Source organism: Callospermophilus lateralis, chromosome 6 (assembly GCF_048772815.1).
Source record: "Callospermophilus lateralis isolate mCalLat2 chromosome 6, mCalLat2.hap1, whole genome shotgun sequence".
NCBI classification, from domain to species: Eukaryota; Metazoa; Chordata; class Mammalia; order Rodentia; family Sciuridae; genus Callospermophilus; species Callospermophilus lateralis.
In genome coordinates this window covers 100,864,261-101,008,439 of record NC_135310.1, presented here as the reverse complement: position 1 = coordinate 101,008,439, position 144,179 = coordinate 100,864,261, and the positions used below count along the sequence as shown (strand labels likewise).

Below are 144,179 nucleotides of genomic sequence, written 5' to 3'. Positions count from 1 at the left end.
TGGGCAATAAAATCAGAGAGGTAGCCAAAGGTGAATTTGTGTAGGACCATGTAGGCTATTTTAAGGAAATTGAATATATAATTCTGAGTGGGATGATATATTAAAAGGTTTTATGATGAAGAATGATATGACCAGATATATTTTTAAATATTTGTTGTGGATTCTCTATGAAAATAGATGAGGGCAGGGAGACCAACTAAGAGGATCTTCCAATAATTAAGTTGAGGGCCTCTTTTCAGTCATGTGGGAACTAAGCTTCTGGATGGTTGTTCCTGCTGAAACAACAGAACATTATGAAGAACACACTATAGGAAAGTGTGATAGAAACTGCTAAATACCTCTCAATGTCTCCCCTTTTTATTCTCTGGTATCAGTATAAAATTCTTCACTTGACACATGGGTGGGAAGATTTCCATACTTCTCCACTTCTCTTATATAAACTAGTTACACAAATTCTGTTTAATAAGATATGGTAGAAATTTTATTCAAAGTTTTTCAGGAATAGGCCCTAGAAAGTGAGATCAATTTCTTCTTTATGCCCTCCTCCCTCCTTGTCCCTTGGAATGAAGATGGGTGCCCAGCTAGAGTCAACATAGGTTGTGAAGTAATTTTGGGGGGGGGGTGTAATGGGGGTTGATGACAGGGACAGTTGACCACTGAGCAACATCCTCAGTCCTACTTTGTATTTTATTCAGAGACAGGGTCTCACTGAGTTGCTTAGTGCCTCACCATTGCTGAGGCTGTCTATGAACTCATGATCCTCCTGCCTCAGTCTCCTGAGCCACTGGGATTACAGGTGTGCCCCACAAGAAATTCTCTTAATATGATAAAACAGTGAGATAGAAGACGCCTATGTCACTAATGACTATGGAATCTCCAAGAAATTTCTATATTCTTTGTTCCATTACTATGCATTCTAATTAAACACAGCAAAACCTAGGTTTAATGAACATAGAAGCAAAGCTGAAAGCAGGTTGACGAGTTAGAAGACTTCTGTAATAGTCCAAGTAAGAAGTGACTAGGAATAAGAAGTAATGGAATAATGATAAATGGTGAGATTCAAGATATATTTTAGAAAATAATCCAAGATTTGTTTGTGAATTAAATGTAGATTAATTATAAAGTAAGAATTCAGCATGCATCCCTGTTTTTTATCTGAATTTCTTAAAAACGGAGTTACTTTTTATTGAGTTGAGGAAGATTGTAGGTGGGATAGCGTTTTGTTTTGTTTGGATTTTGAAGGGCAGGTGGGCCTAAACAAAATTTTATTTTTGTTTAGTTAGTTTTGGATGGTATCATGTTTTCAAATTGAGATAAAGTGGAAACATTCAATAAGGGCTTCCACAGTTTAAGGGAGAAAACTGGACTTGAATTACAATTATGGACTTATCTGAGATCACCAAGGGACAAAGCGTAGATAGAAAAGAGATCACAAGACTGAGGTGAGAGTTCTCTGAGTTTTCAAGTACAGAAGAATGAAGTGATCGCTGGTGAAGGATGCTGCCAATGGGTAAAGTTAAATAACACCCAAGAATCGAGCATTGGATTTAGCAATGTGAATGACATGGTTAGCCTTGTCAAGAGCTTGTTGTAAAGAGTGGTGAGAAAAATAGCTTCAGTGGAATGGACTTAATGAAGGAAAAGATAGGAGTTAGAGACTCTTAGAATAGACAATTCTTTTGGGTGCCTTTGTTGTAAAGAACAACAGAACAATGAGAAAGAAAATAATAATTATTATAACCATACAGCTGTTTTATTCTGAAATATTTCGTTGTGTGTCAGTAGAACCTAGCTAGTAATAGTATGAGCACACAATGAATCTTTGTTGAATTACAGAGACAGAGAGTGACATAAGGGCCTCAGAAGACAATGGGATTTTTTCATTTTCCTTTGGATGGGAAATGTGATACCATGTTTATACGTTCATGAGTAAGATTCAGTTTTGAGGATCAGTAGAAAGTCTGAATCATTGGGGAGAGGAAACCACGTCCTCTCTTTGAGTGGGTGATGGGAGATGGAATCCAGTACATACGTGGATTTATGCCCATAAACCTGGCACATTCTCAGATATTAAGGAAATCAGTCTTATAGAGAAGCTCAAAAACAAATGGCAATGCAGTGAAAATTCATTTCAACAATCTGTGACACATTAACAAGAAATTATGGAAGTGAAGAGTCGTTGAAAGGAAAGCCTTCTGAATCATATACAAGTCATCCCTGGACACAGTTCAAACTTGGATCCACCTTACATCGGTTTACTTGAAAATCCCTGGTGAGTTCAGCAGTACATAAGAGTACACAGAGTGCCCTGGGAGATCCCATGATTCAGCACTTTCTAACCCTGCCCTGTCTGTTGAATTGCATTATGGTAGGTCATGTCATAGGCAAGATTCCCTGTGGTTAATATTTTTCCGCATGTTTTATTTAGGCAGCCACCTGGGTTCTGTTCAGCTAAGAGCAAAGTTGTTCTTTCATGTTACATCAAATTGTCTGAGTCATGTAAGCATTTGTTTAAAGTTTAAAGTAAGAACTTCGGCTAAGAAAAATATCAGGGGAAACAAATCTGAGTACTGAAGACAGAGTACACTAACTGTTATCCCTTTGAACATGTTCACAAGATTTTCTCGGAGAACTTAAAACAGGCAGTATCCGTGGGCTACTGGGTATTTCATTGTTGTTTTGCACTTTTTTTTTTTTAATCTTAAGAAAAAATTTTTGATGAAATAATATCTGCAGACTGGTTCAAAATGCCATCTGATGGCTGATATTTACCTCTTTATCACAATCATATCACAATGGTGACTAACCAGTACAAAGAAGAGAACTTGCTACCTTCCTGGTATTATTCCTAACATTTCTGATTACAAGTTTATTATAATATTACAGTTAATTTAAAGTAACTCAATGTTTATCAATTCTTTATTTCACTGTAATAACTTACTTGAGTAATTTTTATCTAAATAAGTTGCCATATATAATATTAACTTTCACTTAACATCAGGAGGTTATAGTGAGTGAACATTAAATGTTTCATATACAAAAACACTCAGTATATTTTAGCTAACATTATTTTCATTAATACCATCATAATTACTACTGTAACTACACAGCTGTTTTATTTAGAAACATCTAGTTATGAGTAAACAGAAACCCCCTAGTAATAGTATAAGCACACAACGGAGTGTCATTGAATTTATAGACACATAAGGCTGGAATGGCACTGGGCTCCAGAAGACAATGAGATTAGAACCAGGAGGGCCATCAAAATTCTTTTTAAGTTTCTTCTGTGTATTATGCACACCTGCATCACTTTTTCATCTCTGCATAATGGTTTTCCTGCTTTTTGTCCCTAAGGTGGAATAACATTGTCACAGCCCCTTAATTTAATTGTGTTGCAAGCCATGAGTAACTCACTCATTCTTAATCCCATTTCTACATAGGAGAGAATATGTAATCATATAACCTTTGTTCAGAAATCTTCTCCTCATCTTGCTAGCAATGAGGAGGGAGGAGTTGTTATAATTTTAAAATGATGGCCATCCCTTCCTCATGATGCTTGAGAGTTTCCAGAGAAAGGAGGATTACTGTTAGGACTCCAAAAAAGATTGATTACATGCTATTCTTGATCTCTCAGCAGGATTTCTTTTCATTTATCCACAGCTCATAGCTATCCTATACTATCCATGATCCAACTAAGTTAAGCATAACAACAAACATATAAATACTTATTCCATAATTGAAGAAGCCTGATCTTATTTGGGTTATAGGCCCACCAAAACCAATTGTTCTATTTAAGAAAAAGATAACCCTATCTGAAGCCAAGCCCATGTCACATGTTTACATCTAAGGCTGGGGTATATAGGTAGCTAAGGCATAGATATGAGCTAAGGCATGTTGGTGGGCTAAGTATGTGCTCTGTGATCAACACCTCTACTGCAACCACATGAATGGGGAAAGACTTCCACAAAAGTGGAAGATGTAATAGAGTATTTTTCAATCCACTGTTATATTTCAACCCCACCTGCCCAGCATTCACATGATAAGCACTTGTTTTATGTCTCTACCTAGCATAATAATTCCAAACATATACTCAGTTCCTCTCCAAAAGGCAGTAAATCCCTATTATCTTCAGATGACACATCTGCTGATATGCATTCTCCTTGATCACATCTGGATGTGGGTCACCATGATTTATTTAACTTTCCTGGCACTTACATTCTACCAAGATGGTGGATGGGAGAAAAAGATAACTATAATAAAAAGATAAATACAATAAACACAATAAAACATTCTTATGAAAAGGTAGAGAATAAAAACTAACAAATAACTCTGTGAACCTTAGCATAAGTCAAACTCTACAGGAAGGGGCATTAAGAATATCCACTTCACTTGTAGAGTAAATTTCATGTCATGTATCTACCTCACTGCTTTGAGTGCTGGGAGAATTGCCAGGGACCATTTTCCTCTATGGCTATGTCTATAAGGAGCACTCCACAGGATAATAATCAGCAGTATATATCCTAGATCAAAAGCAGTGAAACCTAACTCCATTGGTTTTCACTTAATAATTGCCCTGAGTCCTCTGCTGGTCTCTTGAGGCCAATAAGTGGCTTCCACTGAACCCTCTACTGATGACAGTAAGGTGAGTTCATCCCTGCTCTGTCCTGCTACACCTCCTAGTAGGTAGTGTTTTATTCTATGACCTGAAATAGAATTGCCTTTGTCAGTCTGGGAACAGACATTAAGAATTATTTAGGGGCTGGGATATGGCTCAGTGTTAGAGCACTCACCTAGGACTGGCGGGGCCCGGGTTCGATCCTCAGCCCCACATAAAAATAAAAGTATTGGGTTGTGTCCTTCTACACCTAAAAAAAATAAATACTTTTTAAAAAGAAGTATTTAGAATATGAAGTCCAGTTCTTAAACTACTCCTGAGTACAATTCTTAGTTTTTTCTTTCAACTGACACACAATAATTATATATATTTATAGTGTAAAATGCTATGTTTTAATGCATGTATACAATGTGTACTAACCCTGTCTGGGCAGTTAGCATTTTTATCTCCTTATCATTTCTTCACCTGTGGTGTTTTTAAGCTTGTCTTCTTTATACTTATTCATAAACTATGTAAGTTATTGTGGACTATAAGCACCCCAATTACAGAATATTAGAACTCATACTTGCATCTGTGTTTTGCTACTCCTTTTCCAGTCTCCCACTATCCCTCCTGCATCCCACACTTCTCAGCTTCTAGTAATCACTACTGTACTTTCAGATCAAATGTTTTAGCTTCCATGTATGGGAGAAACACATGTGGTATTTATTTATTTAGGTCTGGTCTCTAGTTCCATCCATTTTGCTGCAAATGACAGGATTTAATTCTTTTTTTGTGACTGATTCATGTACTCTTTATCTATTCATCTACTGATGAACATGTAGGTTGATTCCTTATCATGTCTGTTATGGACTGTGTTGCAATAAACATGGGAGTGCAGATGTCTCTTTGACATACTAATTTCATTTCCTTTGGATATACACCCAGTGGTGGGATTGCTATATCATATATGGTAGACCTACTTTTAATTTTTTTTTAATTTTCACTGTAGAGTTTTTTACTTACTTGATTTAATTTATTTCAACTCCCTATTTTCACTTACTCCAAATTTTCCTTTGGAAGAAATAATTTGTTTCATTTTAGGATTTGCAAAGCACTGTTTTCTGGCTCTCAGGTATCTCAGAATCCTGTATTGTGCTTCATTAGCAAATCTAAGTATTGCTTTCCTTCTGCTTTCAACTTGTTTTCTTGAAAATTTAAGCATGTTCTTTTCTTGTAGGTTCTTTCTGGAGGCCAATATTTGCCCACATTCTCATCTATTTGTGAGATCTCCAAAGTTCCACCTGTGGAACACACACTTACACCTCCAACTTCCATTCCAGAGATACAGAGATCATAACTTTTTACAATTACATCAGGACTCAGACAATTTCTTATTTTAGGGTTTTATTATCTGCAGTATTCCCTTCCAAAATACCATTTTATGTATTAGTACTGTGGGTGTATTGGTTTGGATCTGAATTGTCTCCCAAAGGCTGATGTGTTGAGGGCTTGGTCTCCAACACAGTCATGTTCAGAGGTGGGGCTTTGAGAAGTGGTTGGATTATGAAGACTTTGATCTTATCAGAGAAGTGATTGCTAGCTGCATGGAGTACTGGGAGCTGGTGAAGGGTGTGGAAAATGAGACCTAATTGAAGGGGGTGGTTCCTTGAATTGTGTCCTTGAGGACTATTATTTTGTCCCTGGCAGCTTTCACTCTCCCTTTCTGCTTCCTGGCTGACATGAGGTGAACAGCTTTCCTCTGATATGTCGTTCTGCCATGATGTTTCTGCCTCACTATCAACTTAAAAACAATGGAGCTGGTCAACTGACCATAGAATGAAACCTCTAAAACCATGAGCCAAAATACATCTTTCCTCCTTTAAGTTATTTATGTTAGGTGTTTTGATCAGAGCAATGAAAAGCTAAAACATGGGCCACAAAGACTAAGCCCAATTTATGTCACATTAAATTTAAAATGGAAACTGGATTGATAGTTTTAGACCTGGCTGTACCCAGAACTCAAGTAATTTATCTTTCTCTCCCCACCCCTTTATCTCTCTCCTTCTTGCCTTCCTTCTTCCCTTCCATACCCCACACTCACACTTTATTTTTCTTCATAACTTCATTTCACTTTACTTTCCTTTAAATACCATTCTTCCATACAGTTAGGAATTGAGCCCTACTCCAAATTAGAGATCTTTATGCAAAGATGTTTCTGATTTCTGTAATTGTAATGTGTGGTATATTAATGTAGTTTCAAAGACTACAAACTAATCCTATCATTTAGAGATATATATGTATGCAAAAAAAAAAAAAAAAAAAAAAATATATATATATATATATATATATATATATATATATATATATAGACAGATAAGGATGAAAAACACCAAATTGGGGGGTGACTAAATGACCTCTGTAGGACCATAGGAGACTGAGCTGCAGTGGGCTACATAGGAACTTTGTCTCTACTGGTAGTTCTCTATTAAACTAGTTGGTATTTGTATGGATACTTATTGTACTATCCATTATATATTTAGCATGGCCATGATAAGTTTAAAAAGAAAAAAATAGTATTACTAGTGTTGGGATTTGTAATTCAGACACAATCTCTGCTTGGCCCTATTGGATGGTTTGAGAAACCTGTTTGCTCTTTTATTTATTTATTTATTTTTCCAAGTAAAATGTGGAAGGCTATAGCACATGCTTGAATCTTTGTTTCTGTGAGTAGAGTATTGTAGTCCCCATCCCCATTGCATCCAGAAGACCTAAGGAAAATATGGCATTCAAGGAAAAAGATACTGGCAAGCCAAAACAATGGAGGTACATTTTAATCTGGGCTTATTTTCCCTCAATGATGCTTGTTCTTTATATAGTTCATCCTCATTTTGTCCAGGCATGGATTCATACCACATCATATACTGTGATTATAGATTTAACCATTTTGCTATCACATGGACAAACAATGTGGAGGAAGAAAAGGATGATTCACTTATCAAATAAATTTCAACCTTTTCCTTGTGCAGTGCCATTAAAAGCTAACCCCAAGAAGAGTATGAGGAAGGTTCTGTGAGTGTGTGCTTGCACACAAGCATGAGTATGCAAACATCACTCTACTTCCTGTCATGTTTCAATTTGTATAGGAAGATGACCCAAGTAGCTAATACTCTGCCCACTAGTTGTTATCATGAGTCATTGTTCTTTAGAGTTTCATGCTATTTTAAAACTCATGAGCTGCTCTTGATTTCGTTTTGGATGATTCAGTTTGCTATTAAAATAAAAAGACACTATAACACACTGCCTGTGAAGACACTCCCCAAGTCCTATTTTACATGAAGCTTCCCTGCCTGTAGTGATGATCTATTGCTAGTGTTCAATCTTTCCCATTTTTCTCTATTGATTGAAGTCAGCCACACACTGCTGATGGGTAACAATGGATGGGGGAGGAGCCTTTATTACAATAACCCTATCCTGCCCTTCCTCCTTACAATGCAGTGAAGGAATGTGCTTTATAATGTAATGACCAGACTACTTCCCAGAACGAAAGTTAGACAACTGTTTTAAAGATATTGGGGTTGGGATAGAGAGAATGATCAGGTTTGTTATTAGAATCCTGGAGCTTTCGGTCCTCATCTATCTTACCTATAACAACTGTAGAACCCATGTACTTCAGTTCATTTGGTTCATGGTGAAATCTTTTTTCCCAGCCTGAAGTGTTTCCAATCAGTGCCTCTGTTTTTTCTTTATATGCTTACAATTGAGCTCAGAACAGGAGCATGACCTGGTGTGAAACTAAAAATCTAGTGGTGTAGACAGCATACTTCCACTGTACAGACATTTGTTGCTGTTTTCATTGAAGTTTCATCCCGGTAATCACCCTGCCTAAGTCTCAAGAGCCAACAGATAATAGCTTTATGTGCTTCTTTGTGGTGTGGCAGGGACTACCAATTTCCCCCTCTGGGATGGGAAAACCTTCATATCTGACAGCCACTTCCTCGTTCTCTGAGGGGTTATTATTAGCTACTAACCTAAATAGGTTAGTAGACAAAATTCTTTAGACCAAAAGTAACAGAAAACAGCTGGTGTTTACAAGGGTAGGAAAGGAGAAACATGCTGAAAGAGTATAATATGCATTTCCCAGAGCCTAAGGACAAGCTGACATTCAAGCCCCCAACAGAAACTGGACCTAGGAAGCAGAAGGCAATGAAGGCTCAGTTTCCTCTTTTATCTCTACTTTTCCCTTGGTTTTTGTGTTCTCTTCCTCTTTAGTAGACCAGTTTACTCCTGTATGTAACTAAGTATGGCTACTCCCCAGGTCGATTTTATATGGCTAAACATATGCAGAACTTGTCGGTAAATTCCAAGAGGGAATCTGATTGGCTTATTTTAAGACAAACTCCTTCCCCTAGTTCATAGGTGGTGCTAGTAAAAACTTAATTTGGGGGTGTTATTTGAAATCTCTTTGGAGCATTATCATCCAAGGTAAGCCACCAGAATGGAATTTTGCCTCTTAAATGACCAAAGTCATCCTAAAACTTGTCTTAGCTTTGATGCCTGAAATAGGTGTGGAATGTCTGCAGTAGTGATAACCATAGTAATATTGGACTGTTGTATGATAATTGCAGGTTTTCTAAGCTACACAACCTCTCTTTGAGGAAGGTCGGTATTATTATAATTATGTCAGATTTAGGGATATAGCAATGGAGACACAGGAATTTAAGTAGCTATGCTAAAGGGTCATGACCAATCCAAAATAAAACTAGGGTTTGAATTAAAATCAACTGGCTTTAAACATGGGACAAAACTTAGTTATTGTATTATATTCCAAGCTCTATTCTATTTAGATTTTTATTTTCTTCTTGTGTTTCATTCCAGATAATCTAATATACTCAATACTTTTCATAATAGATTGTTTAAATTAGAAAAATATATTCATTATTACTAACAAGTAGCAATGAAACCTATTTTAGCAATAGCATCCTATAAGATTTTGTATTTTCCCCCATTGGCTGAACACTCTCCCTTAATTTCTTTTTTCCCCCCAACTTGAAAGGGTAAAGTTTCTTTAAATTCCTCTGCTACACCCTAAGGCAGTTTAGACAACGCCCTACTGGCTATTTTGCTGATTCATAGCCTAGGGCATACAGGGCCCGAACCAATCAGTTTGAATGTGTACCCTGCTTAGGAGTAACCAATCACCCCTGCCCCATCTGTTCCCGCCAATGAATGTACCAATCATGTCTCAGAATTGTTGTTCAATTTTCCCGCACCTCATGATGATTTGTTCTGATGTATGCATAGCCCCCGCCCTCCTCAAAAAGTGTACTTAAGCACTGCTTGACCTCTGCTCTGGGCTCTTGGCTGCTCTGCCTTCTGGAGTGAGCCGGGAGCCCCAGCGCGTTGGAATGGATCCTCAATAAACCCCCTTCTGCAAATTGCATAAAGTCAGTCTCTTGGTGGTCTCTTCCTCCGACGTTTCGCCAGACCCTTACAAACTAATAATCCTACTGAGTATGTATCTTATTTTTGCCTACATTTTCAAGCAGAATTAGAGTTTCAGAGAATATCTGCTTAAATGAACTTTAGTGTTTAGTGGGGATTCCCATAGAATCTCCATTAGAGAAATATAATTTTGATTAGAATATGGGGCAGAAAAAAAGGTGTTTTTGTTTTTAGTTTAAATATGAGGAATTTCACTATAATGATTAGAGTAGTAATTAAGAGATGCATCTTTGTGTTGGAAATTTGATATTTAGAAATGCAGATGTTGAATCCATTGAAGCTCACAGTCTGTTACATTTGCACTTTTGAATACTACAGCCACTGTAGGATGAGAGACAGAGAGAGGGAGAGAAGAAAGTAGAAAGAGAATGCAAATGTTATTTTGTAAAGTAAAAGAATACTCTTAGTTATATAACACTTTATGAATTAATTTATTTCATTTATTCCCTTATTCTTCAAATATATAGCAAGCCCAACTATGTACCTACTGTGCTGCAAAGGTTCAGAGGTGAACAGAAACAGATGCTTTTTTCTTGGGGTGTTCTTTGGGAAGCAGAACAGTTGGTCTTTTGCACAAATAAACCTAAAATTAGAATTATAATAATTTTAAGGAAGAAAAAATACATGAAAGCTTATAAATCTAGAGCTGACTTGGTCTGAAAAGTCAGGAAGCTTTCCTGTGAAAAGGATAGTTATCTCTGAAGGAAGAGTTAGTTCATAGTAGATGTGTATTCTTTTTAATGTTTAGTTGTAGATGGACACAATACTTTTATTTTGTTTATTTATGTGGTGCTGAGGATTGAACCCAGTGCCACACACACGTGAGGCAAGCGCTCTAACACTGAGCCACAACCCCAGCCCTAAATATGTATTTTTTAATCAGACATATTTATTGCAATATTGTGAATAGTTCAAAAGTAGTCTGCATAGAAAATTTTAGTCAATAAGGGAATGACACGTATACAGTATAGTAAGTCCTCACAAAAGACTATTATGCACACATTAAAATAATCAATTAGATCTCTCCATTTTCATATGGAGGGGTTTCCATGAAGTGTTGTTGAGTGAAAGTAATATGGAGCAAAAGAGAGGAACATACATTTAGAAAATCACAGGAAACAGTTCCAGAGAGAGGTTTTCTTCAGGGAGAGAGAGGAGAAAAGAAGGTAAAGACAACTTTTCTAGGCAGAAGGAACCACATGTACAATTGCCCTGAGGAAGAAAAGATGCTGGCCAAACAGATCAACTTACAGGACGTTGATTGTGCAGGAGTTTAGAAAGCGAGAGAAGGGGATGCTGGGGAGGGGAGGTGAGAGAAAGATCAGGGGAAGTAGGAAATTAGGTAGGTTAGCCAGCCCACCTAAGAGAGGACATATTGAGGACTCAGGGTATAAATGTTTTACACTCTTGAACTATTTCTTCTTTCATTATTTAGTGATTGTGTTAATCATTGGGCTAGTCCTGCATAGTATTCAATATATGTTAGAATCTCAAACACTATTTCTAGCAAAACAGAAATACTCAATAAATCTTAATTTTTCACTTCATTTTTCCTTTCTTTTCAGTCTTTCTTTCCCAAGAATGCATGTAATCTCATTCAATAGTTTTCAACTCTCAGACTATAATGCCCCTTATTGGTTTTAAAGAAATATTTTCTCATGACCTCTTATTAAATAGTGGTATAATAGAGCTTATTGATAATATAATTTAATCTGCATATATATTTGAAAACAAATGTCATGCTCTAAGTGTAACCAAAATAAAAATAACAAACAGTTTTAACTGTAGTTTCTAAATATTCACCTACAACTACCGAAAGACATGAAAAAATTGTCAGATGTTTGATCTATGGATGCAAATAGAAACTGATGAGCCTACTTGGTAGCTCTGAAGCCATTCTGTTAATGCTATACTATACAAATGGATGAATGATTCTTAATGAATGTTTAAAGTAAGCAAAATATATTGTAATTGGGTTCCTATAATTCAGTTTGTTTAAACTGCTTAAAATGTCTTTATACATCTGTAAAACAGAATGAAGATCTAGACTTAGATAATTATAAATGGATGTTTTATAAACTTTATTATATCTGGAAGGGCTGCTATTTACCCCAGACATCAAATACTTCTCCATTGTGAAGGGCACATTATAGGTCATTGTCATTCTCTGTCTTGTAAATACTACTAAAGGCCTCCATCATTGTAATAATTTCCAAGTGTCCCCTGTGGGTTGGTACACTGAGAGAACCACTGATCTGGTTGGAAGATAAGACCCTGGAGAGATTAAGATATAGCAGAAAACTTCCATCATAGATCAGAAAAACAATAAAAGGTTGTAATAAGGTCACATATTGTTGGCAGAGAGTTAGTAAGGGGATTAAGACAAGCATTTTAAAGAGCCCACACCAGTCAAAGCTGGAATTAGACTGTGAAGGAGTAGAAAAGGGTCTTGAATGGTGGTTAACCCAAAGACAGGAGACAGAGAAGGAACACAGGAACATCACAAGCTGAAGATGCACTGAGCAGAGGTGCGTAAAGGTGTGATGTGAAATAAGCACACTACCTCTGGAAGACCCTGATGCAGAGTTGCAACATCTCTAATTAGGCCTCCCAGAAAAAGCATTTGGTGCTGGCTGTTCGCGGCTGCTCTGTTTTGTTTGTGTGCCCTGTTCCTGTTTCTGCCTCTGTTTCTCTTAATTATAAAAGTACAATTTATATCCCAGACCTTGGCTGAACTCTTTGAAATGTAGTACAGATTGTGAGTGACTCTAAGGACAAGGAGAGTGATCACTGCTGATGTATTTCTACATAATTAATACAACACAGGGTAGCAAAGGGGCCTATGATTATGTCAATGATGTTGGCAATCGTGACTTCTGTGTATCACTGTGACAAAATATCTTTGAAGATAGCTATTCATCCAAATCCATAATCATGGTAAATAGTTAATGTCTTTTCAGATGCTACATTTAATATTTAAAATATAAATGATATTTATTTATTTATTTTTAAAGAGAAAGAGAGAGAAAAATTTTTAATATTTATTTTTTAGTTTTCAGTGGACACAACATCTTTATTTTATTTTTATGTGGTTCTGAGTATCGAACCCAGTGCCCCGCGCATGCCAGGCATTCGAATTACCGCTTGAGCCACATCCCCAGCCCATAAAAGATATTTAAAGGTGACAATTTTCATGTCTTATCAAATACTGGTAACAAAAGACTAATAGGTATGTTTTACATTAAATAATTAAAATAATCAGTATATCCTATCAAATGTCTTCTATTAACTCACTCCATGTCCTGTCCCTCTACCTAGTTGCATTACTATGCATTAAACTGATAAACACTTTTGTATTTTATAAAAACTATAAGCAACCTAATATTTTCATGTTTGATCTGCCCATAAGAAAGAGAAGAGAAAATGCATTCATGAGATCTAACTAGTTTAAGCTATTAAAAATAAAGGACCATGATTTTCTGCTCTTTTAATTAAGTCATTTTATTCCTCTTTACCTAAAATAATTTGTTGTAATTACCTAACCTTTAACAGAGGCTTGCAGATTAAGAAAATTTTGCCCACCACTACACCATAATTTTGAAGATTGGAGGAAGGACTAAATGTAATCATGTATTTCTTGTCCTTTTAAAGAAACAATGATAGAGGGAAAAGCTAGGAAAAAGATCTCGATCTACATGTGTACTGAAGTCTAGGTATATATATTTGTTTCTACACCTCTTTGCACAAATGCTCATATCATCTTTCTGGACTTTTAAAGAGTATTTGTTGTCCTACCTTTACACACACATGAACACCTACATACAAGAAATCAGATACACACAAGATTTTTAGCCACGTTAGCTGCTTTGCTATATTAATCTTTTTGTCTTCTGTCCGAAGCAGTCAGTGTCTGACATGATGCCTTCCCTACAGAAAAAGTCTCAATATATATGTTGGACTAATGAAACTTATATAATACTTTATGTAACAATTTAAATATATATAGAAATGATTATGATGTTCATTCAATAATTTTCATGGAAGTTTTATACGAATTGTCATAATAAGACTATTCACCAATGTGATGATTCATCCAATACAGGTTTAGCCAACACTACCAAGTATTTTGCTTAAATTCTTCAGAGTACTTGGGAAAAAATCGACTTTCTTGATGTTAAATGTGACATTTTTCCTGTATCCATGGATTCATTTGCATGCCTGGAAGCTATTCCCTGTATTGCATTAAAAACATACATGTTTTAGTACTCTTAAAGGAACCAGTTCTTTTGTGGAGTCTGAAATCCAATTTTATTTCTAAGAAATTTTGAAGGAAGATATTTTTGTTAAAAACAAAATAAGCAACTAAAACAAACAAACAAACAAAAAGGTTATAGAGAATACAACTTGCTTCTTTCCTAACAAGTTTTAGACTCTATCTTCTGAGTTCTCTTTTATTTTTATCTATTTTTTGTGCATATGCATATTATTCTCTGGATTTTGTTTTTGTTTTTGTTAAAATGCTTAGATACAGGTTGACATTTGCAAACGACTGTTTTACTTTTCCTCAAGTACAACATATATGCACTTCGATAAAACGGAACGAAAAGTCTTAACTCATGGGAGTTTCTATAAAGACTCTGCTCCTCTCTGTTGACAGCTGAGCTCCTCCCAATTGCTTTTTTCAGAGGTCATATGGTAAAATGTGGGGCGAGAAACAGCTGGTCATTTTCTCTGTACTATACTATTCCATAAAGGTTTTGTTTCTCAATTAAAGGTGATGTGATTTAAGCACATAAATTACCCTTTTGAACCACCTTCAAGGTAAATAAAGTTCTGCTGAATATAATTTTAATATTTTTACTAATTTGTTCTTTGACTTCATACTAAGTTGTGTAGAATAGGGTAAAGGTGCAATGAAAATTGCCTTGTTTTCTTTATAGACAGTCTTGGGAGAACGGTAACCATAAATACAATCTTTTCACTCATTCTGTTAATTGCTTTTTGAGAATCCACTGCAAAATCCTAATTCCTGAATCAGTATAATCTATCTGTTTTAAAAATGAAACTCATAGGGTAAGAATGTACTAGGCATAGTTTTCATATGAATACTAAAGTTTTGCATCTACTTTCTTATCCCATCTAGACCCTGTCGGTTTCACACTGTTCTTTCTATTCTCTAACATTTCCTTTCTGTTTTATATATGGTATTTCTAATCCATAATTTTCTACCGTCTTTTTATGAGTATGTATAGTTACTGAGAGCTTCCTAACATTTAAACAATCTTTTACATGTCCCCCATCCAGCCGCCGCCGCCGCCTCCTCCTCCTCCCTCTCCTCCCCCTCTTCCTCCTCTTCTTCTTCTTCTTCTTTTTTTCAGAAATATGGCCACTTTATTTCTACTGCTGACTTTTGGCAGATTAAAAACCCACTTTTAAAAAAGTTTCTTTTCATTTATCTTCCACATCAAATCTGACTCAAGTAATATTAATTTTCACTCTAATTGGCCCTCAAATTTGTTCTCCTCCTTTCCAATTTTAGGATTCCCACTCTTGTTATACTATTCATATTATATCTGGGCATAAACACTATTAGTGACTCCTTAAAGTATAGTGCCAAAGGGCACCAAATATTAGATAAGTCGTTGTGTCAGTGTCAGTAGACACAGTCCATATTCTTTAGCTTGAAATAAATGTTCTTCTTCACAACCTGATTTTCAGTATAATAGTAGTGTCCATATACTATGATACTAACACATATCTGGAGTTGGTATGTTTTATATATGGTATTTCTAATCCATAATTTTCATAACAATCTTAGATTATAAATAATACTATAGATGAGAAAATCATTCCAAATATTATTTTTTAATTTAAACTTCCACCACAAACATGCTACGACCAGCTCCAAATCTAGTAATAGATTTGCGAATACAACAGTTACTATTATGGTATTATGTAAAAATGTGGATGTGTAACCGATGTGATTCTGAATTCTTTGTATTGTTTTGAATAACCAATAAAGAAATAAAAAAAAAAAAAAAAAAAGATTTGCAAGTTTCTGGAATTTGATTTTATTTTCCTGCCTCTAGCTTTACTCTTTCAGTATCTAATCACGGCCATTTCATTCTTCAGGTAAGTATTTTCATCAATCAGGGACAAACTCAAATTCCAAGAGTTTTATGAATTTTCTCAGCATTTCTCACCTACTTTGTGAGTTCTCTAAGACTTGAGGTCAATTTTATATATTTCTCCATCTCACCAAAAATGGACAACACATGGTACAGGGCCTTCTCCCTTTCCACTTATTTTTTCCTCTCATTTACTTGCTTTTAATAATGACTATTCTAGTAGATATCCTTCTTTGTGATTTCACTTGACTTAACCACAAATGTAAATCTTAATAAAATTAGACTTCCTGTGGTCCATTAATTTTTTTTTGTTTGTTCTAAATATCTTTGCTGTTGTTTTTAAAGTAGGATAAGCATATATTTACAAAGGCAGTCTCAAATGTTTATAAATATTGCATCTTTAAGAAACATTGAAAATTATTTTTGAAGGCTAAAGAAGCAGAACAGTAAATGAGGTGCCACACAGAACAAATACTGAGTCAAATGATGGCATATCAACAATGAAGACCAGAATTGCCAAAATATCAAGATGCAAGAAATGGAAATTATCAGAAACAAACAAAAAATTAGGTATGTAGAAAAAGACAATTCTCTCTACATTTTTATTTATTTATTTATTTTTGGAGAAAGGAAACTAGAGCTCACAATACTGCAACCTGAAAGCTTAGATGTGCACTATTTTCAAACTTGCTTTTACTTTTCCTTCTTATATTCTTGGCTCAGATGTTTCAGTATCTAGACTGTAAATTTCATTCTACTGTCTTAATCAGCTCATCTGTCAGGACCTAACTTAAATCCTTACAGTCTAGCATTTTCTCCAAGTGTTTATTCTGAGAAAAATATTCCTAAAAGTCATTTTTAAGGGTCAATTTTATTTTATGACAATTTAAAAATCCTACCAGAAGCTTAAGATATGCTTATTATGACCCTACATTTCATACATTCTGGTACCAGGCTGCATTTTTTAATATTTGCTGCAAATGGCTGTATCTTAAAGACTGATAATACAAATTATTAAAACATGACATTTATTGAGAGGTGGGCAAGGAAATAATTATTTATTCTGTATTTTAAAAAAATTATAATGTCTCTACTTCCATAACATTGCTCCACAGTAGTCCATCTGAAGTGAGCTGATTTCCACTCAAGTTTCCCTATTTTAATTGGTGCCACTTTCCTCCCAAGTACTCCCAGCAAAGTTGAAAGTTGGTACCAAATCTTTAATATTTGAAGTTCATCTCATATATTAAAAAAGTGAAGGTAGAAGCACTTTTCCCTGCACTTTTCTCCCTCCTTTTCAAGTCGAGGAACCCTCAAGTCCTTCTGTAGATTGGGATTGCTTTGGGAACTGGTGATTGGGATTCTCTATAGAGGGCTGAATCGCCCCAGTCTCTTGAGGATAGTCTGACCCTTGCTCTAACCCTAGGACCTGCTGGTCTCCTCCAGGGCTGGTCTACCAAACTCAGGCTGGACCGCAGGCAGCACCACAGCCCTGCTCCAAGGTTCACCTTATTCCCAGGTGAACGTTCTCTGTTCTCTGCCTGCCTTAGTCCAAGTGTCGGGACTTGCAAGGGCCTCTTAGTCCCGCGGGCGAGCAGGAAAGAAAGACTGTTTTTCACTTGTGGGTAGAGGATTGGGTTTTTGAGTTCAGACAGGTTCCGAAGCGCTTTCTGGCTGTGCGGGCTGTGGTGTGACGTGACTTTGGACTTGTTGCAACTGGTCCGCACACCCGCCCGGTCTCAGCTCCGCACCTATCCCCCAGAAGGCGTGGTCAGAATAAGCTTCCCTCCGCCGACCTGACGCTCTCAGGTAACTCCCCCTGCCGGCCCCGCCCGGGCCCTCGCCGCTTCCTGGGAGGTTAACCTTCGGCGGCGGCGGCGGCGGGCGCGGTGCGGCAGGCGCGGCTGCGCGCGCTCGGGGCGCTCCTGGCGGTAAGTGGGGCTCGGGCTCCCCCGCGGGCCTCGGGGGCGGGAGGCTGGGGGTGACCCTGGGACCCGGGTCTGCCCACCGATCCAAAGGGAAGAGAAAGAGGTCTCTCCCTGGGGAGCGCGCGCGGGATTGGAAATTCTTTAGGGTGCAACGTGTCTTTTCTACTTTGCTTTCATTACCGTGCGGATGGGAGTGAGTTGGAAAGTTTGGAAAGTTGTCTGGGGCGCCTTAGGTTTGGGTCTCCGAGGACAGGCGCCGCCCACCGTGGACGCAGGCTTGGTTTCCTCTTTTTTTCTTCTGCAAGAAGGACCGGGGAGAGGAAGTGGGAAGAGAGGGTGCGGGAAGAGCCTTGTGCAAGAAAATAGAGGGTGGAAGTGGGAAGGTTGAGGGGTATAGGAAAAAGTGGGACGCTTGAGCTGCAGAGCTTGTAGGTGTTCTTCAGATCTGCAGTGCAGAGCAGAACTTGAGAAGGAAAACAAAGTTTTTCTACACAAAATCTCTTATTTGCATAAGATCCCATTCCTATCCACAACTTGGTAGAGATCTATGCTTTTCCAACTGGAGTTGGTTAAGTCAGGGTCTGGAGTCTCGACTAGCTCTCCTGGTGATTCTGGAGAGCTATGAGTTCATCACTGAAAAATTGCTGAAAGGAATTGAGCAGATTGTGCACATGGAGACAAACCACACCATATCTAAGAACCACTGCTGTAGGTTGTGGTGACCTTAAGGGGAGAGTGTGACTACAGAAGATTACTCCTGGAGAGGTTCATGGAGCCTTTAGCCTCTTCTGTGTGTTGTTGCCTGTATATGGTGTGTGGTGTACAAGCAGGCAGAGAATGTGCCTGTGTTTATTGCTTGGAATCATGGGTATGTGAAGAGACAATAGTGCTTTATAGGAGTGATACTGGGAGTTGTGGAGCACTGGACAGCAAGCATGTTGACTATTCTTGGTATGATTAGGTTGTAGATTTTCAGGTCTGTGACCCAGAAATGGGGATGAAAACTCAAGTGACCAGAACATGAAGTAAAAGACATGCTCCTGGAAACCAGTCAGAGTTAGATTACAATGCCCAACAACTCATTTCCAAATTCTCCTTGCTAAATATCTTGCCTCCTTACTGGCAGGTACCTCCCTTCTTTCCCTTTCTCATCCCAACAAGTACAAGGGCCCCAAGGAAATCTATGACTGATGCTGAACCAGTGCTGACAAGCAGTGGGAAAGGGGACAGGTGATGAAAGAAACTTAGAAGAGAGGGCCTGATATTTTGGTTTTCAAAATGACTAAGGAGAATGATGTGAAATAGGATGAAACAGAAGGGTAGGGAGGTCTTTACTTGGCTTCCTGTAGTACCCAGAATGGTAGAAGTCCCCACGCTATGAGATTGCCAACCATTTCCACTCCCTAGCTTTTGGGGTTAGGGCACACGTGGTGTATACATCCATTAAGGGTGTTGGCTGCACCCTGCAGAGCCTGCCTGAGGGAATGGGTGGAACCTCTTTTAAAGCTGGCAGGCCCTAGACCGCAGATGCTCAGAATTTATTGTGGGAAGCATCTCCAATTGAACAATTGCTGAAAGGGATTGCGTAGATGGAGACAAACCACACCTCTGGTGCTGACTCAGTAATGTCTTTTGTGACTATGCTCTGGAGTTTATTACTTTATAACTAACTTTGGGGTGGATTAATTAATTTTATTATTTCTATTATATGCCTTCCTGCTACCACATCCCCTCACAATTTATAGTGGAGGTTGTTTCATTGAGTGTTTTCTTGACCAATCTTAACCTGTAGCAACTGAACTAGTAGCCTCCCATTCAATTACATTAAACCATACTGAGTTTCCAAGGTGTAACATCCTTGTACATTTGCCTCTGCAGAATTTTGTAGTGAAACTGTGATCCCAGTGAGGCAGATCTCATCTAAAACTTACATCTGTTTGGAGGATGTCTTTTAAAAAGGCCCCACTTAATTTAACTAATTATTTGTAAAATTACAAGTTTTCCTTGTCTAGCTAGTTAGGTAAGTTTACATGTTTGTCCCTTTGCAAAATGTGAGTGTCCCAGGCATGTTTCACAATTCAGGTCTGCTAAACACAGTGCTATTGTTAATTCTGAATGTTTCAAATAGCACCTAAACTCCATCAAAATCAAAACCACTCACATTTCTCTGAGAAAATGTGTTGGAGCCCTCAGAGGGAACTTACTTCCTTTTGAGGTGGGCTGGCAGGCATGAGCACTGTATTGAAAGATCCCAGGACACAGGGTAGAGAAAGATTCCCAGGAAGGTGGGCCCTGCTGGTCTTTGGCAGGCTGAGTGCCGTAATCTGCTGAGACAGGAGCTAGGGGAAAGGGGAGACTCCAACAGAAAGAATATGTGTGGAGATGGAATAGAGTGGGGTCTGTTTGCCCGAGATCAGGGAGAAGGGTGCCTTAAGGAGTCAGAGGACTGACATACACTGGAAGTGGAGCTGTGAGATTGAGGAAGACAAAGATGGTTTTTATTGGTTTGATGCTGTGGACGATGGTTTGGGTTAGAGAGATGATATAAGGGATATTTGTGGGGCAGTCTGTGTAGGGAAGTTCTTGAATTACATGATTGTGGATGATAGGAGGAAACTTTTCCTCTGGGAACATCTAATTACTACCCAATTTGTATTTTGTTTTATTTTTGCACTGTCCTCATATGTGGGATCAGACATGCCCTACGGGCTTGTCCAATTTATATTTTGAACTGTGTGTCCAGTTTTCTATGGACTCCCCATCTCTGGGGAAAATAAACTAGCAATGGTCTGCCTCTCGTGCATACTGGTGTAGGGTAAAGTGTATTCTCTGTCTTATTGGCAGGAGCCTATTTTAAATAGTTTGTATAGAAGTGTTGTAATAATGATGTCTAATAGCTATACCTTGTGTTCTTTTATGCATTAAACAGTTGAATTCATTAAACAAAGTTATTCATTAAACAGAGTAATTCACCATGAGATGCCAAGCAGTGTGTTTCCCACTATGGTTAGGAAGCTAACAAGATTCTGTTCCTGGACCTCAGAAGATCCCAATTTATAGACCTAAAAATAATTATAAATATACACAGAAATAAATACAGCAGGTTCTCAGATTTATTATTTCCTTCATATTTTCTGAAGGTCCTATCCTATATTTTGTATGCTTATTAATTATTTATGAAATTGGATTTTAGCAGATCTGGGTTAGTCATGATTTTGGACAAAATACTTCTGTCAGCCTCTCAGGTTTTCCACTCTTATTGTGAAAAGTTTGGAGTATGCAATAGCTACATTGTACCACTCTGCTCTGAAATTCTCTGTGATCACTTCTTATTGAGGGTACCACAACATAATGTTAACTAAGGTCTCCCCATAGTATCACTGGGAAGCTCATTATTTTCACTTCTGTTGTCATATTTTCATTTCAAAGGATTTTAGTTCTCTATTTAACATCAGGCTGTTTATCTGAATGTATAAACATTATCCACTGGGGGCAGAAAAGGCAGTTTTCAAAACACTAAAGAATGACATCTTCCATCCCAGTGGCTGTGATAGAATCATTCAACACGGGGTGTTTGTCTGGGCTGTCATATATATACATGTGCAAACGATGATGACTTTAATTCTTAACAGCACATTGCCCCAAATACTTGGTCTCATCTGACTCATTCAGCAGCTGTTTCCTGATGTTTTAAAATAATTGTATTTTCCTCAAATAACATAGCTTCTGAATTATTTGTACAAAAGGGTGCAGAATAGCCAAGTTGTTTTTATAGTAACAATTGACAGTGTCCCCCTGTGAATTTTTTTTCCTCATTCTCAGCCCTTCCTTTCTTTTCATATTTCTTGTCCTTGCTTATTCTTTGTATTCAGCCCCTACTTGATCCTTCTTGTTCCTTCTCCTCCTTTCTATATCCCCTTGATGCTTCTCTTTTATTGCTTTCTTTTGACTTCATTTTCCTCCCTTTTCATTCATTTTTATTTTTCTACTCATTCATTTCTTTTTCCCTCTTTACCATGTTTGTTTTTCTGCTCACCTATTTATAGTTCTTTATTTCTGTCATTTCAGTCAGCAGAGTTCTACCTTAAAGGGCCTGGGAATATAGCTCAGTTGGTAGAATTCGTGTCTCAAATGCACAAAACCCTAGCTTCAATCCCTAGCACCCGCCCCCACCCACATGCTCAAAAGTTCTACCTTAAAATATTGTACGCTTCTAAAAAAATCTATAAAACTAAAACAATGGAAAGTTAAATAATAAACATATATATATGGGGGATTTTATTCCTTAATAAATAAAATTATTATCAATGAATTATAATATTCAGTAATACACTTTTCTAGCATTTTATATATTTAAGAATTATTCCTTTATTTCAAATAGAATATGAGTACAGTGATCATCTGGTGGAAACTAAAGATTTGCTTCTTTGGACATGTTCAGTGGGTTCCATCTTTCCTTCAATTATATTCACCTTTTGAGATAAATATCTATAAATTCAGGACTTTAATTTTTCCATTTTCCTGAAACTTATAAGTTCAAGTTATATTATTATATTTAAGTAAATGTATAAGTAAGATAGTGAAAAGAAAAAACAAAGATATTATAGAAAGGCTATGATAAGCTGACAGCTCCAGTATGCAGTAAGTAGAAGTCTTTGATAATTGATGGATTAAACAGAAATTATCAAAAGAAAAGCATTCTGAGTTTCAGTGTCTATGTAAAAAAAGTCCAGGCTATTCAAAGGTCAAAAGAAATGAGTACAAGGACACTTGTACATGTAATTTAACCTTTCTTTTTAAAAAGTGTCAGTAGGAAAAGAGTACTGAAGAAAATTAAAATTATAGTGTGTATCTATACTTTCTGTCTGTTCATGTCAAGCAAAAAAACAAAAACAAAAAAACAAAAAATACCAAAGTCTATATACATTGAAAGTAACATAGAAAGTGCTTTATTTGCAAAAGCATTGGATTATGCAATAGTAGGCCAATTCATGTGTACTCAGATCCAAATATATTATCTGAGAAGTCAGTCACCTTAGGTTTGCTCTCAGAACCATGACTCAGAACCCTGTTATTAATACAGGTCTTTACACTGAAATTCTATATTTTGTTTATAGAGTAAAATTACTCCCATTTATCATGTTAAACCTTTTATGTAGAAGACTTCGAACAATAAATTTTAGAAAAAGAATAAAACCTCTCCAGCATCATTGGATCCAAATTGTGATTCAAGAAAGTTGAGACATGGGCCCTTGAACATGCTAAATAGGTGTATGGGATGTACCGCATATACACAACATGATATATCATTGATCATCTGAGTTAGACTAATCAGTATTTTTATTTTAATGTAATAGCACATTCATGCCATTCTCCCCCAAATTATTCAGTTGATTTTGTGTAAATTTTGAATGAATAAGTTTCTTATTTGTATAGTGGATTGTTAAAACTGAAGCAAAGGCTGATTATTTTAGATGACATAATCAATCATGACACCATGGGAAGAGTACCAAGGGGGGGTTTTCATATAAGCATATGTAATGTGGTAGGAACTGAGAAGTATTAGCCACATGTCTTTGGGGTAAGCTAAATTGAAATACAAAGAGAAGAGGCTTGCGTTTGAAATCATTTAAAGCTTCGAGCTGCAAAGGAGCGAAAAAAAGAGCAAGATTTACACTCACATAGGTAAAATGTGCAGAGCAGAAAACAACCAGTGTTAGGCAGGATACTGTGTGGCCAGACCATTCCCTTTTCCCTCACTGTAACACTGACATAGGCCTTGAGCATAAATGAAAGTGAAACAAGTGAGCTGCCAGGTGCACTCTCTGGTGTAGGTGTGGTTTAGGCATCTGTGACTAGCATCAGCTTTGTTTCAACATTACCTTCCAGTCTCCCAGGGTAGCCCTACTCTCAGGATCCCAGGTTGCTGTTCATCATAATCCAAAAACTGCAGAAATACATTTATATAAATCCAGCAACATTTTATACATTTAAAAGATGGATTTGTCCTATGTCTATTAATTACCATGTGTGCAAGGACCCTATAAACACAGGAGAGGAGCCAATGAAGAAGATTATTTGGAGAAGAATGAAAGATTGAACAAGAATGGGCTAGTTCCCAGTCAGATTTTTTTTTTTTTTTGAGAGCTTCTGAGGAGAAAATAAAAACTTTATTTTAGTTATGACAGCTGTGTCTGCAAACTTGATTAAGAGGGAGCCCTCAGGGAAATGCTTAATAAAGAACTGGTAGACACTGGAGTTGTTTTAGGTATTCTGATTATTTATTGGCCTCTTTACACAAGTTACAACAAAAGTCTTTTAAGGGGAGATATATTGTAACATTTAATATTTTTTGGCATTCTAATTACATAAATTGTTTCTACCTATACAATTTCCACAAAATTATTTGTTTTTAAAGTTATTTTAATAGTTTGAGATTACTTTTCTTTCACTACAAATACAGCACCTTGACTTTTGATGGATATTACCAGCATAATTAAGCAAAGTATATTTTTAAGGCTTATTATTTACACATATTCATTTTTCTTTTAATAGATGAAGCACACTGCTCTTGTTAAAAGTGGAAAACCATTTTAAGGGTTCATATTGGAGTCTATATTTATTATGTTTCCATAGCATTTGTTCTACAAATGTCAACATGTACCAAGAATAACTTTGTTATTTTCTTAAATAGATGCAAAAGGTGGGACAAAAGTGCACATGTTTAACATTTAACTCCATGAGATACTTGTTACCTGGGGTATTTTTGTCTAAATATATCTTTGCAATAAATTTTACTAAGTTTCTGAAACTGAAGTTGAAAGATCATTAACCCTACTTACTATGGCATTTGGGAAATTGTGGATGGGTGTTGTGAACTAAGGAGAAGCAGAGGCAAGGCGAAAAAGACAGATCTCTGATTACCTCTGCTTTATAAGTATATGCTGAGAGCAGAACTGAATGTACTTGCCCTATGAGAGAATAGGCCTTGTCATGATAGCAGTGAGAGGGCACTGATAAATTAGAATGCACCAACCAATTGAAGCTTTAAGGAGCTTCCATTCTAGTGAGGTAATTCGAGCAATAACAATGAATACCTTTATTATTTCACATAGGAAGATTGTCATTTAAATAAAGTGGAGTGATGGGAGTAAGCACCGCAGTGAGGGTGAGTGCTTTTTAAAATAGGTGTTCTGGAAGACCTCTCTAAGGAGATGACAGGAGTAATCTTGGGAGGTCAGAAAGGAATGAAAACAAGGAGCATTCCAGGCAGATGGAACTTCCAGTGGGAAGATCCTGGGGTGGAAATTAACTGGGGATGTTAAATGTAAATAAGGAAACTCTCTTGATATCTAGGGAAGGTATCCACAAGCAGGATCTTCCCACTGGAATCTGGATCTTCTGGATATGTGAGTCCAGAGCTTAGGGAACCAGCTGGATCTGAAGATTTGTGAGCCTCCATGGATCTTAGACTAGAGGAGACACTTCTGGGGAAGAGTGAAGACAGACAAGAGCAAGGCTCCCATGTTCAAACCTTGACAGTGAGAAAATTTTAAATGCTTTCATGACATTTGAGGGAAATTCTTAGCCTTTTGAAAACACCAGCACTCAGACTATCTCAGCAATGATTTCCAGACACCATTGGCACTAACAAGAGTTACTATGTAAAAATCACTTCCTCACCAGGTAGTGTTTTTAGGAAAATCATCCCATTGCAGGTTTTCCTATTTTTTGAGTAGGGAGATAATATATTCTTTTTGAAATCATAATCTGGGTTCATAGCTGTGTGATTTATTAGATAAAATTAAACTCCACTCTGCTCTGTTTTGTCAAGTTGTAAAATATAGTCTTGTCAACTTCCCAGGGGGCTCCTCTAGAATACGGAGTTCACTCTAATTTCACCTTAATGAAACATCAAACTTCCATAATCATTATTGAACACCCAACTAATCCTTGCTTCCTATTGAAATAGGTATATGTAAAAACAAAACCAACACCAGAAGCACAAGAAAAATGAGTCGTGCTTCACAGTTACTTTGTATCACTTCTCTTGTTGAAACAATAAGACTTAGAGCCTTATTTCATTAAGATTAATTTAAATGTACAGAGAGTGTGAAATTACTTTAACATAATTAAGAAATGAAAAATAACTAATTTTCAGGGGAAATCCCCTAAAGATACTTGATATCTCTATTCTTTTGACAAAGTTCCCATTTGAAATTAATATTTGTTTTTTAAATGTATATCTATCAACTTACTGAATTACTTTTACAGTACTCAATGTATTTCTAATTATTCTTTCAGATGCCTTTGATAAAGGGGTAGCATTTTTTTATCACCAAAAAAATAACCTCCATTTAACCTAATTAAATATGTGCTAAAATCCTAAAAAGTTCAGATATTTTAATTTTGTTTAAATGGATGCTTCAATATTTTCTGTCTATCATACTTTAATCACCTCTCATTCTGTTACCTTGAGTTATTAAGGCAGTACTGTTAGCTTATCACTTACCAGTTATGGGCTAAATATTCAGGATTGTGCTAAATAGACACAATCACTGCCTTCCCAGAGTTCATAGTCTAGTGGGGAGAGTAAATGGTGCATCTAAATAAAAGCTTCTAAATAAAGATTGATGACAGGAGCCAGGATTGCTGCAGCAACTCCTTACAGTGGCTTCAGTACAACCCCTCAAGGTTGGGTGGACACTGTGTCAGCTATGTACAAAGTCCTAATTTAGAGCATTTGGTTCACTTTTTTTTTTTTCTTTTTATGTTTCTTGTACTCAAAGAGCTTTAGTTTCTGGATATTCTGTATGTGTTAGTGTGCTGCTCTGTAAGAGTATTAAACTGTTTTACACATAGGATTTCAAATCACCAATTACCATCAATTTAATGCATAAAGAGAGGTGACTATTCTAAAGTCAAAATTAACTATTCAGGTACTTTTTAAAAAATATTTTTCCCTTTGCAAACTAAGGAAATATATTGATAAATACTTGTTAAATATAGAAAAGTGAAAAAGAAGTTTTAAAAGTCTCCTGTAGAACCAGCATTCGAATAGAACACCCTCATTCTCTGTGTGCATGTGTTTTCCTTTTGTTTTAGATGAATTTTCTCCCATTATAATTTTGCTTTTTTATAGTATTGTAGCCTGCTTGTTACACAGACAGCATCATAACAAGCATTTATACTTGCTAGTGAAACCATTAGGGAAGCTTTGACATTCCTGGTTTTTATTTTTAAATTTATTATTATTATTATTATTATTATTATTATTATTATTATTATTATTTGTTACTGGCAATTGAGCCCAGTGGTACTTACCCACTAAGCCACATCTCTAGACGTTTTTTTTTGTATTTTATTTAGACACAGGGTTTTCTAAGTTGCTTAAGAGCCTCACTAAATTGCTGAAGTTGGCTCTGAACTTGTGATCCTCCTGCCTAAGCCTCCCAAGATGCTGGGATTACAGGCATATGCCACTGTCCCCAGCTGTTCTTGGTTTGTATGATGTGAATATGGTATGTATAATCTCGTTTAGTTAATTTCAAAAACAAACAAATGTAGAGCAGGCATTTACAGGTTAGTAACATGTTAACTTGTTCGGTCTGTTTCAATCACATGGCCATTCTAGGCTGAGCTCAGAGTGACACTAGAGAAGGAGAATAACCTAAGAAGGTTTAGCCCTGCCACTGAGCAGCTTCACAGTTTATACCCTGATAATAGGGAGGCAACTGGATCCTGCCATGAAGTTGGGATTATGGGAAGAACTCTGAATGGCAGTTATTGGACCTGAATTCTTATCCAGGATGGGCCATTATGTTACTTTAAGTCTGTCCCCTGCTAGACATCAGCTTCCTCACCTGTATATGTTTAATATGTTTAATTTACATTGTTTCTTCTTCCTTTTTTCCTTTTAAAATATAACCTAATATATTGTTTCATTAATTAAATGTTTTTTATTAAATGCAAAAAAAAAAAAAAAAAAGAAGAAGGTGAACTTTGAAAGTCAGCTAGGAAAAATTTGGGAGAGGGTTCATGGGCAGTTTGTTGTCACACCCCCTAATTACCTCCTCATCTCCAACTGAAGTTTCTGAACATCACAGATCTTTTTTGGCAGACAATTAAAAAAAAAAAAATCTTAGCATCTTTAAGCAAAAAATAGAACAGGGTCTTTTTTATTTTATTCAATAAAACTAGCTTGGCTTAGTACCTAACAAGTTTTTTTGTTTGTTTGTTTTTGCATTTTTTAAATAACAAATGTAAAGTTGAGTAGTTACATCTCATTTAGTATCCATAGAAACCCTTGAGGTCAATAGTGTTACTTTACCCATTTTCCTGATGAGGAACATGAGATTTAAAGCCCTCATATAACAGGACTGAGAGATCTTACAATCAGTAATAGGCAAAATAGAAGTCAAATGCTGGGCTGTTTTACCCACAATGTCATTGAGCCAACCTGCAATTTGTCATTGGGTCCTTAAAAATCTACTCTCTGTTTTATGTAATTGAAAACTACTGTAATGCATATCTCTTAGTGTTCTTTCTGCGTTAAACATTTTCATTTCTCAATGTCATTACATAATGGGCTCCATACCTGCATAATCCTGTACTTGGATAGTTAAGTTTTTTTTTGGAGGGGGGGCATTACTGGGCATTGAACTCAGGGGCACTCAATCACAGAGCCACACCCTTAGCTCTATTTTGTATTTTTTCTTTTTCTGTATAGAGACAGGGTCTTACTGAGTTGCTTAGAGCCTCACTGTTGCTTATGCTGGCTTTGAACTCACAATTCTCCTATCACAGCCTTTGCAGCCACTGGGATTACAGGCGTGAGCCACCACACCTGTTGGATAGTTTACTTTTGCTGTAAATTCAAATGCTTTAAATTTCTTCTAGCTGAACTTAATGCTGTTTACGTTTGTTTATAATCTTGCTACATTAACATCATTTTAATTATTCTCACATATAAGAAATATGTGTTCTTCTATATGTTTACCAGTGCATTTCCATTTATTCATCCAAACAGTTATCATCCATAGTGATCAAGCTCAGATTCAGAATGGCACACGTTAGCTCAGCACAAGATGCAGCTCCATCAGGATGCCCATGTCCCATTCACTGTTGCTTCTGGAATGCTGATATTATGATAAAATGTAATTCAAGAATAATTTAAGTGTCAGTAAAAGAGTAATTTACCTTACTTTCACTTGCATTTTAAACCATGCATTGAGAAATCCTTTATAATTTGACCATCCAACTAGCTTTCCCAATCAGTAAACAGTTTTTCTCAAGACTTTGTTTATAGGAATATACTTCCAAATGACAGTGAAATATTATGTTTTAATGTCATTAACATTTATTTGGGACCTTTTCCATGTGATTCCAGAAATTCCTGGAGTTTTGTTTAGGGATGGTAAATATATTGAATGACAGCCAACGTAGACAAACCCTGAAATTATATTGGTATGAAAGTGATATTGCTTATCTATCATCTACAATTAAAAATCTAGAAAATTAAGAAACAATAAATCTTGAGCAAATGGATTTTCCACTTGGGATTTGTAAAATGAATTGGAGGAATATAGGTCCGTTATTTATTTATTTATTTTTTTTTCATGAGCTTACTTCTATTTTTAAGGCAATTGTACTATAACATTCTTCTGGTGATCCATCCATGCATGTGTTTGTACCCAGCACCAGGTGACAGAGTGCGCCATGTAGCCTTGTAGTCATGTATTCTTCAGTCTGCTGAAAATTGTGCTGTGGATGACTGTCATCTCTGCTCTTGGGCCATTTTCTCATGCATCTCATACCAGCTTAGACTCTTAATGAGTTTGGAAGTCAAAATTAGATATCAATTTGTACTTGACAGCTAGAGTATTATAGTAAATTTTTAATTTAGTTGTATCTTCTTTCATGTTTTAATTGTCATCTTAAATTTCTGGTAATCAAATTTGAAGACAAACACTATCTTGTCAGCTAAAAAATTGAAAATAGAAGAGATCTGTGACTTTCAACTGTTGTGGGCCATAGGTTATGATTTTATAAGGCAGTTGTTTTGAAGCAAAGCAAAAGTATGAAACTGACTTTTTCTTATTTGAAATGCTTTTTCTAGTTTATTATGACTTCATATTAACTTGATTATATCTGCAAAGACCCTGTTCCCAAATAAGTTCAGTGTCGCAGGAAGCGAATGACTTCAGTGCCTCTTGCTGGGGCACAATTCAGAGTCCTAATAGTATTCAGTAGTAGAGAGAAATAGCCTAAGATAGATTGAGGAAGGGACTGCAACAATATTAGTATCTTTTTTATCCTTTTTGCCATTGTTTTCAAAGACCTGTCTCAGGCTATTTGTGAGAAATTTGTAGCTTCTCTTTGGAGCATTTTTCCACTGACTTATTATTTCAGAAGTCTTCTCAGTGTATCTTCTCAGACCAGAAACTAAACAAACAAACAAACCCCCCAAACCCATAACTAGTTTTGTTTTATGGCATTTGCATATAAAAAAGTAGTTCCAAATTGTATGCCATTGCTAAGGGCATGACACAAAAATTTTACCTTTTTTGAATTTAAAAAATTTCTTCTGATCACACTTCTATTTGCAAAGCAATTGTACTATAACATTGTGAAAATCTTTATAGTAATTATAATGTAACAGATTGTGAAAATGTAAAATAGTTCTAACAGCAGAAAAGTAATATTAAAAGTTAAGCACCTGAAATCTGCATTCCTTCATTTATACCATAGAATGATCCAGTGAGGTGAAGACTGTTACTCTTCTTCCTTCATATCCCCAAACTGAGTCTTGTTGAAGTAGGTATTTTAGCTGAGAGCTTCATGGTAACTGGTGAAGAAGGGTTTGAGTCTTACAGTTCTACCTACATAAGCTGTCATCCTCTATGCTGGTCGGTCTCTCCACCTCTTCCCCCACCCCCAATCTTTGTGAAATTTTGTATCTATATGATATTTTAGTTAAATTTTTTGAGATAATGGTAGATTCACAGTTGAGGGAGATAATACAGAAAGATTCCTTTTATTCTTTACTTTGTTACTCCCACTGATACCATCTTGCAAAATGGTAATAAGGTATCCAAGCCAGTATATTTGCATTGATACCATCAAAAAATGCAACAAAAATTGCTCTTGTGGCCCTTTTGCAGCCACATGTACCTTTCCCCCATCACTGCCCTCCCTTCTTCCTTGGCAACCACTAATCTGATCTCCATTCTGTACTGCTATGATCTCAAGAATGGAGCATGCAACATGTAGCCTTTGGGATTTGTGTTTTTGTTTGTTTGTTTGTTTTTAATCACTGTGTCCCCCTGAGGGAGGTTAATCTGGGTTAATCTCTGGATGGATCAGCAGATCAGCAGTCTGTTTTATTCCTGAATGGTATATTAAAGTATGCCTATACCACTGTTTAATGTTAAGGGACGTCTAACTTGTTTCCAGGTTTTTGCTGTTACAAATAGAGTTTCAGTGAACATCCATAGATACATTTTTGAGTAAAGATTAAGTTTAGTGAATCCTAAGAAGGAGATTGCTATAATGTTTGTGGAGTTTCTTGTTTAGTTTTATAAATAAAACTGCCAAAGTATTTTTCAGAGAAGTCCCTGAGTTGAATTGAAATGCATGTTTTTCTTTCTTTCTTTTTTTTTTTTTCTAGGACTCATTCTATATTATTTGTATTTAAAGAATGTAGTTTTTGGAATTTCTACTTGCCAAAAGTGACCCTAAAGATGCTGTATCAAATTCAGTTTACAATGTTTTTGAGGCATGACTTCTTAAGATTGTTTTCCTCCTCCCCCAACCCAGAATATATCACTTTTTTTGTGGATAAGCCCAGTGGTCTGCTCAACTATTTATCATAGTGAGTTAATATTTTTCTCTAGGCATTAACTCTGTGTTAAAAGAAAATATATTTTCTACTTATGATTTAAATAGTTATTAGTAAACTGATACTTTAGTTTTCTAAGTTTAAAGCAACACCTAATTTTGTCCTATAATAAGCCTTCTAAATTTTCAGTGAAAGTACACAAGTTCTATTACTTTCTTGTTCTCCATTAAAATTAGTTTTTGGATGTTTCCTTCACAAGAATCCCTTGTAAATAGCTCTTGTGGTAAATGGGTGTCTCTCTACAATGTCTGGAGTACAGCCTTACCCACAGGACCAATACCAAGTGTGTTTATTTCTTAACTCTTGTACATAATGTCTTAACTCAATGCTCAGTGTTGCTATGATTTTTCTATATTGTGTTTAATGGCACCTGCATTGACTATTTGATTTTACACATAGTTTAGGAGTGCATTTTTTAGAGTTGCAGGATATTTATTTGCGTAAGTAATGTTCATAAATGAAAATAATTTTTAAATCATTGTGTATAATTTAACTTCTGATTAGGTAACAGGCATTTAACATTACATATTATGGGAAATCAAAAGTTAAAATATAAAAGTTAAGAAATAAGTGCTCAGTTAGAAAATTTGGATTTTTTAAAAAATGAATGACCAGTAAGTAACGTACCACTTTTAATAATTTTACAAATAATAGTGTGATTTTTTAATGTATTTATTTATTTTTGTATGTAACCACTATTCTTCCAGTTTGGGATGGAATTATCAAAGGAAAAGTACACTAAATCTTAGGAAGGTAAATAAGTATATGGATTGATTCTGTCAAATTATCATGAACTTAGTTAACAATGAGCATTACATTAAAGAGAACTTTAATGTTGAAAATTTTATGAATTAGTAAGATATCATGTTGTCTTAGTCCATTTTCTGTTGCTATCATAAAATACCCCAAATTGGGTATTTTAATAAGAAAATAGGTTATTTAGCTCACAGTTTGGAAGATCCAAAAGCATGGCATTGGTACCCACTCTGCTGAGGTCCTCATGCTGTGTCCCTTCATGATGAAGTGGAAAGGGAAAGTCAGCCTGAGTGGGAGAGAGAGGCAGAGGGGAGGCTGACCTGCTTTATAACAATCCAGGCTAGTGGTAAGGAATTCAATTCCACAAAAATTAACTCATTCCCGTGGCATGTCATCCAGTCTCAAGAGAAATAACCCAGTCTCTAGAGAAAGACCTCAATCCATTCATGAGGGTAGTGTGATTGTGCTGTAATCACCTTCCCCAGGCCTTACCTCACACAGTACCCAACACCTGCCAATACTGAAATAGCTAGGACAAGTTTCTAGCATGAACCTTTGACAAGCACATGTATGTGAGGTGAGCCATGTGATGAGTCCTCATCATTGACAGTGTTGACATTTTGGGCCAGATAATTCCTAATTGTGGGTGTCTGTCCTGTGCACCAGCAACATTTCCTGGGCCAGGAGTTTTACCAGGAGTACCCCTCCCTGCAAGTGTTTACATTTTAAAACACCTTCAGGTATTGCCCCCTGGGGGCAAATCTCCCCTGTAGAGAAAAACCACTGAATTTGAATGAAATGTGGTTTGGAACAAGTTAGCACCTCCTGCAATGACAGAGAAACCCATACATGTTTCAGCGTGTGTCCCTGGTGGTTGTCAACAGATTACACTAATTTTAATTAGGTAATAAAATAAATTTTATCTTTCTACACCAGAGCTTACACACTAACAGATGAGCTTGGTGCTCCTCCTTTTGCCCTTGGAGGACAGCCTGGTTCTGCCAATTTTTGTCAAATCAGTGTTTGTAGTACATCATAGAGTTATATTTTGTTTGAACCTCATAATGGAAATCATTACTTCAAAAGATTGAAAAGTCTCTTATCTGACTGAGATAATGTCCACTCCAGTATCTCACACAGTGAAGTCCTGAGTGAATGATTGGATGAAAAACATTTTATGAGCATTGTATGGGATTGAGCATGAGTTTGGATAGGTAGATTTTGATTCCTAAGAGAAATTTCTGATTTACCTTTGATGTCCTAAATTTCCCACTGTTCAGTCACTATATTTCAGATTTTTTTTTTTGTTTGTTTAAACCATCTCTTGAATATTTGTGTCACTTTCTCACCAAGTATTTGAACACTGAAAGACTCTTAGCTAAGTGTATCTGCTCCAGTCCCCAGCTATTGCCAGACTAATTGTTTGAAAAATAAGTTTTGCTGAATCGAAAGATCTCCTAGTCCCTCTATACCTGTCTCCATCTTATCTGTTAAACTTTATCTCTTACTCCTGGTGAAAGAAAGCTATTCAGCATACCAGATTTCCCCCCTGATTTCCTAATGTACATGCTCAATTCTGTTCTCTGTGGTTGCTTATGTTTTTAGCCTTACATGGAATGAAAATGTTTCTTCCTGTCACCTGGTCGTCCTCTTACTCATAGCTCTTGGTTGAACTGAAATTCCCTCTGGCACAAGGCTATTCATACCTCCTGTACTCCATATTTATCTCTACTTGCTTTTTGTTCTTAAAGCACTGACATAGGCATTAATTAATTAATAAGAATGCATACTCATTTTGGTTCTTAGTAATAAATGATTTTGTTCAAGACGATAACTAACGTTTTTTTGTGTGCATTTTGCCAGCCCACCTCACCTAATTAGTAAAATTCCTGGAAGACAGGTGTTTTGTGCTTTTTACATTTTTTAGCATATTATTATATGCATAACAAGTATTTGGTAGTGACTTACACTAATGGCTAGTCAGACATGGACTGTATTTTAATTCTATTTTAAAGGGGCTTGTAGAAACTGATAACTACCATGTATGGTCCCAGATTTAAGTTAAGAATTTCTGAGTGTATTGAGAAAACAGGTGTATTATCTTAGATGAGAAATGGGAAAATGAAAAAGGAAAATGAAATGACAGTTTTTAAAGGAAATGTGTTTAACTGTAAGGGATATATGAATTGCAGTGCTATTAATGTCATTTTGGATATGAAATGCATGGCAGTTTGAGCTGCTGGTAATGTAAATGAATAGATGTAAAAATAGTAGTTGACATGTTTAATAAAGTATTTGAATACAGAGTTCTGACTGATCTTGATTTTCTTTTTTTTCAAACACTCAGATACCTCTCGCAAATGGACATTTGAAAGAGCCATTGTCATATTCTCGCAAGCATGGAGACCTCATCGATGCTCTCCTCACTGAATGAGGAGTGTAAATCTGACAACTACATTGAACCTCACTATAAGGAATGGTATCGAGTGGCCGTTGATACCCTGATTGAACATGGATTAGAAGCATACCAAGAATTTCTTGCCAAAGAACGTGTTGCAGATTTCCTAGCTGAGGAAGAAATTAATTACATTTTGAAAAATGTTCAGAAGGTTGCACAAAGTGCAGCACATGGTACTGATAATTCCTATGATGATACCTCATCTTCAGGGACTTACTGGCCCATTGAGTCTGATGTAGAAGCTCCAAATCTTGACTTAGGCTGGCCATATGTTATGCCTGGACTCTTAGGGGGCACCCATATAGATCTCCTCTTTCATCCGCCAAGAGCACACCTGCTTACAATAAAGGAAACTATTAGGAAGATGATAAAAGAAGCAAGAAAGGTAATCATATTTTTATTTTGAAATGAAAAAAATTTGATATGTAGAAAATCACAGTGAGTACATAGATATACATGTATGTTAATAAAGGGATTTCTGTACATACAGGCCATGGCGATTATTTTCAGGAAGTGTACCTATGGATATAGTTCCCATTTAATGCATGCATTTGGGAGAGAAGGAGTAGGGCCCAGCTAATGGGGGTAATTCCTTCTCTTCATAACATATTTAAGAAGCCTTCTGCCCTTGAATATTAAGGTATGGGGACTGGGAATAACATAATTTAACACTTTCATAAGTCTAAAGCACTTAAAGATTTCTTAACCTTTGAAAAAAGAAATATATTGGTGGATACGGTCAAGTTTTTATTGTAACAAAGTAGACTAAATACTGATTGTTGCTCTGGATATGGCTTATGCTATTATATAATCTATAATTTCACTTATCTGTTTTCTGAGTTATGTGGAAACAATATAAAGATCAACATGATAATGTGATATTCTAAAGTAAGATTCTGAGGTACTTAGATTTTCAGGTCCTTAGTGCTCTTTATCAAATATTTATATTGGCTTATAAATCTCACAAATCCTTTTTAGAGCTCAGAAGAAGCTGTAGAAATACTCAGTTTATCAGTAAAAGTTACTGAAAGTTGTTTTTGTTTTCGGTGGTTTTCTTTTTCTTGTATGTACTGAGCACCATGGAAGGCACTTTGAAGAATCCAGCAGATTTCCCAAGCACAACTAAAGTTTTAAGATATTTTAACAAAAAATGATGATTTTTAAATCACAAAGTATATATTAGTTATAGAGACTTGGATACGAAAGCTTTGATCTGAAAGGGACCTTAGGAGGGGCACATACATATCACTGCTTTCTTCTACTCAGCAAGACACAGAAATGTTTGAAAAAGTATAGTTTATGGAGTATGGAAATAGAGGGCCCTTGGAGTCCTGAATAACATGACAGTTTGCAAGACAGGCTGCTAAAATTCTATCAGTTTCCGGAGACACAGTGTTCTGAGGCTAATGTCAAAGGTAGGCTTCACAAAAGTAAAGTGATATTTTCCTCCAGATTTTTTGAACTCAGATAATGTGCCTTTTAGCTAGGTTAGCTCCTGGAGCAGTATTTTCTTAATGAAATGACTAATCTATTTTAGTTATTAAAAGTTAGCTATAGAATCAGGCATACAGAAGATGACCAGATGTTGTTTGAATGAAGTAAACTGTCAGTTCAATTTTCTCAATTGAATCTTTGATATTTTTAAAACTATCCTGTGTCCTGTGAACCAAGTATACAATTGTACTTTTTAAAAAACAGAAAATTCAAGAATGCATATGAGTACTTCTAAATACAAAATAATATTGAGGGCAAACTTTGTTAACTTCTGTTAGGGACATAATATGCATTTCAATCTCAATGTTAAGGGAGAATTAGAAACCTACCCGTGCAGGTTAAGACTGCACTCAGGTGACTTAGTAGGTATGCACATATCAGCCTACCCCAGAGCTAGTCTCCTTTGGGACATTGCATTTTTATGATGTCTAGTAGACATAATGCAGGAGATATCATATTTTGAGGATAACACTCACTTAAAACTAAATATTAGTTATGACCTTTTTATGTGTTTTTCTTTCTAATGTGGCACTGTGTATTAATAAGCCTCTAAAAGTAATATCCTCTACCTGGTCATTTTCTACTGAGAACTCCTACTTAAATTAGCAACAGAGGAAAATTGAAGTCCATACTGTGAAACAATGTAGTGTTCTGCTTCTCTTCCATAAAATTAGAGTGGCATAAAGAAGAAAGAGAATTTTATTTTATTCAATTAGAGTGGCATAAAGAAGAAAGAGAATTTTATTTTATTCAATTTATATATACATATCCAAGCTGAATTAAAAAGAATATTATTTGGTCTTATAAATTAAGTGTATCACAGTTGAAATCATAATAGATCATTACTCTTTTTGCTGTTTTTCAAAACCATTGGGGAATATGTGAGTATCTACCCAGATGCAGTAAATATTAAAGTCAATTTGGATGTATACATATGGAATGCTTATTTCTCAAGTATTTTGTAGGTTTCTTCATATGTCACTCTGTGTATTTAAAGATTTTTACAGGATAAAATATTCTAGGGGAAATTATTAACTCAGTTTTTTAAAAATTCAGATTATTTATCCTACATCTGGACAAAGTCTGTAAATTTTTTTTAATAATAAAAGCAAATAGTATGGAATAGAATCTTGTCAGAACACATTACTTTTAAAAGATTAAGTGATTTTCATTACTGCCATTTATTCAACAGAAAGTCATAGTCTGTTCTAATCTCTCATTATTGTTAGAAGCTTATTAGTCATCAGAATAAACTTTCTGGTTTTAAATCATTTTCAGAGGATAAATACTTTTTATTGGCAATTCAGTAAATTATCATGTCCATGTAAAAGGTTGATCTTTTTATTTACAAAGTATTTAAATAAGGTAGAGTCTAATGGATAGACTAGATTTCTCAGGGAGATATTTTTGGTAATCAACAATGTAAAACTGTAGATAGGAGGCCAAACAAGTAGATCTAGAAAACAGCAAAGCAGAACCCAGGAAGCAATCTTAGAAAAGAACTTAAACACACTGTAACTGCTCTGTTTGTGATTGAGATCAGGCATTTATGACAATAAATGCCATATTATGGGAAAAAAATGTAATGAAAAGATCCAAATGCAATCTGCTTAGGTCCAAACAATGGAAATCTGGTCAATCATAAACACCAAGTTAGCCTTCCTAGTCCCTTGAGAAAAGGAGGAAAAGTATCTCTTCTGTCTGTACTGAGAATATTTAATTATTTTTTCCCCTTCATTGATGGGGATTGAACCCAGGGTCATGTGCTCCATCATGGAGCTACACTGTCAGTATTCTGTTTCTTAATTTTACTATTATACTCTTATATCGAGTTTGAGTTATGTCACCTCTGAATCATTTTCCTTTTATAATTATAAATGATTTTATTATAAGTTAAAAATCTAAATTTTAAAAATTTATGCGTTTTTGTCAGCTTTTACTTAGAAATTATTTAGAAAACAATTTTTTTTTCTTTTCTTTTTTTTTTTTTTTTTTTGGTGAATTTGCTTAGTTTGAGAATTTTCCTTAGAAAAAAATTCAATTATAGATACTATCTTACTTCTGCCCTAAAGGAACATATCTTAATTTACTGGAAATTTTTTAACCCCTTTCTGTTTTTCACTATGTGGTTCACAGTTGCATTTGGGTCAGCTTCATAAAGTCTGAAAGTGTCTTGCAAGAGTTTTCCCAGGTAATTACTTGTCTCTCAATAAGTGTTCCCAAGATGATGTATGCATATATTCTTAATTACTGTGAACTCCTCTTATGAAAACATCCCCTCTAATTACTTTAAAAAGTCATCTTTCATTAAAGTAATTTTTTTTTTAGCCACTCAGTGGCATATATTCACAAAGTTATAACTTCTGGTAATATTGAATATGTAATGTTTAACCAGAATGTTATTTGCATTTCTGTTTCCTAATTCTAACCTGGCTTCTTCTCTGAGATGTGAATCTTACTCTTGTGAAATATGGAATCAAGAAGACACATAAGCAAAAGTCTAGTGAGAATTAGGGCAGAGCGATTCCTGAGGTGTTGTATACCATATCACTCCCATTCAGGTTTTGGTTCATCCCTGACTCACTGTTCCTGGGTGTGTCTGTTTGGCCTTGGGAGTTATTAGTAATACAGACCAATATTAACCATCTGTTGGGCCCGTAGGTGCAAAAGAGAAGGTGAATAGATGATGGGGGGTGGGTCTCAGCTGGTAGTATCGAAGTAGTACTAAGCTACAAGCTTGTTCACCAGGACTCTACAATAAGTAGGAGCATTGAATAAGTCTTTGTACCTTCCCAAGTATTTTTATTAATTTAATAAAAGATAGAAAGCAGTGGTCATCTGGTGTTTTCTTAAAAAAAAAAAAAAATCTAGCATCTTTATCCAAATCTCTAATCATGTTTAAAATAATATTGTACTCCTTGGTGAATCACTTCGCTGTCTGAATGATTTTCATTGTGGCATTGTATTACTTCCATCCACATCACTTTGCAACCATGTCCTGGCCAGCTAAGTGTCATTTATGTGTTTTGCATCACTGCCTTCATTAGGCCAGGATCATCTATCTCCCCTTTTATTCTTTGAATTTCAGTCAAAATTAGTTTCTTCCAGGAAGTATATTTCACCTAGTCAGATTTAATGACATCACTATCCTGTGATATTAAATTGAACATCTTTTCTCTGAATAAAGTGCATTATATGTTAATGCATATTTACATTTGAGTATGTGTTTCTGAGAAGGAAAGGTGGGAGGGTGATGAGGTAGTGGAGATTAGGGAGGGAGGGAGAAAAAAAGGGAGGGACTCAGAGGAGAGGGGAGAGAGAGAAGAGAGACAACGTGTTAAAATTGTAGTGCCAACTGTTGCTCTGCCTATATGGGAAAAATCTTTCTATGTCAGACTTCTTGTGCTATCCAGACAGATAACACATTCCACATTATTCTAGGGGTACACTCACTTGCTGCTTCTACTATTATCACTAACCCTGGTGATATTAAATATGTTATTTTCAATGCACTTACTTAAGGGGAGAAGAGAATATAAAAGGTACTATTAAGAGAACTTTTAACCTTATTGTAAGACAGTTTTAATGCTTCCTTGACTTACTTGATAACTTTTATGGGAAAAAAAAAATAGTCTTTTAAAAATTTTAATTACCCCAACTTAAATAATACTCTTATTTAATAAATTCATCCTGCAATGATTTGAAGGCTCAGAATATTGGACTCAGCTTAAATCTCAGCTCATTTTATTAGACTTGGCAAATACAGCTTCTGAGTTATTTTTCCCACATGTTACATGGAGATGCTAGTACTCCAAAGAATCCATGTGAGGACTGGAGGAAATGGCTGACTTTTCCAACATGACACCTGTCACATATTTAGCATCCTAGATGGCACTGACATTTCTTCCCATCCCTTCCACCTCCTCCTATTTCTATGACCTTATTTCTTAATTCTGTAAAATTAAAGTTGTTCTTGCAACCCTTATTTTTGCATCAGCTTATATTTTTGCTTCAGCTTATATTTTTGCTTCACTGAATTGGCATTTCTTCTTCTAAAATGAGAACAATCTTTGACCAACTTCGGGATTTAATAAGACAGGATCTTACTAGGAATGCCAGCTACAATGAATGACTAGCCATTTGTGATGTGGGCATTCCTGAAAGGATTTAAAGAAAGTATCTGAATGATTAGATACAGTATATTAATTGCAGAACAGCACAACATTTTTCAAACATTGGTGCTTAGAAGGTTCAAACTGGGGGAATAATTGATTCAACACAATTACATTTGAAATTAGACCTACTATGAAGATAGCTTCAGTATATCTATTTTATATTCAGATTGTGCAAAGAGATATCTTCCTTTGTAAAAGAAGTGGTGTTGAAGGAAAAAACTTGCCAAACCATACTTTCTGACCTAAAGATCTGAAGACCAGAAAAGATCCTTAATTCTGGCAGAAAGCTAAAGGAGCAGTGCATGCTTTACAGAGCAAGAGAAAAAAAAATCTTTTTTTTTTTTTCATACAGTATTTTTAAAATGACAAAATTTACTATTTTTTTAAAGTAAAGATAATGTAGCAAGAGTTCTATTTTTATGAAAGATTTCAAGGTTTTGTGAATTTCTGAAGTTCTTATTAATTATAGCCTTGCTATCTTGGTGTTGAAAGTTCATTAAAGTATCTCTTAGTTTATATAATGTATTATTTACTGAAATTTTCTAATATAATTCAAAAGGCCATGAAGAATATTATTTATGGCCTGCCCTACTTAGCCCTCTTACCTTAAAAAAAAATTCTGCTTTGGTAATATTCTTTCTGTTTTCAGGCTTTTTGAAGCAAAACTTTGGAATGGTATAAAAAATGAAGATAAAATTATATAAAATCTTCAATTTGATTGCACATCAAAATCATCAATAACTTATGAGCTTCATGGGTTTCAGGCAGTACTTTTTAATATCTAAAAATCAACTGTGGCTTTTATTTTCAATAGGTTTTCATTTAAAAATGGCAACTTACCTGGGCACAGTGGTATAGGCCATTTAGGAGGCTGAAGCAGGAGAATTGCAAGTTCAAGGCCAGTTTGGGCAACTAAACAAGACGCTGTTTCAGGAAAAATAAAAATTAAAAGGGTTGGAATGTAGCTTAGTGGTAGAGTTGCCCTATGTTCAGACCCCCCAGTACCAAAAGGTAAAATACATAAATAAGTAAGTAAAATAAAATGGCATCTTAGCTTTAGAGTTATTTACAGATGACAGGAGAAACTTTCCCTTGCTAATATTAATCCATAGCTCTAGTTAATACTTAGAAAGAAACAAATATTGGACTTATTTAGGAATGCATATGATTTGTCTGACTAAGGGAAATGTTTTTAAGACCATTTTATCTATTCCCATTTTTGGTTCTTCAAAATTTGTGTTTTTTTTTTTTTTTTGTCAAAATAGTACTCCTGTACAGATTGCACATCATGTATGCAATCTTTCTTTTGGACTCTGTGGGAATGTTATTGATGATGGTACAAAATTTAGCTGTGTCTTCTGAAGTAGGTCTCTGAAGGAATCTCTGAAGTAGAAAGTCTGTTTTTTATGATTATTTATGTTTGCTCATTTTCTTTCCTGTCTCAGGCTTAAAATAAAAAAACAGTTACTAATTGAAATGTGAAATCATTTTCTGATGATGTACCTATAGTAGTTTGTTGAAATGGCAAAGCTAATAGTTATCTAAAACATTATCATAAAACATTGAGCTTTCATGTTGCCTTTATAACATCTAAATTCCATAGGAACAGAATTTTCCAGTTTTTCAATCTCAGGTGTTTTCAGGTCTAAGTCAGAAAAAGTAACTGCAAAGGGAAAGGGGGCAGGTGTTGTCCAACAGTGAGTGAAGGAAAATGGACAAAAAGGAGAACACTTGACCTGATGGGGTGGGCATTTTTGATAAAAATATTATAGAGATGATAAGCTTAAGACTTTCAGTACACTTGGAGGCATCTTGTCAAAAATTCATTTTCATGCGAATATGAGGATGTTGGTTTCCTTCACCTGATGGTCCTCTTGATTAGAGTTAGTTAATGAGGTTGCCATGGGAGCCTTGTTGAGTTAATGGAAGCTGCAACACTAGACTGACATTTTGTATTTGAAGGGTTCTGCCTATTCTCCTGCAGTTGCTACAGAAGCATTGTGTGGTGTATACCTTTATATCAGTTACTGGAGTCTTAACTGGTCAGTCTTCAAATGATCTTGAAAAACTCAGATATAATTGATCTGAACTCGAAGAAGATTATGTTAAGTAGATAACATCAACACCCAGAATGCAGACAGAAGATCAGGAGGTACTTTGAAAGGAAACAGGTATTGTGAGTTCAAAATATAGGGGAGATTTGAAGAGGGAAGAAAAAGCCAGACAGACAATGAAGTTGTCCTTTAACCTCTGATGAGTTCATTTGAACTTTGGCTCGGCTTTGGCTAGACTTAAGAGCTTTAAATGGCTCAGGCCATTCATTCATTCATTCAGCAAATATTTGTTTAGTGCCCATTATATATCAGGTACTGTTCTAAGTTCTGGGAATTCCCGAGAGCTCTCAACTGGAGCTTACACACACGGGGAAGAGAGATAATAAACTTGGTAAATAAGGAGAAAAACGAATCAAAATACAAATGTGGTTGGGTAAGGGAAATTGGGAGAGGTGGTGGGGGTAGTTGCCATTTTTAATAGTGTGATCAGAATAGGCCTTAAGAAAGTGACTTGTGAGCCAAGGTTTGAAGAAAGAAGGAGTAAGCCATTCATATATTTGTGGTCAGAACAGACCAGACATAGGTGAAGCTTTAGGGCAGAAATATGGATTCTTTTTTGCTAGAGAAAGACCAAAGAGGTCAATTGCTGGAACAAATAGAGCAACAGGGTGAATACATCCTTGAAGTGGCTGACACATAACCTCAGGCTCTGTGACCTGGGCTGTAGACATGTCTAGATAAAGAGAAAAGGGTTCACATTAAAACATAAACACAGTGACTAGACTTGGAGAATAGTCCTGACCATGTGGGCCTAGGTAAGAGATAGAGTTGGAAATAACTTGCATATGATTCAGGTTCAGTGGAATGGATAAATAGTGTGACTAGATGCTGACCCAGGACCTATGATAAAAATGATCATATGCCCTGCATATGAAGTAGAACCATCACTTAGTCTTTTAAAGCAATTTTACAGATAATAATTAAACAATTCCTATGTTCCGGGCCAGTAAAGTGAAAGTATTAGAACTGGGAAGGCGTCACATAGAAGGTCATATTAAGAGGCCCTTTTGGGATCCACACACCCTCCCACCCCTTGTCATCCTTGGTAATGAACTCAGGGCCTCACACAGGCTTTGGTGAAGAAATTTTGAGAGGTACGAGCTTGGTGGAGATCTTAGCATTTTCAGACCACAGAGAGTATGAGAGAAGTACAATCAGGTAGGAAAAAAAAAAGTCAAGGGATGCTATAACAGATAGATTAGGGCAAAGTTATAGAAGTTCCTTGATATAACTTTGTGGAAGTAGAGTTCAGGAAGTCATGAAGTGTTTGAGTGACAATGATGTCATCAAACTTGTCCTTGGACAAATTAATATTTTGATTAGTTAAAAGTTGAGAAAAATACAAAATAGGTTATAACAAGTGTTGTGATAATAATCACCAATAAACTAATGGGCTGGAGTAGTTGAAGTTCAATAGAAAACCAGTGTCTTCCTGGAGTATGAAGACGTCTTCAGCTTACTACCACCACAGGGAAATGTAACTGCTTAGTCCTATGTCTAAAGGAAGGTGACTTTTTTTTTTTTTTTTTTTTTTTTTTTGCTGTTAAAGCTATTTTTAAGATATAATTTTCTGATTTTAAAATCCAGAAATTTTTTTTTATAACAATATTGAATGGTATACACTGGTTTTTATTCTCTGTATGCCTAAAAGTCTCTGTTACATGAAAGATACTCTTTTATCATACAAATGTGTGCTATGAGTATATTAGTATCATTCAAGTGATTGTTGTATTAAAAAGGTCTAAATTTTTTTCCATCATTTCGCTCATTAGGTATCAGAGGATGAGAGAGACACCTCTTGAAATTCAAAGTAGAAAAATTATGTTATATATAAAGTATCTCCATAGTAGTTATTGATAAATTTAATAGTCCAACAAATCTATTATGTATCTAAGTTTTACTTTTTGTTATAAATCAGAGAAATTATACTCCTTGTGGAAAACATGAAAAAAATACAGAAAAAGTTTAAGAAAATAAAATTAAATTACAGTCCCCAGTAGAAATAATGACTACTGCTAATGTTAGAAATATTCTTCCCTGTTAGTTAACTAGATGGATAGAGAAATTTGTGTTCATACAAATTTGTTGGTTATGTCTTTATCTTAAGGTTCTACGTAAGTCTCTGAAAAATAATGGTAATATGTAATGTACTTGATATATACATATTGTGTATAATATAAAAATATGCCTCCTGACTTTTTTTCATTTATGATTTTTCCCATAGTAAAATAATTGGTTTTCTGTAGTGAAATGTGATGATCTCTACCAAAATAGGGCAGTAGGAGCTGCCTTCCTTAAAGCAAGTAATAAAGGGAGATTCTTGTTCTGTAGGGGATTTAAAAACAATAATAAGGTTGACCAGAAGGCTATCTGTGCTTTATTGTAGCATAGGCTGGCAACCGTCAATATTATCAGTGACAACATAATCCTCATGATTACTACCACCTCCACCTATCTCTTACCCATTGGTATACAAGTGCTGATATGATGAAAATCTCATGTTGTATTCCTTCAGAACTGTTTTCTATATGTATTAGCTACTAAGTAATTACTGGGCTTTCAAAACTTTAAAAGGGAGAAAAATATGGTTAAGTCTACATTTTCCTTCACATGCCAAAACTTTCCTTTAGGCTATATTAATTTCTTACAATAATCATCTTTTTATTTTTCCCCCCGTGTATTCAAACACAGGAAATATTTTAAACTTGTAAATAAATGTGAAAGGCAAACATTGCCATTTGGCTAAATATCAATCCAATATGTGCCACAGAAGAAAATCCATAATCATGAAAAAAAATCAGTATCTGAGTCATAATAGTCATATTTAAACTGGCTGAAATTTTAGAGCAGTTACTGAAAAACAAAACCAATACCAAAACAAACAGCAAGAAAGTGGTTTGTCTTTTTACACATGAGCAGAGAGAAATTGACAAAGTCTAAGTCCATGCATAGTCACCCAACTGATTAGTAACCTTAAGGACTGATAGGTGTTTTGACTTCTATTCCAAGACTCTGTTATATCATGTTACTTCCACCTTCAGAGGCAAAGAACAAAAAGGTTAAGTAATTTATCCAGAGTTTTAGAAGTAGGAAATGGGGGGCTTGGAATTTGAGCCCAGGCATTAGGCTCAGAAGAGCCTGGACTTTAAACTGCAAGGTGTGTTTCCTATGATAAAACACTTGGACTGGCACTGTGCCAACCAGCTGAATTCTCCCACCACCACAGATACTATTAGGGTTGATCCTGGGAATCTGAGGGAGAGAACTTTGACCCACAAGCAGGACTCACGAGGCTTTTTGCTTTATCTCCTTCCTCCTCCCTCTACTTTTTTTGGTAAGTTTTTGGTGGTTTGGTTCAGTCCTCTCATAAGCCTGGAATATTCTGAATGAATGAATGTTGGATATTTAATAGGAAGGGAAGGAGTGAGATTTCATGAGGAAGATATTTAGTGTTGGGATAGTGGCCTTTTCCGAGCTTCCATTTATTCTATATGTATGTAACTCTTCTGGGGTCTCATATGAAAGCCTGAACTGTGTATTGGTGTCTGTATTTCTAGGGAGAATCTAAACTCCAGTATTATCTCTCTGGTATTGAAAGTCAAAGATTTTCATAAGCTTCTTACCCTCTCAGTGACTTCCTTTTATTCTTTTTTCTTGCTTTTTGCTCATTGAACAATTCAAACTTTGGCAAATGCCATAAGAGCAGTAACTGCACAGTTTCTTGGTGGTACTTTATCTTGCTTTCCTTTTCTCTGTAATTAGGGATCCTTAGGTACTTTTTGTTTGGTGGCTCTAGACTCCAATTTTTATTGTCTTTATCTTTCCTTTTATTTTGGTGGGGGGTACCAGCGACTGAACTCAGGAGTACTCAACTGATCCACATCCCCAACCCTATTTTGTATTTTATTTAGAGACAGGGTCTCACTGAGTTCCTTAGCACCTCTCTAAATTGCTGAGGCTGGCTTTGAACTTGCGATCCTCCTGCCTCAGCCTCTCAAGCCTCTGGCATTACAAGCATGCACCACTGTGCCTGGCCTGTCTTCTTTAGCTTTTTCAGATTTATGAAAAGCTCTTGACTCCGGTTTACTGTTTCGCCTCAGTGTCTTGCACTGTGAATTTGCAAATGTAAACTTGTGAGTAAAAATATGGCCAAGAAAAAATCTGACTTTATCTGTGATCTTGTCCCTACAAGTCCTGGCTATCTTTATTTTATTTATCTTTAAGGTATTTTTCTGTCCTTATTATTTTAAGTGAAAGAGTTGATCTAGTACAAGCTATTATGGTCTGAAGCAGGAGATCATTTCATTTCATTTTGAATGAATTAATATGAGAAAATATTTATAAAATCAATAAGAATTTAAGAAAAATTATAATCTCATGTATGTATTAAAGGAGTTAAAAATACACAGAAATAATAAACCACCAATATTTTAATGTTCAGACAAATTATTCCAATTTATTTTTAATTACTAAAACACAGCTATTACTCATTCAGTGAAGCAGATAAGGCTATTATGTTTTGCACATTTCAGATATTTTCATGGGTAGAAACTGTCTTATATTTCATTTTTTGCTTCCTGTGTCTTACTTTTCCAACATTTCTCCATTCAGAGCACATTATGAAACTTATTATTTCAAACATTTTCCTGTTGAAGTCGTTTCTGTCTAAACTATATATGTTAAATCCCTGAGTTTAAAATATGACTACTTAAAAATCATGTACATTTAGGAATATGTGCATGTAACTAGCTTTATACTTGTAAGAATGGAGGAATGTGTGCATGTGTAAAGAAACGTAACCAGCTTCTGTTCCTCACTTTTAAAATCTTAGAGAAAGACCTCCGAGTCCTCAACATACACTTTGCAGTGTTTGACTCTATGAGAAACTTAACAAGGTTTACACATTCCTACTTTTAAAATCTTAATTCTTTGCGTACATTTTTAAATGGCATTTTAAGTATCACACAACCATGTATAATTTAAGAGTTAAGTGTATATGTAATATATATGTAAAACTTTTATGTATAAAGAATTTTTACATTTTAGCTATTTATGTAAAAGTTAATTATTAAAACTGGTTGGTGCCCTGCAACCCTCACTGCCACTGCCTTGTCCCTGCTAGTGAGGAAGGCCAGCAGGTTTATAGCAGTCTGAGGTGACATTTCCAGGGTTTGGTGGCTTTGTTTTTGTCAGAATTTCCTCTGAATCGTTTTGTGAAGTCACCATGTTTTAATTATACACATTCACCTTACTTGAACTTATGTCACTTAGACAACTTAAATTTGGTGGCCTTCAAAATTTTTTTCTAACTTGTAGTGCTTTTCCTTATGGAATAGTGAGGGAAAAAACCAACAGTAAATAATGCCATGTTAGTTTTAGAATATAAAGATGAAAACAAACATAAATGAAACCAAATACAAGAACTTTATAGCATCATTTATGATTGCTTTTTTCAAAATAATTTCCTTCTAGAAAACAGATTTGGGAAAGTGTAATATTGAAATTTTTTAGCTTGCATTCATTAGATCTTTTTTCCTTCAAAATCATTATCAAGTTGAAACAATACAGGTGCTCCTTGAGTCCTCTTATTTCTAAGTTAAGTTTTCAAATACTTTATTTCAGTTGTTAATAACCCTATTCAAAAAAAAAAAAACTGTGCAGTTCATTCCCAAAATAAAAGATTGCTTTGTCTGCTGCCTTTGATATTTTTGTAAAAGTAGACCAATTTGGATTCCATCAAGAGTTTTCAGGGTTTGTTTACATAGTTTCACAGCAGCCAAATCCCTAGGGCTCAGAGTCACAGATATCCAAGGGCTTAGTTTCACCTTAGTGCATATGTCCACACTGTTTTATTTTTTAGGGTAAGATCAAAGAAGTTGAGGACCCAAATAATTATTTAAAAATAACACTGCAGAAAATGTGGCCCAAAGAGTGTACGCACATGTGAAAATCTCCCTCTCAACTCGAGAAGTAGAAAATATCCCTTTGGGTTTTTGTTTGTTTGTTTGTTTTGTTTTGTTTTTCCTGGTTACTACTGAAGAAGCCACTGAGTTGCTGTAACCCCTGGTTTACTGTGTTCTCTTGATACTACCAAGGAGAAGGTGACAAAGGCCCCCTAAAAGTGCCTTCCGAATCCTGTCCTGTGGTGTAACATGAAGACAGCACCTCTTCATTCTCTTTCTCTGGACAAATCCTGATTGAGGCTTAAACTTCCCATCCTTTCTCCTCAGATGCTTGGTTTTTGCTGCTTTTTCTTGTAATTTTTTTTTTCTTTTTTTCCTTTGAAGAAGGGAAAGAATCTGTGATCTTGAGCCCCCTGCAGTTCTGTTTCTTTCAACCTTATGCCTCTAGTTTGTATTTATGTTTTCTTCTCTGCTTCAACACGACATTCCTCTAGAGAGTCTCTTGCCTCCATCCCGTTATCTTCTCGTGCTACCATTCTTTCTTAACCTTTTAACCGGTAAGTATCTTTAACAGGCACTTTCCATCAAGTGTCACTATTCTTTCTCCTTCCTCCCAACCCTGCAGTCTGAATTTCACTTATTCCTCTTCTAACCTGGTGTCGCCCAGGCTACTCTTCTCTACATGGCAAAGCCACACCAGCAGCCCTTCTGTATCCCTTCATCCCTCTACCTCTCTCCGTAGTGTCCCCCTTTAGTTCTCTTACCATTGGTTTAATTTCTCTCTCTTTTTTTTTCTTCCCATCTCTAACAATTGCTTCTCAAATGCCTTTACTGACTCATCTCCTGAAAGTGAATATTTCAGAGATTTTTAAATCTATTTGTCTTTTGTGCTTTAATCTCACAATTAGGTAGCATAGTTTTTGATAACTGTAATGTCTGTTGATTTAAGTGGCTCTCCCCAGTGTTCCATATTTGAATACAGGAAGCAGTGAATCTACCAAGAATTTGCAAATGTAATTCCTAGGAACTTTTTTTTTTTTTAACTTCTCCAATAGGAAGTGGTCATATTTTCTGTGTGGTCTGTTTGAATTCTGATGAATTTTGTTTAGAATGACAGTCTCATAGATAAATGGTGAAAATTTGGTCTCCATTCTGTAATTTAACATGTGCATGTAGTTTGCCAAGAAAATTCATGCACATGCCATACAAAATACACAAACACAATCTAGCCCATTCAGGTGTCTTATATTTGAGAGAACATATTTGAAGAGTTTTGAATTAAGAATATGTGTCATCTTAGGGAACCTAAGAAATAGAACTCTACAGGGGTTTGTCCTCAACCATCTGGTGTTTAAGTTAGCATTTTTCTTACTGGAGTAGACTACAAAGCTAGATCCTTAATTTTTAGTTTAGTAGAGAACATAGTGGAAAGAGTAACAGGTCCTTTGGGATTCAGAATTCAGATAGAGGATGACTTTGTTTAGAAAAATATTAGAATAAGTGGATACAGATCTAATAGCATGCCTTCAGAATGCAGAAATGAATGAAGCAGGATAATATAGGTCAGTAGCAGTGAACTATAGATCCAAATTACCTGGCTTTGAATTTCAGCTCTACTGCTTTACTTTTACTATGGACTAGGTATGGTGCAACCTGCCTAAAAGAGTACTTCGGGTGATGTTTGAAAACACTATAAGCTGGGTGCAGTGGTTCATGCCTGTAATCCCAGCAGCTCAGTAGGCAGAGGCAGGAGGATCTTGAATTCATAGCCAGTCTCTGCAAAATCGAGGCACTAAGCAACTCAATGAGACCCTGTCTCTAAATAAAATATTTAAAAAGGGCTGAGAATGTGGCTCAGTGGCTAAGTGTCTCTGAGTTTAATCCCAACTCCCCCACCCCCTCCACCCCCAAAGAAAACCCACTGTGGGATCAGTAGTATTTTTTCCTTTTTTTTTCCCCCTGATAGAGAAAATTCGGTTTCACCAAGTTAAGTAATTGGATCAAGGTCAGAGTGTGATGCAGCCATGCCTACAACCAAAGTCTCTGACTCCAAAGCTTAGGTTTTAACTCATTTATGGCCAGGGCCTTTAAAGATTTTATAATTCAGAAAGGAAATGAAAAAATATGAGTAACATCCCAAACTTGAATCAGTGAGAAAGGAACACTACAAGGAGATCTGGAATAAATCATCACTGTCGAACCTGGATAGAACAAGGTTGACTTAGCTTGAACAGCTGTGTTCTTGGTCCAGTGGAGGGAGGGGTAGATTCAATGCCACTTCAAAGTGCTTCAGTCTGTCATTTTAATCTTGCATGAAGTTCTATTATACATTTTTTACTTCTTTGAAACGTATACATTTATTTTTGTAATACATGTATTTTAATGCTTTTAATTTTTTAGATGTTAATGGACCTTTTTTTTTTCATTTATTTATATGTGGTGCTGAGAATCAAACCTAGTGCCTCATACATGCTAGGCAAGTGCTCTACCACTGAGCCACAACCCCAGCCCTAATGCTTTTTTAGTATGTTATAATTATACATAATAATGAGATTCATTTTGACATACATGCATGGAATATAGTTTGCTCCATTTCAGTCCCCAGTATTTCCTTTTTTCCCACTCCTTTTCTCTCTCCCTATTTCCCATCCTCTACTCTACTGGTCTTCCTTCTCCCTATTTATTTATTTTTTATTGGTGCTTTATCCTTATACATAAACTTGAAATTCACTGTGGTATGTTCATATAGGTACATAGCAAAATTTGGTCAGTTTCATTCTGCAGTTCCTCCCTTTTCCCATTCCTTCCCCCTTCCTCTATGCCCTTTCCCTTCTTAACTGTATCTTTTTTCACATTTAGGAAAATAACACCAATTTATGATTCTGGCGTTTACTACCTTTTTTTTTTTTCCTTTTCTATATTTTTACCTCTATAAGCAGTTGTTCCACTTGTGAGTTTAACACACAGTCACATATCACGACATCACAGATTCTAAAAATAACCATGAAATTCATATTCCTAGTGTTCACTCTGAACGTATTGTTCATAATGTTTGTTTCTGCTGATAAGACCCTAGTATATAGTGACTGTCATTGTCAACAGTCTTCACCATTGTCTTCCAGTATGTTTAAATAACATCAAGTTTAAATGATTTCTGTATAGTGTTTTTTAGAAGTCAGGAAAGGATATTCTGTATTTTAAAGTGTTTTCTTCTTAAAATTGACAAAATGAAATGAAAAAAAAAAAAACATTTCGGTACTTAAAGTCACATTTCTATAACTGTCAGGAAAATTTACCTGATTTAAGTTTATACGTGTTATTAGCGAGAATTCTTGGAAGGAACTTGTATAATAAAAATCAAATTATATTTGTTGAAAACTAAATATAATTGGATAGTAGAGCCAAGTTAGATTTCTTGGAGGCCATTTTGAAATAGGAATGCAAAACAGTATGAAAATACATTTTCATGCAGTCTTCTTAGTAGTTAGCTAGAAGTTATCTCTGTATTTCCTTTTGGGATCCTGTTTTCATTGCTGCATTCCTTCCCATATATTTTCTCTGAGATCCTTTAAACTACTTACTACTTTCTAGCATATTGAGTGCTGCTTTACCAGCTAATGGTCATGGCCTAATAGAAAAACACAAACAAACAAAAAACCAAAAACCAAGTCATCTGGAGAGTGGGGACGCTACAGATGGAAAACACTCATGGGTATGATGATTAATCTTAATAGTATTTATAATCTCTGTGCTGATAACCAAAGTCTTAATTGCACTGTTACGTTCTGAGTAGCTTAAATGTCACAAATAGGAAAGCCCTTAAATAAGGTCAAACATTCTAATGCTAATTATATGTTATTTTATTCCTTAGAATTAGGTTATAAGGACAGAGGAATCAAAATATTTTTATCAGAGTTTTTGACAGAAATCCTAATAATTTTCATCTGAAAAATTCTGCAGATGTCTGGAAAAATGGCAAAACAACACAAAAACCTGAATTTCTAGCTATGAAAATCAGGCCAAAAGTTCTGTCTTTGATTTGGTAGATTCATATCATAGAATTTCTTTGTCACTCTCTTTACTTTTGTCTAGACTGATAGGATAATGAAACCGCAAAAAAAGAAATGTGAGCAGCAGTAAGATCCAGTACAGGAATGAAACAGGCCACATGCCAGTTCATAACAGTCTTGCTTTTTAGCAAGGAGGTAGAGGTTAGACTACTGTAAAATAGGAGTAGTACCTGAACTATTTCCTAATCAGCAACCTTAAGATTGAAAGAAATTTGTTGTTCTTTCAATCAATTATTCAGGCCAAAGAGAAGACCTGAATGCATAAGGAAAATAACTGAATTATTATGTTTTTAGTTAGCACTATCATAATTTTTAAGATTCTAACACTTATACTTCTTGGTTGTATATAACTAACATATTTCCTCTTTTGCTCAGATTTTCTTGGAATGCCTATGATATTCCTCCTGTTTTTGGCTGATTAGCTTAAATTTTTAGCTTAAATGGAGTTTCCAAGGATCCAATGTAGTTTTCTTTACCTTCACCCTTAGAATTGATGCCTGGGAGGAGCAAAGCGCATCTGGCACCCTTGATCCCACCCATTGCTGCTTTCTGGTGCTTTTCTCCCCTCAAGCTGTCTCTAGCTCAGACAGCAATTCTCCACCAGCCCTGGCATCAGCACAGGTATAACAGGATCTCTCAGGAGATTTTTCTCTAGGTCTGTGCTGTGTGAAGCAGATTGGGTACTCTCCACACTCTTTGGGGACTCAGAGGTGGAAATGGCTGGCCTTTTTAGTCATTTGATATGTGTTGAAAATTCAAAGGCCAGAAAGAGTGAAGTACTGCTGATTGCCACCAGTTAATGACTACTGTTTTCCAGTTGTAGGGTTGTATATTGTTGGTTGTTGTTATTACTGTTTTGTGTGTGTGCACACCCGCTTTGTATTACAAGTGACTGAATTCAGAGCCTCACACATGCTAGGCAAGACATCACCAACTCTGACATCCCTTCCAGAGTGCCCCAGAGACCCCACACTAATGCTTCCTCAGCTAAACTCCCATCGGTACTCTTCTTTCCATGGACTAGCATTTATATGTTCCCACCAGGATAATGGTATCACCATCTAACCACTCATTCACAGGAGTGAGTCCTTCCTCTCCTCTCTACCTTGCCCTAGTCCCATATTTGTCAAGACTTGTTGATTTGGTCACCAGCATGTCAAATTGGTCCTATCTTCTCTATCTCCAGCGATACTTAAGGCTTGCATAGTCTCCTCTAGACTGTTTCATGGACCTTGTGACTCATCCTCCATTCTCTTGCAGTGTTGATGTGTTTTCCTCTTGGGGTTTTAGGTCTCATGTCTTTTCTGTTGAACATTCCCTGAACTTTTCCAGTGAGCTCAGCTTTAGCATTCCTCCTCTCCAGGCATGTTTTATGTAACACTTAATTGTGCAGTGAGTCTCATTTTTGTGTCTGCCTGTCTTTCTAACTAAGAAGTCCTCAAGAGAGGTGCTTCATTTTGTACACGTTCAAATTCCTAGCACATAGTAAGTACCCAGCTTATTTCTTAAATAAAAATGATAAATACAAATGTGGATTCTTCTATGTTGTGAAGTACAAAATTAGTGGTGTAAATTGATAAAATAAGAATTGGAAAGGCTTTCTTATAATTTTTTAAATGTTATATACATATAACATTTGTGTGACTATAAGTTCAAGGTTTTCTTAAGCATTTACTTTAAGAAATTCAAGAGCTGAAGGTGTATCTCAGTGGTAAAGTGCTTGCTTAGCATGTGTGGGGCCTTGGGTTCAATCCCAGCTACACCATAAATAAATAAAATTACATAAAACAAAGTAAAATAGAAAATCACAAGCAAAGATAATTTTCTATTTAGTTTTAGGATTCTTTATTATAGTCAATGCAGCTACTCTATGCCTGATTCAAAATAGGCATTTTCTTAGTCTGTATAGTTAGCTATAACAACATACCGTAAACCAGGAAGCTTATAAACAGCAGAAATATATTACTAATAGTTCTAGAGGCAGGAAAGTTCAAGATGAAGGCACTGGCACATTTGGTGTCTGGTAAATACCCATTCCTGGTTCACAGACTGCCACCCTCTCTTTGTGTCCTCACAGTGTTCAAGTGACCAACTAGGTCTCTGGAGCCTTTGTAAGGGCACTGTGCCCACTTACGAAGGCTCTTTCCTCATGACCTAATCGTTCCCAAAGGCCAATCTGAATGCAATCCTCTTGTGGATTCGGAGTCCAACATATGAATTCAGTGGTAAGGGATGCATGAACATGATATGACCAGAGCAGTAGAGTAGCTAGGAGATGTGGTCAAGCAGAATGCTTCTCAGATGCTCAGTCTCACATTTTGGTGACTGAAGTTCAGCTGGGCTCCCGGAATACAAATGATCCAGAACTTACATTTTAATCCTAAATAAATGAAAGGATTCACATTAAAACAGACAAAAAGAAACCCTGAAATAAATTAGAATAATTTGACTTAAGTTACATAGTTTATATCATAGTATAGGTGAATGAAAATGTAGCATTACATTTAGCACCTAAGATTTTGCCAGAACTCATGTTGGATATATACAATGTAATTATGTATTTGAAATTATTAATGGATTTTTTATTATGGTAGCACACTTACTCTTACTGATTGGATTTTTCTGGTTTTAATAACTCTTTATAAATGAAAGGCACAAATATGAAAGCAAGAACAAAGAGCCATTTTTAGATCTAATTTGAGATCATTGTCTTCAGTAGGATGGAGTGAAAGAAGAGTGAGCAGTCAGGCACCCCACTCCATACCAGCATGTCAGAATCTCTGGGGGTCCTTTTCAGATGCTCATTCTCCTTTTCCCCAGTAGGAAGCAGCAGGTGTCATGTGGGCTTTTACTTGATGGGACTGTGCTATTTCTGAAGGATATGGAGGCATCAAAGTATGTACCATTGAAGGACAGAGTTATTTGAGCTGATTTCTGTTTCAGGTTCAAAAATATCAAAAATAAAATGACTTTCTATTTTTAAATATCCAAAATAAAGCACTTATTAGAAATAATTTTGGTGCCAAAGATTCTATTTTTTTTTCTGTTAATTGTTGGTGACCAATGAGTAAAAAAAAATCAAGACCAGCTATAGGTATGATTTTATTAATGACAAAATACACACATATATATACACACACACACAGAGTAAATATGCATGAGAGAGATATCCACTGCCTTACTTAGGAATACTCAGTTGACTCTACAACTCACAGTCAAATGATGGCCTGCTTCAAATAATGTCATTTAACAGGAAAGTGAGAAATGCCCAAAATGGAGTGTGGTAGACCATCCCATTCCACTTAAAAATTCTGGGCTATGTGGCTACAGACTCACAAGAACTATATTTTCATGTATAGCTAATAAGTAATTGCTGCCAGTGGAATGCTCAACATTTAAAGCAACTATAATTGTCTATACAGACATAAAATGATCATAAATCAAAATTTAATTTTTTTCAATAGAACATAACTACTTTGATACTGGAATACTTTACTGTGTTGTGGACTATATAGATTGTTGTTGACATGTGTGCAAATAGCTGGTAATCTATCTAGCAAAAGGACAATTCTTAATAGTCTATAAAAGCCTGGAGTTTAAAGATAATACATCTTAGAATATACTTTAAATTGATTTTACTTTTGGACTGTTATCCTTGAGTGCTATTGTCCCCTCCTAATAGATTGACCGTGTGTTCCTACACTATAAACACTGAAATAGGGGAATTTGATACATACCTAGCTCCATAATGAATATCAATAAGTAAAATTGTATCAGGCTTACCTTGTTTCTCATGATTGTAAAAAAAATCACTTATTGTTACCCTCTTGAACAAATGAGGTAAATGCCTGTTATTAATAAGGCAAATAGAAGCCATAATCTTATTCCCTGAAGCCACTGTGTTAAAGAATTTTCTGTCATATGAAAGAATATATAACAAATCACATCTTTATTGAAAGAAAAATTTTAAAATTTTGTTACATAGCATTGCTATAATATAAAAATCTAATCAAATATTATAGATATTCTTATTAAAAATATCATTGCTTCCTTTATTCATTCCTTTAATGTTGAAACATAAAAGAAATAACAGTTGCTGGTTAAAATTATGTGGCAGAGTTTCTAAATTCTTCCTTGGGATGTCCTTGAAGATATTTTAGTATTTAACATACACATCATTTTTATTAACCAGATTTACAGAGAAGTAATTTAAGGTGATTAAGCACTGTAACTCTGACAGGTGAATGCTATTTAGTGACAGATGTGGCATTTGTATGACAGGTAGATAGTTTTTTTTTTTTTTTCCTTCATGTAGACCCTTCTTTGCTTCTTTTCAAGCCATTTGAAGTCAGATGTCTCCCCATATCTAAGTCCTCCCTATGTAGGGACGATAAGATTGACTTCATTTTCATTTATAATTTGTGGATTTGCTATCATAAAACTGAGTCACTTTCAGCATAGTTATTTCTTATCTAACTTGTAGCACAGGGATTGACTTATTGGGTTAAATATTATTTCCTAAACTTGAGTGTTTTGTTTCTGACATTGGTAATTAGCTGCAATGTATTGAGAAGGGAGAGCAATGATAATTCATGATGTGAATTGGGAAAAGCTCTGTCCCCAAATGCCCCAAGATCCACTTAAGAAGCACTTGCAGATCTATAAATGATGTCTTTGTTTTTAGTCATCTTTTGTTGTGTTTCCATTGTTTTGACTCTGCCAGCTTCCACAGAGAGAGCTGTTGCAGGTCCACCATGTACTACATGGATTTCTTCTTTTGGGGAAATACATTATTACAAATTGTCCAGTTCTCCTGTTTCCGTCTTCAGCTCTATTGAGATCATAGTGTTTCCAGTGTGTTTTTTCTTCATTGTGGATAGAGGGGCAGGAACAACACATGCCCTTCTCAATTGTCTTACTGTTCTTATTTTTGACATTTTCCCACAATTTAGTCTTAAAAGAAAAGGACTATAGAATACCAGGAAAAACCCTCCACTTATTCTATATGAGTCAGATTGTTCTTCTCATTTTATGTCTAATATTCCACAAGTAATGCCCAACATTTTATATACCTATAACTAAGGCAAAAAGAATTTGTATTAAGAAATTTTGAGGAGTGCCAATTATTTCCTTTTTCCTCTCTCTGTGAACAAGCACCTCAGTGGTTCTTTAACTTCAGCTTTTGAAATAAAATAAAAATGACTTACTTAAACTGACTTGACCCCCCAATGTGAAAGATGAAATTTATGCAGTTTATTTTCAAAATATTTAGAAAACTTATTTGGGTAATCAGAAAAGTAGAACTAATTATACTTCTAATACTCTTACATCACAAGGCAATATATAGAAGATAATAAAAATGATAATTTCATTATTACATTTTTTTCTATTTTTTATTTCAATAAATGGTTTCACATTTAACATATTTTTTAAAGTGGGCCTGTTTTCAATTCTACAAGTGTGCCATAACAGTGATGCCCTGTTATTTTCTGGACAATTCCATTTTTTACAAATGCATGCAGTTACAGAAAACACATATATCTCTATATATTTGAGTAAGGTTTTCTCCTCAGGGTAAGTCCAGAGAACTGGCTGGTATTATTGAAGGATATGATTTGTTCATCTGTTATATGTAAAAAACATTGCTGGACTGACATCCAAGAGCATTGACACAATTTATACTACCACTGAGCTTTCCTGTAAGTGCCCATTTCTCTTACCAGCTGCTAACATTGAATGTTGTCCATTGCTTTTTTGGAAAAGACGGTAGGTAAAACACGATAGTTTGAATTTCAGTTTTCTGCTTTGAGGTCTTTTACATCTTTTTATATGTTTAACGGCTGCATGTATGTGTCTTAATCATTTTTCTAGTGGATATTAGTCTTTATTTTCTCATTTCCAAACTCCATTAATGTAATACTCATTCCTTCTTAACCATTCTAAAGTCATCCTTATCAAAAAGCACCTTGAATGAGTTTTTCACTCATCCTCTTGTTGTTTGTTTTTTATTTTCTGTTTTTTTTTTTTTTTGGTGGTGGGGAGAAGTATACTGGCTATTGAACCCAGTGATACTAAAGTCACTAAGCCACATCCCCACCCCTTTTTATTTCCTGTTTTTTTTTTTTTTTTGAGAGAGAGAGAGAGAGAGAGAGAGAGAGAGAGAGAATGAATCTTTTTTTAAAATTATTTTTTAGTTTTCAGCGATCACAACATCTTTGTTTGTATGTGGTGCTGAGGATCGAACCCAGGCGGCACACAGCCAGGCGAGTGCACTACAGCTTGAGCCACATACCCAGCCCATTTTTTTTTTTTTTTTTCAATTTGAGGTAGGGTCTTGCTAAGTTGCTTAGGGCCTCACTAAATTGCTGAGACTGGCTTTGAACTTACAATCCTCCTGCCTCAGCCTCTGGAGTTGCTATAATTATACAAGTGCGCTACCGCCCCTGGCTCTTCTAATATGTCTCTATATCACACACACAGGGGTGGGTAGGTTCTTACCTCACTGGCCAGCTCCTTCTTACTGAAGAGTTGAGTCAGGACTTATCTGGAAATGACTAGAGGAAGCATTTTTTGTTAGATTGAAAACTGTCCTGTATGTCCTAGATTGTTTTTGTTCTTCTCGTTTTGGTTAAGACTATTTGCTGCTAACTTTGTCTCCTTGGACTAATCCCAAATAGTTTTATGTGTTTTCTTAGATATTGTTTAATGCCTGATTAAATAATGATTCAGTGTTTTTTAAAAATTACAAGTGAAATACTATTTTTCTGTTCTAGAAAACTCTACAAAGTAGTTGGTTTTCAGAGGTTTAATGGTATTTGGGGGTGATGCTTATACAGATGCTGACATGCAGGCAGATATTAAGTCCACCTTAGCAAAAAACTTGTTCAAAAACTGTGAGTACCATTATCTTCCAAGAGTCCTAAGGTACATTGTTGAGGGAATCCATAGATACTACCATTTCTATCTACAAGTACTGTTGTCCAAATATTAAGTACTCTTCTAATCTATATCACTGTCACTCCACCCCTTTATAAAGGCATTTAAGATAAACAGTCTTCCATATGCCCTGCCCTCCTCTGCAGCCCTGGTGAATACTTCTCCTTATGCCTAGCATAGAATGTAAACTCAAGATAGTGCTTTTTAAATAGGGAGTGATGTAGCCCCACCTCTTCCTACCCTGGTCTTGACTGTTTATTCTATGAGTGCTCCAAAGAGATTAGACTAAGAGTCAGAGACTCAGGTCAGTTGATGACAGTAGTGCTAGAACCCTATGACCAGGAAATAGTAAGAAGCAGAGTTTGACTGCAGCCATGCCAGCCATGGTTGGCAGGTAAGGTTGGGTGGCAAATACTGATAAAAGAGAGATTAAGGGAAAATATATAACACGACCAAAAAAAGGAAAACGAGGGGGAGAGAGGGAGGGTAGGAGGGAGGGGAAGAGAGAGAGAGAATATGATAGGAGAGGGAAGAGAAAAGAGAAGAGAACAGAGGAAAAAGGAGAGAAAGAATGGAAGGTCAATTATGTGTAAAAGAAAGGGAAAAATATTCTATTCTGGCTGGGCATGGAAATGCTTCCCAAGGCCTCGGCCATGGTGGTTGAGGCAGACAGGAGGAGTAGTATGGTGCTTCTCCTAGGGAAGTCTTCGCTGTTGCTGTTTCCATTCAGAGAGGAAGAGGTGAAGAAGAGGAGCCAGGGGGCATTTATTTGCTGTAGAGAAAGTTAAAACTGTCCAGTAGTTTGGAGCCATGATAGATTCTTTCTATACCTCTATAGCGGCTTTCATATTAGCCAGAGGAATGCATTCATTTCTATTCAGCATTTGTAAGAATATAAACAATAGAGGTGGACTTGAGAAAATTGAATAAAATGAAAATAAAAACAGGCTTTGGCTATAGAATCATGATCTTTCATCATACATTATTCTCTGTGTATTGTGAATTGTCCATTTCTGTTTTTTTCCCCAATTTGCATTCATAAACAGGATTTTTTCTCCACTGTGTAAATACCATATGCCTCTGCTTACCCTATTTACATTAGCTGTGATCTTTCTTCTTTTATTTTATGAATAAAAGTCTCCATATCATGTCATTTGAATGTGTTTTCCTGGTCTCCCTTCTTTTACATTCATCCCAGTGCACTTACTATTCTTTAAAAAAAGAAGAAGAAACAAAATCCTTGTTAAAATCACAAATGAAGAAAATTCTTTGTTTCAATCAATCATCCTGTTCTGTCTCTATAGAGAATCTAAATTCTGTTTAAATGGAGTTTTCAAAAGAGCATAACATACAAAATGTCTTGTTCAATTTAGAAATAAAGTAGGTCATTTATTCCACTGAGAACAGATAAAAGTATTAGAATCTGTAACAGTGATTCTCCCAGATAACATACATGGGCTAAATTGAATTGGTGCTTTGGTATCCATGTTTTTCAGATTTTATCATCAAAATTAAGAAAACTTTAATTATTTTTCTCAACTTAGATCTCAATCCAGTATAATATAGTGTTTAGTTATACCAAGACAAAATTTTGAGTATTCCTTAAGTTAATAGGTGATTTTAAAAATGGCGATTTGATGGATAGAGGATGTGACTAAGAATTATATTTAAATCCTGGTAATATATTGCAACTGAATAACAACACATAGGAGTCTACATTCATAGGTGCAGCCAGATACAGTCTTTTTCCTCCAGCATATATATGTGAAATTTTAGTTTGACATTCTTCCTTGATTACAATGAAATTCAGCCCATTTTGTTTTATTATTGTAATGTGTTCAGGATGAACACTACCATCAAAGTTAAACTTCCTTACAGTTATATGGAGAAAGCCTACTTTAAAATATGTGCTCTGCATCCATTGTTCCATGTACCCCTCTTTGAACAGCAGTTAACTGTAAAAAAAATACAAATACTAGAAACATTTTGCAGCCTTTTTGTTGGTTAGTATAGAAAAGCTATTGTCTATATTAATTATTATATTATAAATTAAACTAAAGAATATTTTTCCTATCATTGTTGATTCAGTCAAATAATATTTAAGAATTTGTTTCATTCTATAGATATTACTTATACATCTCAATGGTTGGAAATACTATGGGAAAATAACAAAGAATCATAAAGAACTATTCACTATTGCTAAAATGCAAGTGTAAAAAAAAATCAGAAGGCCTAATTTTTTGAACAATGCTAGTAGTTATTCTGATATGTTCAACACTGTAACTCTTCAGTTATTTATTCTCTTGGCTTTAAACTGAGTTTTGTTCTCAAGATTCTATATAACATCTCTTTAACTTTCTCATAAGGAGCTAACTATTGTTGAAAAGAGGTCTTGATAATATTTTCATGGGGAATGTCTTAAGAGTTTTTTGAAAAAACAAAATCATACAATATCAAAGTTTGATGGCACCTCCAAGATCAGAGTTGATTTATGTCTTCACTCAGTATAAGAATTTCTTCTATTCCATATAAGTTTCCATATAAACACTGTAGTATTAACCAAATTTTAGATTACATATCAAGATTTGAAAGAACTCAATCTATAATGTAGTGATGGGGATACAACCCAGGACCTCACACATACTAAGTAGGCACTATACCACTGAGCTACATTTCCAGCCCTAATGCTAACATTTAATGAAACAATTTTTATATTGGCTTGGTAAGAGACCAAAGGCCATGCATATTGTTTTAACACACTTAGCATGAATAAGTCACCATATGATTTTTCTTTAAGGAAGGGCAGGAAACAGATGTGATATAGGTCACTATTGTAAAAAATATTCATCCAAGAAATACAAAATAAAAATTACTTATTTAAGGCTCTCCTTGACCAAAAAAGAAGATGGAAACAGTAAGTGGGCATTATACTTGGGAAATAAAACACATCTATTACCCCCTCACTTGTTGACCAAATGAAGATCTCTTCCTTGTTAGGATTTTGTGGATATGAAAGTAGTCTGGCAAATGCTGAAGAAGAGTATTCTACAAATGGGAATTGTATTTAGTGACACATCAACTCTCAAATTCTTTTTTTTTAAGAGAGAGAAAGAGAGAGAGAGAGAAAGAGAGAGAGAGAATTTTTTAATATTTATTTTTCAGTTTTCGGTGGACACAACAGCTTTATTTTATTTTATGTGGTGCTAGGATCAAACCCAGTGCCCTGCACATGCCAGGCGAGCGTGTTACCGCTTGAGCCACATCCCCAGCCCCTCAAATTCTTTCTCTTTGTTTTGTGTGTGTGTGTGTGTGTGTGTGTGTGTGTGTGTGTGTGTGTGATGCAAATGATCAAACCCAGAGCCTTGCACATGCTAGGCAGGCTCTCTGTCACTGAGCTATATCCCCAGCCTGTCCTCAATTTCATTATTAGCAACTGAGGAATTTCTTTTATGCACCATTATGTTGGAGTTCTGACCCCTTGATAAGCAAGGTTCTTTCATTGTGAATATTGCTTCTTTTTTTTTTAAAGAGAGAGAGAGAGAGAGAGAGAGAGAGAGAGAGAATATTTTATTTTATTTTATTTTATTTTATTTATTTATTTATTTTTTGATGAGACTGCAGGCTTTAGTTAATTTATTATATTAACTAGCATTGTCAGATGAAAGAGTAGAACCTCCTATTATAGTAAAGTACATAATCAGTTTTATAAGGATTTAACTCACTGATTATCCTGAAGTGAGGACACTAACACATGTACAGGCTTTCCATTTATTTATCCTATAAAGTGTATTATGAACTTCATCAGTACAAAGCCTATTTAAACCAAGAGATAAAAATATTTTTACAGTCAGCCTTTATACATGAATGTATATTTTCTTTTTTTTAAAATTTTTAATTGATTTTTTAAAAATAAATGACAGCAGAATGCATTACAATTCTTATTACACATACAGCACAATTTTTCATATCTCTGGTTGTATACAAAGTATGTTCACATCAATTCATGTCTTCATAGATGTACTTTCTAAAAACAATTTACATGCAGTAAAGTTACGTTAGTGGATAATTCTAGGTATTTTTTTTTAAATTAATTTTTATTGTAGGTTGTTCAAAACATTACATAGTTCTTGATATATCATATTTCACCCTTTGATTCAAGTGGGATATGAGCTCCCATTTTTACCCCATATACAGATTGCAGAATCACATCAGTTGCACAACCATTGATTTACATATTGCCATTCTGGTGTCTGTTGTATTCTGCTGCCTTTCCTATCCTCTACTATCCCCCTCCCCCCTCCCCTCCCCTCTTCTCTCTCTACCCCCTCTACTGTAATTCATTTCTCCCCCTTATATTTTTCCTCCTTTCCCCTCACTTCCTCTTGTATGTAATTTTGTATACCCCTGAGGGTCTCCTTCCATTTACATGCAATTTCCCTTCTCTCTCCCTTTCCCTCCCACCTCTCATCCCTGTTTAATGTTAATCTTCTTCTCATGCTCTTCGTCCCTACTCTGTTCTTAGTTACTCTCCTTATATCAAAGAAGACATTTGGCATTTGGTTTTAAGGGATTGGCTAGCTTCACTTAGCATAATCTGCTCTAATGCCATCCATTTCCCTCCAAATTCTATGATTTTGTCATTTCTTAATGCAGAGTAATACTCCATTGTGTATAAATGCCACATTTTTTTTATCCATTCGTCTATTGAAGGGCATCTAGTGTGCCTGTTCTGCTCGAGAGAGAATATTTTAATATTTATTTTTCAGTTTTTTTGGGCAGACACAACATCTTTGTGTGTATGTGGCGCTGAGGATCGAACCTGGGTAGCACGCATGCCAGGCGAGCGCGCTACTGTTTGAGCCACATCCCCAGCCCTGAATATTGCTTCTTAAGTGTGGTTCTTCCTCCAAGGAGAAAAACTCCTTTAAGAACTCTGAAATATATCTTGTTTCAGTGCCCTATACATATTACCATTGTTGAACACTTTTTAAAATTTTTAATTGATTTTTTAAAAAATAAATGACAGTGGAATGCATTACAATTCTTATTACACATATACAGCACAATTTTTCATATCTCTTTTATATAAAGTATGCTCACACCAATTCCTGTCTTCATACATGTACTTTGGGTAATGATGTCCATCACATTCCACCATCCTTGCTAACCCCCTGCCCCTTCCTTTTCCTTCCCACCCCTCTGCCCTATCTAGAGTTGTTGAACATTTTATTTATTGTGATTTTTGAATTTAGAATTTTTAAATTAATGAGATTTTTCAAGTAATCACTTTTTAGGTATATATTTTTAGAAAAAATCTTAATTATAGCTTTGATATATCATATAATTTATGCACACATTGAAACACATCTATAATGAATTTTAATGCATTTGAAATTGAGCCTCACAGACTAAAATTCTGCCTAGACTGGCTTCAGATTTGTTCATCATAGGCTATAGGGAAAAAATAGTATTTAATATTAGTTTCACTCATTGACAATATCATGAAGATGGCCAGAACTTTGAAATAGGGCTTAGAACATGGTAAAGGTGTATTTCAAGACTGGAACACTGCATTCAACTATTCTTTGCCACTTATTATTAATAGAGTATTAACCATACATCTAGAGTCATATTCTACCAATAAAGATGGCCACTATATTCTAGAAACCCTGTTATATATGCATTATCCCCCTGATTCAGGCAGGGGACTGGGGTCATGTGGAACAGTAGTTGAGTACTGAGCTACAAGAAAAGTAGGTTGAATCATAGTTTTATCACTTACTGTGTGATTTTATACAAATATTAGTTGCTTTTTGTCATTTATGTCATTTATGTGTATTTGTATTCACAGAAATAACAGTACATGTTTAACCCAACACACAGGACTGTTCTTGAGAAGTTTGATCTTATAATTTTACTTTCCACTATGCAAGTGTTATTATTCCAAACTTACTAGGATCCATGCAATTTACAGTTTTTACGTTTGTCATTTAGAATATATTTCAGGATATACTGGCATTTTAAATATCAGGCAGATGACCTTTAGGGTCTAGCTGTCTTATACATGTGTTCATACATAAAATATTCCTAGAACCAGAGGACCAGTCAATAGGGCAGTAATGTCTGTCTGTCTGTTCCATTCCAGCTCCCTCCCAGAACTCCATGAGTTTCAAATGAAACATATAATTCTGAGATGGTGCTTTATTAAGAAAAATCATCCTTGCTATTCCCCTTCTCCCTCCCTTTCCTTACCACCCCTATTCCCTATCTAAGAAATAATTTTAAAAGAAAAGAAAAATCATGGTTATGAATGTAGCTCAGTGACAGACCACTTGTCAGCATGTGCAAGGCCTGGGCTTGATCCCCAATACACTGTATTTAAAAAAAAAAAAAGAAAGAAAGAAAGAAAAGAAATCTTTCTAGAATTTCAAGAAATTCAAAATGAAACACAAATATTTATTTTAAAATGTATATGTATGTGTGTGTGTGTGTGTGTGTATATATATATATATTTGCTTGTGCATAGTTTGAAAATATCTACAGTTGATGCTTTGGAGAAACAACAATGAATAATTTAGAAAATTTTATTGTTACATTTTGATACAAAAATGACCAATGTCCACTCTCACTCTCAAATAGCTTATTGCCCCTGAGAATGCAGTATGTAAGCAACGAAGCTGAATGAAATAAACACTGAAGTAAAAATATACTGTAGATGGAGCACAAGTGAGGATACAATTAATTTAGGTTAATAAAATTGGCAAAGGCTTTGGGAAGGTGCCTGCACCTGCAAGTAAGCTGTATCCTTAAAGATAAGTTTGATTTTCATAGGCAAAGAAAGATGGGGATTTAAGATAAAAGGAACCACACAAGCATAGTGTTTTGAATGTGCATGCTTAGCCAAACAGAATGCATGGAATATGCAGTGAGTAATAAAATTAAGAAAAGGTAGTTAGATTGCAATAGATCCTGAATGCCACTGTAAAGAATTTACATTTGATTCTATAAATTGTTTTAAAAGGGCTTCTCTGAAAGATAAGTAATTGGTAGCAAGGAATTTACATTTGATTCTATAAATTATTTTTAAATAGTTTATCTGAAATACAGACATGGGAGGCCAAGCTCTATCTCCCCAGTCCCAAGCCCTGATAACCAACTGATCATCAAAATTTCTACCTATCAAAATCATAGATAGCGGAAACTCAACAGATCTAAGTCAAACCCATTCATTCCAACCTTCACTCTTGTCTATGTGTGTCCTTGATAGCAGCAGTCACTAAATTACCCAGTGCAGAAATTTGGAAGTTACTTGGACTACATCGTCTTCATGTATTCTTGCACCACATTGGCTGTCAGATTTTATTTTTTTCATCTAATTCTAAATATATGTAAATTTGTCCTCTGATCTACATTGCTGAGCATGTTTCCCTTTACCCCAACCCTTGTAAATGTATTGTCCATCCTTTTCTGCTCTTCTGAGGTTTTCTCAGACTGGTGCCATAGAAGGCATCACCTGCTCTTCCTTATGCTGCTTGTATTTCTGGTGAGGAGCCTGTTACCTCATGGGAGCTACCTGCAGAATCATGGAACACTGAAGGAAGGAGTCCTGGATACCTTGCTGGTTTCTTTAACAGTGTCAACACTTCTGAAAACAGCCTTTTCATAAATGTCCCACCAATGAAAGTTCTTAGGAAAATTTGGACTCCTTCCAGGACCCAGAATCACATAGTATCTGGTGCCAATTAGGTTTGATGCTCTCAGAACTTGTGATTCTCCCACCTCAGCCTCCCAAGTCATTAATTACAGGTGTACACCATCACGCCTGACTACAAGCTACATATTTTACACTGTTTTGCAGAACTATTTTTTTTCCAAATGTGATATTACAACAGTGTGTAATAATAGGAAAATACTTATTCTAAAATGATAAATATACAATATCCCACATTACATAAATAAGATAATTTCAGCTTTGTGAAAATATACAAATACCAAGATGAAAGGAAAAGAAGCATTGTTCTTGGTTGTGAAATTAATGCTTTTTTTTTTTCTTAGAAGTTTGTCTATAATTTTCCTCTGCAGAGAGAGAGAGCAAGAGCAAAAGAAGGAAACAGATTATCCAACTGTGTTTTTTTGGTTTTTGGTTTTTTAAAAATAGTTTTTACTTGTAGGTGGACACACAATATCTTTATTTCATTTTTATGTGGTGCTGAGGATCGAACCCAGTGCCTCAGTAGTGCTAGGCAAGCGCTTTACCACTGAGCCACAACCCCAACCCTGTTTTTTGTTTTTTAATTGTGGATGGACACAATTTACCTTAATCTTATTTTTTTTTTTTTTATTTTTATGTGGTGCTGAGGATCAAACCCAGTGCCTCACTTGTGCTGGGCAAATGCTCTATCTACCACACAGCTACAAACCCAGACCCCTTTCTGTTTTTAATATTTTATAGATTTTTTTCATGTTTTAAGAATATTACTAACCTTGTGTTTATTTTTTTACCAAGGTGCTTAGAATTCATACAGATGCCTAAAATCCAAGAAGTTTGAATTTAATTTGCAAAAAGGCTATCTGACATAAAGTCTAAAAAAAAAAACTGAGATGATCTTTTAACTGCATTATTAGTGATAAGGCTGTTGTAAGAAGTGAGGCTGCAGTCTGTTTTAGATGCTCATGAATTGTAATTTAGCTTAAAATTAAAAATTTACCAGAGTATTTTACATAACCATTTTCTTCCTCTTCTCAGAGGACAGATTATTTTGGGCTCCTTATCAGTTGTCAGGCTTACTGTTGAATTTGATTTGATCAGCTCAATTTAAAAAGCTAAAAGTTAGATTTATTGAGTTGCTTCACATTTTAATAATTTGGATAAATTTTTTCCGCAACTATGACTTATCTAAATGTTTTAATGCCCATCTACATATAATTCTCTTATGCCATTTAATTTATTTCAAAAAGGAATTCTCAAATAAACTAAATTGCAGGGCATATTTAAATTACCCCAAAACATGAAATTCCAACTTGAATATTACTTGTCAGAATAAATGTACCTTTTTAATGTTTTTTGTGTCCCTACATATGGAATATGAAAAATGAAATTATTCAGTCTGGAAATACTTTAAGTTCTAAAATATAATTTTGTATTTTTGCTGCAATAACCAAATTTAATGAATTGCTCCAAGGGAATTTTTATATAGTTTCTCTCCTCCATTTTGTTCTCCACATCTCATTCTGTTCCTCTTCTTTAATCATTAACTTCCAATTCCCCTAGATTTATAGTTTAACTGTCTGCTGGAGGACACATTTATATGGAACATTTTATTTTCAAATAACATTTATTTAGAATATCAGTGAAGTGTGATACATACAGACATGGAAATTCCTTGATTTTTATGATAAAACAATTTGGTTTAATCTAATGAAAATACTTGAGATAAATGTGGTTGTTTCTACATTTGACAGGACCAATCTCAATTTCGATAAAATATCAATTTTTAGATGTGAAATCTGTAATAAACAAAAACAGCCTTTTAACACAGAAGACTAAGGTCCTTTTTATGAACCTGCTATAGGAAAGTAAGTAAAGATATTTTATAATTTTACCAGCAGAAAATACATGATTATATCAATGAAATTTTCATCATGTTTTTGAAGATTTGAGAATAGAAGCTGCTAATAAATATACAGAATTTGCAACTTTCAGCTCAATTGAAAAACATTTGCTATGTTCTGTTTTATATTTTATTAATCTGTATAGAGAAACTATCATTAAGTGTTCAAAATACTCAAGAAACTTGAAGTGTGGGGTGTAATTATCCAGTGAATATCCTAAATAATATGACTAAAGTTGTTCACTTTAGTTTGATGGTCTCCTGAAAATTATTTCCAATACTTCTTAGTTTTTAGGACAACTGTTCCCTACCACCAAATATATGCTATCTTTTCAAGTTTCACAGTGCACATTAAAAAAATACATAATTTATAAAAGCTGGTGGTGTGAAATAATCCTAGAGAGGAAAGAAAAGTGAAATAAACTAAATACATGTAAATTGACCATTGGGTACAGGTGTTATGAATTCATTTCATTAAATATAAACTGCTTATTTAATATTTCATGACCTCAATGAAACTCCTTTATATTTAAGTTTCTTATTCAAATGGAAATGAATATGGAATAAATAATACTCTTTTTGTTGCCATGTGGCAGGTTGAATTTTTTTTTAAGTCAGGTTAATTAATTGTTTATAGTTTATGTCAAATTGAAATGGTTGTTGCCCAAGTAAAGGATGCGGCCTCTTAAAATGAGAACAGAAAGTTTTTCTTTGTTCTATTTATTGTTTTAATTGTTTGGAGGATATTTGGTTAAGGTGAACATAATTTCATCTTGTGGTCAATTTTGCTGCCTCCATGCCCCCCAAACTTGCTTAAAGCAAATTTTGTGCTTCAGATCATTTAATTTCATCTGAACTGACTTAATATGATTGTCTGGAAGAAAAAATGGGGCTTTTTGAAAACATAACTTACGTCTAAGTATCAAACCTAAGCAACAATGAAAATGTCATTCATATTTTCAAATAACAAGTTAATGTTGAAATTTCCCTGATTGTTACATATACATCTTTTCATAGACATTTTGTTAAAGTTCAAACAAGGTCCAGGCTCCATATTGCATTTGGTTGATGTGTCCTTTAATTGTCTTTTAATCAATGCATTTTCTGCCTTTTAAATTTTTTAGAGTAGTGGTTGGGCACTTATTTACTAAACATTTCCTAGGTATCTTTTAAATGAAAGAAACCAACAAGTATGTTCATATTAACATTAGTAAAGTAATGCTTCACATTAGAATTCATTCATAAGGCATATGCCATATAACTCTTGCCATAGGAAAGAACATATCTTAAAGTTCATTTTTTATGAAATAACATAATAACATATTTATTTATATCTCAAATCTAGCACTTACCAGTCTCACCTTAAAAGGTCACTTTTCATCAGATCCACTGGACTTAAATTTTTCCCTCATGGTGATTTCTTGTCTCTCCACATTCTTTGCATCAATCCTTCAGTATATTTGGACATTGCTTAGTACTTGACGTCAGGGCCCACCTCTATCAATATGAAGTTAGCCCCACCATCTATTCCCTTTTCTTCCACACAGGGGTTGTTGAACATTACTGGAAAATGTCTCAACAACATGTTAAAATGTTAACTTTATACTTTTTAACCTGGATTGGGCACCTATTATTAACTCTGCTGATCTCTTAATGTCTCACTAAGTTCTTACTAAATTCCTTGGAGCAGTTTTTCTGAGTCTTTTTCATTTATATACAAGCCCACTCTTGGAATTCTCACTGTGCACTTCCAAGCAGGAGGTATGTTAAGGGCATTCAGGGACAGTCCCTTAATCTGTTTCCCTTTTTCCCCTGTGTCCTACATACTACCAAAATGTTTTCATTATAATGTACTTTCCTATCCCCATAGTCTTAGCATATTCATAATATTTGTATGATTTTTTTTAAGGAGAGAGAGAGAGAGAGAGAGAGAGAGAGAGAGAGAGAGAGAAATTTTATTTATTTTTTAGTTTTTCGGCGGACACAACATCTTTGTTTGTATGTGGTGTTGAGGATCGAACCCGGGCCGCACGCATGCCAGGCGAGCGCGCTACCACTTGAGCCACATCCCCAGCCCTATTTGTACGATCTTATAGCATCAAATGCTATATTTCTTTCCTGCTTTATTATTTTGGTGTCCATTCATTTTTTCCTGTATGCCTAAACATGTTTAAATTTCAGTAATTAGCACAAAAAAACATGCATAGTTGGATGGGTAAATGGGTGGGTGGATGAATGGACTAGTAGGTAGAAAGGAAAAACAACTTTTTATCACATTTTGACCTAGTGCAATAACTTTCCTTCTGCTCATGAACAAAATTATATTTTTGAATGTTAGGTTTTCTTATCATGGTACAGTAATTTGCTGTGTAATATAAGTCTCTAGGCCCTAAAGATCTTTTTAATCTTTTTCTCTTTTCCTTCACCATCAGTCAGCCAGTAAGTCTTGTCAAATCATCTTGTATGTCACCATCATCCCTTTTTTTTTGTTCCCAGTAGGTATTTTTTTCCATTTCTTATTTTTAATTGTTTTATTAAAAAATTTTTTAAAGAATTTGTTCTAATTATGATGGAGATGAAGAATATTATACTAAGCAAAATAAGCCAATCCCAAAGAATTAAAGGCCAAATGTTTTCTCTGATATGTGGTTGCTAATTCACCTCCATCCCTTTTATTCCTGCTACCACTGTCCACATTGGGATTTTTATAGAAATGGGGACTAAAACCTCATTCCTCTGCCTGCTATTAGCTATTTTACTTATCCTATATATGCTAACATATATATTAATCTTCTTAAGTGTTGTTTTAATGACATTATTCTTTAGTTGTAAAGTTTCAAGTGTTCCCTGTTGTGCTTTGGGGAATTTGTAGTTAGCCTGGCATTGAAGGATTTCCTTGTCATCTGGGCCAGGTTTGCCTTCATAATCTTTCTAGCTCTATTGCTAACTCCTCCTCAACATAATTCCATTTCCTACCAAAATCAGTTCCCTAGCTTCCGGGCTGCTTTGCCTCCGAGCCTTCCTGAAGGCTCAGCTCCTGTTACCCAAACTGCTCATCTCAAACACTATCTACAGCTTTCTTAATGCATCTGGACTCATGACCTGAGTCTTTTTCTTGCTTTTAGTGTCCTTCACTATTTTTTTTTATTATAACAGGTACTCCTTTATATCACTAAATATCAAGTAAGGCAACAGCTTTCCCAAGCCCCTGTGATTGGAATTCTCACTGTGCACTTCCAAGCAGGAGGGACAGTTTCTTAATCTGTTTACTGTTACTGAAAAAAGGCTATCTCCCAAGAGGTGCCAGGAAAAATACAAAATACTATAGTCAGTTTGCCAAGATCTAGATTCTGGACCTTAGGCTTGATAATTGAAAGCCTGATCCATAAATTCACTTTGACTAAGCTTGGAACATTGATGTCTGACAACAGAATGCCATTTTACAGTACCAATTGCAATGGCGCAGTGTCCTAATAGATTTGTTTTATCCAGCTGGCTTATTTTCTCTTTGGAGCAATATATATACACAGTTAGCCCCAGAATAATTGAAGGCATAAAATCCAAACAAGAAGAACTCATGTGATGTTTAAAATGCTTCTGGCTCAAATGCCATTACTAAACCAAGTTTACCAAGCCAACAGTACAGAAAGATCGAGTTCATGCCTTTGGATACCCACACTTTCTTCTGGATAGTACTTAGATGAATATGGGCACTGTTTGTTTGCATCGGTGATTCTACTTTATTTCCCTGGCTTACGAACTGACTGCCATACTCTCATACTGCCATACCTACTTTTGTATGTGTCCCTCTTATTCATTTGATTCTTATCACATCTTGCACATTCTCTCTTCCAAGGGACTTTGTACTCCAGTGTTTTGATCCACTATGCATCGACCCTGAATTCTTAGAAGTGTCATTTTCCTTCATTCATAAGATATGAGGGGATGCTTCTTATTCTCAGGTACTAGTGATACAAAATTCTTAGTTAGATGTAATTGTTCCCTAAGTTTGGTCATATTTTTTATAACCAGTTATTCTGATTTATAGTTTTATGAATGAATGATTCACAAAATGATGTGCTCCTTGAGGACAGGCTGCATGTAAGCACTGCATTCCATCCCAACAAACATTCACTGAACATCTGATATTTGTATACCATTCCTACCTCAGAAGGAAATACACTCAGGTTAATATAAACTCAGTTGTGGAAATAATAATAAAATGTACATTCTAAAAATTCAGATGTTTTAATTTTAATCCAGATAGTTTGTGTAGAAAGTTTTCACATAATTCTAAAATGATTTTTAAAAATTTTCCACTTTTGAATATTCTCTTCCTAATGGTTTCTTCCTATATTTGAGTTCTTTTTTTATTTCAGTGCCATATGCTATATATATATATATATATATATGGTTAATGAAAATTTAAAAGCCAGAGAAAATAATGTAATAATGATCTACTCTTTTGCAGTATTTTTATGTTCTTGGTCAGAATTTTGATAAGTTTTCTTTGGTTCAAATTGATGATTTAAAATAATAGTTATCATACATTTATTTTCTCTATTATAAGTTTTCTTGTAAATATCACTTGTTAAAATAACCAGTTACATGCATTACTATAGTGCAAAACTTAAAGATTAATAGCAAGCTATTAAGAAATTAAGTAGAATAATGTTTATTACTTTTAATGTATGGCCTTTGGTCGTTATACACACACACACACACACACACCCCTCTGTTTTAGCAAGTTGCCTTCTATATGACTGCTCACTCGCTAAACCTGCTTAAAATATAGTCATAATTAAATTTATTTCAGTTTTTTTACTCTAAATTTTGATCCAAAATTATAGATATTTATCTGTAAAATTATAAAAGGAATAACATAATTTTAAATTTTAAAATACTGACAATGGATTGTAAAAACTTGTATCATTTTAATTTTTCTATAAATTTGACTTTTATAATAAAGGTGAAAGTGAAGTTAAAAGACATAAATAAATATTACACTTTTATACTTCATTCCTAGTGAAGTAATACTACCCTGTATCCATCTATTCTATATGCCCTGAAATATTAAAGTACTATGTAGCATGTATGTTGTCTTCAAAACATTATGAATGTATCATGATTTCTCAGCAGTCTATGATTGCTTTGGATGAATATATAAACTTAACTTTCTGTTTTTACAAATGTTTCTAGAATTTTACTAAAATATAGCCCTGATTCTTTAGTAGCAGCACTTGAGAAAATATTAGCATTTCTAGTTCTCTAATGTTACATCTGCTATCTCTATTTTATAAATTTTTAAATAAGTTTGTTCTTTAATTGATACATAAAAACACCAAAATTATGCATTTTAGTGGGGTACCAAGTATTTGATACATGTACACATAGTATAATTATATTAGATTTCTCTCTTCTAACATTTATTTATTTATGGAAAAACCACTCAAAATATTCAAAACATTCAAAATTTTCTTCTATCATTTTGAATGCACAGTACATATTCCCTATGTATAGTTTCCCTATTATGCAGTAGCATGCCATAAATCCTTACACCTATCTAACTGCAACTCAGTATCCACTGATCAACCTTTCCCCATCCTCTCTCCACTTTTACCAGCCTCTGATTACTACCATTACTGTTAGCTTCTATGAGGTCAACATTTTTTAGATTCCACATATGTCTGAGATCAGGTGGTGCTTGTCTTTCTGTGCCTGTCTTACTTCACTTAAAATAAAGATCTCTAGTTCCATCCCTCTTGTTGCAAATGATGAGGTTTCTTTCTTTTTATGGCTAAATAATATTTGATTGTGTATATGCACCATGTTTTACTTATATGTTTTCAGTTGAGGGACATGTAGATTATTTACATTTCTGGCTATTCTGAAAAGTGCTGCAGTAAACATAGGCATACAGGTGTCTCCTCAACTCACTGATTTCACTTTCCTTTGTATACCTACACAGTAGTGAGATTGCTGGATTATATGGTCATTCTGTTTTTAATTTTTCAAGAAACCTCCATTTAGTAATGGCTGGAATGATTTACGTCCAGCAATAGTGTGCATGAGTTTCTTTTTCTCCACACTCACAGGAATTGTTATCTTTAGTCTTTTTGATAATAGCAGTTTCTCCTTGAGTGAGGTGATAACTCAAGAGTGCTTTTTAAAAATTATTTATTTTAAGATATTTATTTGAGATCATTTTTTGATTTGCATTCCACTGATTATTAGGGATGTTAAGCATTTTTCATATAGCTATTGGCCATTTTTATGCCTTCCTTTGAAAAATGATTATCTAGTTATATTGACCATTGTTGTGGTATTGGGGATTGAACCCAGTGCCTTACATATACTAGTCAAGTGCTTGACCACTGAGCTACATCCCCAGCCTTATATTGACCACTTTTAAATCAAGTTATTGGTCTTTTTGCTAGTGAGTTTTGGAGTTCCTTACATATTCTGGATACTGACCTGTCAGATGTACACTTTACTAATATTTTCTTTCATCCATAGGTTATCTCTTCACTCTGGTTGTTTCTTTTGCTGTGCAAAAGTGTTCAAGTTTGATATAATGACATCTGTTTATATTTTCTTTTTCCTTTGCTTTTGAGATCTTGTCCAAAAAACCCATGCCTATTCCATTGTTCTGAGTAATTGTCCTCTGTTTTCTTCCAGTAGTTTCATTGTTTGGGCTCTTAGATTTAAGTCTTTCATCCATTTTGATTTGAATTTTGAAACTCGTGAGTGAACAATGTTTATTTTAAAGAGTGTGGCTGTGATACTCCTAGAGTTGAGTTGTGCACAAAGTTAGAGGCATTATCATTGTTAGCTGGTTGGACAGAATCTGCTTTGTTACCCCTCCTCTCCTTTCCAGCTTCAAATGATGGAGCTCTGAGGAGACTCTGTAAGGTGGACTGTTCCTGTGGTCACACACCTTGATCATCCTAATGCAAGGAAAGTTGGGGACTCCTGAGCTCAGTTCTTACCAACACTACCTACTTTATCTAGATCCTCTGATCCCTGTTGAGACACTTCCCAGATCAAGTTTCAGTAAAAGTCACTTTGGGGGAAGTAATGGGAAAATGAGAACATGTAAGAAGGTTAAATTGCTGAAATTAGTAGAACTGACACTCTTTATAGTTTCACTTAAGCCTGTTTTTCTTTCCTCCCAAGTTCTTTTAGACTTCTTCACTAAACGTCATTTTCAAAAGCAAAGGAGCCTACTTGTACAGTGCTGATATAAAAGTTTACTTAAATAGAATAAAAATAAAAGCATATTTTATTTTTAAGTACTTTATTTTGAAGTATAGTTGGTCACTAAAGTCATGCGAAGAATGTGGGAAATAACATCAGTTTCTCTCTGAGTTGCATCCATATGTATCAGTTCTATAAATTAGTGCCGTTGTCCAAACATACCCCTTTACATCTTTTGGCTGTTATTATAATACTCTAGATTTTTTCCCCACCTTTACCAAGTGGTAATTGATCAGATTTTTGAAAGGTATCTATAATGCACCTTGTAATCTGCTTGTTGAATAGTGATATCTAGATTTTTGTGACTTACAGGTGTCAAATCTTTGTTGTTTCCCACTAGTAATATATAAATCAGTTTTGAATAATGAGCCCCTAACATGTTATGGGTGAATCAGTTTTCATGGTTTAATATATAAAAATGAAGCTCTGTAATACATTTTTGTGGTGGTTTGTAATTTTTACTGTTCATATAATTTTAGCTGTCATAATCAGTTGCAATGTAGAATTTCAGAACCTGGTATATGTGAGATCTTCTCTGTTTTAATTAATTCATTATATACAGAGCTGTTCCAGTGATTTCTCCAAGACCACTTAATTTATGGCACACGGAACTATCAGATCTTACTTAGGCTGCACAAGAATTAAAGCCAAAGATACTTATTCTTTGTCTCAGTCTTTTTTGTTTTGTTTTTTGAAACCCATTTTGCACATTATTTTTGACAGTTTTTATAGATTTAAAAGTGATTATTTCTCCTTTTTAAAAATATTTTTTAGAAAAATAAATAAATAAAAAAAAATATATTTTTTAGTTGTCAATGGACCTTTATTTTACTTATTTCTATGCGGTGCTGAGAATCGAACTCCATGCCTCACATATGCTAGGCAAGTTGCTCTACCACTGAGCCACAACCCCAGCCCCACATTCCCCCTTTTCTATTACTCAATTCTTAGAAGCTTTCCAGTTGCATTCAATTTAGTTATAAATACAGTTATTTTAAGGCTCCATTAATCATTTTTTTAATTTGAATTCCCTATTAGATTTTCTTATGATGAGAAAAATAAATTCTCCTGTCTCTATTCAATAACCAAAGAAAACTGAATCCCTTCAAATGAAGCATAAAAGATATAATATCCCTTTTTGAGGATGATAATGACAGTTGTGTGACTACAGAACATTAACCTGAGGTACACCTACATTTCATTAAATATCTAGGTCATACAAAAGCATATTGCTAATAGCTTTGTGTCCTAATAGATTACAAAGAGAAAAGCAATGTAAGATTTGAAAATAAAATGCTGAAGATAATGCAGTGTATTTCTAAGGAAATGCAAGTATTCACCATCAACATTGTAATGAACATTTTCTATCAAATTTGTCATCCAGTTTCCATTTGTGCATGTGTATATATTGCTGGGGATTGAACCCAAGGCCTTGCTACTGTTCATGTTTCTTATCACTGGTTTCTACCACGAAGTTTTTTTTCCAGTGTACTTACAAATATGAACATTACAATAAATGTCATTAGACGATCTCACAATCTCTTCATGAGCCAGTAGAACTTAGATGTATGCATATTATTATTAGACACATTTTTCCAAGACACTGTTTTGACCAATATTCTCTTTTTTAGGATTTATATTGTTCTATGGGTCAAATCTAAACATGTATCAGATTTTCAAGATCATTTATAACCTATATAATTCTCTGATTACATTTATTTTATGCATATAAGCATTGTGATCTTTGGATTTAACTTTAGGTGAATTCAGTACATATTTGTTAAAATATTATCATCATCTTCATTCTCATCTTTGCCTGTGTGTCTTTGCAATGCTAGTTTTCCAGCTTAGATAGCTAAAAATAATCTTTATTCATTATTTAAGGCTTATCCTTGAAGCCCTGTTTGTTTGTTTCATTCTCCTGTGCTCCTACTCCTAACAACCATGCACATACAGACTGAATTTTTAAATTTAATACTGTACTGTGAGAAAAATAAGTAAAAACTAATGTCCTTGAATCACGTTCTCTGAAACTACTAAAAAATATCATGTTTCTTTCAAATGTTAAAATCGATGCAGGATATCTTTTAAAAATTTTTCCAAGTCTCATGATGAATAGACTTATTTCAATTTATCAGGCAAGAACAAAATAAGAATATAGAATCAAGAGAAGAATTTAAGGACTATATACTGTTGTGGTAGTTTAATGAAAACCATTCAACATAAATGGATTTTGTGTTGATATATAATCAGTCAATGTACCTTTTGAAAGCATTATTCTAATCTGGCATATATTTTTCTTTGATTACATATAGTCATTATGGTCATGTCTACTGCACAGTGTAATTTAAATAACTAGCTGGGCAAGTAGTAATTTCAGATAAAATTTTGAATACATTATTTCTAATCATTACTCTTCCCAGAATGTAATCCACCATAAAGAAGAACTACATGTTATGTTACCTGAATTGTTCTGTAGTTCTTTTGTAACTTTTCACTACATTGAATGAAACCCTGACAATTATCAAGAATATGAATAGCAATAAGTATTGGTGAGGATGTGGGGAAAAGATACACTCATACATTGTTGGTGGGACTGTAAATTAGTGCAACCCCTTTGGAAAGTAGTATGGAAATTCCTGAAAACACTAGTAATAGAACCACTATGTGGCCTAGCTATTCCACTCCTCAGTCCACTTCCAAAAGATTTAAAATCAGCATGCTACCATGATACAGCCACATCAATGTTTATAGCAGCACAATTTACATAGCCAAGCTATGGAACCAATGTAGGTGCCCTTCAACAAATGAATGGATAATATGGTGTGTATACAAATGGAATTTTATTCAGCCATGATAAAGACTAATATGGCATTTGTTGGTAAATGGAAACTATCATACTAAGTAAAATAAGCCAGTCCCCAAAAGTCAAAGGTCAAATGTTTTCTCTGGTTAGCAGAAGCTAATCCAAAATAAGTGGAAAGGGAAATAAAAAAAAATACAGAGAGGAAAAAAAGGAAGCATAATTTTAATAAAATAGAGGAAAAATCAGTAGACAAAGAGGATTAGGGAGGAGGAAGAAGGATGGGGAAAAGGAAGTATAGTAGAGTGAATTGACCATATTGTCATATGCATGGATATTACATGGTGAGTCTTGGCATCAAGTGTATCCATAAAATACTAAAAAAAAAAAAACAAAAAAAAAACTGTAAATGGATTGAAGAGGGCTCGGTGGAGTAGAGTTAGGGGAGCAGAGGTGGTGGGAGGGCAGAGAAAAAGAGCTAGGAACTGAATTGGAGTTAGTTATGTTCCATGCTTTTGTGATAATTAAAAAAGAATATTGTTTTAAAGGAAAAAAAGAAATAGAAGACCCACAAAGCATCCTGGCTTGTTTAACATTAGATAAACTTGTTGAAAATGTATAATCTAATCTCCTGGATGCTGACTTGGTGTATTATCTGCATGCAAGAATGACTGTCATCTGTTTTACCTTTGATGTGAATCATTCAATGGCTGAGTGACTTCAATTACTTTTTTATAAGCAAAAATCTTTATGTATCCTGGTAATATGTTTTTGTTCATTCCTAAAGTCTAAAATAATTTGTTGTAGGAGGCTATCTGGTAAACTAAAAAGGAATTCTTAGGTACATAGATTAAAGAATATCATGTTGTATAGCAATAGAAGTTGTTTTGAAAAAAAATATATATATAAATAAATGTGTGTTGAATGTTTTCTTTATGTTATTGCTCATATATTATTACACTACTCCTTAATGCATAGAAATTACATTAGATCAATAATTGTAGATGTGTTTTGAAACTTCATATATTTGATATTATTGAGAATATTTTCACAATCTAGATGAGATTGTTTTTGTTAGTTTCTCCCTTCTGGTGCCTCATACCAATTCATTAATAAAAAAGAAATGAAAGACACCACTTAGCATGGTAGAAATTGTTCTTCCTGCAGACAGTCTGGCTGAAATTTTTCACAGCTAGTGTGAAGAAGGTCATCTCCTGATACGACCATGGTCCAATATTTTGTTTAAATATAGCAAATAAAAATGTCTTTATATTACCAATGACTCAATCCTCTTCTAACATATCCTGATGTTGTCATGTGTCTGTTCCCATGCTATTCAATTCACTTTCATTTTTTGATGGCTTTCGACCCTACTTCCTATTACTCTTTTTGACACTTACCTTGCCTCAATTCCTGGCAATTGAAATGTACAATGTAAGAGATCTTTCTATAAACTTACCTCCTTGTCTTTTCCTGATGATCTTTTCCTAAAATACCTTAGCCATTGACTCCCAGTCTCATATCCTTGAAGGTAACCTGCAGATCCTCCCTAATCTAATTCATGCATCCCTATCTGACAATACCTTCTGCTTCTATTTCTGCCTTCCTGACTCTGGTGTATGCTTTTATCAAACATTTGTCTTTTTATTTTTTTAACCTCACTTTATGGAAAGTTTCAAAAGTAGAAAGAATAATACAAAGAGACCTCCTGTATACAGTAAATCATCCTCAAAAATTATGAATTTATGGCTAATTTTATTTCATTTTCTATAATGTGAAGTAAATACAAGTCAAGATTTTTTTCCTCTGCGACCATATTAACCTGTATATTTAAAAGATAAGATACACACTAAACCTAAACACACAGAATTCCTTAACATCTACCTGTCCTTTAAAACCAGAAAAACATTCAACTCATTGATCTCATTTCCATTTCTCTGTCTCTCACAGTCATAGCATCTTGTTTCCACTCTATTTCCAGCCCAAATGACTAAAGATTAGTCATTTATGCATACCTTCAATTCCTCTGTCCTTTCTCAAGTTGTTACACTGTATGGCAGGACCACAGCCATTGTTAAATCAAACTCTGGCTATTCCATGCCTGCACACCTGCAGCTGAACAAGGCCGGAGAATAAGTCACAATCATTATTTATATACTGTTCCCATAACAATTTTATCACCTGGTGAGTCCTTATGCTAATCAGCAACCAGACTCTATTTTCTTAGTTGATTTCCTTTCCTACCCTTCTAGATGACTTCTTGGTATCCTTTCCTCAGACCTCTAAAATATCTTTCTACAGCTTCACTCTCAGTTGAGGACCACATTTCCCACAACACCAAGAAAATCCACTTTCTCCAGTGTCTCTAGCACATCCCATCTCCTACCGGAAACCGAGTGTTTGTATGTGGCCTTTAGGCTTCATAGGATCATTTGCTGGTTTGTACAATAAATGCTATAATTCCTTTATTTTTGCACTAGATTCTATCCCTCATTAACCACTCAGACCCAAAGGCCTTGCTCCAGGAACTCTCCTCTTCCCACCTCCCCTCCCACATTCTCTTGCATCATTTATTTCCGCTCTTTACTGGAACATTTTAGTAGCATATACATGCTATTATTTTTCTCACCTTAAAACAAAACAAGTACAACTCCTCTTGACACAACTTGACCTCTGCAGTCTTGCTTCATCTCTCTGCTTCCTGTTTATAGCCAAATTATAAAAAACATAGTTGTCTTTTGCGGTTATATCCAGTGTCTGTCCTCCCATTCTCTCCCAGACACCTTCCACTAAGGCTTTTGCTCTTTTCATTAAATTTGCATGTGGGCTAGCAGTAGGATTTGGTGCTCCTAATACCTTCCTCCTTGATACTGTGCTTGGATTTCAAGATGCCTCCTTGTTGTTACCTTCTCTTGTTTTAGCCCATTTTAACTTTGGAGTGTCACAGGATTCATTCCTTGGTCTTCTATTTATCCTCTCTCCCTTGATGACTGGGATTCAATTATCTCCACACCATTGACACCTAATTTACATTTCTGGCCCAGACCTCTCTGCTCAGCATTCTATTTGGATATCCAGGCCCCTCAAACCTAAATTTCCTTCTTAATATTGCACCTAAAATTTACTGTACCTGCTGTCAGTTCTGTCTTTGTGAGGCAAACAGTTTTAGACTTGACCTCCTTTGCCTTTTTTTCTTCTCTTTACATGTACTCCATTCACAAGTCCTTGTGGCTCAAATAACCAGCATCGCCCATCACAGACACCACCATCTTGGTCCTCACCATCACCTCCTGTTACAGTTGTCCTATTTCAAACTTTGCTCCCACTCCTAAAGTCTGTTCTTTTTTTGAGGGGTGGGAGGGGGACCAGGGATCAGACTCAGGGGCACTTGACCACTGAGCCACATCCCCAGCCCTATTATTTGTTTTATTTAGAGACAGGGTCTCACTGAATTGCTTAGTGCCTTGATTTTGCTGAGGCTGGCCTTGAACTCTTGATCCTCCTGCCTCAGCTTCCCAAGCTGCTGGGATTACAGGCATGCCACTGCATCTGGCTCTAAAGTCTATTTTAACACAGTATCCAGAACTATGGATTTAAAACATAGACTATTATTGTAACAATTCAGCATATATGTTTTTGCTTATTTTTAATATATTTTTTATTTATATACAATGGCATACTTATTAGTATATGATTTATGTATATATATGTACATATTTAATTGTTTTCCATTTTGTCCAGTTTTTACTGAAACTAAGGAATTTCTTAATCTTTATTATATATCTGAAATTGCTTCCTATCCTTTCTTTAACAGGTGATTGCTTTAGTGATGGATATGTTTACAGATGTGGACATTTTCAAAGAAATAGTGGAGGCATCAACTCGGGGGATATCTGTGTATATTTTACTTGATGAGTCCAATTTTAATCATTTTCTAAATATGACTGAAAAGCAAAGTTGTCAAATTCAACGTCTCAGGGTAAGAATTCTATTTTTTTCTCAGGCATTTTTTGTGCATCATTTTCTTTTCCTTCAGTTTAAGTCATGCTAAGGTTGATCATTCCAAAAATAAAAAGAAAAAAAAATGTTATGTATACTTAAGGTGATACAATGATTGATCACAGACAGGCCCCCTGGAGCTTTTCAGAATATGCCTAAAAACACATCCTTATATAAGGATTTTCTTAGTTAACTTTGCTAGGATATTTAATGCTTCCATTTTGCAGGTACAACCTTGATCCACTGACAGGAGCAGTGGCTATGACTCAGCACGTATTGCTTGTCAAGATCATTTGGCATACTGTTATCACTTACGTTTGACTTTTGAAAGGAAGACTGATTTTAATTTGTTATTTTATCTTCATGATGCTATAATTCAAAAGGATTTGTCACAATCGGATCCTAAGTAATTAATAAAATCATTCTGTATAAATATAAAGCACCATCTACCGCTTCTTTAAGCTATATGGAAATGTATTTTATAAGTGATCGTTTTTCTTGAGTAATTTTTGAGAGATTTTTTTCACAATTTTTAATGTGTTTTAAAAGTTGAATTTAAATAAATGTTTTTTGTTATTAAGGTTTTATATTGATATATATTTGACTTTTCAAAACATCTCCTTTCTAGCCATAATTTAAAATGTATATTTACATATAATTCTAGAATATTCGAGTGCGAACAGTAAAAGGTCAAGATTATCTTTCAAAAACTGGGGCAAAATTCCATGGAAAACTGGAACAGAAATTTTTGTTAGTTGACTGCCAGAAAGTGATGTATGGCTCTTACAGGTAAGAACATTGTGTTTGTTTTCAGCATTATCCATCATTTAAATAATTGATTAAGTTTCAAATTTTTATACAATCGACTTAGCTTGCTCTTAAAAACAAGAAAGGAATGCTTGCACAGAAGATTGGAGACCATGTTTCACTCTTGGTCCTGCCTCTAAAGGGTTAAGACTCTAGGCAGATCCCATATTCCCTAGAGCTTCAGGTTCTTCTAGAAAATGAGGAGTTTGACTAATATCTTAGGTTCCCTACAGCTCTATAACACTACCCAGGTAGTTTTTCTCCTGTGAAAACACTGTACAGTGTACATTAAGTAACAACTACTTATAAAAATAGAAGCTCTTCACTGCTTTGAAGAGACTGTTGAATAGATTTTTCTTATTTTGGTGTTATTCAGCATCTTATCACACTAGATAGGCAGCCCAATCCAGGTCAGGCTTATCCAGAGTAGGCACACTTGTCGGCATTCCCTTTTAAATCCTGGCATCAGTCCTGCATGAGATACAGGATGAGGCTGTGTGAACAAGCAGATAAAAGTACCTGCAAATATCTGTGTAGTGCCAGGTCATCAGGGCAGTGCAGATTCACTGTTAAAGATGAGAGAGACCCCAGAAGAGAGGTAGATATAAATAGGAGTTGTGGGGGGCGGGGGAATCCATGGCCTCTTTTTTTAAATTTTTTTAATTTTTTTTTTAAATTAATTTTTATTGTTGGTTGTTCAAAAGGCCTCTTTTTCTTAAAGCTTAAAAGATCCCAGGAAGGAGGAACCACACTGAAATTGATGGCCCCAAGCAAGTCACGTAATTTGGTTGCACTTTGATTTGCTGAGCTGAAAATAAGGATATTCATAGGACTTGCCTCATGACATTGTTATGAAGATTAAATGAGTTAATGCATCCTAAATCCCTAATCTTAGCTATTATTTTAGGGCTTTGTTCTAACTATTATTTTCTGCTACCATTCCCTTTAAGCTCAGTGAGTTTTTTTGTTGTTGCTGTTTGGAGTTCCAAGTGAACACTTGTTAAGAGCAGAAATTACAATTAATGCTTAAAATTAATGAGTCCTTTTAAAGTCTTATTATATGTGTATATATTTGTTCAGACCCACTTAGTTTTAGAGTTTTTAATTAAAATTGCAATTAAAATTGAGAGCTTATTTGACTCACAGAATAGGATTTTCTTATTTCAGTTCATCATAATTAATGCTTTATGTTTTTAATATTTAACTTGACTTTTAAGATTGTCTTCAATAGGAAATTTTACCTGAACTTTGTTTTGCTACCACTAGGTATTAATAAGTGCCCAGTGTTCAGATAAGTGTAGCTAAGCTGCTTTATATTGATGTGGGGAAAAACAGATAATTGCAATCACCAAAACCAATAAAAAGCAAAAACTCTATGTCGTTCTATCTATATCATAGGTTAGAGCTATAATTGGAAATGAACATGGAATTCCTAGGAACAAAGATAATAGCAATTCACTAAAAATTCTAACAACTTTATTCTCTTTGTTTCTTCAAATTAATTTTGATTATACTTCTTTAAAATTTAGTGGTGGTCAATCATTTTTATTTTGTTTTTCTTGACTATCATAGATCTTTTTTAATGTTAACAATATTTTCATGGATTCTGTTGGAATACTTACAAACTAGTTTGATTTAAAAAAGTATCTCCTATACTTTGAAAACAGCCTTTGTCTTTCATAATCTGGTATTGCCATTATTTTCCTCACAGGCAAATTGAAAAATGGCTTCTTTAATTCAAATTCTTTACTGTGAGATGTCACATGGGTTCTAAACTCCCAGCCAGAAGGGCCTGGAATTTGTATTCACACAGTTACACATCTGTCGTGTGACAGCTCACACATCATGGTGATAGTTTTTATACAATAGGCTTTTGCCATAACATGATAATAACATTGATGAGATAAAACACTTAAATATTTTTTAATCAAAGTGTGTAAAAATATCTTGAATTTGATAATTCCCATTTGAAATTTTCATATAAAACCCTGAAAGGTATTTAGTAAAGCATTTTCCACATATTGAATCAAGAAAGAATTTGATGAGCTTCTATTTCTTAAATCTTATGATCTCTATAAAAGTTACTTCCCAAAGACTCACTGAAGTTGGTTTCTCTCCAGTGCCATTTTTGATCAGACATGAAGATTATCACATTTGAGATTCATACTACAACCAATATACCATCACTATGTACACCCCATGAATTTTACTTTTTAACACCCTGCCAGGAACCCAGAGTTTTTAATCCACATTTTGATATGAGAATTCATAGCCACACTTCCAACTGCATGACTAATATACATCCGTGTGTGTTTGGAGGAGGTGGGAGTAATTTTTTAAAATCAAAGATTACTGAAAGTTGTGTAATACAAAACAGCATTTCTTGTTTTTTTATCTGTACTCACTGTTGCTTCTGACCTCTAAATGTAATTATTCACTTCCTTGAGCTAGTTCTTCTGATTCTTATTCCATTCCTTCAATAATGTGAGCATACTATTCTTTCTTAATTTATCAATTTCAATTATTATATCTTGGCGTTTCATTACAGTAAATGAGGAATTGTATTCCTCACCCATTCACATTCACTTTCCTTTCTTATCTCCAGTTTCTCAATATAGTTTTATCACACGTTTTGCTCAATGAAAAGTCCAGGATTGTCAGGAGCTGCCCTGAATGCAGGCGCCTTTAAGTCCTGATGCACTGTGGTTCTGAACAATTATTGTGTTCAGTGTGGCAAGGCAGTGCCAGGTCACAGTAACTTGGGCATTACCCCAGCATGGATCCAGGAGTAGGCCTCACCTGGTGGGGTTGAGTTACACTCACCTGTTCCTTTGTAATCCCTATCCTTTTGCCCCTTTTAGGATAGAATGTTCCATAGAACCTCTCCTTGTGTGTCCCCTATAGAAGAATAAAGAATTCTAGTGGCTCTCTCTCTTTCCACTGACCCTTATGGTTGGAGAGCCATCACGGATTTTGAAAAGATAGTTCTGTGTGTTTGTGTGCTTTCTTTGTCATTTTCTTAAGTTGTTGGAATAGATAGATTTTGTGAACCCAGCATTAGGTCACCAGCTAGGATAGATGGCGATATATTCACATTCACTTTCCTTTCTTATCTCCAGTGTCTCAATATAGTTTTACCACAAGTTTTGCTAAATGAAAAGTCCAGGATTACATTATTGAAATTCTGTCAAAATTGATCATTGTTGAGCCATGGAGTAATTTATGATATATGTCTTAAGAGTGAATAATGGCTATTTTATTTTTGCTTTTATTCATTGTTCTTGTTTTATCTCTATTGCTATTTTTCCAGTTGACCACACAGGTTTTGCAGCAGATGAATGATTTTTCCAAATACTGAGTAGCTGACAACAATCTGTGATTAACCTGGCCTCTAACCAGGAGCACAATTAGAGCCCTCATATGTCCCATATTCCTGGGTGGTTTGATCTGTGATCTGTGATTTCTTAAATCCTACTTTTCTTTGTTTTTGTTTCCATGTTTCTGCTTGTCTCCCAAGTTTGCTCAAGAACATTTTAAACCCCCAAATTTATAATTCTAGGTGATTTGAAGCTTAGTTTGAAATGGAATTCTTGGCTGAATCATTTTCCTCCAAGTTTGGAAGGTATTATAATCAAATTTACTGTTGAGAAGTCTCAACAATTATTATTCCCATTCTTTTAATGTAAGTCTTTTTTTTTCTCCTTTCTTGAAGTTCTAGGAAGTTTTCCCACCACCCTAATTAGTTTGTTCTAATCTTTATCTATTCTCTTTTTTTCAGTTTATTGAGGTATAAAGTTAAATTGCTGATTTAAGATCTTTCTACATTTTTAATGTATGCATCAACAGCTTTCCCTCTTGGAGGTGTTCTCACTGTATTCCATAAATTTTAATATGCTGAATTTCCATTTTCATTTGTCTCAAGGTATTTTCTGATTTCTCTTGTGACTTCCTTTGACCCATTTGTAGTTCAAAACTGTTAATTTGCAAATGTCTGTGGACTTTTCAGTTTTCTTATGCTATTGATTTCTAGTTTTATTCCATTATAATCAGAGAAGGTACTTTGCATGATTCAAATCTTTCTTACATTGTTAAGACTCCTGTTTGACTTTAATATGGTCTATTCTGGAGAATATTCTATGTCCATTTTTTTTAAAAAAAAATAGTTGTAAATGGACACAATACCTTTATTTTTGTTTATTTTTATGTGGTGCTGAGGTTTGAATACAGTGCATCACACATGTGGCACAACCCCAGCCCTTACTGAATGTCAATTTGAGAAGAATATATATTCTGATTTTGTTGAGTGTTCTATGTGTGTTTATTCCACCCATTAGTCCATAGTATTGATCAAATTATCTGGTTTTTTATTGCTCTTCTCTCTTGTTCTATTTTTCAAAGTAGTTACTAATTTTTTATCCACTCAATTTTGCCAAAGTTTGCTTCTGAATGATTGATGATAAAACTGATCAGAAGTTGCATAGAAAATATTTATCAAAGTTGAACTCTCAATTGAGTGATTGTCTGGGGCCCTGGAAGTTTTATAGAAGGATCCACACATGTCAACATACGTAGCTTGTCTAGGGCTGTTCAGTGTTTCCTGAGAATAATCTCTTTCCATGACCATTTAATAGAAGGGGGCAAAATTTGGAGGTGATGTGGCACTGACCAGAGGTGGGGATTTCCTTTTGCAGTCTGTTTCTGCATTACAGAAATAGTCTACAACAATAGCAAACTGGAAAAGGAAATGGGGGCCTGATAATTCTTGTTTTCTGCCTCAGCTTCACCTCGGCCTTGTGCTGTTTAAAGATTCTGAGCTAAGAACCTCTCAGGATCACTTTCTGATGAAAAGGTTGAAGGAATGGTGAACGGAGAGGGAAGAGAAGGGAACCTATAAGCCCAAGACTTTCTGTCAATCTCCATTTCTCTGTTTTTGTGACTTTAATAAGCATCCTGTTTTATATCACTATAATTGAATACCACATTCTGTGTAATTTATAGAGAAAATAAACTCATTTCTTAAAGTCCTGGAGACTGTGAAGTGCAAGGTCAAGGGGCTGCATTTGGTGAGAGCAGTCCCACTGGTGGGGATTTTCTAGAGTCCAAGGCGGTGCAGGGTATCACATGGTATAAAACTTGATAGCTTGAGTCTTTCTTCCTTTTCATATAAAACACTAATTGCACCATGGGCATCCACCCTCATGACCTCATCTAAGCCTAATTACCTCCCAAATGTTCTGCCTCCACATACATTAGCATATGACCTTGAAGATTAAGTTTCCAGCACATGAATTCTGAAGGACACATTCAAGCCATAGCAATGACCTACCATCTGTTGTACCCTTTACTTCCAACATTGAATCTATAAATTTTGTATTGGCCCAAATGGCTTATTCCCATTGGTACTCAACTTGCAACAAACTTCCTCTGAATTGCTACCACTTTTCCTTTGGATTTCTCTGCTTCAAAATACATTGAATATTCCCACCTGTTACCTATTACCTTTGCTGTCTTCCTAGTAGTATAAAGGAAAGAAAAAGAAATAAACATGCTTAATAAACAAATTTAACTGAAACCCTTTAAACTTTCCACAAATATAAACATCTCTGCCTTTTAATCTTCTGTGACTTAGAAAATAATAATTCATTTATACTTTCATGTGTTTGTTTATAGCAAATAATTTTAAAGTGTCTACAATATGCCAAGCACCATTCTTAACCCCCTGAGAATATAGTCCTCAACAAGGTCAATAAGTTGAGAGAAGTTTTATTTTAATGAGCAGGGAAGACAAAGAGAAAACAAAAAATAAAATATTAGATAGTAATAATGAAGACTGGAGCAATCAGACCAGGGAAATAGGACAAAGCATGATAACATGGCTACTTTGACTAGAGTGATTAGGAGTCAGTCAGTCAGGGGCTATCAGAGGGAAGAAAGTATCTTCAAAGAAACAGTAACAACAAAAATCCTGGGACATATCATCTGGCGGAGCTATTATCTCTAGAGAGAAGACCAATGTGGCAGGAACATCTTCTACAAGGAGAGAGCTCTTCAAGGTAGAACAGGAAAGAATGTAGAAAAGGTATTCTATTAGGCCAGGTAAGGAGGAGTTTGGATTTCATCTTAAATAAATGGAAAATTCTATGTAGGAAATATGACATGACCCAATTCATATTCTGAATACATCACTTTTGCTACTGTTAATTGGAAAATAAGCAAATGTAGAAGAGCCAAGTTAGCAGATGACGCCTCAGACTAAGGTCATAGGAAACAGGAGAGATCTGTGATTGATTTGGGAATCAGAGTGATTAGAACCTGCTTTTCTTCTTGGTTCTGGGAAAGAGAGCATCAGAGGTAGCTCCTGTTTTCTATCTTGATCGCCTGAAAGGATGATTGAGCCATTGACTTAAATAAGTAAGATTGGGGAGGAAACAGGTTGTGCGAAGAGAAGCATTGGATGAGGATCCATGACATCTTAGTTTTATAAAGTTCATTAAAATTGCAAGTTTAGATTGCAGTTTTCCAGAGATAAGGAAGAGGTCAGCACTGGTAAAACAGATCTTATTGACATTTAGATAATACAAATTACCAAGGATGAGAGAGGAACACAGGAATCTGTCCCCAAACCCTACAGAATGCCCCTTTTCTCCAGATTCTCAGATTTACTAATTAAACATGTTTAATCAAATGTCTTCCTGTTCCCTGAACTTTTATTAAAATATTCTGATTTACTGAACCTAGAAACTTTTTCCAATTGTCATACATTTACTAGTAGCAATATCTTCTCAGGTTCCTAAACTCGACGGCTGGAGGGTATTTTCACTTCATAACCTATAGACATTCTTTATGGCATGAAGACCTGGTCCTTTCTTTTTCCTACTGGCTCAAGTTTTACTCATTATTCCAATTTCTGCTAAAGTCTAGACTCTTACCTTATTCTTCATAGTAACTACAGTTCCTCATCTTTCAATCCAAATTACAAACAGCCACTAGAAAAAAAGCAGTTCTTGAAACATCTCTTTTTACTGTAAATTATCCAATTTCAGAAACAAGTCCTAAGCAATCCAACGTTCTGCTTTGCTTTCAAGACTTCTCTCCCTTGCTTTCACAACTGGTTCACAAAATCCCTTACATAACTCTTTTAATCCAACTAAATATATTTAGTTCTGTGTTTGACTGAAACGTAGCTATTATTGCTTCCCTTACTTTTCCATATGTCTCTTTTTCCACACAAATTGTCTTCCCACGTCTTTCATGTCTGAACTTCTGAATATCTAATCTCTGTCAAAATTTTGCTAAGCTCCCACTCTCTTAAGGGATTTCCACATACTTTCCAGTTATTTATTCCATCACTTGATTACATGTTGTATTCATATCTTCAATTGAATTGAAAATTATTTATTGACTTTTGTACCATTTCTTTTAAGTCATCCTTGTGGCTCACATATATTCACATAAAAAGCAGCTGGTAAATATTCTTAAACCACGCATTCCACCAGCATAACAGATAAACTTGAGCATATCAGCATAGCAAGATTCTTAAGTGTTATATTGTTGTTTTGTGCATTTTAAATTATTACTATGCAGGTTTAAAAAAATCTTTATATTTGTGTTTGTTGTTGTTTCCCTCTATAGATAGTAAGATATTTTAATGTAGAATGTGTCTCTGTCTCATTTCTCTTTTGTATAAACCCCCAATGTGTTATGTACATAGCATATGCATGGCATATTAGCAATGCATTTTTTTCCAGCATAGTGGTTCTTTATATCATCTATGTTTTCAAAAATCAAATTTAAAATTTGATAGAAAATTTCAAGAGAGCTGTCACCTCTAAAGGGGGAAAGGAGTTGAAAGTTCCATAAAGTACTGTAAGTCATTACAAACTTTAATGTCTTATAAATTGCATTCTATATTAAAAGATCCTGATTGACATTTTTGAATGGTATGGCTTATGAGGACTACAGTTACTAGTCCTGTGTACACTGAGTACAGGGAAGTATGCCCATTAGTGATTGAGGCAGCTGCCTATAAATCCTGTTCACAGCTCCCTGCAACCTAAATTACACTTGCTGAGTAAGCCACAGAGATAACAGTCTGAAGGCATTGAGACTTTCAAAATACATGCATTAGCACAGGCCCATCTTGCATTATTACATCCTAGGAGCATAGGGTATTGTAGCTATTATACTATCTATGTCCTTATTTTGGACTTGGGGAAAGTGAGGTCCAAGCTCATGTGGCTATATCTCTGCAGAAGCCGGGCCTCCCAGCTTTTCCTCCAATACTGGCTTTTCTATACCCTGGCAGGATAGTATATGTGAAATATAATATTGTTTACCCCATAAAATCTTGGTAGGCAAAGATGAAAAATGCACAGAAAGCTTTTCTCTGAGCTTCTGGAAAGTAGTATAAAAAACTCTTGAGTGGATTTAATACCAGAAGTTGAGTTGCTTTGTTCTTTGAACATAGGAGATACCTACATTACCAGCATAAATAACTGAAAAATTCTATAAACTATGCTATCCAAGCAGAACAAACACAAGTATTCTTTTATTAATATTAAATGACATTGTAGAACTATATATTATCATCATAATTTTAACCTAGCAAAATTATAATTTTCTTTCTTTCTTCTTTCTTTTTCAGCTACATGTGGTCATTTGAAAAAGCACACCTCAGCATGGTTCAGATAATCACAGGGCAACTTGTTGAGTCCTTTGATGAAGAATTTAGAACCCTCTATGCCAGATCCTGTGTCCCCAGTTCATTTGCTCAGGAGGAATTGGCAAGGGTGAAGCATGGCAAGGCACTCTGGGAGAACGGCACCTACCAGCGATCGGTTTCTTCACTAGCTTCTGTTTCCAGCCAAAGAAACCTCTTTGGTAGACAAGACAAAATTCATAAACTAGATTCTAGTTACTTCAAAAACAGAGGGATATATGCCCTAAATGAACATGACAAATACAACATAAGAAATCATGGATACAAACCTCATTTTATTCCAAACTTTAATGGTCCAAACACAATCCGACAGTTTCAACCCAATCAAATAAATGAAAATTGGAAAAGACATAGTTATGCTGGGGAACAGCCAGAAACAACACCGTACCTGCTGCTTAATAGGGCTCTGAATCGAACCAATAATCCTCCTGGGAATTGGAAGAGGCCTTCAGATAGTCTCAGTGTGGCATCCTCGTCGCGGGGAGGCTATACAGGCCACCATAATACACCTGCCCAGAGTTTTGCCAATCGGCTTGCCCAGAGAAAGACAACGAATCTTGCAGAAAGGAATTCGAATGTGCGGAGGTCTTTTAATGGGACAGATAATCACATTCGCTCTTTACAACAACGAATGCCAACCCTCGAGCACACCACTAAATCATTCCTGCGCAACTGGAGAATTGAATCCTACTTAAATGACAATTCAGAAGGCACACCTGAATCAAATGGCTCCGCTTTAGGTGACCGATTTGAGGGCTATGATAGCTCTGAGAATTTGAAAGCCAATGCCGTTTATACTCACTCTCGGCTTCGCTCTTCTTTTGTATTTAAACCAACTCTACCTGAGCAGCAAGAAGTAAACAGTTGTACAACCAGCTCTTCCAATTCAACTATCGTTGATTCCCAGGGAAGTGACACACCTAAAGAGATCCCAGATACCCCTCCAAGTGTACAGCATTTGACAGAAAAACCTTTACCTGAATCAATCCCCAAGCTCCCAATTCAGTCAGAAGCACCAAAAATGCATACCTTGCAGGTTCCTGAAAACCAGTCACCAATCTTAAACCAAACTACAAATGCCCACGCAGAATCAAACAACTATATATATACAACCTTGTGTGTAAATAAGCAGGCAGAAAATCTGAAGAATCAACAAAAAGAGAATCTTCTTAAAAGACGCAGCTTCCCATTCTTTGACCATTCAAAACCCAATTTAGATCATGGAAATAGTAAGCATTATGTATATAGTACACTTACCAGAAATCGAGTTAGACAACCAGAAAAACCCAAAGAGGATTTGCTAAAAAGTTCTAAAAGCATGCACAATGTGACCCATAACTTGGAGGAGGAGGAGGGGGAGGAAGCCTCTATCAAGAAAGATGGTCCAAGTGGCACCACCACGAAATCAATTTCCATGGCTGCTTTACTTGATGTGAATAAAGAGGAACCCAACAAAGAACATGCATCAAAGAAGGAGGTAAAGGGCTCCCCAAGTTTTTTGAAAAAGGGATCTCAGAAGTTAAGGTCATTACTTAGCCTTACCCCAGAAAAGAAAGAAAATCTATCCAAAAACAAAGCACCTGCATTTTATAGAATGTGCAGTAGCTCTGACACATTAGTATCTGAAGGTGAGGAGAATCAAAAACTAAAGAAATCAGAACCAAAAGCTGATTCATCTCCTAGAAGAAAGCGTTCTTCCTCATCAAATTCTCAAGGCAGCATTCACAAGAGTAAGGAAGATGTAACAGTTGGCTCAATTCAGGGGATGAATCCTCCATCAGATGAAAGAGACAAAATAATACCTTCCCCAGGTCAAGTTGAAAGAAAGTTCTTGGAGAGGGCAGGAGATGCCTCTGCCCCAAGATTTAACACTGAACAGATCCAATACCGAGATTCAAAGGAGGTGAATACACCTGTTGTTCCTGAAAGAAGAGCTACCTCTTCTCCAAGGCCAAAGCCCAGTGAGCTTCTCCGAACTCATTCAACTGACCGGCGTGTTTACAGTCGATTTGAGCCATTTTGTAAGATCGAGAGCTCTATGCAGCCAACAAGCAGCATTCCAAATACCAGTGTAAATCGCCCAGAAATAAAACCCACAACGATGGGTAACAGTTATGGCAGAACCAGCCCAATGCTTAATTACAATGCTGGTGTTTACCGCTCCTATCAGCCAAATGAAAACAAGTTTCGAGGGTTTATGCAAAAGTTTGGAAACTTTATCCACAAAAACAAATGAAATGCTATAATTTCAAATAGCTATTGAAATATAAATGAATGTAGCTATAAATACTTGTCCAAAAAACACAGTGGATAGTTGTTATAACATGTGCACAGGTTTCTGTAATGGAAGAACTGTGGGTGTGACTTACATGTTCACCAGCATAGTAGTGTACAGCAGTTATTGTTCTGTATGATAAAATTAGTTGTGCTTAATTACCCTATAGATAGACTTTCTCTGTAAAGACATGATTTTAAAATTGTAATGGTAGAAAACAAATGTAAACTAAATTGTTTTCTTCAATCTGAAAAATCTTAAGTGTTTTATTAGAAACTTGTGTGAACAGGTGGTACAGAGATTTTGACCATTCATTCCAAAGTCTGTGTTTTTGAAAAAAGAATATACTATAAAAAAGTGATGCTTTATGTCTTTATGATGTTTTCACATGTTGAAATATATAAGAAAATGTGATAAAGCCTTTTTTGTTTTTAATTAACTTTAAATTTACAGGATAACTTGTCATGTTTTATTAGCTTTACTGTGGAGCAGTGTACAATTGTTTGGGAAAGAATAGTAACATTTAAACTATATAGTTCACCACAGTTTTTGGTTTTGCTTAAGTGTTTGCAAAGTATCAGCCTCATGTGTACAACAATACTCATAGGATCCTGTTTCAAAATCTTTTAAAAACCATCTTGGATGTGCCTCTTTCCAGTTTGGACCCAGGCAGGCTACACACCCTGCCCCCCCCCCCCCAATTAACTATCCATCTTCTATCATCATGATTTAGTCAATTTATAGCAAGCCAGAAACCTAGACTATATATCCTACTTTTTCTAACATATAAAGACTTCAGAAATATAATATCCTGCCTAAATTTTTATTTTGGTTTAACATAACAGTACTGAGATGTTTTGCTTGGAAAAAAAAATTTGCTTTTTGAAAAATGTGAGCCAAATATTATATGACAGCATAGTGCTTTTACAAGAGTACCCTGCTGAAAGTGAGAACTAGGCCTAGTTTTTCCATTACTGTAGGACCTGGTTGGTTTTTAAATCTTTCTATATCTTGACTTGATGATGATATTCAGATTAGATGATATCCTTTGCCTCTCTTAAGTTAATGAAATTAAAGCTCCATATCCCTTGCAAACACTTACCTTGGCTTTTCTTTATACACAGGTATAGAATTTGAGAAACAATGGATCGTGTCAGAAATGTGAAGTGCTTTTCTGACACTTTAAATGTATCATTTAACATCTTCTAAGTCACTATGAGGGGCATACATTGTTTTAAAAATGCAAGATTGAGTCAAATATTAATATCTATAACATTAAATTAATTAAAATAATGACAGTATTTAAACACATGAAAAGAAACATGACAGTAGAAAATTGTGACAGTAGGGAAAAGAAAAGCTTAACATGTATTGAACACTTAACTATAGACCAGGTCATGAGCTAGAAGCTTGAGTTGACATGGCCATATTTTGTACGTAACATTATCCCCAATATTTATATTCATAGATGATTGGTTTGATAGTTGAGACTCAGGGAGATAATGTCCCAAGTCACATAACTAATAAGCAATGGCTCTGAACTCTCTGTCACATTCCGTCACAGTCACTACCTCCCAGTCGGTTCAGTGCCTGCCCTGCCCCACCTGGTAGGATTAAAGCAAAGTTATTTCCTGACTCAACAGTGATCGACCAGGAGAGGTTAAGCTGTATTTCACCAGATAACAGGGACACACAAACCTTAAATTAATTATCATAGGTGAGGTTGAGGGATTAAAATGAGATTAAGTTCCAAATATAATCTAATGGGGCCAGTTTTAATTGCTAGGAAGCCATTGTCATCTCCTGCCACCAGAAGACCTGTGACAGTGAGAGCACAGCCAAGGGAGCCAGAAGTGAGTTCTGACCTGTAGGCTGTGGGCTACAGAAGGGTGCATCCCGATTGTCAGGAAGCTCAGTGTTAAATACGCTGTCTCATTAAATATTTACAATGACTCTGTGAAGTCAGAATCTCCTTTTACAGAAGACAAAATCACCTCTGGAGCGGTTACATGACCTTTCAAGAGTCACATAGCACTGAATTGGCAGAACTGAGGTTTGAGCACAAAGCCTCTATTTTTCATCCTATGCTGCACTATGCTTTGCTGGCCTCTCCCCTGCTGTTCTTGAAGAACTCTTGTCTTTTGCTCTTTCTCCTTTTACAAATCATAGAAATAAGCCAGTAACTGTACAGAAATAGCATTTTATAAATACAAATCCAAAATGTATACTTAGTTTTATATCATCCACAAAAGTAGGGTTTAAAGCTCTCGTATAATAAAGGAAATTCCCAAGTACTGCAACATGACTTTTTATTGTTTTGGGAAAATGAGTATCATCAACTTGAAGTTTTCATACTCCCTAAGAAATTAATAGCATGAAAATAAAACTTTTTGAGTTTTCATTTATTACAGGAAAGGTAAACAATTATATTTGCAGAAAACTTGATTAATAGTAACCCTTGGAATACATATTTCCTTGTAAATCCAACAAAGGATTCCATTTGCAATGAGAGACATATTAATTATTTTGTTGGTTAATTTTTATAGTTGCCTAGAGATTGTATGATCTTCATGGGTTACTGTCAGATCACTAAAATGCATTACAATTGGAGCTCAGTGGGTGTAAGAGATTATTCATTTTGCTCTTAGGAAAATTTACTATGGTAATTCTGGATCATAGTTCTTTACCCACGTTCTAAAGTCCAGAACTTACAGTTCACCAAACTAGATGGACTTCAATATATCTTCTGTTCTTTATTGGTACTGGACTAGGCATCTATCAGGGATAAGAGGATAATGAGCTAATGCATTAGGCAGCTATGAAATAAAAAGCCCTGAAGTTGAGTGCAGTGTGACTTTAAAACCTGAAATGATATAGAAACCAAAACTTCCTGTTCAAACAACAGTCTGTTGCCATTTTGTACAGCAACTTATATAATTTCTGGAAACAAATAGCTTTTAGGTACATCCTTTTAAATAGTTACTGAGCTCTTCCTCTTAGTGGAATTGGGGAGTTTTTAGGATGCTTTATTCCATCCACCTTGACAGGTAATTTAGGGTTTTGCACAACAGATTTATTCTCCTTTGCCTTTTTTCTTTGATTGTTTTCCTTCTATTTTTCCCTCCAGAAATACCTGTACGTCAGAATATGTACATAATAACCTTCCAAAGTTTCTGAGCTGATAAATTCCCCAGGGTTAGGACAGAGCAAACACATAATACTTCAAAAAAAAAAAAAAAATGAATCAGTGTTTCATTTTTTACTGACGCTAGCCAAGTTTGTGTACATAATAATTTCAAGCAATACAGTTTCTCTTTTTCTCGCCCATATTATTATTATTGGAAAGATAATGCCATGTAGATGTACTTTGATATTAAAGTTTGATAAGGCAATTTTTGATTCCACATAGTATATTAGTTTATAAGCAGAAACTCAAGAAAATTGGTATGATTTCAAAGTAGTTCTTGATATTGGCTTCAAAATACAGTGAATAACCCTGCATCCTGAACACTTTATGTCCCTCTATTATGATGGAGATGCTACAATTCTGACATGGTGTCTTGAGATATTGGGTACATGTTGTCAGTCCACACTGATAGAAGCATGAATCTTGTTTAGCCAAGGCGACACCTAGTGCAATCCAGATAAACAACAAAAGAGGTTGAATTCTGGATGTATTCTAATTTAGCTTTATTCAAGACCTATCCTTATTCAACTATTACTCTACAAATATTCAATTTGGTAAATATCTGTTGATTCTTAATGTGCCTGTGGCTAGGGGATATAAAGTAGAACCATTGTTTTCTGTTAATTACACTTGTGACTTATTGTGATGTTTTAAAAATTATCATAATATTCAGTTTGGTTCTTTAATTCTTTAAATCAAAAAAAAGAGGAAATAATAAACCAAAGAGTCTGTTTGTTAACTTTTTATATACATACAATGTTACAAAGAAGTATTCTTCCAAATTTACTTTTGTTTTTAGATCAATAAATAAATATTAAGTAATTTTGTACAAACATCAATGCATTCTCAGTGTTTTTTTCAAACCTGTATACCCCGGATTTCTCCTTTCAAGTATACTCACTTAGTAACTATAATCAGTAATTTAGATTGTTATACATTTTAAAATGTCTCCATGAACCTTAAAATCTTTTCTAAAACACTTTTATTTTGATTAGCAACTGCATTTCATATAATAATTGGCAATGCATTCAGTTAAAAAATTTATCTGCATTTGTTATTCAGTGACAATACTCTTCCCTTGATAATATATGAAGTAATACGCTACATAATGATGTTTGGTCTAAGGACCATATACAGGAAGGTGATCCCAAAAAGATTATAATGGAGCGGAAAATTCCTATTATTGAAACTTTCTTGTGTTTGGTATGTTTAGATAATAGAAACTTGCCATTGTGCTGCAGTTGCCCACAGTATCACTATGGTCTGTAACATGCTACACAGGTGGTGGCCTAGGAGTAGTGGGCTGGCTAAACCACATGGCCTAGGTAGGTAGTAGCCAATACCATCCAGGCGTGTAAGTTCACACTGCGTTGTCAATACTATGATGAAATCACCTAGTAACGATTTCCTCAGGCGGTATCCCCATTGTTAAGAGATACTTGCCTTTATATTCATCCTATTATTATTTCTGCAGGAATAGTTACTTTCTTACTCTCAAAATATAGAATATATTTTTAAAAGAAACTTTAGTCGCCAACTTATATAAAACATGGTAGCATTTGGTTTTGAGTAAAATATTTTGTAGATGTATTTGTATTAGATAAACATTAAGTAGCCTATAATCTGAAAGCTAGCTATTTAGTCAGACACAATAACTTTATTTATTTTTATGTGGTGCTGAGGATCAAACCCAGTGCCTCCCTTGTGCTAGGCAAGCACCCTACTGCTGAGCTACAACCCCAACCCCCCGCCCCAAAGCTAGCTATTTAAAACTCAAAATTCCTTACATACATCACAGATGATGATATAATTGAAATGCTAAATATTATACATTAAAAGTACTTTCCTTCTAAAGGAAAATGTGATTTTGAAGTAGTGTAATGACAAAAAAAAAAAAAAAAGATTTATTATAAGTGATAATGTTTAAGAAACCCCGATTTAACTGGAATGGTAAATAGGTAAGGTTTCACTTTGTGGCTGCCCTAAAGGAAATTTATGAGTAGATTCAATTAGTTTGAGGATTCAAACACTATCCTGAAGTAATCAGGCCTAAGAGAAATGGAAGGACATTAAAGGACTTATGTGTGTGTCCTCTCTGGGGAATGAAGAGGAATTACTTGAGCTGAAAGCAATGAAACAGAAGCAAGGCATCTATATAATTTCTCTGAGCTAACAGAGCTCCGGGTAATAAGTTGGGCATTTCTCCCACCATATTAATCTGTTTCAACAGTCTGACTCATTGATTCCTTGAACACTAGTACAAGAGACCTACTTTGTTCCAAGTATGTAATGTTGAAGTAGATTTTTGATGTAAAAAGAAAGAAAAAAAAAAAAAAAGGATGGCTGGGTAGTTAGAGGCTGACAAGTTTTCATGACTATTTTTCAATAGCCTCAAAGTCCACATGTTGCTTGAGGGATATTTATCTAAATTATGCCTTTGGTCTACTCTAGTGTCCAGCAAAGGGTACACATAACAGATGCCTAATAAATATTTCATAGGTAAATCTCTGGCTGCAGTTATGAAAATAGTTTATTAATAGCCATACATTAAAGTAAACCTTTTATAGTTACCATTTATAATTACCATTAAAAGGCATAGACAAATGCAGCAGGGGTCTACATCTAAATTTCAGCCTCCTTAACCCTAGGATCTGTGCAGCTTTATAGATGCAGCAGGGCTAATCTTCCTAGAATATATATTTGTGAAGGGGAAAAACATTCTGTTGAATTAATTTCAAAGGAAAAGGAAGTAAAGCTATAAAAATTTAAGTTAGAAGACAATTGGCACCAAAGGAAAGGAATTAGCGATTTTGCATTAGTCATTCAGATTGTCAACTAACACATTTTGGCAATGTGAGAATGAAAGGACAGAATGGATTCTCTAAATAATTTTCATGATGCATGGAGTCAGTTCTAGAGTGACAGCATGGAGCACCACAGCTTCCTGCTTACAACAGCAGCCTCTCTAATGTTGAAAGGTTATGGCAACAACTGCAGACATTTTGCTGGGCATCAATTAGGTACATCTGCCACATTGGAGTTAAGCAAGAGTTGGCAGCATTGCCACAATAGGCAGAGCAGAAAAGAGTAGACACCAGCAGGTAACCAAGAGGGAAAATCTCCCTGGAGGCTCCTAAGACATAGTTGGTCAGAGATCAGAGGTATGCAGAAATTCCAACAGAGCTGATACAGATGGGAACTTTCTTCCCTTGTTCTTATCAGGATAGAAAACTCAGGAAATACAAGTCATATCTATAACATACAAACAGTCTCCAGAATGTGATTGGCAGAGTGATCTCTGCAGTTTCACTTTCATTAGAAAGAGGTCAATGTAAGTAAGTAAATGAATAAATAAATAAGAGCAAGGCTCTTACCAGGGATTTATTTTATAAAACAGAATTTGGTTTTCTTCCTGGTGTTAGCATATTTTGCCTCTAAATTCCTTTTTGTTTTTCAAGGTATAGGAATAAAGATTTTTAAGAATCTATTTCAACTATCAGGCAGATTCATTTAGATTCATAAGGTTTGTTTGTACATACATTTGGTTTCTTTGGTTACTTGTCTTCAAACCTACCAAAATTTACTTTTAGGTACCAGCCAAGGCTTAATCAGATATCAAATTAAAATAAGCACTCTAATTAATAAGCTCCTACAGTAAAAGCTCACAAATAGATGTTTCCATAAATGGGAATTCTAAAATACTTGGTTTCATTTCTCACTTTTCTCTCTAGGCAGAATATAATATTGTTCTTTTAAAGACAGAAGAAAATCCTATTGTATGTTTCACCAATTTAAGTATGGAAATAAATATTTAGTACTTCAAAACATTTTAAAAAATGTTTTGTATAATGCAAAATCAGACACTATTGTTTCGACTAGGAGCCTTCACAGTATTTGACTCAGGGAAAAGACTAAATAAGTGCTAATCTCATTTAATTTCTAGAAGAAAAATCTGGGAGAGATATTTTGCACTCAAATCATGATAATAAAAAGATTGTTTTAAAATAAAATTAGATAAAAATAGAATAAAGAGCACAGATTGGGGGACATGGGGTGGAGATGAATGTTGCTTCTGTTTTTTGACAAATCGCTTTTTGATACTAGACATGTATCTTGCTTCCTTCCTGTTAATAACCTTATTTTATTTCATAGGCTTATGCGAATATTAAAGACATTTACTTTGTAATTTGGGTCCACTTAAAAGAAGGGCACCTACTAATTAATAAAAGAGTGGAATCATCATCCCCTTAGCATTAATTAATTTGTTGCTTCTTACTTAGGCAAATGTAGTTAAATTTTTAAATTCTTAGTTTTCTCCACTGACCTCCAAGTTTGACAAAAAGATTGATTTTTGGATGCTGCAAAATTAAAACTTCTAGTATTTGAAAGTAAAATGTATTTTTAAATGTCATCTAACTTAAAATATTTCTGTATGATGTACAAGGAATATAAAACCAGAGGTCAGACATTGGCTGAACAAAGCAACTCAGGCAGAGCATGCGGGCAGCAGGTGCTGCCCCTGGGGCCACCTGGACTGGAAGAATTCTGCCACTGCCGCTGGTGACACGCATGGAGTAGCGACTGCTCCATCAGTCACAGTGGCAGAACCATTTCCTCTCCTCAGAATTCTAAATACAGTGGTTTAAGGGATTGTAAGATTTATTGATGTTTAAGGAACTTGGGAAGTTGTTTTTAAATTATCTCACAGTGAGGAGTCAAACTGTTTGGGATCCTGACAGACCATCTACCACAGGAATAACACACCTCCATTGGGCTAATGACAAAACATGTGTTTAGTATTAAAACCAGACTAGACTTTCATATATATGACATTATTGATTTTAGGTTAGTTATAAACAATTTCATGCCAGTTTCAATATTGACTAATTTATGCAAGAGTTTTTTTTCTCCATAATATTATGTGAACTATAATAATCAAGAACCATCTATAGGTCAACATTTTCATGTGCTTACCCACTTATTTTCTTTTCCACACCTAGAAATTATCTTGTCCTTATGTCTTCCTCCCTATGTCAGAGTAATAAATCAGGGGCTTGATTCATTATGTATAATATTAAATGATGTATATCAAATACTGTCTTCAACATTATGAGGTATACGTCTCAAGTACATCTGTGGAAATAGTATAAAGAACAATACAGAAGTACAGAGACTATAACAAATGTTTAAGTGCATATGTTCATTTTTATCAAGTCTTTTGTATCTTAAATATGATATGTGGATGAATGTCTATTATGTCATCCAATCTCTCATTTTTGTCACTGTTTAGATGTCTACATGGCTTGTGTATATCAAGAACTTAGTGTACTTGGCATTTCATAATTAAGTATATTTGATTGGTTATCTTATGCTTGAGACTCCAAGTATTTGGTGGTGACAGTAAAATAGGTGGCTCAGTGGGACTACAGAGCATTCAACTTTATCACTGAACAAAACATAAAAACTGCTCATAGTTTACACATGGCACCATCCCAGCAGGCCAAGTTTGTGCCATAGAAAATTTAAAAAAAAATAAAATGACCTTGGTAAATGGAAGCATATTTGAAAATGCAGAATGAAATTCAATTAAAAAATTAGAAAAACAAAACAGAATATAGAACCAAAACCTAAGGAGAAATTTTCAAACTGGAAGTTTCTCTGTAGTTGCAAATCTAAACTGATCAAAAGGTAAGAATAGAAAGATCAGCAAAATAGATTTGCAGATGATTACACAGAGCAGAAGAAAGATGAATGTACATTCTGGAAGAAGTTTTTTCTTTTTCTTTTTTTTTTTTTTTTTTTACAGTAGGGTCAAGTTTAAATAAATGACACCACTTAATAGCCTTGGACAATATTTCTGTTCATATAGAGAGAGTCAGTTTTTTCCATTCTAGGCTGCCTTAGCTTTGTCTATGGCTTGCATTAACTTAATTTTTATCTGCTTAGACCAACCCCAGAAACTTCTTCTACAGCATACTTTATGACAGGGGTCATGTGACAAGATTAGAGAAACATCAGGAAGATGTTTACAATGTTTACAATTCTAGGAGACTTGTGAGAAGGTTAATATTTAATATAGGTTCCAGAAGTGGTCATATGATGGTGCAGAGAGGGGGGTTGATACATGAGGAATTATTCCATTGTATAGAATTCAGTGTTTGCCAAAGATTTAAATAAACATCGGTTCATGATTTAGCATGTGTGTGTGTGTATGTGTGTGTGTGTGTATGTATGTATATATATATATACATATATATGTATATATATATATACACACATGTATGTATATGACAATATAGAGCTCTCTTTGCCACTAGTGAATGGGAAAGAGGGTTCATCCAGTGTGGCTGTGGTTATGTCTGGGCCTGTGCACCTTCTTAGTGCAGCAGGTGGAGGCCCCAGCCTAGTGGAACCACTGGATAGGAGTCAGACAAATGAGATGCTGCGTGGGCAGAGCCTGGTATTGATGGGAACCATTTTCACCATCCTGAGGGTGACCAATATCCTCATGGCATTTGGTGTCTGCAAGCCCACTGAGCATTAATGACACTCAAGTAAACAGGTCCTGCCACAGTTTGGGGGAACAGAATAAATTGTATTGCATATGGGCCAGTGGAGAAGTTGGAATAAGAACTTTTCTACTTAGAAATGACCTTTGATTTGAACAGTTGATAAATGCTAAATGGCTTAGGGGGAAAAACATCTACTAGCAGTAATTTTTTTCCCTTAACATCATAATGTAAATAATTGGCTTTTGGGTCTGCTTCTTAGTTTTGGCTGTACTTGTTCAATGACCTGAAGCTTCAAGGTTCAATGTAAAGACTGCATGCTCACAAGAAAGAAAACATGGTAACCCCATGTCTCTGAGAACCACACTGGAAAGGACTAATCATTTATGCTTCAAATAGTAATGAGAGCAAGGCTTAACATACATACTTTCCCTGCTTTAGAGCTATTTGGTCACAGTGGATCAAAAATCACACCATTTACCATTCTACAGAGTTAGTTTAGTTGCAAAGCAGTGTCTGCTGGCGGGGGGAGTGGAGGTGGGCACTTGAATTCATCAATCCTCACATGCATCCATCTCTCTCTCAGGATTGCATTAGGTAGTACTGTTCCCATATGCACCTTTGGCCTGGAAAGCTCAGGGGTTGGACTAGAAATGTTACTAGTTGGCCCATCAGAGAAAGATTGCATCCTTCTCAAATACATTAATCTCCTTGGTAGAGTACTTAGGTCTCTCCAGCCCATGACTTAAAACTTATGGTAGCTTTTCAGACTGGGAATCTAAGAGACACAGCAGGAACCCCTTTTCAGGTCTGAATGTGGAGGAATGAACCAAGAAATGCATTTCCACTATGTGGGCTGGTGTGTGTTTACACAAATGTGACCTCAGTTTTAAAAATGCAGCAGTTTTCATGCTGGTGAACTAGATTTTTTTACCCCCATTGAAATGATAATTTCACACTTATAAAGTGGTTATTAGTATTTAATTTTGTTATTAAATTAAAATGCTTATCTTGTATTCCACTTAATCATAGAACTGATTTGATTTCTTCTTTTCTTTTCTTATTTTTTTTTTTAAAGACCTGCACCTAATGTGAAATAACTGATGAGGAATACTGTAACTATTTGACCTAAGGGTTTTGCTTGTAATCTTATAACATCAAGTCATTAAATGTTAATTGTTCTGCATTCTTAAGCAAACTCTCAATTAAAATTAAAGTAGGACCCTGAAAAACTATGAAAGGATAAATAAAAATTCTGAGTGCATTACAAATAGCAAAAAATGATTATTTGTTGTCATTTTAATTGTTCATACTTGGGTAGATACTGGTCATGATGAAAACATATTAAAAAAACCTTTTTTTGTAGAGAATTTCAAACATTGACAAAAGCAGACAGGTATTTTAATGTGTGCTCATTATATCAACTTCCTATACACCTATCTGTCCCCTGATGAACCTGCTTTACCCCCATCCTTAATTCCACCATTTCATAATGTTTTAAAACAAACCTTGAAGTTCATATCTGTGTTTTCTCATTATGGATCTTTACATTTTCAGGACTTTTTAACCCTCATTATTTCTTAATATTAGCCAAGATCCAGAAACATATTTCTGTGTGTGTTTCATAGTCACCATCTCTATTTTGCGTAGAAGTGGTCCTCCCGATGTTACATGTGAGGGATTGACTTGATATGAGATGTGAGAAATTACTGACAAATTTTTCAAAATAGCTTTTAACAGAGGTATAAAATAGCAATGTAGTCTACTTTAAGCACAGAACCAAATTTTCCTTCACACTGCCAATAAGTGAGAAGAAAAAAGTGGCATCTATCCAGATATTTAGTACTTACTTAAGCGTGTATATCTTGAATAATTCACTACTCCCTGTTGTATTGTCTTTATTCTAACATCTCTAGGTTTCTTATTTATAATTACTTTACATGTTGCCTTGTATTCATTTATGTGTCCATCCACTGAAACTGAATGTCCATTATTTGCTTTGTATCTATGGTGTACTCAATCCCTTTCTTCCAGGAGCACAGGTTAGTGGGCAGAGGCCCAAATAGACAACTACTCTGTTACATCTGTGTAGCTGTAGTGAAGGTGGTCTACACCAGGAAGATAAAATAGGGGAGATGTTCTAGGCAGAGGGAAGGCCTATTCAAACAAAGAAACATGTAGAAAGTATTGTTCTAACATAATGAAGATTTTATGTGGCTTTCTCTTAGCATTTATGGGGATGCAAAGATAAGCAATAAATGTTAGAAAAGAGGTTTTCAAGCCAAATTCTAGGGGATCTTATGCATCAAGCCAAAGTATAGACATTATCTTGGAAGCAGTGAGGAATCTTGAAGGTTCTCACATTTGGAATGACCTTTAAATTGCTTTTATAAAACTGAATCTCAGGAAGTGATATTAAAGATGGATTGAGAAGAAATATGGAGACCTAGACCAACTAGGAAGATATTGCTGTAGTTCAAGAAATTTTTTAATATTTATTATATTTTTAGGTGTAGATGGACACACACAATGCCTTTATTTGTATGTGGTGCTGAGGATCGAACCTGGGCCCCGCCTGTGCTAGGCAAGCACTCAACCACTGAGCCACAATCCCAGCCATCAAGAAATTTTTAATGGTTGATGAACAAATACAGTGGCATTGTGAGATGAATAAGAAGGAATCTGAGAAGTAGTTTAGAAATAGAATTAGAACATGGATAGCTAAGCATTAACTTGTATTTATTATTTTTATTGACACAATCATGCATATTTATGGAGGTGCAATGCCATACTTTGATTCATGTGTACATTGTGTGATGATCAGTATGAATATATTTCATAATAATGCTAATGTATTGTATCGTATTTATATTGAAGTAAAGGAGTGATTCCAGGGTTGTTAGCTTGGAAAACTGCATAGTCTTCTTACCTGAGATAAGACACAGAAAGGAGGAGCAGGTTGAGTATGTGTTTGATTGAATGGGATGGAGGGACGAGTCATTTGCAGATGTATTATATTTCAAATGCCCATGAGACACACGTTGCAGGTATCCCTTAATTGTATGTACCTGCAGCTCGGGAAATGCATAAAATAAATATTGAAGTAATCTATACTGAGGTACATAATTGAAGTGAATAATTACACTGAGTAACAGAGTCCAGGGAGAGACAGAGAAGGGGAAAAAGATGAGAACGAAAGCAAGAGTGTCAGTTTTTTCAGATTTATATTTTTTCCCTAGTGTTCACAAAATAAAAGAGTCTTCTCCATTTAAATCGTTCATGTGTTTTAAATTGTAAAGGAAACCTATCCCTAAATCTTAACTTGAAAACACATGATTAAAATATAAGTATATTTTAATATATTGGTTGTGTTTCTCAAATACTGCTTCTATATTTATGATAAAGTCATAATTGTATATAATATATAACAAAATTTTTCAAGATGGTAACAACCGTATAACTGCCTTAGGCTGAATGCTACAAAGTAGCTTTTCATGACTTTCTAAGCTTGTCATCTATTCAATTTCTCTTTATCCAGGTGGTAGTTCAGGATGAAAACTCAAACTTATAGGTGCAACATTTTAAATTTTTTAAATCATCTTTTTTCTTTGCAGAGTATGGTTATATATTTCACAAAAGGACCAGGAATGGGAACAGTAAATATTTATAAAGAAATATCTAAGATCTATAGCAAGAACTAGAATCACTTCTAATGGGTTTTGGGAAGCGTGATTGCTTCATCTGAGATGATTAGAGGAAGGCAGAACTCAGAATATTGGAAGTGTAACAGGAGACTTCAGACAAGATGCAAAATAGAATCCAACATTTGGATATACCAATGAAGAGTAAGATGTGTTCTCAAAGATTGGCAAGTAGAACATATAAAATGCTGGTATTCTCAGAGCAGTTGGCACAGAATAATGACAGGCCATGGGGACCATTCTCACACTACTCCTGCCTTCTGGAATTCTCTGATAAGGAAAAACCTGGTATACTGGCAAGCATTCCCCACCACCTTCAAAACTTGGCTGAAAAGTAGTGCTAAGCTTAGACCTGGGAAGCTGTTGTATGCTTCCTACTGCAGTCCTGTTCCTCTCTGCCCTACCTTCCTCTCTACTGCACCATATTTCACCCTTATGCAGACACCCAAAATTCTTGCACATGTTGAGGAGTGACCTAGTCAATGACTTAGTCTCTTGACTAATTTGCTTAATGATTAATACACCCTCTCAGAATAGTAGAAAGTGGTCAGAGGTGCATGCTGAATGGACATTTCATCCTCTGTAGTAAGAGATGGAAATATGAGAATAAGGCATATATATTTTATTCTTTTCCAGAAATAGGAATTTGGTTTGATAACTAGACATAGATCACAACTTAATACACTCAGTGCGATTATCAATGGATGTCATAACATTGAGTACCAGGTTTTTGATCTGGAGTTGAACTTGAATATCTCTGAATAAGATCAGGATTCATTTCAGACACCAAAAGGAGACTAAACTTGAGTGAAAGTAGAGCATGTATGGCACTGTACAAATCGTCCTTTAAGGTAGTCAAAGAAGTAAAATAAATAGAACCTTCAAGTATCTGCATTTGTGGATGACCTCCTTCCCAATTTATGATTTTATTTTTCTGTTTCCTCAGCACCTATCTCAACTCTCTCCTCTTGGTGAGGAGTTGAAGTAGACCAGACTTCCTAAATTTCAGCATGAATCTATATTTCTTGGAGAGCTCATTAAAGCAGTTTTGTGGATCTCACCTCCATAATCAGTTGGAGATGAGTCACCCTTCTGAGTCAGTAGTTATGGAGTGGAGTCCAAGGACTTGTATTTCTAATAAGTCCCTGAATGATGCTCATGCAGCTAGCCTAGGGAATCACAATTTGAGGACTATTAAGGGCTAAATTTCTTTGTGATGCCAAGAAATTTTTAATCCTTAATGATTTCTGGAAAGTTTGCACTACCAGAATTTAATATTAAAATAAGAACATTTAACTGTAATAGATTTCACAAATGTTAAATATTAAAACTTGTCTTTGAAAATTCTTGGTCTCTTTTAACATTTCCTATAAAACTTTCACATGCACTTGTTTGATGTACATGTTTGTGACTATACATGTATATATGTGTGTATATATGTATATATATTTGATGAGGTATAGTTGGTTGATATCAATAGTTAAGGATGACTAATGATTTCTCTTTCTGCATGCATGCACACAAACACACATACATACATTTCCTAACCCCTATATTTGACTGAGTTTATTTTTTAAAATATTCATCCTTCATCTTTAAACTTAAAAACAATTTCTCACTTAAAAATCTCCCTCTTCAACTTGTGCAAAGTTGATTTATCTGCCTAATCCCAATTTGGAGATTTACTTATTCAGTCATAAAATGATGTGTATATCAGAAATCGAAAAGTATCATCTCTGCACCAATTTGTCTGAGACCAATGTTCCTTGCCACCATACTAATGTATGTTTATTTATTTATGTATGTATTTATTTATTTTGGTGCTAGGGATTGAACTCAGAGGTGGTTTACCACTGAGCCTCATCCCCAACCCTTTTTTACATTTCATTTAGAGACAGAGTCTCTCTGAGATGCTTAGGGCCTTGCTAAATTGCTGAAGCTGGCCTGGAACTTGTGATCCTTCTGCCTCAGCTGCCCAGGCCACTAGGATTACAGACATGCACCACCATTCCCAGCTTGTATATTGTTTTAAATAAGTGATATTTAAAATTAAATTAGAATTATGTATTTATATCATTGATTTTTTGGCGTGAGTACTTGGGATTGAACCTAGGGGAACTCAACCACTGAGCCACATTCCCAGCCCTGTTGTATTTTATTTAGAGATAGGGTCTCATTGAGTTGCTTAGTGCCTTGCTTTTGCTGAGGCTGGCTTTGAACTCTCAATCTTCCTGCCTAAGCCTCCTGAGCTGCTGGGATTAGAGGCATAACCACCATGCCCAGCATATCATTAATTATTAAAATGAAATTTAACTACCCATTTGAGAACAGAATCTCTTTTTCTCTGGGCTTACCATATTTATTAAAAAGGAAGCTTATTTGCTTGGCTCACAACTCTGTGCTGTGTAGGTTCAGTCTGACTAGCTTACAGGAGGAAAGACCACAAACTTCAAGTGTGAACTCTTATTTTTTAAAAAATTCTAGCAACAAAGATGCAATAATATCAAAATAATTAAAGTGATAAAATATTAACTAATGTTGAGTAGAAGACAATAAGGCACTTCTCACAAGGATCTCTTTTTCATAAATAATAACAGGATCAACCATTCTAGTCATTTTCTGCCCCTTTCTTCTTGCATCAATTTCATATAATCACAGTAAAGAAATATTAAATAATTGTGTTGACACTAAGATTTCACACGCTGGAAATCTACTTTTAAAACATGCTATTGGTTTACATATTCTGTTAAGATTAATTTTAAATAAATAATAATGACAAGATGTACTTGAACACATTTTGGTATTTAGAGCTGGGCCAAAATTGAAAGATAACTAGAATTATTAATTGTGTGCTTTGTTAAATATAGAGAAAAAGTATTAGCCATTTACAAATTTAAGAGTTTTCTTTTCATAAAGTACCCTTCATGGATGGACGAATACTAATCTATTGAGACCAATTCATAAATTTTAACTTTACTAGCATTAATTGTTCATTCAAAAATATCTGCCATACAGAAAAGGAGATCTGTGATAAAGATACCTGACTCCATCTGAGAACAACATAATTAATAGGTAATATTAGGGTTTATAATGGGCAGTGTGTTTAAAATGTATTGTCTTAATTCATGCTCATAGAAATTGTATTGTCTCTGTGCTACTAACAGCTTTATTCACCCAATGAGGAGACTGAGGCTTACAATTTAATGGTCTTACAAGGAGAAGCAGCTACTAATGTTATAATCAGAATTTGAACTGAAACAAAATTCAAAACCCATATTTAAAAAAGAAGAAGTTTTTAAACTGACTTCTCTTTCATTGGACTGACTATGATTCAAAACAAATTACATGCCCATTTATGCCATAATCACAAGATCTTTTCAGACCTGACATCTTCATACGTTAGAAGAGAGAATCATATTTATCTTTCTACTTGTTATGGTTTGAATCTGAAATGTCCCCCAAAAGCTCATGTGTTGAAGACTTTGTTCTCAAGGCAGCCATGTTCAGAGGTGGGACCTTTGAAAGGTGATTGGATCATGAGGGCTCTGACCTCATCAGATCAAAGGATTCGTAATTTAACAGGCTTTGAGAAGGTTTTAGAAACTGTGGATGTGGGATCCAGTTGGAGGAAGTGGGTCGCTGGGCGCTGCCTTTGAAGGGTGTGTCTTATCCCCCACTTCCCTCACCCTCCTCTCTCTGCCTCTCCCTACTTCCTCACTGTCAGGAGGTGATGTTCTCCCTCACTTCAAGCCCAGAAACCATGGAGAAAAGTGACCATGAACTAAAGCCTCTGAAACTGTGAGTCAAAATAAAAATTTCCTTCTTTTAATTTGATTTGCTCATGTGTTTGTCACAGCAATATAAAGCTAAAACACCACCTTACTAAAATCAATTTGAGGCACTTAAAATATAAAAGATATGGTTTCTAGCACAATATTCTGCATAAACTAAATGATTAATAAACATTTAAGACAGAGGAAAAGAGAGAGAAATGCTTGGTATGTTTGTGCGTGGAAGGAAGAACACACTGCTGAAAACTGTGTTCACATAGGACATTCTCTCTAATGTTTCTAATATTATATCTTACTTTTCCTTGCCTTGAAAACTGGATGTCCTTCTCAGGTCTGCTCCTCTTACCTCTCTTTGAAGTTCTCCTTCTCCTGATCAACATTTTCCTTGAATAAGCAAATTAATTAATTAATTCCTTCTCACTACATACTCTCTTTGACTTTGCAAAGAATTAATGCAAATCAAACGTTATAAACAGATAAATGGACAGGTCTCCTTTAGTTTAACACAAGAAACAATGTGACACTTATCTTTTTCCCCTGTATCTGTCAAACAAAAGCACACATCTTTCCTTAAAATATAAAATTTCATATTTAAATGTCTTATTCAAGTTAATATTTTCTCATGCATTTCCTAGAACCAGAAATGAAAATACCTCTTTAAGATTCAGTACCTGCCTTTAAAAATTTTACAATAGGTACTACCACATAGTAAATGATTCACAAAATAAAAAACAAAAATTACAGTAGGAGGCATTTGTGCAAAATACCAAGGAGACTCAGAGGGGAGAAAAACATAAGCAGGTGAACCTTTATACCTTTACTTAATATCTGACGATGGCTTAGCTTTGAAATGCATTTTTTTCCAGAAAATAAGTTAAAAATTCTGAAAAGCAAAAATAGACAGTTTAGCAATAACTGACCTACTTTAATTTTAAGCAAGAGATTATCCTATACAATATTCTGACACATATTATCCTTTTCCTTACTTAAAAGTAAGTAAAACAAATACTATTCTAACAAAAGCAGTGTTCTTCCAAGCTGTGTCATTTACCAATATTGCCAATAGTAGTATACAAAAATAGACATCCTAAGATCCAACATTGCAAAAATTGGAAGATGAGAGACTTTCAAAATGGTAGCCATGAAACAAATGCTTATCAAATGTGTCTGTCTAAAGATGCTAATTCCATTGGCAATGTTGATAACAGTGCCATCTCTTAGCAATGTTGTTATGAATTTGATCATTCCCAAGTCCATGTATAATTGTAATACTATTGATTAATTTGCCTCTGTGTCATAGTATTTGCATCACTTCTAAGGTTTAAAAACAGATGTTCCTTAATTCTTCATGTCCCTGGTTGTGTGCCTTAAAAAACTCTAAAATAACATTATTGAATATTAGTACTGCATCACTGTAGTGAAAAGAAACAAAACAGGCTTATAATCATTTAAAAATATTATACCTAAAATTTAAATGTTGTCAAGGTGACAATTAATACTGTATATACATTTTAAAGTCAATTTTACAATGGCTGTTAGATATTAAAAATGTTGCTCTGAACGAATGATTATGACAATATAATTTTTTCATTCATTTAATAGACTGAATCTTGTTGCCACTATTTCTGGCTTCTGAAACCAGAAAGGGAGGAAGAAATTATTTTTTTTCTTTACTGGCAATTAACTAAATGTATAATTTTGAATAATCATTTGTAATTATTTCTTGGACATAGTCCCCATATCTTTCATCCAATTCCAAAAACCTAGCATATGGGTTCTGCTTTGAAGTTAGGTTAGAAGTAGAAGTGTTTGTAATATGGAAGTTGGCAACCATTCCACTTTCAAAAGGACAAGAACTGCACTGTGCCATGTAGATGTCAGCTAAAGAAAATATTCTCCCCCTAAATTCAGCAACACACCATTCTACAGAAGTAGCAGCAGTCAGTCACCTTTTGCCAAATCTTTCTGTGATGGTCAAGATAGAAAATAAAATGAGAAAGTTACTAAAATGTGGTTTACTGTCCATGTTGGAGATTCACTGATTTCATAACAACCAGAACTATAGCAACACTGCGGAGCTATTGCAAACACCATCTCTTGGATCAACCAGATTTGGGTTTCACCACCACTTATGCAGGGATAGTTTTGGGTACGTCACAGAATTATCTGAACTTTGGCATCAAAATCTGTAAATGGAATCAGCAAAGTTTTCTATAAAGGGTCAGGTAGTAAATATTTTAGGCTTGCAGGACAAAGGGTCTTTGTTGCAAACTCTCAGGGGTTTTTTGTAGAGCAAAGTTAGCCACAGATAATATGTAAACAATGAACACACTGTGTCCCAATAAAACTTCATTTGTAGATGCTGCAACTTGACTTTCATATAATTTTAATGTCAAAAAATGTTTTTCTTCTTTTGATTTAGTTTCAACTACTTAAAAGTGTGAAAGCCATTTTTATTACATGTAACATTAAACAAACAAAAAAAATGTTGGCAATCCAGAACTGTGGACAATAGCTTGCCAAATACTGATATATAAAATGGTCACAATAATATGACCATTGGAACTCAAGAGTTCTGATGAAGGGCAAGAGAGATGATGATGCAATTAAAGTTATTAGCATTGTTTTATTCTTTGTGATTGTTATTCAGGTAAGTGTGGTTTTACAGACTAGTCACTCTGGATGTCAATATGTATTTTTTGGTGGTGTTGTTATTCAGAACACTTTGCATACCATTTGGGTAAATGGCTTGAGACTGTATTCTGCCTTTCTTATTGAGAACTTGGCAGCATGAGGCAGTAGCAAAGAGAAATACTGAAGTAGGTGAAATCAAATGACTTAGCTTCTAGCCAACCCCTAGGTGCCCTAGTATTTACTTAATTCAAGGTTTCAAACAGGCCAGCACAATACTGAAGGAAATCCAATTTAGTGGGTTGAGCAAGGCAGCAGGGGTCACTCACATCAAGAGTTGTTCAAGTCAGTAAGTCATCAATACAAAGTATCCTTTTGTGAATACATTTAGAATTAGTCAAGTGAGCAGAGACTTTCAGCAAGGATTCAATGCACTGGGGATCTGACATGCCAAGCTGGAAAATACAATATCAAACATAAAAAGAAGAGATTGACATTGGCTGTGACAAGTCAACATGTTTGAATGTTTGAATTTCCAGTGCTTTACAGAGCATCCTGACTGCCAAGTTTATAGCAGTCATACTTATTCCACTCAGGGAGAACACTGGTCTTGATTAGACCAAGAGAAACAGTAGAGATCTAACACAAAACGTGTAGGACAAGAACTGCTTTGCTATTTGCACATATAATATGCCATTTAGTCTCTACACAAAAGTCCACAATATGTACTACTCCAGCTTTATAAAATAGCATATTTATAGCTACATATGGTTTATCTATCTGGAGACAAGGTCCATTCTCTCATAACATTGAGGAGAGATAAAATTTTCCTCCTTAATATTCCTATATCCTCTGTTTTGATTATTTAGCAGAAAGTTAGCAAGCAAGACTCAGTTGAAGAATCCAAGATCGATAGGATAAAGGTGGTGCTAGTATTCAGACTCGCTCAGATTTTCACCTGCCTCCCTCTCTACTTTCTTCTTTTTCTTCTTTTCCCTCCTTCCCTCCTTCCCCCCTCTTTCTATCTTTTGCTCTCTTTCTTTCTTCCTTGGACCTTTCCCTCTCCTCCCTTCCCTTCTCCTTCTTTCATTTCTTTCTTCCTTCTTGATATGGGGATTGAACAGGGGTGCTCTACCACTTAGCTACATCCACAGGTCTTCTCACTTTTTATTTTAAGACAGGGTCTTGCAAATTTGCCCAGACTGGCCTCAAATTTGTAATCCCCCTGCCTTAGCCTTCTGAGTCACTGGAATTACAAGCATACACCACCATGCCTGGCTGATTTTCACATATTTTAACAAGCCATTTCCCTGGTTAGGAAAATTTCATCAGTGTATAGTCCTTGGGTGTCACCATCTCCACTGTTCTCTATAAATATGTAACAAATTACTGTCACAGGTAGCTTTATCAGGAAGCTCATGAAGCATAAACAGAAGCCTTCTCCATGGTGTATGTGGAGAAGTGCTGGGAATGTGGCATGATATCCAGCTTGAGTGTTACACTCTGTCCACTGATGGTGACCCAGAGACTTAGAACTGGGCAATAGGCCAGTCCAACTGTAATATCTGGGCCAAATAGACAGCATCATTCACCTGGACCCTAATTTTGACCTAATTAAGAAGAAACTGATTCAGAGTTTGCTTCCTGTCTCCTATCTAGAGGTTATTTAGACCAAGCTCTTTATCCACTTCATGCTGCCCATACCAATGGCCTGCTAAGTTCTGTTCTGAAGAGGTCCAGGGAGGATATGGTCAAGCTAGACCAGTTGCTGTCATGGAAGTTCTCAGATAACTTATACTTTGACCAAAAGCACAGTCTGAGCACATGTGACATTATCTGTAGAGAAATATTACACAGAAAGACACTTTTAAATCAATAACTTTTAAAAGGACATTCAAGTATTCATCCAGCATGCTAGAAGAGACACTAAATATTTCCTTTCTATTCTATTTTTGGCAAATTACATTATAAATTTGTCATGGGAAGAGTACTTCGGAGTATGCACCCCAAATTGTAGGAAGTAAAGTTATTGATTGGTATATCAGTTTTTAATGAATAACAATGATGTTGTTTCTGCATTTTGTAATACTTGTGGCACTTATTGGTTTAAATTCTTTTAACTTGATGAGATTTCTTGTTCCTAACAAATACACACTTCCATTTTTAAAATTTTATTTATACTTTTACAATCTTTTTCCTAGAGGATCAGCCTCGAAATCAAATATGCTTTAGGTACCACAAAACTGGAATCAGCTGGAATCCAAGCCTAGGACCCCTCTTTTGGCTTGCTGTGGTGTCTGGTTCAATCCTGCTTCTTTAATAGAGAACTGGGAAAACCACATCTTCTCTATTGAAAACTCTGCATGTCAATTTTCTTCCATAAAGCTTTCTCACTCTCTGTGTGGCTAATGATGTATATATGTCTTGTCACTTATCCATGTATTCCTTGTCTTCTTCAGAAATGAGTTGGAAATGAGCAATGTCAAGCTTGTGTATGGAGAACATTTTACTTGCTGTGGCCATAGCACCAGATCTCTCCATAGCTCATTTACAAATTATTATATGTGGATGAGAATATTCGCTATTCCATAGAATTATGTTTAGCATTACATGAAATTATGCAAATAAAAGGCTTAGAATAGTTTCCTGCTTGCGAGAATTTTTTAGTAAAGTGATAGCTGATATTGTGCTTATGAGCATCAATTTTTTTTCAACAGACAATGGAAGCAAGAGCTGGTTTCTCATTTCTTGAATACTTACAGTGCTAACAAAATCTTCCTCGTTGGAGAGAAGTTGATAGAAGGAAACAAGAGAAACAAAAATAAGTTGGAGTTCTGTTGGAGGATAGAGAACTATGTTCAGAGTGATGGTGGCACTAGAGTGGTCCTTTAACTGACTCTAATGGCAACTCCACCTTCCATCAAGGAGGCACTAAAGACATTCTACACAGTAACAACTTTATGAATGGTGGATCTTTCAAGATGACTATTTGGATAGCAGTACATAAGCACGATTCCATACAGGAATTTGTAAGTTTTGCTGCTTTCATAGGATAAATCAGACTATAATTCATATGGCCTTATCAGTTCTGCTCAGGGCCCTTGGCTAGAAGGTGGGAGGGATTGGTACATCTTCTTCCAGCTGCATCTTAGTGCACAAAACACAATAAAGACTGGCAACTGAACAAGCATCTTGCAAGAACAAATGCAAGTGATTTTGAGTTTCTGGGATGACAAAAACTACTTTTATAAATTCAAGGCAGTCTTATATCTAACTTCCTTCCTGATGCTTTGTTAAAACTGGGCTTGAAATATAAAAGAACAAAGAATCCTTATCCTGCATTGTATGCAGAAGAAGTCATATTTAATTAAATTATATTTTGTTTGAAAATTATGTCTGAATTCATAGTTAATGAAAAAAATGAAAAACAAATTTTTTTAAATAGTTGAATAAAATACCGGTAGTGGCATTAAAACAGAATTTAAAGAAATGTATTATTTGTTTGAATGTGTTTTTTTCCTTGTAGCATATAACTAGTAATTAAAATGTATTTTAGTATATCTAATTAGTATAATTCTTGTTTTTTAGAGGCTACATATCTTATAGCAGGTATAACATTTTCCACATATTTTCTTCAATAAATTAAAAAATGGACAGAGATATAGCTTTTATATTTTTAATGAAGTAATTGTTCACATCAAACATCAACAAAGTATTCCAATACTGAAGTACACTGACAATATTCAACTCATCTCATTGGGCATTTTCATGTTCCATTTCATAAAAAGCAATTCAATTTCCAAAGAAAGAGATAATTATTTCTTTGAAAGGAAGAATAATTTAAAATTATAGTACACCATTTGAAATAATTTTCATAATTTCTTCCTTACAAAGTTTACATTTGAAATTCATAATTAGTTCCCTTAAAATTAATGAGAGAAACTATCCCCTGCAAGGTAATTTTCTAAATTAAATAAATCAGCTATTTTCAAACCACGTTATGACTCAGGGGATCTTCAGGTGATTCTTATACAACTAAATGATGAGAAACTTTTGTACTTCAATCTACCATGTATTTTATTTTATTTTATTTTTTTAGAGAGAGAGAGAGAGAGAGAGAGAGAAGAGAGACAGAATTTTTTTAATATTTATTTTTCAGTTTTTGGTGGACACAACATTTTTATTTTTATGTGGTGCTGAGGATCGAACCCAGCGCCCCGTGCATGCCAGGCGAGCGCGCTACTGCTTGCCTCTTGAGCCACATCCCCAGTCCCCACCATGTATTTTATACCCACTTTGTCTGGTATTTTATTTGACAGTAAAGTATACTTACTTTTCTTTCATAGATGAATATCTACATTAGGTCACTTAGCTTGATGACCTTGTTTCAATAGTTGAAACAGAAATACAAAGCAGGCACAATCTTCTAAGCGATAAATTCAAATTGTTTGAACATATCTCAAAATCTTCACAAAAAAACGTGTTCCATTATACATGGTGGTTTCTTGGATTGGATTTGTTATTTATAAACTGCTTTCTTTAAAACCATACCTACATAAGAATCAAGAGAAATCAAAAAGATTTGGGGAGGAATAATCTTATGTTGGAAAGAGTGCATATACTGAATGGTTTGAAAAATGTAGAAAAAAAAGTGTTTTGTTTTGTTTTTTGGAATCTTTCTACAAAAGGTAAAAATGGCGATCTTTCCAGAGCAGTTACTCTAGGTTTAGTTTGTGGGTACTGTATACCAAGGAGAACTCAGAAAAACATATCTTTTCTCAATGTTGGTAACATTCTCAGAGAGCTCATGTTGATCCAGAGCCCCATGCTGAATCCCCAACCCTACAAGCCAGTAGGAGGCAGGAGGAAGAGGGTATTGGGAAGTAAATGGACTTTGTTGAACTGGTCATGGAGCAGTAATCCTTAGCACTGCAGCCAGAATTTGGTATGCTCAACTCACAAAACTGCCAGTTTCCTCTATTCTCCCTAACCACATTTTCCCAGTTTCTGTTACTCCCTTTGACCTCAATTTCTTCTTCATACTCCCATTTTTCTGCACCTTTACAGTCTCCTTTCCTCAGTAGGCTCAGGCCTGACCTCACTGAAACTCAATGCTGTCCAGGTACTATGTCCTATACCTTTTATAGAAAACACTGCTAGGACCCTACAAGACACATGAACCAGGTGCCCAGCATTTGTATTATTATAAGTCATTTTCTGTATTGGGATTTGAATTGCTGGACTCCAGCTGTCAAATCAGGTCCCATGAAAATGGACCAGGCTAAGCCTTGGTTCCACTTGACCTTCTATATGCTGCAATTAAATTCTTAGGCATTGACCAAACCATGGTCAGCTGTCAATTTTATAACACAGTTGGTCAATCCTTTGCCTTGTTTCTTACTAAGATTCCAGCAAATCTGAGTCATGTCTATGTAAGTTGACCATATGAATCATATGAACATATGATCACATAAAGCTTAATCTTGGCAAATGCTTTGCCTTTCTTTCTCTGAAGCCTATGAGAAAGATCAAAAATTGATCTCAAAACTATTTCTAAGCCTGACATAGCCTTATAGCTCTTCTTACCTAAGTGTTACAGCAAACTATTACCAATAAATCAGAAGAGGAAAAAAAATTAAACCTTAAAAACCTATTTTCCACATGAAGAAACTTTTATCCAAAGGGCTCTTTAAGGAGTTTGCAGACGCTTCTTATAGAGTCTTGAAAATGCCGTAGGGATTAGGGAAGATGGAAAGGGACAGGAACAGACTTTTAATAAAGTGGTGCAATTTAAGGCAATTCGCTCATCAAAAGACTTGCAGGGTGAATTGGAATATCAATTGTCTTTTAAGAAAATTAAGGGTGATTCCCTTTTCTGAGCTTGAGAATAAAGAGGTGTGTGTGTGGGGGGGGGGGACTCTTAGATAATGAGAGATATAGACAGGCCAAAAAGGATATCTTGTCCCTTAATTCTCTATTAAATATGATGCTAAGCAATATGAATCACTAGTACTACTTCCCATTCTGGTCTGGTTTGGGATTAGTTCTTGCCCCATTAGTTCTAAGCCTGGGGCTCATGCTGCTTTCACAGTACTGGAATGGAAGACAGAGAAGTGCATGAGCTTTGCAGCTGTCTTGATGCCAAGTTTGACCTGTGTGGCCAGCAGTAGCTCCATCTGAAGAGTGAAGGCTTCTGGAGTTCTTCCATGACATTCATTTGGAAGATGTTGTAGACGTGGTGATTTTTCAGTCAACTCCCTTAATTGATACTACTGAGGATCAAGTTACTGTCTAATACTAATAAAAAAAATAACATATTAATTAAACACAAATTTTTAAATAATGGAGAGAAATTATAAGATTATGTAATAACAACCTTTGTTTTCTACACCATCTAGGTCTTGAAAGAGGTATTAGGAAAATACTTCTTTGCTTAAAACCAAAACTCAAAGTTTGTAACTCTTTGAATTCTGTAAGGGGAGATGTTACATGACAGAGACCTCAGGGCCCATTTAGATAATATGAGGATGTCCCCAAACAAATGTCTTACCTTCAGGGCCCTTTAACTTTTTTTCCTTTCTTCTAAATCATAACTCGTTTTAAGCAAAGTCCTTAAGCTGAATCAGAAGCTTTGCATGCTGCACTAGATTATGGTGAAGTTTAGAATAACAAGCCTCCAGGGGCCAGGCTGGAGGCCCAAGTCATTGATGGCTGCCAGGTGCTAGTGGCACACAATAGGGCCAACTGAAGGAAGGAGGGCTTCTCACCAAATGATGGGTCAAAAAAGAAAAAAAGACATTTTGGGATGAAATTGGGCTTGAGGGGTACCACATTTCCACCTCTGTAGTAGTTGATATGTAATGTACTCAAGTTTTGTTCTGCATTTGAGGTTTGGTTCCCCCTATTGTTAGCTATGAACCAATCCCTTATTTCCCTGAGTTTCAGGAAAACAATTTTATTTGGCATAGCTGCCTCTCTGCTTGTTTGTAAAGTATTTTTGTGTGTGTGTGTGTGCATGTGTAAAAGCACATCATGATCCATAAAAAATATAAGGCAGAATATAGTTTTGTCAATAACCATACATCAGATTAGTTTGCTATATAATAAAATTAATGATGCTATCATAAACATAAAAAAATTGTAAAAGCTATGATTCTTATTCTCAGGGAGATAATAACCTGCTTGAAGAAATTAAATTACAATATAACTATACAGAAATGATCTACAAAAATCCAAGAAAATATTATTATTATAAATATAACTGGTGTGCTGCATCCATGTGGGTAGAATGTAAATATTTATTTTCAAACACTCATTTTCAAATGACAAGAGCTTCAAAAGTGAGGCTTCTTACTCCATGATTAGTCTCAGCTCTTAAAAAACAGTTCTTTTATTCATATTTATAACCTCCATTCCTAAAGCCCATCTACCTGTTCTATATAAAATAGCTTAGGAGGAGAGATTGGAGCATCAGTCGCACAGTGATAAGAACTGTGCCTCCTCCATGTTGACAATGGGTTATGGGTCACATTCCCTTCTCAAGAATTTTCTCTTCAGGTACTCTGATTTCAGTTCATGTGGGAAACCTAAGTCCATCCAACCTGTTCTAAATGCTCAGACTTTGAAAGAATTGAGTGTATGTTTTACTCTTGATCCTTTCTGATTTCTTTGAAAGAATTGAGTGTATGTTTTACTCTTGATCCTTTCTGATTTCTTTGAAAGAATTGAGTGTATGTTTTACTCTTGATCCTTTCTGATTTATCTCCAAGTAAATTCCTGGATGAAAAGATGTATATAAAGCAAAGAAAATAATACAACACTTCCTAACACTATCACCTAAACTAAAAGTCTTCGTCAAGAAAAATACTATCATCTCCCCAGTGATTTATTCATTTTGCATTAAGGTAAACACTGGGATAATATTCTAATGAAACCTACAAAATTAGGACTTGTTATCTCTACCACAAGAAAAACTGCCAACAATACTTAAATAAATTTTCTTTCAGACAAAAATAAAATTCTGAATTCTTATTTACCCCAATAGCAATCTGCCAAACACTGAGAAATTTGAACTAGGATAGTTGATATGAGGTGAACATTACCAGGAAAATAATCGTGGAGGAAGTTGGAACTATAGACTAGCAGAGATAGGCTAGTTTGCTAAGAAACAATTAAAGCATTACAATAAACTCATGCATTTGGAATCTTGCAGCATTTCTCTGAATTCAGTATCAAAAAGACTAAGACATATATAAGTAAGAAAGAAAAAACATGTTATAGGAGTGTGACACAGTGATCACCTTGCAGTATTAATGACTGCATGCATGTGAATTTCAGAAACCACCTATTTGGAATGCCAATTTTACTTGAATAGTACTTAGATCTAAGATTTATTTTTATTAAATCTTTATTTGTTCAGAATAAATCAATTCAAAAAATGATGGTCTAATTCAATCTAGGCTTGAATATAATAATAGTACTTGGAATTTTTTGTAAGAAATTTCAAGCACAGGCATTCCATTTGGAAGAGTAGTAGTGTTTACACAGGCTGGACCCAAGTCTGTAATTTGTAGTGTTCACTATGTCAAAGGCACACTCTCTACTATAGTGAATCTGAACGAACAGGGGAAAAATCACTGTCCCACAAAGAAATAGCATTTTCTCTCAGTATGGTGCCATAAAGTAATGCTGAGGTAATGATTTAGACTGATTCAGCAGGAGGGCTGCCTCTGGTATTAGTTCCTGCAAGTTTGCGTGTAGATGCAATGCCTTGCAGCATGCACATTTTAAATGTGGGAATAACTAGAATAAATTGCCATGCAATTTAATTTATAGATCTAAATAATATACTCTGACAGTGGGTCCAAAACAACTTTAAGATCAAAGACTCTCTGAATGTAATTCACAATGCATAGCAGAATGTTACTTTTTATATGACTGCCAAAGGAACAAGGGTTTGGGCGCCCCAAAAGTATTAATAGTTCACTGCTCTCAGATTTCCCACTTACCATCTTCAAAACTAAAGGTTTGCTTTGAAGATTAAATCCATAACTCATTCAGTGAGTAAATAATGCTTAGTATCTCCTTAGTACTTAATTTATACCTCAATTCAGTTCTTATGGAGAATTTCCAAGACCATCCAAATGACCATATTTATTATGTATTTTTTTCTTTTTACATTTTGAATGCCAACTTTGGAAAGAGAGCAAGGAATCTGACTAGCTTCTTGCTATTAGTTCTGCTTTGAAACCATTACTACAGCTTCCAAGAGAGGTTTCTCTAAGCAAAATACCACTATATGAAATTAAGAAAGAAATTTATAGGGTCACTATTCGTGTGATCTAACATGACATTTCTGCAGCTTCTCAATGATCATCAATCTTTTCTTCTTTAGTTGCTTCCAGTGAGCCAGAATGGTAACAACTGCCTGGTTCTGCTTCCCTGTGTTAGCTGAAATAGTTTGTCATATCTCCTATAAGATACGATTAGAGAGGAGCTCAAAACTATCTTTTAGTCTGTCACTACTGTCTGAACCCATAAGGCATGACTCTGCATTAATCATCTACCCTAACCAAGCCCTTTGCTATAAGGTAATTTCCAGTTAGTTGAGAAAGCACCTCTGAGAAATGGCATAAAAATGCAATGTATTTTGAGAATTGAGAGGGTTAAGAGAGATGTTTGAAATCATCAGTGACTTTGAAGACAGAAATAGATATGGCATCATAATTTGAACAGCAGGGATATTATGGTTTGAATCATATCCCTTCAAAAAGAAATGTTGAAGTCCTAATTCCAGTACCTCTAAATGTGACCTTATTCAAATATGGGATCTTCATAGAGATAATCAGGTTAAAATAAGATTATTAGGGTGGGCTCTAATCCAGTATGAATTAGGTGCTTGTAAAAAGCAAAATCTTGGACACAGAAATTGACATGCACAGGAAAAGATTGGAGTAGTGCTGTCACTAGTCAGAGCATCAGGGATCCAGGGCTACCTCCGAAAGCCAAGAAGAGGCATGGGAACATTTCTCCAGGCTTTCGAAGGACCACAGACCTGCCAACACCACAACCTTTGAAACAGTCTTCCAATAAATTCCTGTATTTTAAATCACCCAGATATTGGTATTTTGTTACAGGGGAACTAAACAACCTAATAAGAGAGAGAAAATTACCAGACATGGGGAAAAGTGAAAGGATACTAAATACTAAATTATTTTTCATATGATTAATTTTTAAAACACCTTCTCTTCCTATTCATTTGTGTAGTACTTCTTCACTGAATATGCTTTAGAAAATATATAAAAATAATTCAAAATTTAAAATCAATTTATCAGAGAAAATATTCTTTGATATATTCACAAAAATTTTTTTAGTTTTTGTTCACATGTACATTTTTAACACTAAAAGTGAACATTATACATAATTATACTTTGCCCATATCCTTATAAGAATTCATTTTTGCAATTTTGGCAAATATCCCTGGGTACAGCAGCACATGCCTGTAAATCCCAGTGGCTTCAGAGGCTGAGACATGAGGATCACAAGTTCAAAACCAACCTCAGCAACTTAGTGAGGCCCTAAACAACTTAATAAGACCCAGTCTCAAAATAAAAAATAAGGATTGGGGATGTGACTCAGTGGTTAAGTACCCCTGGGTTGAATCCCTGGTACCAAAAAAAAATTCAGTTTGAAAATTGTTTACAAATAACTTTGAGCATATAGAAAATTTGCAAGAATATAATTAATACAAAGAACACATGGGAACATTTATATAACATATATAACTTATATAACATAAAATTTGCAAGAATATAGTTAATACAAAGAAAACATGGGAACATTTATATAACGTATATCACTTATGTAACATAAAATTTGCAAGAATATAATGAATACAAAGAACACATGGGAACACATATATAACATATATAACTTATCTAAATCCATCAATTGTTAATATTTTACCTTATTTGCTTTATAATTATCTTGCAGAACCATGTAAGGTTAAAATATAGTAATCATGACACTTTAGACATTGTTATGATTTAGATATGTGGAATCCCCAAAAGCTCATATGTGAGACAATGCAAGGATATTCAGAAGTGAAATTATATTATGAGAGCTGTAACCTAGTCAGTGGGGTCACTCTGGGCATGGATTGGAGTTTATATTTTGTCTCTGATGAGCAGAGCTCTTTTTCTGCTTCCTGACAGTCACGTTCTGAGCTGCTTTCCTTCACCATACCCTTCTGCCATGATGTTTTGCCTTATCTTGGACCCAGAGCTATGGAGCTGGCTGACATGGACTGAACCTCTAAAACTGTGATCCAAAATAAACATTTCCTCCTCTAAGTTGTTCTTTATGGATCTTTTGGTTACAGCAATGAAAAGCTGACTAAAACAGACCTGAACACTTCAGTGTGTATTTCCAAAGAATAAGGACATTGTCTTATGTATCCACAGTAGAGATATTAACTTTGGTGAATTTAACAAAATGGTACAATAATTTTTTTTTTCTAACCTATCACACACTAGATGTGAGCTCTACCTCTGAGCCACAACTCCAGCCTTAGAGTATTCTTCTTTTTGTGCCAAATTTTCTTCTTTTAACACAGTGATCTCCTTTTATTCATGTTGTCCCAGATGATAGGATTTCAATCTTTTGTTGTGGCTAAATAGTTTTCCATTGTGAATATGTCTCATGTTTTCGTTATCCATTCATTAGCTGATGGACATTTTCTTGCTATTTTGTGTAGCATTACAATGAGCATGGTACAGCAGATGTCTTGCCAATATGCTGATTTCATTTTTATTTTATATATTTCAAATAGTGGGCTTTTCAATCATATGGTAGTTCAATTTTTATTGTTTTTTTTTTTTAAGAGACAAGGTCTTTCTGTTGCCCAGGCTGGCCCCAAACTCCTGGGCTCAAGCTAATACTATTGCTTCTACCTCCAGAATAGATTGGACTATACACATGCACCATTGCACCTGACTTTTACTTTTTGCAATGCTGGGGTTTATACTTCCTGGGCAAGCACTCTTATCACTGAGCTAGGTTCCCAAGCCCAGTTTATTTATTTATTTATTTATTTATTTTTTTTTTTTTTTTTGAGAAACGTCCATAGTGCTTTCCATAATGGCTGCTCTAACTTACATTACCAACAACAGTGTACAAATGTTTTTTTTTGTTTTGTTTTTCACTATATCCTTGTTAACCCTTACTATTCCTTAGTAATTTTGGTAATAGTCATTCTTACCTGGGTTGAGGTGATATCTCGTTGCATTTTTTATTTGTATTTACCTGATAATTAGTCATGTTGATTGTTTCTTCATACACCTGTTGGCTCTTTGTATGCCTTCTTTTGAGGAATATTTATTTAGTTCCATAGTCTATATAAAATCAGATTATTTGGGTTTTTGCTATTGAGTTTTTGGAGATCTTATATATTCTGGATATTAACCCCTTATGTGATTTGTAATTTTTTTCATATTCTCTAGATTGTCTCTTTACTCTTGATTATTTCCTTTGCTGTGCAGAAGATTTTTTTTGTTTGATATAATCCCATTTGTCTATTTTTACTATTGTTTTCTGTGTTTTTGGAACCTCCACCAAAAAAATCCTTGCCCATTTCAATATTCTACAGTAATTCTCCTATGTTTTCTTCTAAAAGTTTCAGTTTTTTGTCTTACATTTAAGTGTGGTATCGATTTTGATTTGATTTTTATAAAGAGTGAGAGGGATATAGTTTCACTATTCTGTTTGGATTATGAAATTTTCCCAACAAAATTTATTTAAAAAACTTTTCTATCTCCAATGCATGTCCTTTGTTGAAAATTAGCTGGCCATGAATGTACAGGTTGACTTCTAGGCTCTCTATCCTTACCCACTGATCTACATATCTGTATTTATGTCAATGCCATACTGTTTTAATTGTTACAGATTTATAGAACATTTTTAAGACAAGTAATGTAATAGTTTTTGCTTTATCCCTTCTATTCAAGAAGGCTTTGTCTATTCAGAGCTTTCTTTGTTTTCACATAAATTTTACGATCTTGTTTCTACTTATCCAAAGAAAGTTATAGATATTTTAACAGGTATTTCATTGAATCTATAGATTGCTTTGGGTGGTACAGACATTTTAACAATATTGATTCTTCCAATCCATAATCCAAGATCTCGTTCCACTTTTTTGTCCTCTTCAATTTCTTTCATAAATACTGTACTCTTTTTATTGCAGAGATATTTTTACTTTTTTGGTTAAATTTATTCATTGTTGCTGTTGAAAATAATATTGCTTTCTTAATTTGTATTTTAGATATTTCACTACTAACATATTGCAACACCACTGACTTTTGTGTTGGTGTGGTATCCTGTGGGGTTTTCTTTCTTTCATTTTTTTTTTTTTTTTTATTTCTAAGAGTTTTTTGGAGAAGTCTCTCTGTAAGATCATGTCATTTGGAAATGGTGACAATTTGACTTCCTCTTTTTCAAATTGAATGCCCTTTCTCCATTTCTCTGACTAGTTCTTTCAGTACCATGTTGAATAAAAGTGGTGAAAGTGGGCATACTTTTTCCAGATATAGAAAGCTCTTAGCTTTTCTCCACTCAGTAAAATGTTAGCTGTTTGATTTTTACAAATGGCCTTTTTTACGTTAGGTAAGTTCCTGGTATGGCTAATTTGTTCATCATTTTCATGATGAAGAGAAGTTGAATTTTATCAAATGGAATTTCTGCACCTATTGAGATGAATATGGTTTTTATCCTTCATCCAATGATGTGAATACATGTAGTGTATCATGTTTATATATTTGCATATGTTAAACCATCTTTGCATCTTGGGGATGAATTCCATGTGATAATGGTGAATAATCTCTTTAATATGCTGTTGGATTTGGTTTCTAGTATTTCATTGAGGATTTTCACATCTATGTTCAGTAAGTATATTGGCCTGTCATTTCCTTTTTATTGTTGCTGTTATATCCTGATCTAGTTTTGGTATCAGGTAATATTGGCCTCATGAAATGTGTTTAGAAGAATTGCTTCCTCTTTTGTTTTGGGTATAATACAAGGAGAATAAATATTACTTCTCTAAATTTTTGATAGAATTTAGGAGTGATGTCTTTGGGTCTGAGGCTTTACTTTGATGCGGGACTTTTTATTCCCCATTCAATCTTGTTACTCATTATTGGTTTGTTCAGATTTTCTATTTCTTCATGATTCAATCTTGATAAAGGTGTATCTATCCAGGAATTTTCCCATTACTTCTAAGTTATTGAATGTGTTGCTGTGTAATTGTTTATAATAATCCCTAATGATCCTTGTATTTCTGCTGTCAGTGGTAATGTCTTTCTTTTTATCTCTGATTTTATTGATGTGAATCTTCTCTCTTTTTTTCTTAGTTTAAATTTTCTCTACTTAATTTTTTTTAAGAAATAGCTTTTTTTTGTATTGTTTATTAGACTATTTGTTTCTTCTCTGAATCTTATTTCTTTCCCTGTGCTCACTTGGGGTTTAATTTGGTTCTGCTATGGTAGTTCCTTGGAAGGCAGTGATAAGTTGTGTATTTGAGATCTTTCTCCTTTTTTTTTTTTTTTTTTGATGTGGGTATTGATTTCTGTAAACTCTCCTCAGTACTATTTTTACTTCATCCCATAGGTTTGAATATACTATGTCCCCAATTTCATTTATTTCAATAAATGTTTAAATTTCTTTTTGATTCATTGGTTCAAAGTAGGTAATCTAATTATGGTGTATTTGTATAGTTTCCTAAGTTTTTATTGTGATTGATTTCTAGCTTATTGAATTATGTTTAAAAAAAAGTGCTAGATGTGATTTTGGTTTCATTATGATCATACTTGACATGATTTTTAAAATTTTTGAAACTTTTTTGTTTTTTATCACGTGGCCTATTCAAGCCACCAGGACTAGCACAGCAGTGGGGAAAGACAAACGCACATACTTCTGTGAAATGCCTTTGCTAAGGTAGACTCAAGGCTCAAGACTGCTGTAACTAGCCCTGGTAATGTTGGACTGAATAAAAGTTTCATAGATTGGGGCTATTTGTCTCCCCATGGCACCAGAGGGTATGTGAGAGGCTCTGTCCACAGGCAAGTCTGAGGATGGGAGCCATTAGTATCTTCCCAGTATTGGATTTCACCAGGCCAGTACTAAATTCCAGGGCAAAGTCTCAAATGCAATAGCTAGTGATATCCCCAGTGAATGGGGACTTCTTTCATCCTATGCTACCTGAGGTTGGGGTAGTATTTGAAAATGCAATTGTTAGGCTACCTAGGCTGTCAGGAAGCTGTGTCATATCTGAGTTGTACAGCTACAATGACCTGCACAGTTTCAGGGGCACACCAAGGCCCCTGACACAGCTGGTGGTAATATAGTCTGAAATTCACATCCATCCTCCCAGGGCTGGCAGTGACTCAGGTCAGAACTGAGTGTGTGGGCTTCCACTTGATGCTAGGATAAGACTAGAGACTCTGGCCTGTGTATAGGTTCCTTGGTTTTTACCTGGTGCTTCTTCTCATTGTGGTTTGCTTGAAAATGAGTTCCAAGAGAAAATTCTGTGCTAACTTTTGCATCCTGCTCCTTGCTCTTCCACTAAAGGTTGGGAAAAAGGAGTTGGTGTCAGTGCCTGGGTTGCCTGGCCAATGTGCTTCTATTGGCTCAGTCATGGTAGGGGTGATGGGATTTTCCCAGTGCCAGGTGTCACCATGGCAGGCCTGGTACTGGCATTCAAGTTGAAAGCCTATGTTTGATTCTTTCAAGTGGGATGCATCTCAGCTGAAAAGAGCTGGGGAGGGGTGGTGTGGGTAATTGTTTTCCACCTGCTTTCTCCTTTCTTTATGTTAGAGCTGGCATTATGGTCTTTTAATTGGTTTCTTTAGCTCTTATAAAGGTGTATTGGAGAAAGACTAGCTGTTCAACTTGGTGTATCTATGGGGAGAAGACTACTAGAGAATCTTACCCAAAATCTTCTTCCACCCTTTCAGTTTTTAAATGTGTATATTATGTACTATTGATGTTATATTTTATTAATTTTTTGTCTTTTAATTTTCTAGTTCAATACATTGCTTTTCTACTTATCTATCAGAACTTTAATAGCTTTCTTAGATCTGTAGTAGCTATCTTTGTCATGTTCATTTCAAGTGTTTCACTTTATTAATTCTACTCAATTATTAATTTTTTATAGAGAGCAGCATTATACTCTGTGAATATGTCAAATCTAAATATTTTATTTACATTTTTTAAAGTTGGTTTTAAACTTGATATGTTGATTTAGGATTACTTTAAGATGGTTGGTTGAGTACATAAACTAGACAACCTTCCCTCATTAAATGATGGAGATATGTAATTCATGTATATATATACATGAATTAACAGACTAAATTGCATATATTTGTGGATTGTCATTTGATTTTTTTATATATGCTGTGTAACATTCCAATTAGGGTCAGGATGTCTATCCCCTCAACATGTATCATTTCTTTGTGGTGAAAACATTCAAAATCCTTTTATCTAGAAATTTTGAAATATGTAGTACATCATCATTATCTATAGCTACCCTACTGTGAAATAGAACACCATAACTTATTTCTTCAATATAACCAGAAACTGTGTATTTTTAAAAACCTAGAAAAGGACTAGAAATAGAAAAGTCATCCTCTCGGTGGACCAAAATGAATCACCGGAAGGTGGCAGACAGTGGAATCAGATTAAAAGAGAGAATCACAGCTCAAAAGCTATATATAAAGAAAACTTCTGATGGATAAAGTAAGATGATATAGGGACGGGGAAAGGACTTGTTCCAAGCTTAGGAGTGATGCGTGTATTAAAAACTAAGAGATCATGAGTCAATCTCTTGGGGAGAAGGGGCTTCTGAAAAAAGTCACTCAAGCCTTCCATCCTCTTCTCCCTTGAACCAATTACGCGGTTTCAAGGTCAAGGTCAACCAGAGCAATAGGAATGATCATGTCGGCCAGAGGGTCATGGTGAGGTACTAGAGAGATGGACACACCCAGGAGCAAGTGGAAAACTCTGTGACTAGAAGTTAGCTCTTAAAGAAGACTTTCCTACAGCATCTGCCTCCCGTGAGTTTGCCCAGTGAAACGAACACAGAAGTCTCCAGTCCTGAATGAAAAGCAACTCTGTGAAAAAGAGGTCTGAATGTCAAGGAAGAGAGCTAATACTTAATGGGATGACATGAGCAAAGCAAAACTTACAACTTTAGAATGGAAAAAAAAAATCATTATTTTCAGAGAAGACGAGGAAACCACCTACAAAATTAAAAAAAATAATAAGAAAAAATTTAGAAAGTAGTAAAGTTTGTTAAAATATGCCAAATTCAATAGATAGACTGGGTATCAGAATGGATTTAAAAGATGAGTGAATTAGGTATAAGTGGATTAATAAATTAAAAGATCAAATTTAAAAGTTCTCCCAAATCTAACCATAAAGGACAGAAAGTACAATGTATGAAAAAAAAAAAAAAAGCTAGGAAATAAACAGGATGAATCCACTCTCCAAAGAAAATTTAGAACACATAGAATACTCAAAATAGAAAAGAAGAAATAATAAATACTAACAGAATTGAAGAAAGGATTGCACCACTCTGATTACTTGATTGCTTAACAGGTTGGAAAAAACTTCATACTATGACATGCTGTGCTAACATTTTAGAAGGTGCAGAATACAGTGAAAAGTACCATGAGCTTCAAGATGAAAGACACTGAAGACTCTAAAGGACAAAGAATTACATTGACATCAGAATTCTAGATGAAAACTGACTGCAATGGAGCACACCCTTATGAGCTGATGAAAAGGTATCTCAAGTTTAAATTTTCTAAACCCAGTTGAATTATATGTGCAAGAACTGTCTAAACCATTTTCAATCATCCAGGATTTAAAAAGCCTACCCCAAAACATCTTACCTAAATAAAAAGTTTAAATGAATCTAAAAGAAAGACAAACAAAGCAAGAAGCATAAATGAGTGAAGAAAGCATAGGTGATTGAATTACTCCATAAAACTGACATTAGTGCAGTTTGAAGTTTCACAAGAATAATTTTATGAAAAAATATGGGAAATATTAAAACAAATTTGGTAGTGCCTGAATATATTCCAACCAATAAAAAGATATCACATGTACAAGATGTTAGAGAAGGTGCATTTTGCTTGATGGAAAATGTAATTCAAAATAAAAAAAATGTGACTTTATTATCTTTGGAAAGATAAAAAGTTTTATGAGGTAGGGAAATTGAAAGTCTTACATAATGATTAAAACTGATGAAGTTTTTTGGTTGGTCAACCATATTCAGAGTGGTTAAAATTTAATCATCAATCCAGTTTATTGATGGATTCATAGAATTCTCTGTCATCTATCATCTATATAATCACTCTTATTATTCATGGTTATCCCCTACAAAGTCACTATGAAACTAATTTAGCAAATACTGAACTCCAAGGGGAAATACAGTCATGTTGCTATGATTCTGTGGTCAAAACATTTTTGTCAACCAAAATGCCATTTGCATTATCTTGATTGATTTGCAAATGTCCTTGTAAAAAAAAATAGTCTTATTGCCATTGAAAAGCCTGCTATTTCACACAACCCTTTAACACAACTGTATAACAGTTAGCAAGCATGTTTTAATTGCCTTGCCTGATAATTTAACATTTTCCATGTAGTGCTGCATTTTGAAATGTGTGAGCCAGCCAACAGTAGCTGAGAAGGGCTTAACATTTTCTTGACTGTGGGCAATGTGAAATGTGACCATAATTTCCTTGGCTTCCAGCTTTATAGCAATGTTAACCATTATGCATATTTCAAAAAATCATATTTATCTCCTGAATTCATACATTTAACCATTTTCCCAACTTCTGCATAGTTTCTTTACGTTCTATTAGAACAACCTCATGTACACATCAATGAATGTCCTCTTCCTATTTCTGGACTCACTGTACGGTTGATTCATAACATTGAACTCAAGAGTAGCAGCTCCATAACTCATGCCTGAACAAAGGTCTATCACACATATTTCTCCTTCAGGAATGTTACAGCTTTCTTGTATTAACTTCAACTTAACACTTGGAGGCCACAGTAAACACTGAACTCACCTAAGGGAAACAAAGTCACAAAAATGTGAAAACATGGCAGTAAGTAGATGATGAAAAAGATTTTGGGAGATCAGACAAGAAACTGAAACAAGAAGGCAGAGTGCTGTCTTGTTCTACTTCATCTGGGGACGTGCCGGTTCAGTACTCTATGCTTATCTGCAAATGCCCACAAAAATGTGGTATTGATTTTGGAAATACAGATAAATTTTAGTAATTAAATTCACAAATATGAATTCCATGAATAACAAAGATGATTCTGTGTGTATCTCTGTGTGTGTGTGTGCACGTGCACATATGCATACCTCCAAATTCGGAGAACAAGAGAGATTTGGAGGATATGAGTCAGCATTCACAAAATCAAAGAAAAAGGTGAACAAGGAGGCCTAAGGAAGGATATGAAACAGGGCATTTGGAGATCTAGTTAAAAGAGAATCAGAGAGTCTCAGCAGATGTCATCATAAGTGCAAATCACATCCATTTGTTTTCAGTGCCAATCTTTTTGTGATTCAAACTTCAAGAATTGTGTCCTATTAGTTTTATTAGGTCATATGATTCCCTTCAGGTCAGGCAAGGCCTGGGTAGCTAGGTCAATGGTTTCATCAAGAATGAGACTACAAGTATTGACAATTGAGTCACCATTTTTAAAATAAGGTGCCATAAGATTGAAAAAAGCAGCAAATAACATATGTACTACTATTTCCTTAAATTTATATCAAGGAAAGAATTGTACTTTTAGGCTTATAGAAAATACTTAAATATTTTAGGTTTAATCTATCAGATGTTTGTATCATGATTCAAAAACACGTTACTTTGTTTTCTATTACTGCATGAAAGAATGTCCCAAAGAGTAGCTTAAAATAACACTGATTCAAAATTCAAGAAAATATACTTCTCAGGGTATCACAGACTCTAATCAAGATGCTTGCCAGGGTACATTCTTTTCTCATGGTCTTCCTCCAAGTTTGTGTGGTAATCAGAAGAACTCCATTGTTTTATGATTATAGGAATGTTGTATATTGTTGACTTTCCACTAGGGGTAGCTTTCTGCTCCCAGAGGCCACATGCAGTTAATTCTGTACTACATCCTCTCTCAATGTGGCAGCTTATTTCTTCAAGACCTGCAAGAGTGTCTTTTGTCAAGGAAGGCTACACCTTTTCTAAAAGGACTCTCTGCTTACTTCATATTAATTTAGAATGTTTCTTCTGATAAACTCAGTGGACTCTAAGTGTATTTTAAAAATACCTCCACCTGCTATTTAATAAAATTGTGATACTGGAATCCCATCCCTTTGTCATAAGCAAATGGCTAGAACCAAACCAAAGGCTATACCCCTACCAAGGCAACAGGGGAATAGAAGGTACAACTTCAGGGACCAAGATCATGAGAGATATCTTATGATTTTGCTACCACTTTGAAGGATATTTAATTCTTGAAAAAATATTCAACATATAATATTTAATTTAGGAAGTTTCAAAACAGCTTCTAGCATTTCAAAGTAGAGCAACTGTTAAATGACAATGTAGAAATAAACCTAAAAAGAACCTATAGTGTTTTCTTGAGTTGTGTGATGAAGAGTAATTTTATATTCGGTTCCCAGCTTATTGCATATTCTATATTTTGTGTAATTAGCATGTGCCATTTTTATAATAAGAAAATTTTTATCTGAGTTAAAAGCATTGATGCTGGAACCAATGGGCTGAATTTTAATCTTAGTTTTAAGACTCTCTGGGGAGGATGAATTAACCAAATTGAACCTAAGTTTCTTTTTGCCACGAAGAATATCATTCCATTCCTTTTATTTTTAATACTGTCAGCTTTCAAGGCCCTCCTTCTTTGTTCCTTTCCTGTCCCATATGAAAAGAATGGGAAAAGGAAGTGTAAGTGCTCCCTTCTTTAGATATGGTAGAAAGTTCAAACTCTGCATAAGGATGCTTATGCAACAACAATCTCTTAATTACCAAAACTCAAACCTATCTCCTTTCCCAAACAGACCCTTTCATATCCTCTGGGCAGCTGCAGTGGCATCATTCTCAGTGTCTGAATCAAATTTTGAAAGGGAAGGCTTCATCCTGACTCTATTGGGTGTCTACAATATTTTATATGTGAACTGGACTTAAAAATAGAATCAACAGAGTAATTGTAAGAAGTACACTTATTAATGTATATATGAGTACTTAAAAGATTACTTGCACATGATATTTATCATATGTGTCTAGAGTAGGCATTTATGAAATACTGATAATCTGATCATTTGCTTTATTTTGCTTATTTTTGGAAGTCATCATTTATTTCATAAAAGAAAATTTAAGTACATAGTATCCTATAACAAAATTTAAAATATCCTTCAGATGAAGAAACATGTATAGTTCTATGGTGCAAACAGATTTAGTAACCAAACTCTGTTTTTAGAGGTTTCATAAATTAAAGAAAATGGACTGTATTTATTATTGTTTGAATTATTTTGATTTTAGCCTTTAAATAACATTACGTAATTATAAAACACCCAGTTTCTGGAATTTAAAATTACAGAATGCTTTTACAAACACTTTTTTTTCATGCTTTATTGGGAAACAAATAACTTGTTTAAAAATGGGTTAATACCAAGTATTTGTTCATTTGAACCAGATTCTAGGGTTTATTTATTTATGGAAATCTCCTAATCTTCCTGTGCAGGACTACAGCATGAAAATATTCTAGAATAGTGATGCATGGCATTAGGAATTTTTGTAGAAGATTTATTCATGGTTGCCAAACTTGGAAGCAACCAAATTGTTTTTCAACAAGTTGATCAATAATCAAGTTGTAGTACATCTATACAGTAGAAATTACTGTGTGGAAAAAAGAAATGAGCTATTAAACCACGAAAAGATTTGAATGCACATTAAAAAGTGAAAGAACACAATTTGGAAAGTCAGTAAATTGTATGTCCCCAAAAATATGACATTCAGGAAAAGATAAAAACATGGACAAAATAAAAAATCTGTGGGTTGCTGGGACTTAGAGGGAAGGAGGTAAAGATGCACAGATGGGAGCACAGATTTAGGGCAGTGAAGCTTTTCTGCATGATGCTGTAATAGTGGACACATGTCACTATACACATTAATATAAAGTTCTATCCTGCTCTAAATACAGACTTAAGCAAAAAATAAAGGTTTCAACATTGGCTTATCAATTGTAACAAATTTACAACACTGATATAAGAGATTAATAAAGGGGGGATCTAGGGAACAGACGTTGAAGTAATATATGAGAACTCTTCATATTTTCTTCTCAATTTTTCTGTAAACTTAAAATTGTTTAAAATAAAAATATATTAGAATGTAATGACAGGTAGCTTTACCAATGTCATTAATAATACTGAATTTTCTTTTAAATTATCAAAGAATGATTCTACAGTGCTCATTATTATGTAAGTATTCAATATTTTTATTATATTTATTTTTACTTAAATCTTCAAAGATTATTTTGTGCAAGTATTTATGACTTCTATTGATTTTGAACAAAATTCAAATAAATAGATGATATTTTTTTAATAATCTGAGTAAATGACTCACATTTACTACCTTTCTTTCCTTAAAAATAAAGATTTGCACTAAAGCTCCCTTCAGATGCTATAGGTTCTAAATTCATTATACAAACGAGGAAAACAATAAACACATGAGTTATTTAAGTTATGGTAAAATAGCAAAGCTAGAAAGAAAATTCATTTCCTCATGTAATCACAGGCATGTACTTTTATCTTGTATAGAAAAAAGCCACTAAATTAAGAGAGTAAAATGATTCATCTGTTCCTCCAAGGGCATTGATTCTGTCCTTGAGTTTTAGCAAATGAGGTGTGTTTTCTCCTTTCACAACTTACTATGTAAATTATTTCCCTTTCATTCAAATAATTTCAAAGAGAAATGATTTACTTCTTAATTAATTTCTTCCCTGCCACAAATATGATTATCATAACTGGAAGCTCATTTAGGAACAGAGAAACTTGGACATTAGTATCTACATGGTGTATATATGTCAGGGAGTAGTTATGGCTAAGGTCTTTTAAAAAAAAAAAATCACATCAAAGCCTGGAAGGGTCTATGTGTACCCTTCATGACTAGCTTTGTGCCTCCTGCAGAGCAGAAGCTTAAGAAATATTTGCTGTACATGTAGCATAACAGTAACGAGCATTCTCAGAAATAAACCAATCTATGTGCCCTATTTGCTCTGCTAATAACTGTTTATCCCATTAGATATTTGAATAAGTCACATCACATCTCTGAGCTAAGTTTCCTCATCTGGAAAATGAAAATAATAAGACCTACTTTTTGGAGTTGAAATGAGACAGTATTAAAATGTAAGTTCCACAAAGTTTAGAGGTTTTATTCTATTTGATTAGTTTCTACAAGCCTAGTGCTTATAAAATAATTTACATATATTTGATAATATATATTCACATATATTTGGCATTAATATATATTTGGTGGATATTTATATATATACACATATATAATTTAATTCATTAAATATATGAGTATATATTTAATGAGTTAAATTTACTATTTTCTGCTGGATCATAGACTGTTACCATAGTTAAATTTTTAGAAATTCTATAAGGATGGTGCTATTATTACTTTCTTGTGATGAAGAAACAGGGCAAAAATCAGTTAAATAGCTTAATAGAATATGACATATACAGAATTCCAACCCAATGAACCAGTTTTGCTGGTCTGCACTTCAAATATGTCAACTATATTCCGTTAGTGACATATATACAGCACCTAGAACATAGCAATTAAAAAATTATCTTAATTATTATTAGATGAGAGTCATTGAAAATGAAACTTCTGGTTTAAGGATACTATGTTTTCTAATAAAGAACATGTAAAACAAAACTTGAAATTTCCCAGATTTTCACTATTGCTTTAAACTACATATTTTTCTGTTTTGCGTTTTTGTTTATGTTTTGTAACAAAAATCTGATTATATAAACACACTTTTACACTTAGGAAAAGGAGACGAACTAAAAAATATTTAATAAAATTGTATACACTAATTGGCTATATACAGCAATTTTTTTTCATTTTATAAGTCCTAAAGTCAAAGGTTATTTCCATTACTTTTAAAATAGAAAAACAAATTCTATTTTACAGGTAACATAAATACAGGTATATGTTAACTTGTATTGTATGCATTTTTTTTTCTGGACATAGTTCCAAAGGTTTAATTTCCCTATTAAGCTAAGCCTATACCAAGTTTTATTATTGAGGAGTTTATAGTCATTTGCACCCCATCTGCCACTATTGGCTTTGAAAATTTATGAGCAAAAGTTTACAAGTTGTCTTTGGAAAATAAAGTGAAAGAAAAATAAATATATAAAGATATTTTATGTAAATAAATTTCAAAATCAAAAGTAATATAATGGTTTCTTCTAAAAGAAACACTACTATATGCAGATTCATTTCCTAGGAAGGGACTCAGACCTAGTCCATAAAAATAATCAAACAATATCTAGGACGATTTGCAGATTTTACCTAATGTTCAACTGCTAAGATCTCCTTTTTTTTCAATACTGGGCTGGTTATGAAATATTTAAATCATAGATTAAAATTTTCAGCATGCCATGCAGATAAATGAGGTGATTAGGCAATGGGATATGAATAGATGTAATGTGTGTGACTATTGTTTTAAAGAAACAACCAATGAGGTAAACAGAGAGCCTACAGAATGGGAGCAAATTTTTACCATATGCACATCAGCTACAGCACTAATATCCAGGATATATAAAGAAATCAAAAAAACTTAGCATAGAAAAAAAAACAATCAATAAATAGGCTAAGGAACTGAACAGACACTTCTCAGAAGAAAATACATAATCGATCAAAAAGATATGAAAAAAAGTGTTCAACATCTCTAGTAATTAGAGAAATGCAAGTCAAAACTACTTTAAGACTTCATCTCATCCCAGTCAAAATGGCAGCCATCAAGAATACAAATAACAGTAAGTGTTGGAGAGGATGTGGGGGAAAAGGCACACTCATACATTGCTGGTGGGATTGTAAATTGGTGTAACCATTATGGAAAGCAGTATTAAGATTTCTTAGAAAACTGAGAATGGAACCACCATTTGACCCAGCTATTCCATTCCTTGGTCTATACCCAAAGGACTTAAAAACAGCATACTACACTGACACAGCCACATCAATGTTTATAGAAGCTCAAATCACAATCACTAAGCTATGGAACAAACCCAGGTGCCCTTCCATAAAAGAATAAAGAAACTGTGGTATATATACACAGTGGAATATAACTCAGCATTAAAAGAGAATAAAATTATAGCATTTTCAGGTAAATGGATGGAGTTGGAGAATATCATGCTATGTAAGCCAATTCCACCCCTCCCCCCCAAAAAGGCCAAATGTTCTGATAAGTGAATGCTGATCCATAATGAGGGTATCATGGGAAAAATGGAGAAACTTTGGATTGGACAAAGATGGGGAGGGGACAAGAGGGGGCATGGGAGTAGGAAAGATGATGGAATGAGATGGACATCATTACCCTAGGTACATGTATAATTGCACAAATGGTGTGACTCTACTTCTTGTATAACCAGAGAAGTGAAAAATTATCCATTTGTGTTCAATGAATTGAAGAGCATTGTGCTGTAATGTATAACTGATTAGAACAAATTTTTAAAAATACAAAAAATAAATGAATGATTTAAAAATGCATAGAACTGCTTTTCACCCTGTTTTTTTCTTTTAGACCAGGATATACAAGTAAAGCTGAGGTCAATTTGGTTATGAAGAAATTAAACTCTTTTAGAGATTGCAGAATAATAACTTGGAAGGTACTTGGGGCCTAGAGCAGTTTTTTTTTTTTTAAACCCTTCTTGTACTACTTACCTATTTCTGAATTTGGACATTTGAGAGAAAAAGTAACTACTACCTGATTGAATCATGAAATGTTGAGGTAGGTTTGTCTCAAAAGCTTGACTTGTACTACAGATAATATGTTCCTTGGACTGCAGTGTGGATAACAACATCATCGAGACTGCCACCAACAATATGAATATCAAATTATTGAGCATGTCATCTCTGCTTAACATTGTGCATATGTTTTGAATACATGATTTCATTTTTACCTGAAAACATTTAAATGATGTGTGTGTATATATGTTTACACATATTATTCTAAAACTTTTCTTAAGCAATTTGATATTTTAGATGTAATAAGTCAGGAAATGAGAAAACTAGCATTAAAACTCAGCTTGTTATGACTCAATTTTGTAAACTTTGATGCAAATAAATTCCACTTTCAGCATTCCCAACCATTCTTTTAGTGCCTTGTTATAAAATGAAATATTCTACACAAAATCCATGATATCATTAATGAATTTCAACTGAATACAAATTGTTTCTGTATTTTCAGGATATTCAATTAACTTGTGTTAATTTTAGTATTTACCATTTAGTTTCATTTATTAACAAAGCATTAAAAACTTAATTTACAATGTCTGGTTGTTATATTTAGAAAAACAAACTAGCACAGTACTAGTAAGAAGGGAGAATATGTGAGTAAATCTTTACATTACAAGTCAATAATATCCAGTTATATGATCATAGGGTAGGGATTATGGAGATGATTTACCTTAGACCTAAGGTAGTTGCAGAAAACTTTGTGGAGTATGGAAATTTGATTACTTATTTATTACTTTTTAAATTGACCCACAAAATCTGTATATAGTTACACACATACATATATATGTGTATATACATACACATATACACATAAGTGATAGTATTTGATGTTTCAATAAATGTACACATTGTGAAAGCGCATTTAAATTTTTAATTCCCACAAAGAATAATAAGTTTTGATAAGACGAGAGAGTAGGGAATTTCAAGTTGAACATAAGCAAAATAAACAACAATTTGGAACTAAAACTAAGCCTGGTATGTTATAAAAATTCTGAGAAATCAACTTAATGGAACTGAAGATTGCTACCGAGAGAAACACAATAAAGGGCAATCAGTACAAGTTGAATCTAGAAGGTGGAGAAACTGATGTATCAATATAGAGCACTTGATTTTCAAAAAATCTCAAGTAAGGATGCCTTAAGGTCACAAGACTAAATTGGAATTTTAGAAAGACTAATAAGTCTGATGCATGGAATATATTCAAAAAGGAAGAAGTAAAATCAGGAAAAAATAGCAAATATATTGAAGTCATTCAGGAGTGAGATGGACATACAAATACTGATTTGCAGATGGGGTAAAAATGAAAAAATTTTAAAAAACATTAACAATACTATAAAGAAGGACTATGTGAGAGTTGAAGACTAATTAGTAAAAGGCATATTGCAAGTACTATCTCTAGATCACTATTTACTACTTCTATTTCTAAATTCATGGAGCAATGGGCAGATCTTATTGGGTATCCTTAATTGCTAGATGTTTATATGCTTTTGGAATTTTTCTTCCTTCCTTCCTTTCTTTCTTCACATTAGGTTAAAATATATACACGATGGCACATATGTGTAAAAATCTTTGTTTGGAAAACTGTAAAATATAGGTAATTATGTAAACCCCCACAAAACCATACAATGCATTGGAGAGTATTTTTATTTATTTATTTATCTACCTATCTATGTATTTATTTATATATTTTTATTTAATGTTTTTATTTATCCCTTTCTTCCTTCCTTCCTTCCTTTTTTGTTTTCTTTTTCTTTTTTTCTCTTCCTTTTTTTTTAAAGAGAGAGTGAGAGAGGGAGAGAGAAAGATAATTTTTTAATATTTATTTTTTAGTTATCGGTGGACACAACATCTTTGTTTTGTATGTGGTGCTGAGGATCAAACCTGGGCCACACGCATGCCAGGCAAGTGCACTACCGCTTGAGCCACATCCCCAGCCTCTCCTTCTTCTTTTTTATGCTGAGAATCAGAGCCAGGGATTTCTGTCTGCATGTGGCAAGTGCTGTACCGCTGAGCCACACCCCAAGCGCTGACCAATTTCTGAGAGGTTAGGAGGGCTGAGGGCTCATGGTGGGGTGTGTTAAAAGACAGCAGGAATAGCCTTGAAGGTTGGGAAATATGGGGGAGTGGTTGAGTAGATTGGCCTTTTCTTTTTTTCACTTCTTTCACAATTTGTGGATTTTTGTCTCTTTTCATAATTTCACAAGCAAATGTGGAGCTAAAACAAGATTGAGAAATATTTCTCAACCAGATATATCTAAGTAGTCTTAAACTTTTCAATAACTAGGTTATCTTGGTAACTAAATTCCTGAACAGGATTTTATGCATGTGTAGTACCTTCATTGCTTAAATGTCAGTTTATTTATTTACTTATTTATTTTAGTTTTATTAATTTTATTTTTTAAATACACAACAGTAGAATGCATTACAATTCTTATTACACTTATAGAGTACAATTTTTCATATCTTTGTATATAGAGTATGTTCATGCCAATTCATGCCTTTATACATGTACTTTGTTTTTTCTTTTTCTTTTTGCATTACAATTCTTATTACACACATATACCACATAAATGTCCGTTTAAACATTAGAATCCTAGATGATTTTTTTTCTCTGCCATATAATTGTCTTTCCCTCATGCCAAAATAATTCATTAGCATAAATAAAAATGTTCTCCAATGCAATGTATGGTTGGGTTACATAATTATCTATATTTTACAGTTTTCCAAAACAAATATTTTTACATATATGTGCCATTGTATATATATTTTGACCTAATGTGAAAGAAATTTTCTTTCTTAATCAAAAAATTTGCAAGTTTTCAATATAAATTTTATTTTCTT

General features: G+C 34.8%; 1 protein-coding gene across 1 annotated transcript; it reads left to right on the top strand.

The window, feature by feature from the left end:
- The first annotated feature begins 35,210 nt into the window (after positions 1 to 35,210).
- On the top strand, positions 35,211 to 95,393 carry Fam83b (family with sequence similarity 83 member B). Its single transcript, XM_076860076.2, has 4 exons — positions 35,211 to 35,654; positions 83,447 to 83,611; positions 84,296 to 84,420; positions 93,083 to 95,393. The coding sequence occupies exons 1-4, from the start codon at positions 35,211 to 35,213 to the stop codon at positions 95,391 to 95,393; spliced, it is 3,045 nt and encodes a 1,014-aa protein (XP_076716191.2).
- The last annotated feature ends 48,786 nt before the right edge of the window (positions 95,394 to 144,179 follow it).

Coding starts and splice junctions, on each gene's coding strand:
- Fam83b (XM_076860076.2), top strand. CDS start 35,211: ATGGAGACCTCATCGATGCTCTCCTCACTGAATGAGGAGTGTAAATCT. Junction 35,655..83,446: donor TGATAAAAGAAGCAAGAAAG/GTAATCATATTT, acceptor TTTCTTTAACAG/GTGATTGCTTTAGTGATGGA. Junction 84,421..93,082: donor GTGATGTATGGCTCTTACAG/GTAAGAACATTG, acceptor TTTCTTTTTCAG/CTACATGTGGTCATTTGAAA.